General features: G+C 36.2%; 1 protein-coding gene across 2 annotated transcripts; it reads left to right on the forward strand.

The window, feature by feature from the left end:
• The first annotated feature begins 380 nt into the window (after positions 1-380).
• Positions 381-71,667, forward strand: LOC150095459 (CCR4-NOT transcription complex subunit 2-like). 2 transcript variants are annotated; one of them, XM_090410095.1, is made up of 3 exons: positions 381-1,817; positions 33,899-33,996; positions 71,268-71,667. In XM_090410095.1, the coding sequence occupies exons 1-3, from the start codon at positions 563-565 to the stop codon at positions 71,289-71,291; spliced, it is 1,377 nt and encodes a 458-aa protein (XP_090266221.1). In that variant the 5' UTR covers positions 381-562; the 3' UTR covers positions 71,292-71,667. The 2 variants fall into 2 exon arrangements, with proteins under 2 accessions (XP_090266221.1, XP_090266222.1); XM_090410096.1 differs by lacking the exon at positions 33,899-33,996.
• Positions 71,668-108,205: the final 36,538 nt, after the last annotated feature.

Raw genomic sequence — 108,205 nt, forward strand, 5'->3', positions numbered from 1 at the left:
AATTTCATGGTGGTGCATAATATAAATGATAATTTAGCATTCTGTAATTCAACCGTTCATCTTAGCGGTGTGTACACATAGATTACTCAGAGTTACGAGCCTGAAGGTTTCAAGGCAAATATGAGGATATTAGACTACGGAGAACCAGTGGAAAATATCCAAGGTGGGTGTCTATGGAACGAAATCAAATACACCTAAAATTGGAAACTTTTTTGAAGGTGAGGTATTCGTCAGGTATTTATATATTCATTGCTATTTTCGATGTATGATTTATGACAAATAATTTTACGAATCATTTTGTAATGCATGTTGGAAATATAATTATAAATAACAAGATGCTATTTTCACTGGGGTTGAGAGTATGCTACCATAAACAACAATTGGGTATTGTGGCTGATGTGAGATTCGTGCGTATAGTATGTTTTGAATATTGTTTTTTTGGAGGTTTTGATTTTCACAAATGCATTTATGCAATTGCCAGCGAAAAGTGTAAAGGTTTATACCTATACTGATTTTTTTATATTAGCCTAAAGTCAGAACCAAGCCTGTTCGAATAATTGATATGACATCTCCTTCCTCATTTGGTTATGGACAACAAAGTGGTGGAGGATTAAGTATGGGTGCTCTTGGACTTCAACAAACACCTCGTAATTTAGGAAGTCAGCAGTTTGGTGGAAGGCTAAATGCCACATCAAGTCATCTCGGTGGTCATGTTACTCCCACTAGTTCCGGCTTAAATAATTTCCCTATTTGCTTACCAAACAGTCTACAACAACAACCTTCTCCGAATAGAGGTGGAAACAGTATGAGCGGGATGTCAAGCTTTGGCATTTCCCACAACAGTCGTGGATTTCCAGGACAGAGTATGCTCAGTAGTAGTATACAGAATTCGTCGTTTTCAACGACACCAGCACTAGATTTATCAGAATTTCCATCTTTAACCAACAGGAACTCGGATAACTCCAATACGACAATGGCCCCGAACCCAATGGCCGGTAGACCACCTTATGTTGGTATGGTCAAACAACCAACAAACGAATCGAGTGAGTTTCAAATTCACAGTGAAGATTTTCCTGCCTTGCCTGGATCTCAAAATCAGGAAAGTCAAGAAAACATGAATAAATCATTGGGAGTGGGACCCTCAGAATCATCAAAAGATGTTAATCGTTTTCTTGGAGATAAAAATTCTCAAACTCCAAAGCGTGGAATTCAGACATCAAAAGATGGACGAGTTACAAATATCCCACCTGGTATGGTTACAGATCAGTTTGGAATGGTAGGTTTGCTTACTTTTATTCGTGCAGCCGAGACAGACCCCAATCTTGTCTCGCTTGCATTAGGTAGTGATCTTACTACATTGGGACTGAATCTGAATACACCAGAAAATTTGTATCCTAACTTTGGTGGACCTTGGGCAGAACAGCCATGCAGGCCACAAGATATTGATTATCTTGTACCATCTGAATATTTAGTTAACCAAACAATTAAGGAAAAACTTGCACCTATTAAATTAAATCGATATGGAGAAGATCTCTTGTTTTATCTATTTTATATGTTTAGTGGTGATATATTGCAATTGGCTGCTGCTGCTGAACTTTATAACAGGGACTGGAGATTTCATAAGGATGAGAGGGTATGGATAACAAGGGTTCCTGGTATGGTACCCACCGAAAAAACAAGTAGTTTTGAAAGGGGAATGTATTATTTTTTTGATGCAGCAAACTGGAGGAAAATTGCAAAGGAGTTTCATCTGGACTATGAAAGGCTTGAAGAAAGACCTCATATGCCATCAACACTTCATTATCATCCAGCACAAGGTATGACTGCATCATGGCCTTTAAAAAATATCTATAAATATGTATTTGGTGTATTAATCTGCTTTCTGGATATTTTGGTAGAATTTAGGTAAAAATTAATCTTATGTATTGGAGTGATTTTTTTCCTTTATTGTTGAAAGGCATTTTACATTTCAACTCCTGTTAATATTTAATGTCACCAGTTTAGATGATAATGCTGTTGATAGTAGATGTGTTTCCCCCCCCCCCCCATCACTGTTATAAAACAGTTAATTACTAAATCAAGACTGACCTTTAACAAAGCCATGCTACCCTCATATAGTATCACATTCTTATCTACCAATTCCTTAATTCTGTCTTTGACCAACTTTTTCACTGCTTTTATTACCATTCCTGAGGTAGTGATTGGTGTATAATTTTCTATTGTAGTCTTAGCACCTTAATGCAAAGGAGCTATTTTGCCCTCTTTCCACTCCCTTGGGACTTTACCAGAGCTGAGACTTAAGTTAAGCAGCTTAGTAAGAGGCACTGACAATTCCTTTGCACATTCTCATAAGATCCACATATTTTGCAACCTTCTAAATCAAGACTGCATGATCACTCAGACCAGTCAGAGAATGTGACCACCTTAGTTATGGACCGATCTTTTGATCCTGTGACTAGATCCAACACTTTCATACTGTGAGTCCCCTCCATTACATCATCCATTTTGTGCATGTGTTTAAGTGATAGGTGATTTTCACTGGCAGTATGAGACCATCACCTTGCTTATCAGAGGCTTGAAGTAGCTCGAGGAAAGTTTTGTTGTTGGTCTCCACAGCATTTAGTTTTTTTAATCCCTAATTTCTCTCTTCAATCTAACATTAGATTCACAAGTAAATTTAATCTTGCCCACTGTACTGAATTGTTAAATTTACAATTACTTATATACTATAGGTGCATTAAGTGTGTAGGATTCACATAAAAAATAAATAAATAATAAAAATTATAGCTTTAACATCTATTGCAATAATTTTGCCTTCCTATTTTTTTAGATACTGTACTAATCAATTTGTATTGTCAGTAAATATTCTGCACTTAGAAGACCAACTTGACCCTGATGTAAAGCAACCCCAGGGATATACAGATTATGCATATAAAGCACGATGTAAAGTGATTGTTTCTTAACTTGAAGGAGTGTGTCTGTTGCATAACCTTAACTTGATGTGTTGTAAATATAAGTAAAACAAGTGTAGTAAAACAGATGGAAAGCATATAGTGATTTATAAAATTCACTAAATGTAGACATAAGGGACAAAGAGGATATGAATTATAGTCAGAAATCCTTATCTGCTTACTGAATAATAGTGAAAATCAGAACTATACAAAAGACCAAACCAAGGAGTCAGGAGTGAACATAAGGGCTGGATGATTATTTTTTAAAAAAATGACTGCGTAAATTAGATTAAACTATATTTTAAAGTACAGCACATTCAGGAAGAAATGTAACCTATGAATGAACGTAGCATAAATTATATGATACTACAGATATTGTTTGAAGTGGCGTCCATGTTTCTCAGATAAACGTTCAATAACATGACATTTAAACTTGCGATTCGTCTGTTAATAAGGTCTCTACTATGTGCTGAATTTTAATTATAGTTCTTTCAGTATATAGTATTCTTTAAAAATTCTATAAAGAGATTAAGGTGGCCATAAACCTTTTGAAATCAGTTGCTCATTAAGGTTCAATTAAAAATTGGTGTTGAGAAAGAGGAGCAGTCATGTTCTTGCAAAGAGAATTCATCATCACTTACCGTTGATCATCTTATTAAAGAAAGCAATGAAGATTTTCTTTTGAGACATACCAGACCTTCCAACTTTTGATGTTGATCATATTCAGTAAACATGCAAGAGAGAATGCATTCATCCAACTGAAGCTATACTGTTTGTCCAAATAATCATCCAGTTTCTGTGTATCATCTCTTGGTGTATGAGTCAAATGTGGAAACAGCACTCCGTGGTGTCATGGGAGATGGACTTGGGATTTATAGTGTTGTTAACAGTTGTACGAGTGAGAAGTAGATCTTTGAACAAAAAGGATACCAAGTTTATTGTAGGCTCTGTGTGTTTGTAGGAAAGTAACAGGATTCCTGCTCTAGAAACCTGGGTTTTTCATTTTGGAAAACAAGCAAACTGGCAAAATGAACACACAAATAATACACTTGCCTCATAGGCAAAGTTGCTTTGGTTGTATTCCCAAATAACATAACAGCCAAATGTGAAAGTCAATCTAAGAAGAGAAAATTGATCTTGATTGAAATTTGTGTGTGGGTAGGGGAAAGCAAAGTGCGATCTTTCTTTCAAGAAAGAACACCATCTCACAATTCCTGCTTATAATGATTTAACTCCCACCTGATTTAAGCTCTTGAGCTTGGATATGCAATATGATGCTGCTTCCTTTACATTAGACATTTCTCATGCACTGTTAACATCTTTCTCTTGCAATTTCTTATGCTGTGGCACTGCTCTAAGCTGCTTCCTGAGTTTATCATAATGATTTGCTCTGTACTTCTGCATATATCCTATCTTAACTGAAAAATTCCACCTCCCAGATCAAAACTGCATGCACTCTCCCCATTCAAAAGCAAAATGACTGATTACCTTGGTTATGGATAAGCACTTTCAAACCCTTGGTTCCCTTCATCTCATGCTGTTTTAGGTAATTATTAGCTAGGTAAATTCCATTTACTTTCCCTCATGTGTTTTTTCTTACTTTCAGTCACTATCACCCATGGTTATAGTCTCCATAAGAATTATTTACCTTGTGTTCATTAATGTAGTTTACTGATGTATACCATCTGCATCTTTCTTTGCAATCCTCCCCTCCATAGCACAAATATCCTACCTCCTATCTCACACTAGATGACCTCAAATACACTACCTCCTATAACCCTACCTTCCTTTTGAACTTTTTTCTTTTTGGCTGCAGTTTTTTACTATCATCAGCAATCCCCTCCATCTTATTCACTTTATTCTCCCTGAAAACATTCTTTCCTTACCTTTCTCTCCTTGTAACTATATCTTCCTTTGTGAACCAGATCTCACTAATGACAAGATATATAATTTCTTGTCAATTATAATATGATCTATTATTATATGAACAGCTTTATGAGTCTGAAGACTCATCTCTCTTTTGTGGTTTAATATTTGGTATATTTTATTAGGTTCTTAACATCTTCCTTGCTGATACTTTCTAACTTCTGATTGTTTTTATTTGCTTGCCTTACTGTTGCATTTTTATATTCATATAAGTAAGAGTTCGTTTGAGAAAGTATTTAATTATTTACTGATTGTTCAAGAGATTGTGCCACTGGTGTCATATAATTTGATTCCATTACTATGGAATTTTTTTTTTTTAATTTAGTTTACATTTAGAATATTTCTATTTATGTACTTTTAAAATTATTATGAAACAAATTTCATTCCAAGCTTTTACTTGCCAGCTTTTTAAAATCTTTAAGCAGGATAGACTTTTTTTTTTTTTGTGTGTATCAGATCAATTTGCATTTGTTGAGTCAAGCAAAGAAAATACACCTAGTTTACAATTACAGAAATTAAATAATAATGTTGCAGTTATTGGTATGTTCATCATATTTCCTTTTGTTGTGTTACTCAATATTTAGTATATTTTACTATCATTTTGCTTTTATAGAAACCTAATTTATGCTGTGACAGAGGTTAATCCTATCTGTATAGTTTACTGAGTCTGTCAGTTTTGTGCAAGTTTCTTGAAGGAAAAACCCTGCTGGTTCAGTTAGTAAGAGCAGTATTCCTTGGTTGCAAAGACCTGGATTTTGGAATCCCATCTAGGATGCAAACAATCTTTAAGAGCTTTCCAAGTGAAGATGATCCAGTATAAGTAGAGTTTTTTGTCATATAAAATAGACAAACTGCCCAGAGAACACATCCAGTTAACAGACAAAAATATGGTATATTCCAGTAATTGGACCACATTTTATTTTATAATAAGCTATATAAAACATAATGAATTAATAAAAGACCCGACAAGTTTCATAAGTCATTTGACTTGCATCTTCAGGGGTAAAAGGTAACTGAAAGTTAAAACAACAAAAAAGTTGTTTTAATTACTAAGTTAATTAGCCGAAAGGCTATTTTACCAGCGAATATGTTAATAGAAAGGGGGATGGTGAATCCCTTTATGTTTTTACAGCCGGGTATGAAACTCGGATCGAAATCCATAGAGTTTCATGCCGAAAAAAACTATCGGCAAGCCCAAGTGTAAATGATTACTTGGGTAGTACAACACCAGGGCAACTCCATGCAAAGGTGGAGCAAGATCTGTCAGTAACTTTAATATTCTCTCATAATGTAAAACCCAGCTCCTAAGAGATGTATATATATTGTTTTACATTATGAGAACTTACATACCTCTACTATCGAATTGCTGAAGTGGTGTACTAGGAGGTATGTAAGTTCATGTTCACTTAAAACCTTGATATTCCAGGTCTACCTACCCACTGATGAGACCTTAAAAAAGGTTGAAACCAGTCTGGGTAGTGACCTCTTCTCATAATGTAAAACAATATATATACATCTCTTAGGAGCTGGGTTTTACATTATGAGAGAATATTAAAGTTCGTGACGGAGCTTGCTCCACCTTTGCATGGAGTTGCTCTGGTGTTGTACTACCCAAGTGATCATTTACACTTGTGCTTGCTGATAGTTTTTTTCGGCATGAAACTCTATAGATTTCGATCCGAGTTTCGTACCCAGCTGTAAAAACATAAAGGGATTTACCATCCCCCTTTCTATTAAAGTTGTTTTAACTTTTTTGTTGTTTCAAAAAAGTTAAAAGTTTCAAAAGACGGCTACAACTATACAGTTATGGCGTCTGACTATTCATAAAATTAAAAAACAGAATGCAGATTCAAAGCAGTGCTGAGTTTAAACAATGCTGGATGATGCGACGTTCTGTTGTTCAAGTTCATAATGTCCGAGCTCTGACTGAGGTATATTTTTTATTAAAGCTGACCAAACTTGATGGAGAATTAATCGTTGATTTTTATTGCATTGTGTTGGTATTTTAAACATGTTTGCAGCTTCTTTAAATTTCCTTATGTAACAGTTTTTTTCTATGTACGACATGTTTGTATTCTGCCATAGTACATTGTGGCCGGTGGAGGTGGTATGGAAAGCTAAACCTGATTTTTGTTCTCTTCTGTTTTGTACATCCTTTTGGTGTTCGTTCATGCGAATTTCCCCAGATCTTCCTGTCTGTCCTACGTAGCAGATGCCGCAAGAACAATCAATTTTGTAAACACCTGGTTTTTTTAAAGGATGATGAGGTTTTTTTCCCAGCGGCAGAAAGGCTACTTTGATGTTATATTTGTTAAGTAATTTGGCCATCTTGTCTGTAACATTTTTGATATGTGGAAGCATGATAGCGTTTTTGAAATCTTGTTTCTGAGAGATGCTTGTAGGAGATGTGTGGAGGATTTTTTTGATAGTTTTTTTTGATACCATTCTTTTGAAAGATCTGTATTAAATATTCTAATTCTTCGTTTCTCTGTTTTTCTGTGCTGGAAATGTCATACACTCTGTCCCTTAGGGTTTTTATTATACCTATTTTTTGCGAAGGGTGGTGGTGTGAGGCCGCATTAAGAAATGTTCCTGTGTTGGTGGGTTTTCTGTATATTGAGAAAGAAAGTTTATTATCCTTTTCATTGACTTCTAATAGAATGTCTAGAAAAGGCAGTTTTCTAAGTTCTTCTTGTTCTAAAGTAAATTTTATATTATGCAAATTATTTAGGTAATATTTGAAAGCAATTAGTTCATCTGTTGTTCCTGGCCATATGATGAATATATCATCGACATGGCGTAGCCATATTTTTGGTTTTTGATGATAATTGTTTAAAGCATTATTTTCAAAGTTTTCCATAAATAGGTTAGCCAAAGCCGGTGAGAGGGAAGAGCCCATAGCCAGTCCTTCTTTTTGTTCCCAAAATTTGTCTTGAAACATGAAAAAAGTATTATTTATACGATGCTTATAAAGATCTACGATGTCCGGAGGAAAAAGGTCTTCTAGGAGATTCACAGTTTCGTTTCTTGGAACATTTGTAAATAGGCTGATAACATCCAAACTTGCTAATACGTCTGAAGGTCCAATATAAATATCTTTTACTTTTTCAATAAAATGTGTACTGTTCTTGATGAAAGAAGATGTTTTTCCTATATGAGGTAAAATCATTTTGGTGAGATGTTCTGCTAAATTAGAGGTTGGAGAGTCTCTACCATCTACTATTGGTCTTAAGGGAATACCTATCTTATGAATTTTTGGTACACCATAAATTCTTGGAACTAATGGGTGTTTTGAATGTAGAGTTCTTTTGAGTTCTTCAGTCCAATTAGGTATCTTTTTGATTATATCATTGGTTTTATTGTGAGCGCACCAAGTGGGATCTCTGCCTAAAGGTTTATAGGTATTAGAATCTTCAAGAAGGGTTTTCGTTTTATTATTATAATCTTCAGAATTCAAAACTACTGTTGCATCTCCTTTATCTGCTTTGATTATAACGATATTTTTGTCTGATTTTAATTCTTTGAGGGAAGTGTATTCTGTGTAAGGAAGATTCCTTTGAGGTAATTTACTTTGCAATAGTAATGCTGTGGTTTGTATGCGGATGAGATCTGATGTATTACCCAGTAAATTTCTTATTCCTTTTTCTGTTTGAGCCATTGTCAATTTTTGGAATGAAACATGGCGTCAAGGCAAAGTTAAAAAAGGTTTAACTTTGCCTTAATGCTTTAAAGGTTTAAAAAATTAGAAAGAAATCCAAGACCCTTAATCGAGGATTAAGGGTTTTGGATTTGATTATCTCATCAGAGGATGTAATTATAAATGAGGTGTCAAATCATCCACCAATTGGTGAAAGTGACCATGAGGTGATTACCTGGGTGGTTGCCAGCAGTGCAAGGACCCCTGTGAAAAAAGGGTATATGTGGAACTATAAGGGGGTGATTATGAAGAGCTCAGGAGACAGCTTGCAGGTGTAGCATGGAATGAAGAGTTAGCTGGAAAAGAGATCAATGCAGCTTGGGGGATTTTCAAAAACTATTTAGTAGACGCAATGTCTAAATGTATTCCACGGGTGAGAAAGGTAAATAAGGTAGGTGTGAGATGGATGAATAAAGAGATTAAGTATGCGATACAGAGAAAAAGGGCATTATGGAGGCAGCATAAGAGAAGTGGAAGTAACCAATTTCATGAGGTCTACAAAGACCAGGCATGGAGGGTGACTTGGTTGGTGAGTGTAGCTAAAGAGAGGTATGAACAGCAGTTAGCTAATGAAGCCAAAAAGAATCCTAGGGAGTTCTTTCGATATGTAGCCAGCAAAAGAAAGAATGATTATGGAAGGATGACATTGATTGGAGGGAATGGTATAATGACAGTATCTCCACCACACATTCTGTTGCAGAATGTGTGGTGGAGATACTTAATGAGCAGTTCATAAAGATCTTTCAATCTTGTGAATGTGACTTCGTGGAGAGATTGAGAGCAGTTGATGATGGGGAGGAGAGACTGACTGTAAGTGAGCAAGAGGTCTTTGGGGAGTTCAGTAAACTAGATATAAATAAGGCTGTGGGACTTGATAATATATCGCCGTGTATTCTGAAGGAATGTGCCAGAGAGTTGACACTTGCCTTGACATATTTTTTTAATACGAGTCTTGCATTTGGGCAAGTTCCTAAAGAGTGGAAGGAGGGCAAGATTGTGCCACTTCATAAAGGAGGTGATCTAACTCAAGCATCAAACTATAGGCCTATCTCTGTGTCAGGTGTTGTGGTTAAGTTGTTGGAGAAGCTTGTGAGAACTAGGATCCAGAGTTGGGTTGACAACAATGGTATAATCTTTGATGGACAGCATGGATTTGCTAAAGGGAGGTCATGTTTTAGTAATCTACTTACTTATTACAATAAAGTGACTGCTTCCTTTGACAGAGGAGAAGGATACACAGTAATATACTTGGATTTCGCAAAAGCTTTTGATAGAGTACCTCATGATAAGTTGACAGTCAAACTAGAGCAGATGGGGTTGGATATTAGATTAGTGCATTGGATTGGAGACTGGCTATCTGATAGGTATCAACAAGTTGTGTATGGGGGTGTGATATCCAGGAAAAGGAAAGTCACTAGTGGAGTGCCTCAGGGGTCTGTTTTAGGGCCATTACTATTTAACTTGTATATTAATGACATTAGCGAAGATTTGGATGGAGATATTCAGTTGTTTGCAGATGATGCAAAGTTGGGATGAACCATAAATAGTAGTGAAGATGTTGTGGCCTTGCAAGAAGACTTGAATAAATTGCGTGTTTGGGCAAGCAAATGGGGATGTGAGTTCAATGTTGCAAAATGTAAGGTTTTAAAATTTGGAAAACAAAGATGGGATGCAGAATTTATGCTTGGTGAGAATGTATTGTTGGAGGTAGAGGAAATAAGAGATCTGGGAGTGATAGTGGATAAGGATCTAAAATTTAGGGGACACATCGCCAAAATTTTGAAGACAACACAAAGACTTCTGGGAATGATGTGGAGGACACTGATGTGTAGAAGTAGGGAGATTCTTGTTCCATTGTATAAGGCTTTGATTAGGCCACACATGGACTATTGTGCCCAGTTTTGGTCACCGGGTTTTCAGAAGGATGAAGAGATGTTGGAAAGAGTCCGAAAGTGACTGACTAAGGTAGTTTCTGATCTCTGGAATATTGAGTATGAGGAAAGATTGAGAAGATGTAATTTGCAGAGTCTGGTGGAGAGAAGGAAGAGGGGAGATATGATAGAGACCTACAAGTTGGTAAGGGGTTGTTATAAGATCAATGGTGGAGAAGTTCTATAGAGAATAGTGGGAGATCAGGGGAGAACCAGAGGTCATCCCTGGAAACTGTATAAAGAGAGTGTGAGTAGGGGAGTGAGAGGCAGGTTTTTTTTGCAGAGTTGTGAATGATTGGAATGCCTTGCCTGAGAGTGTGGTGTCTGCAAGGAGTTTGAGTGTTTAAGACACGGTATGATGAGATGTGTGTGTGATAAAAGGACCTCCCAGATGAGTCTTTGACTCCTGAGGTCTTGTTTAATAATAATAATAATGATAATAATAAATGGTTTCTGTTTTCATTCTTTCAACATGTTCCATCCATTTCTGTTTATGCTTTTTAATTTTTTCTATTACTGATTCCTGGTTTAATTATTTCATAATTTCTTCATTTCTTTCTTCATTGAATAGAGTATGCTTTGCAGTTTCTCTCGTAAACTTCATTTTAGCTGTTATAATCTTTGTCTTTTTTGTTTTATGGTCCAGATTTCACTTCCATACGATAGGACTGATAGGGCTACTGTATTATATTATTATTATTATTATGTGACACCTCCAGGGAGTCCAAAGACTCCCTGGAGGTGTATATCAAGGGAGAGTGTGCCAACAGCATCGAACAATTGTTCCCCTTCCAACTACTAACTGTGCTCAAACTTAACTTTTTGCATGAGCCATTAGAATCAGAGGCTCTACCAATTGACCTTTGCTACTTTTATCTGGTTTGTTTTTGAACCAAGTTAGGTTTAAATATAGGGTTAATTGCACCTATTATTTTTAAATATTTTGAAATTTTTAGGTTTATATCTTTTTCATGTGTAATCATACATCCTATGTAGTTAAATGAATTCACCTGTTCTAAAATCTTGATATCTATTACTAATTTAGTTCTTACTTGATGTTGTCCTTTAAAGACCACTGTTTTTGATTTTTCTTTATGTTATCATTCCATAACCTTTGGCTGTTTCTTTTAAATTTGAAATATCTTTCTATAAGTTATCTTCAGAATTTGTAATCATTATTTGATCATCAGCAAAAAAGGAGAGTGTTTTAAGTTCACAGTAGGAGAAAGTTTAATTACCCCTTGATGAAAATTTTTATTCCATTTTATTATTATTTCATTTAGATAAATATTAAAAAGAGTTGCTGAAAGAGTACATCCCTGTCGGACTCCTTGGTTTATCTCTCTCGTACATGATAGTTCATAATTTAATCTTATTTGTATTTGATTATTTTCATATATATTTATGATAGCTTTTAGAATATTATTTGCTATTTGTTTTTTTTTTAATATGTCAAATAAAATGCTTTTTCCAAGTCAATAAATGTAATGTGTGTGTTTCTAAATTCTATTCTCTTCTTTTCTTTATTATTAATTTTAGGCAAAAGGCCGAGTCACATGACGTCCTTTTCTAAGTCTGTTCTGTACTTCTTAAATAAAGTTTTCAGAATATTTTATTAATTTATTTAAAATTCTGCTATATATTTTGTAACAAGAATTTAGAATACTTGTACCTCTATAATTTTTAGGATCATCTCTACTGCCATTTTTAAAGATAGCGATCACAATTGCTTTTTTCCATTCTATTGGTGGATTACTTGTTGAATAGATTTTATTTAAAAATAATAGGAGTCTTTCTTTGAACCTTATTCCTGCATATTTATATGATTCTGAGCCCAACCTATCTTCTCCGGATGATTTTCCATTTCTTGTTTTTTTCAGGCTGATTTCTAATTCTTCTTTAGTTATTTCCTTTTCATTTTCATTAATGTTTGCCAGTTATCTTTTTTAAAATATTTACTGTACGCCCACAGATGCGAGATCCTTTGACACTTATGTGCATGTCAAAAGAAGGAGAATCTATTCCGATAATAGGGTAATCGATGTGTTTCATGGGATTATTGTAAGTTGGAAAATTAGCTTTTCTTTTATGAAAATTCTAGTTCTTAAAGTGGTAACTATTTTGCTTGTACAACAGTTGGAAAATTTATTTATAAAGCCAGTGACTTCACGTGTCGGTGGCCAATTCATGCTTCCTTTATTTCTTTCTCTCCTTCAGCATGAATTGACTCTTCTTTGCATAAAGCCAAGTTCAGCTCTACGAAGTGTGGACGTATAATATCTGTCCACAATTCTGTATAGATATTTAGAAATTCTAATTTCAATTCAGTGTTTAATTTTATGTTTTCTTTAGTATCTGTACTTAAATGTTTCAAAATCTTATGTACATTGAATCTATTGAATCTTATTTTTATATAAGTCATGTTCTAAATTAGAAACAAATTTGTTCCATGATTGTCTGTCTTTTTCTGAATTCTCTTTTAGCTATGCTTCTTATTCTTTTATATTCTATTTCATCTTCTAATCTTTTACCTTAACTGTTTATAATTTGGTGTACGGAGACTTGAAAAGGTGTTGTTGAGTGAATGGAAGTGGATGTGCAGAATCAGGGAAACTAGAGTTACTAGAAGGGGGAGTAGATATGCAGACTTTAGGGAGACAGTAGAGTGTATGAATGTGTGTAATATGCCCGAGCGAGTACGAAGGACAACTGATCAGAATGGGATAGTTAGTATAAGGCATCCAAATAGGGATGGGACAAATGGACTTCTGAAATTCATGTATACTAATGCCAGAAGTATTAGGAACAAGAAGGAAGAATTTTTGGCCTTGGTTGGCACTTTCAGGCCACAGGTTATCGGCATTGGTGAAACATGGCTGACAGAAGATGATATAGCTAGTGGGATTGAATGTGAGGGGTATGGTGTGTTCAGGAGTGACAAGGAGAATAAAATGGGGGGAGGAGTGTTATTGATGATAGCTGATGAGTTGCAGCCAAGGAGAACAGAAGTTGAATTGCAGGATAGAGAAAACAGCACGTTTGAGGCTATTTGGTGTGAGATTGAGACCAGCAGAACAAAATATACAATTGGGTGCTGCTATAGACCAGGTGATGGAATAGATGGTGGAGATAGTATGCATAAGCAAATAGAAGAAATGAGTGGAATGAGGGTAATTATTATGGGAGATTTCAACTATGGTAACATTGATTGGAAGGAGGAGAGGACACATGGGAGGAAGGAATTGGATTTTATGCGGTAATTAAGGAATAACTATCTGCGACAGCATGTAATGGAAAATACTAGGGGTCAGAGAGTGCTTGACCTAGTAATTGCATCTGAGAATTTGGCTGTAACGAATATGACCATGTTATAACCAATTGGTGAGAGTGATCATAGGGTCTTGACTTGGGAGGAATTTACAATTAAGACAGGGTACATGTGGAATTATCGGGCTGGTAAGTATGACAAGCTTAGGAGTTTGACTGGTTCAGTACCATGGCATGTAAAACTGCAAGTGCTGGATGTTGATAGTGCATGGGAGGCAGTTAAGAAGTGTTTGCAGGAGGCATTGGCTGACTGTATACCTAGAGTCCGAATAATAAATCAAGTAGGGATTAAATGGATGAATAACACCATTAAGCTTGAGCTGCAAAAAAAAAAAAGAAACAACTGTGGAGGGAGTTTAAGGAGAAACGTGACCAGCAGGCACATGAACGGTATAAAGCGCAGGCCAGAAGGGTAACGAGTGTGGTAAGAAAAGCGGATTATGAAAGAACATTAGCCATGCAGGCTAAAGAAAATCCCAAACAGTTTTTTTGATATGTTGCAAATAAAAGAAAAAATGTATATAGCAGAATGATTTTAAAGAATGCCGATGGTAGGGAAGTAACTGAATCAGTTGATATAGTGGAATTACTAAGCGAGCACTTTGCAAGAGTATATCATCCAGGTGGTGGCATTGCAGGAATGAATGAACCAATAGCTTATACTGGAATTGTGGTGAATGAAGTGGAGGTGAATAGTCTATTACAAAACCTCAATGTCAATACATCTGTGGGATTGGATTGTATACCAGCTCGAGTTGTACATGAAGTGGCTAAAGAATTGTCAGTGCCCTTGACCATTTTGTCTAATTTGAGTCTCGGATCTGGGTTAGTCCCGAGGGGATGGAAAGAGAGGAAAATAGTTCCACTGCATAAAGGAGGTTCCAAGACTGCTGTTGTAAATTACCGACTGATCAGCATATCAGGAATCGTTGTCAAGGTCTTGGAGAAAATAGTCAAGAGGAAAATACAGGATTGGATAGATGAAAATGGGATACTGTATGGGGGGGGAGCATGGTTTTGTGAAGGGTAGATCATGCCTCAGTAACTTGCTCACATTTTATAACACAGTGACGGCAGCTGAACTGGATAAGGGTAATGGGTAATTTACAGTGATTCTACTGGACCTTACTAAGGCCTTTGACAGGATACCACATGGAATTCTAATCAGTAAACTGCAGCATATGGGGATGGATATAGGATTCGTGAGATGGATAGGAGGGTCGTTGATGGAGAGATATCAGAGAGTGGTTTATTCAGGAGTAGAGTCCAAAAGACGACCTGTGACTAGTGGTGCACTGCAGGGTTCTGTTCTTGGACCACTACTGTTCAATTTGTTCACTAACGATATAGGAAACAATCTGAGAGGAAGTGTTCATTTGTTTGCTGATGATGCAAAGTTGGGTAGAGCAATAGTGGGTGCACGGGATGTCAAAATTTTGCAGGATGATTTGGATAGTTTGGAGGACCTCGTTAAGGAGAATGGATGTCAATTTAATGTGGCAAAGTGTAAGGTTATGCATTTTGGGGTGAAAAGATTAGCAGCAGTATATCACATTGGTGGAACCATACTCCAGGAGATTGACGAGGTCAGGGATTTGGGAGTTTTGGTGGATAGGGAGTTGAAGTTTATGGGACACATCGCAAAAGTGGCTAAATCAGCTCATCAAATCACTTGGTTGCTGAAAAGTACTTTAACAAGTAGAGACAAACAGGTTATTGTTCCTCTGTATCGAGCCTTGATAAGACTCGATACAGAGGACTAGACTAGACTCGATACTAGACTACTGTGCCTAGATATGGGCACCAGGGTTTCTTCTTGATGGGGAGGAGGTGGAGAGGATCCAGAGACGAGTTACCAAGATGATAGCAGATCTATGGAATGAACCTTATGAGAACAGGGTGAAGATTTGTGGGTTGCAGAAATTGGTTGATAGGTAGTGGTGATATAATTGAGTTGGGGAGGAGGTGGAGAGGATCCGGAGACGAGTGACCAAGATGATAGCAGATCTATGGAATGAACCTTATGAGAACAGGTTGAAGATTTGTGGGTTGCAGAAATTGGTTGCTAGGCAGAAAAGGGGTGAAATGATTGAGACATTCAAATTACCAAAGGGTTTCTATAAGATTAATTCAGAAGATATTTTTGAGAATAGGACTGGTGGTGGGAGGACTAGGGGCCATACATGGAAGCTGGGCAAGAGTGTGGTTAGCAAGGGTGTTAGAGCTAGGTATTTTACTTGGAGAGTGGTAAATGAGTGGAATAAGCTGCCAGAGTCTGTTGTGGGTGCCATGACTGTGAATGAGTTCAAGGCGAGATATGATAGATACTGTGTGAATGTCGAATAGTTATTCTTGACATGATGTTAGGGCCTCCTTCGATGAGTCTATCGACTCCTTGGAGTTTCCCCATAATAATAATAAACAAATGTTTTAAATTTCTTTCTATTCTTGTTATTTGTAGCCATTTAGGTGGTAATTTTAATTTTACTTTAACGAAGAAGTGGTCACTATTTATTTAGGACTAAGCCATGTCCTAAACAGAAGGTTCTTACCATTCTTATTAGATTTCCTCTTTTTTCCAAATTTTCCCAAAAAAATTCTATATATATATAGTAATCATTCCCTACTCTACTGATTTGATCTTCAACTTTTGATTTTCCTGGTGTTAGATGTGTTCTTTAATGCCACAAAAAATTCCTCCAATTCTTCTTTAATAGAACGTTCTATGGTACCAGGCATAAATAACTCTCATTGTCCCATTCCTTATTTTGATATTTGCTCATATCTCTACTTGATATTGCCTACCATTCTAAGATTTTCCTTATACTTACTATAGCTATTCCTTATTTTCTCTGATCATTATTGTTGATCAAGAATATAAATCCTGTGTTTGTTATTTAGAAGAATTTCACCTGTTTTTGTCTTATTTATTTCAGTAATACCTGAAACTTTCAGGTATTACTGTTATGTCATTCTGGTACTTCTCCAATTTTTCTTCTAGTTCTACTTCATTTTCCATTGATGTTTGTTGTGTTGATGATGCCAATCTTGAATCTTGCTGATGTTGATTGGAGTTTGTTTCAGTAGCTCAATTTTCACTGTTTCTCCTGATTCTCTGACAAAAACAATAGGGAAATTGTTTAACTGGACAAAATGCTCCAGCTGGCATGAAATACCATGATGTTAAGCCTTCATTTTGTTTTGATTTAAGCTTATAAGAATAAAGTTTCATTATCTAAATCCCATATTTTAACCAGCCAACCCTTCTTTATTCAATATCCAAGTAGGTAACTTCTAACAGGGTACATCATCAGAAGCCCCACTCAGTTCTCTGCATTCTTTAAAAAGGCAATGTTGAGTTCTTCTCCCACTTATCTGCCTTTGAACCTCAGGTAACCTCTGTATTGGTGAACTTCCTTTAGTATATTGTAAACTTGTAGGTTTTTTTTTTCTTCCTGTTTACAAGTTGAAGTTTTTGCTGTCTGCAAAAGTTCAGCTGTTTTCTTTGTACCATCCAAGAATATATTGGATTCCATACTTTGTTGCCTTTCATATTATAGGAAGAGTGGTATATCAGCTATGGTATTCTTAGATCATCATGATTACATTTGTTTTTATGAGTCTTAAAATCAGGTCTTGCGAATTGTGCTCAGCCCTCCAGTTCAGCTAAATATGTCATCTGAATTTAAGTAGCTGCTTCATACTCTCAGTTTTGGCCTGATTGGCCGAGTGGTTAGCATACCTGCTCTCCAACCAATACGCTGCAGGTTATTATGTCACATATTATTATTATGTGACATAATTCTGCCATGGGCATGGATGTATGTGACTGTCTTTAGGTGGGAAATGAATTTTATTGCCCGATTTGAAACTACTGTCCTGCTTATTGGAGGCCTGAAGTGGCTTGAAAAAGTTCCATGTTTGGTCTCTAGAGCTGGGTTTCTGAACTATATAAAAAATAAATAAAAATACCAAAACATATATAAAATTGATTTAAAAAATAAACAGGTGGGGAAATATCCTTAACCCATCCATAGTACAAAAAAAGACACACACATTAATTCTTTTTTTATCTTTGGACTAATGACATTACAGATGAAGCTATCCTTGTTCTTTTAACATCTCTTCATTGTAACATATTTCCCCCACTTTTTTGTTATACTGCTACCTTGAAAATGGCTGTGAGACAAGACCAAAAATTTTGTTAAAATATTTGTATGTGTTTTAAGTTTTTAGTACTAATAGGTAGTATATTGTGTAATGTTTACTATTTCCAGACAAGGTTCTATATTCATATTCTCTTAATATATAATTTTTGTATTATTCACATTACACACCTTGCAGGGATAAAGAAATCATGGCTGTTTCCTCATGATTAAAAAAAAAAAAGTTAATAATATTTTTGCAGTTAGTAGAGAGTGGAAGTTTCTCAACATCTCAGAGAGACTTGTTCTGAAATGGTAGATGTTTAAGGTTCATACTTTTATTTTAATTGTGTACTGGTTGTATATGTATTTGTCTCTTATTTGGATAACTTGTAGAAAATGCAGAGTTGTAGCATTGATATGAATCTTTTCGAGCATATGGTATGTCATATTTTTAACGTATTTTTCAAGTATCATGTTGAGAGATGTGCTGAATTTTTCTGCCAATATTGTCCTGATATTGATTCCTGATTTTTTTTTTTTTTTTTTTTTATATCAGTCCCACACAGTAAAGGTCACAAGACCTATAGCACGACAATTGTATGTTGTGGACAAACAGAGAGAAAGATGGAATGTGTTAATGTTTTTCTTGTAGAGATAGGGGTTGTATTCATTGGGAAAGTTCTTCCAAAGAACAGAAGTAGATGATATGAAGGAAAAGGGTGAGAAGTTGGTTCATTAAGTCTGGAACTAAATTGTGTATGGATGTTGAATGTGGCTGACCTGGCTCATATATGATTAGAAGAAAGCAGAGGAGTGAAAGTGACCACTTAAGTGGAACAATACCCATGAAAATACTTATAAAAATAGATGTTATATAAAAAGAGGATGTCTGTGAGAAAGTGATTAGAGGGAATCACTATGAGAATGATTGTCTGTTAAGCAGATAACCCCTTTTCTTGATGCATTCATTAATCATGCTGTGGTAGGGTTTGGGTGCACCACTTCCAATATGAGAACAATATTCCTGGGGTTGAATGGATTGAGGATTTACAAAATGTTAGGAGTTGTGCAGAAAAGTATAGTTTAGAACATTTTCAGTTTTTTTGGGAGGTAACCCAAGAGGAGGAAAGTGTTCTTGGTTGGTAATTAGAATATTATTAAAAGCAAAAGAGAGTGGAGCAGGATCTTTCTTCCAAGAAGACTGGAACATGTTTTGATAGCATTGAAATTCACTATATTATCTTCACCCAACTTGAGAATGGTGAGATCACTATTCAAAACATTGGTTGTAGAATATCTTAAAGCATGGATTATATGAGCACAACAAGGTTTAGTGAAGAAGAGAAATGAAGCATACTTCCACCAGTAAAAGTATAAATAGCATTTGAGGTTATTGAGAAAAGGTAATTGATGCATAGGAGGAAGAGTGCGAGTGAAAGCTCGGCATTAATGAAAAATTCTGATTCTTGTGTGTGTGTCATGGTGGAAACAGTCCACTATGACACACACACATTGAACATGCAGAGAAGGTAGCATTCAAATCATGGGATAAGAGGAAGAGTAACTAATGAGTTAAATCGATGATTGGCTGGCAGATGGTTATCAGTGGATTGAGGGGGTGGAGGTGAGGGGATCCCAAAAGAGGAAGGTCACTAACAGAGTGCTGCAGGGATCTGTTTTGGAATCCTTATTGTTTAATTTGTATTTAACAATATAGGGCATTTGTGGCCTTATGGATCTCAATAGACTGTGAGTGGGTGAATGAGCGAAACTGTTAGCTTAATGCTGCAAAGTATCTTGAAATTTGGGCAAGGATGAGGATTCAGACTATACAGTTAATGGGAAAATTTTTGAGGGAGGTAGGAGAGATGGCACTGATCTTAGAATATTGTTCTCACATTGGGATAGCGTACCCACCTAATATCTCCTTAACCCGACACTGGTGAGGTAGGTAAATGTAACAAAAGTGGTAAGGTGGGGTCCCACAGACCCACCCAAATAATGTAGTGTATTATAGAAATCCATATCTTTTTAATCAATATTAGTGGATTCTTCTTCACAGTCTTGTTCTGTATCAGACTTATGGTTACTGTTCACTATCATAATCTCCACTAAATGGCTCCTCGTCTGTCAAAGCGTCATGTAAAAGTTGACATAACCTCTGTTCTTCCTGCTCGTAACTCATCTGGTAAAAAAAAATATATATATACACACACACATACATACAGTCATACCCCGAAGTTACGCGGTAGGTGGGACCAACAAAAAGCGCGTAAGCCGAATTCGCATAACTTGGGGTATAATTTTGCATGTAATTTATATATACAAACATACAATTGGGACCAAAGGTTTACAAAAACACCTATAATTTTTAAGAAATATAATCATAATTGTAGTTTTTCGTACATAAAAAAAAGAAAGTTATTTCGATGTCGATGGTTTCATAAAATCTAATAGATTCGTCTGATGGCATAATGTCTTTTTCTTGGCACGCAAAATTTCTTCATAGCAAGCTAATGATTTTTTAATGAGGAATGAATTGTGGCTACAATTCATTCCTTGTTAGAATATGTCCTCCAAATCTGTAAACCTTTCTTTTATGATTGTTCTTACTGTGGATTCCTATAGATAGAACTTCTTTGCTGGCTCACAAATTTTCATTCCGCCTTCAAAATCCTTAATGATGTTGAGTTTTGCTTCCAAAGTCAATGTTTTCCTTTTCTTGCTAGCTGTAGAAGAATCGGACTTGCTTCTTTTGGACGACTTTATTATTTTTTATGTGATAAAATTTTTATCAAGAACATAACATTAAACAATCACAAGGTTTGTTAGACTATAAAAATCGTGTATGAATGGAGACCATGCGAAACACATCACTGCTTGTTCACAGCATGTGCGACACTGGCGAATGCAGCTGGCGCCAGAAAGATATGCCTAGTGGTGAGGCATGAAGTGGGATAGGAATACCTACATATAAGAAACTGCGTAACTCCAGATTTACAGAAGTCTGGGTATGATTGTATGTATGTATATATATATATATATATATTATTCTCAAAATACCCTCTAAATATTTACGAAAACGTATTTTCTTATAGTTGGTATGTAAAAATATAGAAGACACAGCGGTAACAATAATATTTTAGTAGAATATACATGAAAACAACTTGCATTTCGGAAATAAATATAGGCACACTTTTGATAAGTCACAAGTTTAGTGTGCAGAGGTGTAACAGCACACGTTACGCCTTGGCACACTAAATTTGCTTTTCACGCAACAGCCTGTTTATGGTGTCGAGTAGCGGGTTATGGAAAGGGAAGCTATACTGAGGTATGACTCACTGCCACACGTTGTTAAAAAGCTATAGTCAATTTAAAACTTTGGGATCTGTGACACCCCACCTTACTAACGCCAGGGTTAGGAATTCTTGATTGTATTCAGAAGATGGCAGTCTGCCTAATAGACGAGCCCTTTTTCATAGAAATGAATCCAGTTATTTTCTCATAGACTTTCTCTTTCTGCATTATATCATGAAAGTATCTCTAAATAGGTACTTTCATGGGCAATGCTTCACCAAAGTGATTCCTACTATTCCTCTGCTTTCCTCTAATCATGTAAGAATATGAGTAACCACTAGACTAAATGATCCTGCAATGAAGCCATTCCGTTGGAAAGATCTGGGTTCGAATCCTGCATAGAACATGAAGAACCTTTTATCAGGCTTTTCAATTGAAGGTCAGTTACCTGGTCTCGTAATGGAGGTGGCTGGGGGATTTTTTTGCTTTGGCCATAAATCCAAAACAACAATGAAGCAACAACTAGTCAATATTCACATGTATACACAGTTTCATCTCTGTACATATTGAAACACCCTTTAATCATCTTCCTACATTCCATCCATCTTCCTCCCTCCCTTAAGGACTTGCCTGTTATAAGTTTTGTGACTTCTTTATGTGGAAAGGGATAAAAAAAAAACATAAATTTTGTTTCCTTTATGATGTTTATTAGTGCACAGATATGCACTGTTTTATGCAAGGGTTTTAAATTAAACTGATAATAAATAAAGAGCAGGGCAAATTGCAACAGTTTCCTACAAATGCAGGCTATTGACATTTCCCTCAGCACCTGTGAAGTGATCTGCACATATTGTTGCATAGCAATTTTTTTTTAATGTGAATATATTTGCAATATCTTGTTACAAGAAACTTAGTTATTGCATAAGGGGAAAAAAAGTTGATTCAGTTATTATTAGTACTAGTACAGTTTTATTTTCTGTTGAATCCTATAGTCCATCAGTTGGCAACCTACCATAGAAGGATATGCATCCTGATTGCCTTTGTAGTTTTTTTGTTTGTTTGCTTGTTTGTAGTAGTTTGTTTTATACAGCTGTCTGAAGCAAAAGTGTTGTTGTCTGTATCCCTTGAAATAGATAAAATTGAATATTGTGCGGTTATAAAATTCTTTGTATAAGAAGGTTTAATGTCGAAAGAAACTCATTTGAAGTTCATAAAAAGTTTCTGGGCACTCTTCTCCTTCATTTTCGACAATTAAGAAATGGGTTGCCGAGTTTAAACATGGCCGTACTAGCCTTTTTGCTGAGCCATTAATAGCAGAGGCTCTACCAATTGACTAACCTTTGATCAACGTGAAGGATGTCCAAAAAGTGTAAACAACACCAGAAATCATTGATCAAGTGCACAATATGGTATTGGATGACCGGTGAGTCAAAGTGCCCACTTGCTCACAGCAGATCAAAAACGCACTTGCATGAAAATCTCTGAACAGTGCTTGGAGCGTTTTAACAAGAATAAAACTGATTTTGTGCGTTGATTTATTACTATGGATGAGACTTGGATTCACCATTATACACTAGAATCCAAACAGCAGTCAAAACAGTGGACAGAAGCCGGTTGTTCAGTGCCAAAGAAGATAAAGTCTGTTCCATCAGCAGGAAAGGTCATGACATCAGTGTTTTGGGATGCTAAATGCATTTTGTTTATTAATTATCTTGAAAAGGGTAAAACAATAACCGGGGAATATTATTCCGATCTTTTAAGCAGACTAGATTTTAACCAGACCAGAAAAAATTTGTGAAAAAAGACTCGGTTTGTAGAAGAAAAAAATCATCTTTCATCAGGGCAACGCACCTACCCACAAAGGTGGTTTGGCAATGGGAAAATTAAGAGATCTGCACTATGAATTGTTGGAACATCCACCCTATTCCCCAGATTTGACTCCCTCTGACTTCTATCTCTTCCCATAATTAAAACTCTTCCTCGCTGATTGTTTTTCTTCGAATCAAGAGGTGACTGCAGTTGTAGAGGGGTATTTTGCAGATCTTATTGAGAACCACTACAGGGACAGGATAATGGCAGTGGAGCATCTCTGGAATAAATATATTAGTCTTAAGGGAGATTATGTTGAAAAATAAAAATAATTTTGAAATTATAAATTTGTTTTATCATTGTTAGGCCGAGAACTTTTCAGACCACCCTCATATTTACTGCAGATGAAATTATCAATAATGATTTTTACCTTCCACCCCTTCCTCCTCCCCTTTTTATATTGCTCTTATTTCATAAGAACTCTCTCCTATGAAAGTGCCACCTTGCACACATTTTGGGTGATGGTAGATAAATGTTTATCCTCAAGTTTTGCATTTCATGTTGTGATACTACATTGCTCCATTCTTTTCCCTGCTCTCTTATGTACATCATTAACTTTCTCCATTTGATTTCAACCAATGAGAAACATTTTGGATCATTGGGTATCATATACTATGCGAACTAAGCTTCACGCTTCAGACGCTAAATTGTTTTTATATCGCTACAGGGTATGTGATATAACCTAGTTTTGAACTGTTCATTTCGTATTCTTGCATTGTCGTATTAATTGTGAATATTGTATTTTTTTAATTAATAAAGTTATACCATTTGTTACAAAATGCCCAAAAGAAAGTGTAATTGCAATGAAAAATTGAAGGATCTTTTTCCTTTCATTTTCATAACAAAAAGTGATTGTGATGATAGCTCAAGAGTGAAATGTAGCGTGTGCCATGCAGAATTTAACATTGGCCATGGAGGTAAGGTAGATATAACTGACCATGTCAATACAAAATAGCACAAGTCTGCTGTGTCTGCAAAAAGTTTGTCAATCATTGGCATCATTTTTTGGGTATCAAAAGTTAGGTAGCCAAGAAATGGAGTTGGTTGCACAAGAGGCTACATTTGTTTTTCATGCAGTTAAACACAATCACAATTTCCAATCTATGGATTGTACGTCCTCTATTTTAAAAAAATTCTTGAATAAGAAATTTTCATGTGCACAAACGAAGTGCAAGCCTATTATTACCAATGTCTTATCAATACATGTAAAAAGTGAAATATTGGAAGATCTGAGCAATGTAAAATATTGTTGCATATCCATAGATGCATCTAATCATAATATTGATTTAAGATTGTACCTATCCATGTGAAGTATTTCACTGTTGATAAAGGGATTTCAACAGAAATGTTAGACTTTTCTAGTCTTCCTGGAGAAACTTCTGATCTAATTTGTGATCACATTTTAAATGCTGCCCATTACTGATAAAATAATAGGCATTTCAGCAGATAATACCAACACAAATTTTGGTGGGTTAAAAAGGAAAGGTAAAATTAATTTTTTATTAAATTACAAAACAAATTAAACAGAAAATTAATAGCTGTAGGTTGTGCAGCTCGCATTATACATAATGCTGTACAAACTGCTGCTGATATCTTACCAATAGATATTCAATCAATTTTGGGTAAAGTTTTCCAGCATTTTCACCAATTCACTGTCAAAGTCGAAAGTCTGAAATCTTTTTTGTGATTTTGTCGAAACTGAATACAAGACTATTTTAGGTCATAGCAAAACACGATGGCTTTCACTGCAGCCATGTTTAATTCATTTTATTGAAATGTACGATGGGCTTAAATCCTATTTCTTGTCTCAAGATAAATGTCCAACTATTTTGAATACGTTTTTCAGTGATAAGAAGTATTTCATTTATCTTCTATTTTTAAAAAATCAGATGAAAATGTTTTCTGAGACAATCCAGTGAATCGAAAGAGAATATGCTACGAGTTGTGAGGTAAAAAAAGAGAGAGGCATTCTTATTACAAAAATTTTATTGCATGAAAATGAGAAGTATTTACCCAATGAAGTGAAAATTGAAATGAAAAATCTTTGTGAAGAAGGTTTAATGACTGAATCATCATTTAGAGACAACATCTCCAATTTCTACTTCACTGCAATTCAATATATTCAAGAATGGACTCAAAATCAGTTTAGTGTAATTTCTAAAATGGAATGGGCTTGCTTGAACACACCTGTATCTTGGGAAAATTTAATGGAATGTGTCAAAGAAATTAAGACCATCTTACCAAATTTCAGCTTAAATGAAGAGAACTTATTTTATGAGTACAGCCATGTTAAAATGTATGCAACTGAGTATAAAATTAATGAATGGAATAATACCAGTTGTAAACTTGAGGATAGGTTGAAAGAAATCTTTGGTCATTTTAAAAAGGAACAAATTACTTGTGAAGTAGCTTCAATTATAAAGTTTTGTTTGAAACAAATTTTTTTATTGATGAATTCTTTATGGAACAAATGGAAGGAATCGCTTGCAACTGGACGCAGTTAAATCTCTCATGCTTGTTAAAACCCATTACAGAAACATGTCATGTTCAGAGTTTTTCGATATAGTATCTAAGAATCGACAACTCTTGCACAAAATCCATTCTTCAACCAAATATAATAATGATTCTGCAAGTAGCAGTAAAATGGGACAGGCAACGACCAGCTGCAATGTACAAGAAGAGCCAGAATAAGGAAGAGAGGAGATATATATTAAAAATTAATTATAAATTTGTTTTATTTTTTTAATTTTTAAATTTAATTAAATTAATTTATTTTTCAATATAATTTTAGATATTATGCATCTACACAATACGCATAAGGCTCGTGTTGTTTATATTTTATTGTATATTTATATTGTACTTCCCCTTTATTCACATATTAACATTTTATATCTTTATTCTATGCCTTTATATTTCATATACTTATTAATGTTTGATTTAAGTGTTACGTGTCTAAGTATTGTCATTTGTGTTTAAGTGTTTTTATTAGAATTCTATTTATTTGATGTATGTATAAACATTTATGTTATCTACATTAATAAACCAAATTCAAATAAATATTTAATTTTTTTATTTTAAAATACATAATGTTAACAAATAAAATTTATTTCTCTTAACCCTTAATTCTACAAAATTTATTGTGTCCCGGTTTTTTGTTTTCAAAAAATAGGATCCCTACCCGCCAGCCATTTTGAAAAAATAACTACTTAACATTAAAACGCGATTGAATAAAAAATAATTTCAATGAAGCCCGCAGGCCACAAAGTTATGCTGCGGTATTTAGAATTGTAAGATGCTTTCCAGATTCACAAGAAACACTGTGCATTTGATACTTTACATAAAATCCTATAAAAATAAATATTAAATAGACATGCTTCTTCAGCCATCTATCAGCGCCAAGCTGTACTTAAGTACTAGTACTAATGTCGCAGCTAGACGGCTGAAGTAGTAGTTCGTTCGAGTGTGCTGTCTAGTACCTTCCAGATACATCTCAAAGGTTCTCGATACTTCATTATTTTCATATAAATACAGGAGGATCTCATCCACAGTCAGTCACTCGTGAACAGTGTGATATGCGTGTATAAGCGCACGCAGGTTCGTCTTGTCAGCCTTAGCTTATTGTGGTTTTATATTTAGACATTTTTCATTAGTATGAGACATATTCAGTGGATAATAACAGTTGTACAGCCATTTTGGATCATTTTTTGGGTTCACCTTCCATCACTATGGCGTCTACGAGTAAAAAATGTAGGTCAAGTGATTCTTGTTGGGTTTTTAATGTAAAGTGGACCAGTTTGTACTTTTTTGTGCCGATCGACAATAAGCCAGTGTATTTAATTTGTCATGAGTCAGTATCAAAAGAATACAATATAAAATGACACTATGAGACAAAGCATGCATCCAGTTTCGATCACCTTCATGTGGACAAAGCGAACCGTCTCCAAATTGATTGAAAATGCCAGCAGGGTACGTTTTAAAAGGCAGAGGGAAGAGAGTGATGCTTGCATCAAAATTAAGTTATGTAATAGCTGAAAAAATTGCTAAAAAATCAAAAGCCTTCTTGGATGCCGAGTTTGTGACAGAGTGTCTCATCGCTGCTGGGGGTATTCTGTGCCCAAATAATAAGGAAGTGTTTTAAAAAAAAACCCAAGTTTGTCTGAGATAACTGTAGCATGACGTTGAAGATCTTGCCAATGACATTGAAGGAACTTGAAAAACACGGTTGTCCGAATTTACATCATTTTCACTTGCTTTAGACGAGAACACAGATGTGAAGGATACAGCACAACTGGCTATCTTTGTCCGTGAAATTGATCAACAATTCATTGTGACAGAAGAACTGCTAGCGCCATTACCTATGAAAGGCACTGATATTCTTGAAGATGCCAAGAAAACACTCCAGTGTTTCGACCTCAGCTTAACCAATCTCAAGGGTGTGGTAACTGATGGTGCCCCTGCTATGGTGGAAAGAACGAAGGGTTTGTTTTGCTGATATGGAAAGAACCAGAACTAGAAGGAAAAGATTTCGTCCATTACCACTGTTTAATCCACCTGGAGAATTCGTGCTCAAACTATTGGATTTGAGAATGCCATGAAAGTTATTGTGGCTGTTGCCAACATTATTAAGGCAAGAGGATTGAATCATCGTCAACTCCTAGAGTTTTTGACCCAAGAGTGCAAAGCAGATCACGGTGATGTGGTTTATTATAATGATGTGCGTTAGTTGAGCAGAGGGAAGGTTCTTAAAAGAGTCTTTGACTTAAGGAGTGAAATACAGCAGTTCATGCAAACAGTAGCACGCCAGTAGTGTATCCGGCACCTGTGTGCAAAACTTTAGTTCCACACAGGTGCCGGATTTTAGTTGCACACAAGGAGGAAATACATAAAAAAATCACTTTATAAAAACGTATATCAGTGAGTAAAAATGAAATACGAAATATATTCTTTTATTTATTAAATTTTGATAATAACAAATAAGTGATTATAAATAATTTGTTTAAGACAAATCTATAAAATATAATTAAAATTCAAACAAAAATGTAATTTATTTAGGTATAATTAATGAATAATATTTTTTTATGTATTTCCTCCTTGCCTGAAATCTTTGGTGCCTGTGTGCATCGCACAAATTGCACCCTGTGCCTGTGCACCCCTGCATGCAAACCAAGGGGAATTTATCGATCCGAAGTGGATGACAGACATTGCCTTTGTGACCGACATCTCGCTGCATATGAATGACCTAAATACGCTGCTACAATACAAAGATCAACTGGTGCACACACTCTGTTTGATCACATCAAAGCTTTTGTGGCCAAGCTCAAACCTTGGGAGGCACATCTTGCAAAAAAAGACTTAACTCGTTTTCAGCTTCTCGCTGAGTCCAACTGTTCGTCTCTTGATAAATACGCTACAAAATTAGCCATGTTGCGAAGTGAATTTGAAGAGAGATTTAGTGATTTTCGTAACCAACAGTGTTCTTTAGATTTAATGTCAATGCCATTCAGTGTCATTGCTGCCGAAATGTCAGGCTCAATACAAATAAAGCTGCTTGAACTCCAAAACAACTCTTTTTTGAGAGAAACATTATTCAGTGTGCCCTTGCTTACGTTTTACAAAGACTACATTTCTGAGGACGCAATCTTCGCTGGCATGCTTTGAAGATGTGCGTTTTGCTAGGAAGCACATACGTGAGCCCTTCTTCTCCAGAATGAAGCATGTGAAGTCCAAGACAAGAACTCGGATTACAGACCAACATCTCGAGAATACTTGCGCATAGTGACTTAACATTGGTGCCAACATCGACAAGCTGGTCAAGGAAAAATATTGCCAAGTTGCCCATTGACATTGTAAAAAATTAATGTTTTCTTCTTTAAATTATCTTTTTTTCAAGATAATTTACTTATATTCATAAGTAAATACAATCAATCCGATTCCTACTTATGCTCTTAAAGCTGAGTTTGTTTATTTTTATAGGATTTTATGTAAAGTATCAAATGCACAGTGTTCCTTGTGAATCTGGAAAGCATCTTACAATTCTAAATACCGCTGTATAGCTTAGTGGCTCTCGGGCTTTATTGAAATTTTTACTCCGGTCCGCACTGTCTGAAAGGTTGTAGACCCCTGACTTAGTATAAATGAGAATGATTAAATTGATCATTGGTCATCCCTTTCTAAGAGTTTCCCCTCTTTGAACAGTTATAGAAGGAATACACTAAACAATGTATTTCCTAGAGTCTAATCTGCAGGTATTCAGTTCTGATGTTTTCTCCCCTCATCCCTTGCTCTACCTGTATGGCTAATATGCTATAGGCTGAAACAATCTGTGATGTGTAGAATTACCATTATATACATCCATTTCATCGACATAATTTTCTCTTCTGTTAGCAAAATTGATGTTCCAGTGTTTAATCCTTGACTTGAATGGATAAAACATGATGACACTAAATCATGCAACTTACACTGCAATTTTTAGTACTTCCATCAGTTTGCTGGTTGAATTCTTTCTATCTTCAAATGGCATTTATTTATTGGTTGTGAATGAAACTTCTCTTCCCCACTCCCCCAGTGGTTTGCAAGTGTTTAAACCACTGAAGTCTTCAAATTTGTGTTGTAAAGGCCGGTGATTGAGGACTAATTATTACATTTTATGTGCTCTTCTGCTGATGTAATCAAGATCGGCTTATCCTAATTCATTAATTTAATTGTTACTTAGTTTTACAAATTGACAACTGCATACTGGTTTCTAATGCAGTTGGCATTCAGCCTACTTGCCAAAGAAGTTTGATGTTAAAGTAATCTGAAAATCCCTGATTTAATCAGTATATTAAAAGGGACAATGGAATAATAAACACATATCTAGTAAATCACTGGATTTATGGGTATATCAGAGAGAGAGAAAAAAAAAAAAGGTTGACCATTCCTGGACCAGCCAAATGCATGATTTTGAATTGCAGATGAAATTATCACTATCTGTTTACAGAAAATTAAATCATGTTGTAACAGTTTTTTTGTGGATAACATATTAAAAAGTTGGTTTTATATTTATAATGCACCAACATCTGGTGGTGGAAATGATTTAGAAAAATATAAGTGTATATAAATATATATAAGTATAAATATAAATTATAAGGATGGGTATCATGAGGTTGCTGAGGAGAGTAAAAGATAAGTGTGATAGAAAAGGTGGTCAGTATGTTGCCCATGTGTGATGAGATGATATGGTGAGGATTATGAATGGGATGATAACTGAGATGTGTGAAGAGAAAGTAATTCATTTTGTGAATGTGTGGGATGAATTTGAGGTACAGATGGAGCTGCATAAAAGAGGTGGGTTGCATTTGAATGGATTTGTGTGAGTCAGCCAGAGAAATTGTTACTGCAAGAGAGAGGTGACTGAAGTTGAATGGGAGATCTGAGGATGCAAGAGGTGAGGTGGAACAGCAGATAAGTAGAGTAGGAGAGTTTGTGAATGCAGAGTTGTGTGGCATGAGTGAAAAGAAGGAACACAAGCAGAGAAACAGGAGGTATGTTTGTATAACACAGAATGTGGGGGAAGCAAACATGCTGAAGGCTTGATATAGAACCAGAAATAAGCTCGTATGTATGTATGTTTACAAATGCCAGAAGTATTTGAAATAAAGGAAGTGAAATTGCATTAATAGAGTATATTAACCCTGAAATTGTGGGAATAAGTGAGACATTCTGACAGGAGTAGATGGATGAATGGATATGATGTTTTTCCTAAGGATAGGCAAGATAGGAGGAGTGTTGTTGCTGATAGCAGAGGGGTTATCTCCATGTAAGATGGAGATGAAAGGAGCAAACAGTAACAGTGGTTTTGAAGCAGTATTGTGTGAGGTGAAAGTGAACAGAATGAAGTATTTAGTTGGGTGTTGCTATAGACCTGGTAGTGTGGAGGGCATTGAGAAGGAAATGTATAGGCAAATCAATCTAGCTACTAAGAAAAGGGTGATCATTATGGGTGATTTTGATTATGTAATATCTACTAGAATGAAGAGACAGCATCCAGGAGCAAAGAGAAAGAATTTCTTGTTCTTTTGAGGGACAACTATCTTAAGCAGTATACATATCAGAGGGTACATGCCGATTAAGTGTCTTGGATTTGATTATCTTATGAGAGGCTGTTATTGTAAATGAAGTATTGAGCCTCTCCCTTTTTCGGTGAGTGTGACCGTGAGGTGATTACTTGGGTGGTGACCAGTCATATGAGGACTTCTGTGAGAAAGGGATACACATAGAACTATAAGGCTGGTGATTATTAGAAGCTCTTCTGGGCTTCTCATTCCAGCTATATCATAGAATGAAGAATTGGAAGGAAAGGAGATCAGTGCTGCTTGGGATCTTCAGTAACTGTCTGGCATAAGCAATGTCTAAATGCATTCCAGAAGTCAATAGGTTGAATAAGGTAGGTGTGAAATGGATCAACGAAGAGGTGAAACATGCAATTTGGAAGAAGGCATTATGGAGGTAGCATAAGATCAGTGGTGGTGAAAGTGGGTTGCATCAGGAGTACAAAGGACAAGCAAGAGAGGTAACTTGCATGGTAAGGGTGACAAAAGTGCAATATGACAGCAGCTAAATGAGGTCAAAAGAAATCTTAATGAACTTGTTTTGATATGTGGTAGTAGAAAATAGAATGATTATGGAAAGATGATTCTGATTAGAGAGAATGGAAAAATTGATAACTACTGAGGAGGATAAAGTAGAGATGTTGAATGAGCAGTCTCTAAAGATGTGTCATTCTCATTAAAGTAACATCATGCAGAACTTGAGAGCAGTGGGTATGAAGAAGGAGCCACTGGTGGTGAGTGAGCAGGAGGTATATGAGGAATTAGTAAACTTGACGTCAATAAAGCTCTAGGACTTGATGGTATATCACTGCATGTCTTGAGGAAATGTTCCAGGGAGTTAACAACAGCTTTAGCTTACCTCTTGGGTGTTAGAATTGCTCAAGTTCCAAAGGAGTGGAAAAAGGGCAAAATTGTTCTGCTTCGTAAAGGGGGTGATAAGACTGTTGCTTTGAATTACATACCAATCTGTTTGGAATTGTAGTAAAGGTGTTGGAGAAACTAATGAGGACAAGGATTTAGAACTGGGTTGATGACAACAACATTCTCTTTGATGGACAGATGAATTTACTAAAGGAGGGTGATATTTTAGCAGTCTACTTACCATAAGGTGATAGGTGCAATGGGTAAAGGGGAAGTAGTATACATGGTGGCATATTTAGATTTTGCTAAAGCCTTTTATAGATTGCCACATGACAAGCTAGTAATTAAACTGGAACAGATGGGGGTTGGATAGTATATGTAGTGCATTAAATTGGAGATTAGCTGTCTGATAGGTATCAGCAAGTTCTGTATGGAGGAGTGATATCCTACAGGAGGAAGGTCACCAGTGGTGTTCCCCAGGGATCTGTTTTGGGTTCATCATTGTTTAATTTGTATGTAAATGATATTGAGAACATACAGTGATATGGTGATATATAGTTATTTGCCTTGCAGGGCTTACAAATTATAGCCTTGCAAGGGGATTTGAATAGACTTTCTGAATGGGATTACAATTCAACATAGCAAAGCGTAAGTTTTAAATTTGGAAAGCACAGAGATGCAAAGTATAGGATTGTTGAGAATATCTTGGAGGAGATGAGGGATCTGAGGTGTTGGTGGATAAGGACCTGAAATTTCCTTACAATTTTTGTTTGCTAAAATTGTGAGGACAGCACAGTGCATTATGGGAATGATGCAAAAACTGCATATGAATTACTGTACACAAATTTTGCCACCAGGTTTTCAAAAGAATGAAGAGATGTTGGAACAAGTTCAGAGACGATTGACTAAGGTAGTTTCTGGTCTCTGGAATGTGTAGCATACCTTCACATACTAGAGTCTAGTAGTTAGGATTGGGGGGACACAATCGAGATATAAGTTGGTAAGGGAGTTATTGTCGGATTAATATTGATCAGATTTTTCATAGAATAGGTGGAGAGGGGAAGAACAAGAAGCCATCCTTGGAAGCTGTATGAGGAGGGTATGAGTAAGTGAGGAATAGGTTTTTAGCATGGTGAGTTGCGAGTGGTTCGAATGTATTGCCTGGAAGTATGGTGAGTGTGGAGACAGTGAATGCATTCAAGTAATGGTATGATGAGCTGTGTGTGTTGGACCTCTCATGATGAGTCACTGACTCTGTGGAGGTCTGCTACTACTGCTAACAATAAAGATTGCTGAAAAATAATGTATATTTTTGATATTTCCTAAGGTATGTGGTTCAGATACCTCATCTGCAATATCCTGATGTCAGAATGGGACAGGTAATCATTTGTATCAGATTCATAATAGAGATATTATGTATTTATGCAGCCATGTACATTGTGCATATATTTTAACCAGAAGCTATGATAAAATACATTTTTGTTATGGCATCTAATATGCCATTGAAATTTCATTTTTGAGTGGAGCTTATAAACAGCATCCATCACCATCTGCTCTAACTGCTTTTACATGTATTATTCTATTTTGGTAATGCTCTATCTAGTGGTAGTAACACTCATATCTGTGCATGTTATATCACAAGGTTACTGTATTTCTAATATACATATGGATGTATTGCAGAAAATGCATCAGGAGCTGTGTGTGTGTGTGTGTGTGTGTATATTTGTCTGTCTATATTCCTGTCTGTCAATATGTATTTTTTCATATCTAACTTACTAATTAATGTTGAAAATTATTACAGATAAATCTAGCAGCCATTCTTTGAATTTGTTCAATCTGTACCAATCATCTATTGCTCATGAGGGTCCCACACTTCATCAAAGGTCTTTCCAATACTGTGTAGGCACTCATTTTAAGCTTTTTGTTTCTTTTAAAATTCCCTAAATTAGAACTGTTATAGATTTTTAAGTAATGCTTATAATTTTTGTTCATTATTAAGGAGTATGAAATATTATTCTATAACAAGAATTTTTTTCTTTTTTTAGCAGTATGGATAAGAATGCATGTAATTAATTTCATGAGCCAGTCCTTACAACCATTCCTCTATATATTTTTTTAAGTTGATATAATTTTTGTTTATATTTTTGTAAACATTCATTTTTTCTGAGCATAATGTCCATATTGTTGATTATTTTGCAAATTCTTAGGTATAGAATGCTTTACTTAATATAAAATATTTGTCTTCTTTCCGAAAATGAACATGATCTTAAACACAGAAAATTCTCACTGATTGACACCAAGATTAAATTCAAGTGTTGAAATAACTACAATGCATTAGTGTAACAATTACTCCAATTTATATGTTATAATACAAGCTGTTATTTAATATAGGTATATACCATATTTACTCGAATATAACTTGCACTTTTTTCCAAAAAAATTAAAGTTTTAAAAATCGCAGTACGAGATATGTGCGGCAATTTTTGGAAACTAAAGTTTTTCAGGAAAAAATGAAATTGACATTTATAATTAAATCCTCAGTAATCATTATAATTTATAATTGCTCACATTATTTATAAAATGAATGCATTTAAAATTTAATTATCAGTTTTATTTACTTACGCTATCAGCCGCTCGCCTTCATCTCACGATATATTTTAATTTTTCAGTGACAATACTTCTGCAATTAAATTAATTATTTCTGGCAAAATCATATCCCAAGCTCTCAAAATCCAGTTGCACAACAGTTCTAATAATTGTCTCTTAATCTTAATCTCATATTAGTCTTAATCTTAATCCACCACTATGCAATCCAAGATTGAGTAGAAGTCAATGCTCTCACTCCCACATTTCCTCTACTGGTGCCTTCCATCTCTATGCATATGACTGGTGTGGTATTAACAAAAGATCGCTTGACTCAACAAAAAAAAGCAAACTGACAATTGTTGAATTGAAATGCTGATTCTCTTCAACTGAATTTCAAAATATCTGAAACTGCCATAATAACATTCACTTGAAGTTTTTAACTTTTTTCATGTGCATACTATATGCAAAACTTTTTAATTTCTTTTTCCATAAAGTAAAATCAGGGGTGCAAGATATATGCGAGGGCGAATAATTCAAGTAAATATGGTACTAGTCAGCTTTAAAAAAAAAAATAAAAATAAAAAAATCTGATTTTAAATCCTCCTATAATCATGAGGTCAATGTAAGTTATATCTTCATATAATCTAAGCATAGCTTCAGAGTATATGGAATAACTTTAACCTTCAAAAAGCAGAGATGATGCTTGAATTCACAAGACATATAAATTTCATAGTTTTATAGACTTGTCTATTTATTAATGTGAATGTAAGCAAGTACCCAGCATTTTCGTTATGCCTGTAACATCGATCAGTCCACAGAACTGGGGTCTTCAATCATCGACCTTAAATTCCTTTATCATAAAGCTTCATTTATACATAAACATAAATAAAGCTAAGTATGATAGAAAGTTGTGTGACAAAAAAATGTTTAGTAATGGGTGGTGATTATTTTACTATGTTGTAAGTTTTCAAGATATACAACATATCAGCACTGCTGAACTGCTGGCCATGAAGGGCATGATAATTGACGGTATCATCCCATTCTGGCATGTTTCTCAATTGTTATCCATTTTTGCAGCCAGCATATCAATCCCTGTCATTACACACACACACTCTCTCTCTCAATTTTTGTGATTGCTTTGCATTGTGCAATAAAAAACTGCATGCAATAATAACTGTTATAGTCACATAAAAATAATAAATACAACTCTTGATTTGTTATTTTCAGTATTTGCAGTTTTTAAGTTCTGGGAAAATTCACATTAGGAATTTTCGTACCTTTTGGAATCTTAATGCATGTATATCAGAAGGGAAAAATTATATAATGTTACTTGTTTAAGTTAAGGGATATTACATCCCATATAGTTTCTTAGCCGAATAAGAAACTCAAAGAGTTTCATGCCGAATATAGTAGAAACTATATAAAGTTCGGCGATTCCAAGCGTAAGCAAATACCTGGATACAGCAGCACTGATCCCAAAGGGTAGTGCAAGCTGGGGCAACTCGTGGTAGAAGTGGAGCAAGCTCCGATCACTATGCTTGATATTTGCCCATAATGTGAACTTAGCTCCTAGGAACTGTATTTTTGTTCACATTATGAGAGAAGGTCACTACCCAATGTTACATTTTATTTACTCAGCATTATGTGAAACATAATGCTATACCAAAATGTATTTTAAATAATTAGCTATCAAAAAGGCTTTGTGTTTGATAAATGTTATTATCACTTTAGTCAAACTATATGTGAGAGCTGTTGAAAATTTAGATACTGGGTTAGAAGTGCCTGGTAGCTTGCTCCACCTTTGCCACGAGTTGCCTAGGTGTTGCACTACTTACTGGATAAGATAGTACAACACTATATTTAGTCCTGAAGATATTTTCAGGCGCAAACTTTGTTTGCTCTCACTGGGATAAAGGATTAAACTAAATCTATTATATGTGAGAGCTGTATTTTTAGCTAGGACAAGCACAGTGTTCATAGTTGCCTTTTGTTTGGAAGCACTTGGATTTGAATCCATTCTAAGATGCAAGAAATCTATATCAAGGTTTCTCAACTGAAACTAGGACATTTTCATATAGAGATGGTAGAATTTTCATTTCAATAAAACAGATAAACTGGTGAACGCATGCATTTAACAGACATTCACTGGTCTCAAAGACTTAATTGTTTGGAGTCCCAAGCAACTGTTTGTCCTTATTTGTAAGTGGTACTATCATAATATGACTCAATGGAGCATCTGACCTCCTAGAATCATTCTTCTTATCTGATTCCTGCAATTGATGAATGCTAAGTTACCTTTCTCTCCCTCTCTCTCACACACACACACACACACACACACACATACACATACGCAGTTTATCAAGAACTGCTCATTGTATGCTTTTTCTAGTCTTTCATCACAAAGACATAAGAAGAATCCTGAAAAGCTCTTCTGGTTCTGAAGGTATTTCCCCTCCTCCATTCCCCCAAACTATTCTTAAACTTGATCATCCAGAATTAACATCCATCCTATATCATCTTTACAATTTTTCATGCTCATCTTAGCATCTTTCATACAACATGGTAACAAACCTGTGACCTTATTCCAAAGAAGAGAAATAAAAGACAGCCATCACTGCTGTTTTCCTATTGCACTTATTTCTCTCCAAAATCATGGAGAAAGTCATCACCATTCAACTTTTCTAGAACCTGTCCAGGTCTTGAGGAAGAGCTAAATATACATAAAAAAAAAAATGCACAAATGGCAGTCATGCCTTCTGTTCCCTCTCCTATCCCCCAAAGACAATTGGATGCAATTTTTGTCCATCTGTGATACAGCCTCTCTCTAACTGGTCTGTTGTAGCAACACCTATACATAAAGCCTGGCATCATACTCTCGCTATTATCTCCAAGAGGGCTTATGGTCCAATGATATCTCTAAATTGTACTCAAGAGATGTGCTCCTGAATTAGCATCAGGCATCCATCCTCAGAATGAATGCAAAGCCATATTCAGTCCATTCCAAAAATTGGAGAAAAAAATGAATTAAATGTCTGCCATCAAATTATCAACCTATTGCTCTCATCTCAGTACTCTCTAAATGAATGGACAAATGCTAGATGATCAGTATGTATTTCATCCCAAGATCCAGAACAGATCTCACCTACCTCTGGGCACTTGCCATGGAAAGGTTTGTTTGGAGAAACCTATGCTATTGCACTTGACATTTCCAAGACAGTTGATTAGATCTAGAATAGAACACATTGCTCAACAAATTGCCATCTGATCTGCCTTCTGTCCCTCATAACTGAATTGCCAGTTTTTTCTTAGGTCATTCACAATGTGTAATGTGGCTTTCTGTCTTCTGATATCTCTACTGACCACACTCTTCCTCATATACATTAATGATCTTCTTTCATTGACCTCATATCCTCTCTGTTGTTTTGCTGATGATACCTATGTTCCTTGTATCCATGACATAGCTTAAAGTTCTTGCATCCCAATATCAGATCTTCTGTGACTAATGCTCTGAACACTGATCTGCATACTGTTGTTCAGTGGAGTGATGACAAAACTAGTCACCTTCAGTACTTCTAAAACACAATTTTATGCTTTTTCTTCCAAAGACCAGATCTCCCTTCCTGAACTGACACAGAACTTTAACCTTTCTTGGCAAAAACACATAATCTCAGTAGCATCCTCATCTTCTAAAGAACTTGACATCTCTTTTGCTCCTTATGTTCTTGGTTTTCACTTTCAGCTACTAACCCTGTACAAATCTCAAATCTGCCCAACACCATAAAATACTGCTCTCACATTTGGAGTGATTACACCAGATACCTCTAAAAATTCTTCATTCTATCCAGAAGAGGGCAGATCAACTAATTGACGATCTCTCTCTTGCACAGACTCTCTTCAGCTGTTATCTCATTGGGCAGGGTTGATTTCTGCATCATGCCTTTTCCACAATTTACTAGGTGTTTAGCAGAACTTTCATTATTTCCCATCCCTCCTTCATTTCTGCTAAACCTAGAATAACACAAACAGCAGCTAACTAGCATCCATTTAAAGCTTAACTGCTAATCCATCAAACTTACCATCCTATTCATCTTTCAGTCCACCTACATCTGTTCTGTGGAACAGCTTTCCACATGAAGTATTCTCCAACTACAACCCTAAGCTCTTCAAAATGAACATCAACAGATCTCCTTTGCTCTCTCATAAAAGAGAGAGAGGATAAGAAATTGAAATCTGCCAATCAGTTACCACATATGGATTCTGCAAGTCTTGATCCACAGCATATTTCCTTTACACCATCATCCACCTTTGGACATATGGCAGTCATGATCTCACCATACCTTTCTGCTATGGAAAGGTATGGTGAGACTCATGTGGTCATTGTTGACATTTCCAGAGCATTTGATTGGATCTGGCACATGAACCTTATCATATTACCATTTTATGTCTCTTGCCCATTTTCTGCAATTAGATGAACAACAGAGGGTTGTTCATTACATGTCATGGTGGATAGCTTTACTCTTAAGCCCACCGATAGCAGAATACCTAGGGCTCGTAGTTTTGCCAATGCTCTTCTTTTATTCGTAAATAGTCTCTTTTTACTAACTTCAAATCCTGTATATAGTTCACCAGTGGTGAACTATATATAGGATTCCTCTTTTTCATTTGACAAACCCTGCAATGTGCTGATATCCCAAACTACAAGATCCTTTATAACCAATTCCTCGCACAAAAAAAAAAAAAAAAAAAGGTAAACCTTAACTTCTTTGCTACTAACACGGACCTGTCTTATTTCATGAAGAAAGAGTACACTTCATCTCACCTCTGATAATACTTCTATGCAAGGTCAGATCTCTCTTTTGGGGCTGACTTAAATTGCCAGCCTTTAAAAACCTCTAATAATGTTTGATGCATTCAGAAGAATGCAATCCAGTAAAATGATGATCCTCTCTCACAGATTCCTTCCAATCACTATTTCATAGACTATTTCTGCCTTATTCCTCTTCTATGATAATTTTCATGGGCTCTGTTCTTCTGAACTGATTATCACCTTTTCTTTGTGATTTCATCTAAGCCTATAAACACAAAAGCAGCAACTGCTCAGCAAATATTCACTGTTCTTCAAACTGCTGATCCATTTCTCATCCTCAATCATTTATTCATTCTTTCTTTCTTTTCTTGAAGATAGTCTTTCTCACACTGTTTTTCCTAATTGCTCTAACCTCCAGTTATTCATAAAACATATTTTTCAACTATCACATTAAAGTCATTATCATCATCAGCTAATGTCTTTACTCCCTATTTGAGAACAAAAAGGCGTTAGTTGATTATTAAAATCATTATTGGTGACAAATTTCACAAGCATATACAGATTGAGTGCCTCCTTCAGAAGCATACAGCACCCCAAAACTGATTGTCAGTATAAATATTTGTGAGGACTTTGAAATTTTTTTTTTAATGCAGATAACTTGGGGGCTGTGACTGGCAAGACAAGATCTAAAAAAGCCAACATTTTTGAGTTTAAACACTCCAGAAAATTTTATTTACTTTAGAAATTCAATGCAGGCTTGATTCTGGCTTATAGTTTTGAAGAAAATTTAATTTGAGATAGAAAAATCTGATATTCCCTTTTTTGAAAATTTTATTAAAAATATATTCATAAAACATCTATATCTGCATTTCTTACTGAATAAAAGAAATTCTCTTGACTTAGTCAAACCTGAGAAATTAGAGCTTAAAAAACATTAGTGAATTTTTAGGATTTTCCATTCTTTGTGTCAAGAACAAACCTGCCTCCCATTATTTATTACACTTAGAGCACTTGGAGTTTGATTAAAGGCTGCATGAGCATACCCCTAGTACAGCAGTATGTAATGAATGACTGTTTTCCATATATGTGAAACAGTCATTGAAACTTTCTTGCTAAGATTCTGTTGTTGGAGGAATGCTTTACAAGATTCTTAGAATAATCTTTCACACTTAAAAGAACTTTGAAGCAGTGTCTTATTTTAAATATCAACTGCACAGCTGAAAGGCTGCAAAACATATTGCACAACAGTGTTGTATGTGAGCAGGTAACTGATTTTTTTAAAAAAACAATTATTATTATTTAGATTACACTGAATGAAAGAGGAAGACAGTGAATTGGTTCTGTAGTTTAAACTCTGGATGGCTGCGCATGTAACATAATAGAGAAGTTATAGTAGCCAGTTCAGCAAAACAATTCTCATGAAAATATCTATAGAAAATCATAACACAGAAAGAAAAAAAATCAAACGCCTTTTATTCTTTTGTAGGTAGTAAATGGGACTGAGTGGGCAGTTCAATCTCCACTGGTAGCCAGTCAGAGATGATTGTCACTAATTTTAAGTGGCATCCAGTGAAGAGACAAGCAAACAACTGCTGCCATCCCTAATACAATATGCTATTATCTGAAACAGTGTAGGTTGTATGGTCGATTTTCTTGAGTTTACAGGATGAAAAACCCGAGTTTCCAGGAGAGAAAAAAACATTTGCTGATGCCAGAGATAGACTACCTCAGGAGTCAGTTGAAGAAAGGCTTATTAGAAAAAGTTCCTTTAGTTGGGCTTGAAGAACTGAATGTAGGTCTTTCTTGGATAGCATCAAGTATTTGTAGCAGATTTTTGGTACATTGTGTGAAATGTGTAAGCAGTTCCATGGCTGGATAAATTTAGGGATCATATATAATGGTAACTATTAAACCTGTGGGAAGTAGCATACTGATCAAAAAAGGACACCCACCAAGCATTTCTGGAAGCTAAGAAGTCTACAGATGTGATATGCCTGTAAATCAGCCTAAGAAATGAAAACAGATCTTGCCTAAAGATCTGAGTATTATTACTGTTATAAGGGGAAGTGAAGTGTTGCACACATGGTTAAAACAAAAATAATATATTGTTGAGTTTGTTCTACTAGGGTGTATAGTATTGAAGCAAAAGACCTGAGTTAAATTCTTATGTATTTTGAAGTACCCAGCAGCACTTTTTGTTATTATTAGCTTTGCCTCCAAATTTTTTAAGAGAATGTCTGTTTTGGGAAACTTTTGAGAAAAAGGCAGAGCTGATAATATGGAAAGTGCTTACTGGATTTTTCTTCAAGAAATTAACTAGTCTTGATCAGAAATCCAGAAACAAATCTAACACCATGTTTCATCATAAAGATGTACATTAATTCACATGGAGAGAAAATGAGAAAAAAAAGTCTTATTGACTATTATAGCTGCCTTCTCTAATGACTCAAAAATTTCTCCACTTCTTCCTTAGAACAACCTTCTTTGGACCATAGCCACAAATAAGTCTTTAAATTATAAAGATGCCAAGAAATTATATTCTTGGTTTTAATCCATTATCCATGTAAGCAAAACAAAATTTGTACATGAAATAACTTCACAACTGGGCTACTTGTATATAGAGGTTAATGGCTTGATATCAGTTTCTTTAAATGCACATATGGATATGTGCATTATATAATGCACATGTATAATGCTATGCATTATGGAATGGGCCACTATTCAGACCAGCTTTGACCTTTATTGAGGTCTTATCGGTGGGAGCCTGACCCAGAAGTGATACCAAGGTTGAAGTAATGCAGAAGTCATATTTCCATATACAGTTAGTCAAAAGATGTCACACCTTATTACTAAAATCTGTCTGGATTAGAGATAGATTTTTGTTTTTTTAACTTGGTTATACTATAAATTAAAGCTGCAAAGAAATTATATTCTTGGTTTTAATTCTTTATCCAAGTGTATAAGCAAAACAATATTTGCACATGAAATAACTTCCCGACTGTGTGACTTGTATATAGAGGCTAATGACTTTCTATTAGTTGCCTTAGTTTCAACTTTCAACATCTATTTCTAATCCAGATTATTTTACTAATAAAGTGTGATACCTTTTGATGTTAAGTTTGTTACAGCTGACTTCACTGTTTGTCCTGGTTCTTTGATGAAACTAGCCTGGCATAAATTTCATACTATATATGGAAATATGACTTCTGCAAGTTCAACCTTGGTATCACTTCTGGGTCTGGCTCTCACTGATGAGACCTCAATAAAGGTGAAAACTGGTCTGGGTAGTGACTCTTCTTATAATTTATAGTATAACCAAGTTTAAAAAAAAAAAAAACTTTAAAGAAATAAATCTTTGTCCAATTCTCCATGAAATTTGTCCACATAATTCTACTTATAACTGCCTGCCAATCAAGAAGCTTATCTTTGTGTTTGGTATTGAATGGTATCACTTCTCCTTTCTTTTCTTGATCACTGCTGCTTGAATATAGCATCCTGTATTTATTATTTAACAGGATCTTACCACTTGGTACTTCTGTAATTTTTCTACCAGTTAGACTTCTTTTCCATTTATACTTATGTTGATGGTGGCTATCTTCAGTTCTACTGATGTTGAGTTTGTTACAGCTGACTTCACTGTTTGTTCTGGTTCTTTGATGAAACTAGACATCCCAGCTGGCATAAAATTGCATGTTGTACCATCATGTTTGTTTCCAGTTTAATCCACTATAGAATACAGTTTGGTCAGCTAAGACCCTGACTGCCAGCACAGCTTTACTTGTTCAGTATCCAGTTGATACTTGCTGATGAGGTATACCACGTGAATATGAAGATATGGATGTTAGGTCAGAAGTCCAGTCAGTTCTCTGCATTCTTTCAAGATTATGCGGTGGTCTCCTAGTTATCTAGCTTTTGACCCCTTAAGTAACCCCAATAAAATCACATCTGTTTTCATATATGACAACAGGTCCTTCTTAGCAATAAATTTACCTGCTGATAGTGATAGTTGCAAAATTTTATTTTTCAAATCCATGTAATGGAACAAGGCATTTTAATTAAATTCTTTCATTTTACCAAAAATATTATAGAAGTTATTTTCATTCTATTTTCAAATGCTTGCATTGAAACCACTAAGTTAATTTCATGTCATTTATAAATAATATGGTCTTTTCAACCTTCTTCTTTTTCTTCAAGTTTCATTCCTATTCAAGTAAGGTTGCTGCAGCAGATCAACCTCCTCCACTCGGTTCTGTCCTAGGCCATTTTCTCCTCTAGTCCAAAGTCTGGAGGTCCCCCTCTCAAGATGTCCAGCCATTGTTCTTTAGGTCTCTCCTTACTTCTTTTGCCTTGTGGCTTCATCTCTAGCACTCTCCTTCCCACATAGCTTTTATCTTGCTGCTTAACATGACCAAACCACCTCAGCCTTAAGTCCCTAATCTTTCCAGATACTTCAGTTACCTTCATTGTTCTCCTGATCGGTGAGTTTTTGGTCTTGTCCAATCTTGTTACACCACTTGCAAGTCTCGGTATTCTCATTTCATCTACGTTCATTCTCCCCTCCCATCTCTTGGTCATCTGCCATGTCTTATTGCTATACATCAGTTCAGCTCTTACTACCATTTTGCAGATCTTTCATTTTAACTTGCTGCACATTTTTATATCACACAAGATATTTGAAACTTTTTTCCAGTTTATCCACCCTGATCAGATCCTATTTAGCTCTGAGTCTAGGTATTCATTACTTTGGACACATGATTGTAGATATGTGAACCTAGACACTTGTGGCATGCCTGAACCCTACAATGTTATACTTCCTGCTTCTTCACTACAACACACATGTACTCTGTCTTATTTTTACTGATCCTCAAACCACTGCCTTCCAAAGCTTTCCTCCATTCTTCATCTTTCTTCTGCCTCCTGCTTAGACTTTGTGCAAATCACCACATCATCAGCAAACATCATTGTCCAGGGTGATTTAGTTCTTACTGTCTCTGTCATCACATCCAAGAGCATAACAAAGGAGCTAAAAGCTGACCTTGATGAACCCTGACTTTTACTGTGAATATCTCAGTGGTTCCTGCTCCACATCTCACCCTTGTTTTACTACTATCGTACATGTCTTGTACAAGATCTGCATACTTGTCTGGAATCATTTTCTTCCTCATGCATCTTTTCTTGGGACTCTATTGAATGCCTTTTCCAAATCAATGAAGAGTAGAAAAAGTTCCTTGCTACTTTCCTGGTACGTTTCTATGAGCTATCTTAGAGCAAAGATGTCATCAGTTGTTCTCCAACTGGGCATAAACCCAAACTGCGCTTTGCTAATTGACACCAAATCTCAGTCTCTTCATTACCCTTTCCCATATCTCCATAGTGTGAATCACAAGTTTAATTCCTCTGTAGTTGCTGCAGGTATACTTCTGGAAGTATACTGGAAGATAGTATACTTCCAGTTTACTCTCTTTCACCATTCCTTTGGCATTTCCTCACTTTCAATGATTTTGTTGAAGGCATCCATTAATAGTCATGATCAGTTCACCTAGACATTTCCATACATCTATAGGAATGTGTTTTGAAAACAATATGATGTTTTCTAGCATTTATCGAAATAATATCCTAAAAGCTATCACAAGTATATATGAAAATAATCAAATACAAATAAGATTAAATCACGAGCTATCATATACGAGAGAGATAAATCAAGGGGTCCGACAGGGATGCTCCTCTCAGCAACGCTTTTTAATATCTACTTAAATGAAATAATAATAAAATGGAATAAAAATTTACATCAAGGAATTAAACTTTCTCCTACAGTAAACTTAAACACTCTCCTCTTTGCCAACGACCAAATAATAATTACAAATTCTGAAGATAACTTACAGAAAGCTATTTTAGATCTAAATGAGATATCCAAAGATTATGGTATGATAATATCAACAGAAAAATCAAAAACTATGGCTTTAAAGGACAAGATCCAGCAAGAACTAAAATAGTAATAGATAACAAGATCTTAGAACAGGTGAATTCATATAACTACCTAGGATGTACGATCACATATGAAAAAGATATAAATGTAAAAATTGTAAAATATTTAAAAATAACAGGTATAATTAACTCCATATTTAAACCAAACCTAGTTCAAAAACAAACCAGACTAAAAGTATACAATACATTATCCCTACCAGTCTTAATGTATGGAAGTGAAATCTGGACAATAAAATAAAAAGACAAACAAAGATTAACAATAGCAGAAATGAAGTTTATGAGAAAAACTGCAAAGTATACCCTATTTGATCACAAAAGAAATGAAGAAATTATGAAAGAATTAAACCAAGAACCAGTAATAGAAAAAATTAAAAAATATAAACATAAATGGATGGAACACGTTCAAAGAATGAAAACAGAAAGATTACCAAAACAAGCCTTAAAATACAAGCCATTAGGAAAAAGAAAACCAGGACGTCCTCTTAAATGATTCAACGATGACTTCTAAGGCTGGAACAGGCCGTGCTAGGCCTAAATCCTTGATATGCATGATGATGATGATGATTATTTGTGACACCTCCAAGGAGTCCGAAGACTCATCGCGGGAAGACACCTACTGTACAACTCTCCATCTCCACCACTGCACCGAACCTCTATTACCAATCAACTACCCCAGTGCCATCTACCACCCACCACCACAACAACAAGTATTTTTTGTCTGTAAATTGCATGTGTTCTAAAGGGCTGATTGGAACATCTTTCCTTAACTAGCAAAATATAATATATGGATTGTATCATGCTTAGTTTTAAATATGTGTTGCTCCATTTTTATGAACAACAGAGGATGTTAAATTTCATTCTTGCTTTCCAGTTGTGGGATTATTTATATATATACATACATATTTGCATGTAGCGATGTTTAGAAGAACCTTAGTCTTTAATAAGTTTTACTAGAAAAGAAATTATATTTTTACATTAAAACATTCTTTACCTATCTGAAAGCAAACAGTTTGCTCATGAAGTATCTTCATTAGTCTTCTATGTAGAAGCTGTTGACTTCATATCAGTTGCCTCAGTTTTCCATGATGCAAAACACATCCAAAAGAAAGTGTGCTTTGCATTACTGGGTACTGAGGCAGTTGATGTGAATTCAAACAGAAATAGATTATAAATTAAAGATACAAAGAAATTATATACTTGTTTTAATATTTTATTCAAGTGTAGCAAACAAAGTTTGCACCTGAAATATTTTCAGGACTGGGGAAACTCTTGTATATAGAAGCTAATGACTTCATATCACTTGCCTTAGTATCCCATAATGCAAAGCACATATCATTGCGGATATATTATAATGCTATGTAATTATACATATCCGCAAATAAGAAATTATACATAATTTCTTATCTTTAATTTATAGTATAAACAAGTAGAAAAACTTCCAAAACTATCTCTAATCCAGAGCATTCTAATAATAATGTGTGACACCTTTTGGCTACTCGTATATGAAAATATGACTTCTGCATTACTTCAACTTTAGTATCACCTCTGGGTCTGGGTAGTAACAATTCCCATAATGCATAGCATTATACATATCCGCAAGGATATGTATCATGCTATGCATTATACATATTGTGTGCTTTGCATTATTATTATTATTATTATTATTATTATTCAGGCCTCCAAGGAGTCAAAAGACTCATCGAGGGAGGTCCTTCCTAAGACATAAAGTCTGTCAAGACTCATCGAGGGGAGGTCCCCCCCTGAGAAACACAAAGTTTATCATACCACTCTTTAAACTCACTGACCGTTCTCGCTCCCACCACTCCATCAGGTAATGCATTCCATGGCTCAACCACCCTCCACACAAAGAAACCACTCTTTACCCTCTTGCTCACAGTTTCCTTTCGTAACTTCCAGGGATGGCCTCTTGTCATCACTCCTTCCCGCTGATTATGGGATACTAAGGCAAGTGATGTGAAGTCATTAGATTCTATGTACGAGTTGCCCCAGTCCTGAAAAATATTTCAAGCACAAACTTTGCTTGCTACACTTGGGTAAATGATTAAACCAAGTATATAATTTCTTGGTATCTTTAATTTATAGTATAACCAAGTTGAATAACTTCCAAGAAATAGATTAGTTGTGAATATGTTTCATATGCAACCTGTATTTGCTTATGCTGAAATAAAGAATTAAACTATACAAGACAAGAATATAATTTCTTGTATGATATAATTTACTTTGTAACTAGGTGGAAAAACTTTCTACAACTATCTCTGATCCAGAGTATTTTAATAATAAAACAGTGATACACCATTTTACTATTTGTATGTAGAAAATATGTGAATTCTGCACTGCTGTGGATAGTGAACCCTGCTGTAATTGCATAGTAACATACATGTCTAAAGTGCATTTTGCATTATAGGAGAATTCACAATCATTTGCATTATAGGAGGGATTATGAAGCAATTGATGTGAAGTCGACAGCATCTATATACAAGCAGACTAGTTATGAAGACGTTTCATATGTATATTTGCTTACACTCAGATAAAGGATTAAAACAAGAATTTAATTTATTATATAGTGCAATTTACTTTGTAACCAAATTCTACAACAGACAGTTTATTTATTTTATTATTTTTTTAATGTAGGATGTTCATTTGAGTAATAAATCCAATTCTTAACTTTTCTAAATAGGCATGGCGAAAATGTCTAAAAACATATCTTATACAGATGGATTTATACTTCTTTCGAATAATTCCAGTTACATTACATTCTGCCCTCCCCTCCAGTATATCAGGAACTGAATCATAAAGTACAGGTAACTCTTGTTATCTGCATTTTTGTACATATGGAGTTCCATTGTGGTGCATAAAGATTATCACCGTTTCCTACTTTTGTTTGCTGCTCAGTGGTTATGTCCATTTTGTGTCCCAACTGCCTTATTGGTCTGTGCAGTATTGTCTTGTACTGTAACTTCTATGCCCTTAGCCAAGATGTCTGGCAAGAGAAAGGAAATTAAGAGTGAAAAGAAGAATGTGAATAAAGACCAGGTAAACAAGTGCCTAGGAAATCCCATTCTTTAGAATTGAAGTTGGAAGTTCTGAATCGGTTTGTTAGAGCATGTATCATTGATATTCAAACGAATGTAGTGATTCTGCAGCAAGAAGCATTCATGATAATGCTGATAGAATTCGTAAAAGTGCTTATTTTTCCAAGAATCTCAGCATGATCAGAGTAAAGAAATCTCATTCTCGTGTAGTTGAGAAATTGGAAAGGATGCTGGCTATATATATGGTTTGAGCATCAAAACCAGCAGATCTGCCTTTGTCTGGAGCAGTCATACAAGATATGATGAAAGATGAAAAGTAATCAACAACTTTTGCTGCAAGTTGTGGGTGGTTCAATAAGAGAACCACCTATGCTGTGCATTCCACAATCTCACCATGACTAGTGAGGCCACAACTGCAGATCACCCTGCTGCTGAAAAATATCATGATCTCTTCAAAGCAGATTGCAGAAGGAAATTAGACACCGAGAGGTTACAATCAAAAGTTGAAAATGTCATAAAGATTGTGTGTTTATGATGTATTAATCTTGAAAATAAAGACCTCTTTTAATAGTCATTTGTTTTATATATACTGAATATTTTATTTACTATTCTTATGCCTTAATATGTATGCAAAAAATAGGTGCATTTTTGATTAAATTAATCTTGAAAGATTGGAATCTCACTCCCTTGTGAATGCAACCCCTATTATCTCATGTTATAAGCCTCCCATGTTACACATTTTGATATATGTGTTGATTTTCTAGAACATGATCCCCACATGTAAAAAGAGTTACTTGTACTGTTTAATTTTCTGCTAATTTGAAATTTTTGACAGGAAGTTATGATGTTTGATTATTTGAAATCTATTACTTCATTTTACTGGTTTGAGAAAATAATACTGTTGTATTAGAATATTGAAGCAGGTGCTTCCAAAACTGGAAGTTATTCCAGCCATTACCCTCTTTTTCTCCTGGGCTCTTTCATCAGTTATTTAGAAAATAGTTGAAATTATTCAAAGTTTTACAAATACATTTCATGTTATATTTTACTATTTAAAATCATTTGTTTATGCCATGTTTTGAGTGTTACTGTTTTTTTAACTTTAAAAAAGCCCTGAATGTTACTGCTTCTACTGTTGCCAGTTGCCATTTCTAAAATAAGCTGTGTCCTGGAAATGCTAGCTAATACTCAACAAGTTGAAAGCTAAACATCACAGTACTGCTATTGAAAAAGAAAACTGTTTTAATTGTTAAAAAAATCATTAAAATAGTTTCCACATAAGCTTCTTTCATCTCATATTTTAATCAAAGAAAAGAAAGAACACATCTCAAAAGACTGAAGTGACCCTAACACTGTAACCCAGTGTAATCAGAAATGTCGTTTCATTTTCATCCTGCTGATTAACTAGCAAACATTTTTAACATTGATACAGGCCTTTCTTTTATAGGCTGATAAAGTATTTTTGTCAATTTATTTTGTCTAATCACCTTCCTACCCCTACCCTAGGACCATATTATTTCTTAATTTAAAATAACCACAGCTTCAGTTTTATAATAAGAAAATCGTAAATTATCTGATAGTTGGGGAGTAAAATTATTTGAAGGGAAGTGGGGGAGGTGAAACTATGCTACGTAGGCATTAAATTAATATTGCAGTATGGGAGGAATTTAACTGTCTGTTCACATTATAGTGTATTGTCACAACTGTTCACAGAAGAAGTAAAAATGTATTTACTTTGGGAGCGTGTACCCAGGCCTGGCTGGTGGCGTGTGCGAAGTGTGCAATATACACAGGCGCTGCAGAAGAAAAGACGCCTAAAAGATGTCAAAATATATGAGATAAGAGTTTAAACAAACAACGAATGGTACAGAATGGTACATATAATTATGAATGTACGTCGTCTTCCGTTCGGGCCCCTTCAGATCTTCCCGGAAACGAACAAATAAATTCTGAAAGTGTACCCTGGACCCGATATATCACTGTAATTTTTATTAAAATTTACGAAAATATATCTAAAATAGTTCTTTATTTTTTTATGTATCATAAATCAACTTATGATTAAGTGTTGATTTCCATGTAAAAAAAATTTGTATAAGCAAGACTAATCCGTAGGTAACATACTGTAAAACGGTTTTCATTTGTTTTTCATTTCCTGTTCGTTTTATTCACACTTTATTCAAAAAAAACTTTTTTGGAAAGGCAGCGAACATTAATCGCACACACAAGAAAAATACTAGGCGCCGGCACTGCCTGTACCTATACGTATGTAGTGTAAAACAGTAATTAAAAGTATACCTTTAATTGTATGTTACACAGAGAGGCCAATATATAATTTGTTTCATAACTGTTTCTTTCATTTCATAATGAGTGATTCTTGGGAGTGGGAGAGGGGAACTACCACTCAAAGTACAAGTGAACTTTGAATGTAATTCATTCCTTAAAATATATTTGTAAGCGGAATTTATTTTTTTCATGAGATACATAGTTAACCTTATTAATGTATCAATGAACTTTGGGCAGTGTAAAATGTTCATATGTTAAACAAATTGGGGTCACAATTTATTAACCCATGTGGTGTTTTTAAGTATGAATTGTTCATATCTTGAAAGTTCATAAGTGGATTACCTGTATTGCAGGTTTATAAATAAACATTTGTAATAAAACCATACAAGTGCAGAAACTGTGAAAGCATTCTGTTAAGTGATTTCTATCTAGAATTATGAATAAACAGTATGACTTAATATAGAATAAAAAGCAAAATTTTCATCATCATCATCAAATTCCTGACATGTACCCTCAAGGGGTGTACAGGATATGATAGTACTACATGAAAAATCTACATCATTACTAACTTCTTATCTACAATTTTCCATCAACTCGGTCTGTTACTTGTCAAGACTCCGATATTATCATTATCAGATCTTATATTTCTACCATCTAAGGCACATTATACCATATCAATCCACCTATATCTTGGTCTTCCTCTGGGTCGTTTTCCTGCCAACCTGACAGAGAACACTCGTTTTGCTAATCTTTCCTCGCCCATTCTGTTTAAGTGACCATACCACCTGAGATTAGCTCTGCTGATGCATTCCTGGATGCCGACAAGGTCAAGTTCTTTCCTAACATCCTTGTTTTTAATATGATATTGTCATTGATGCTATCTATTCACGCCTCTAATCTTTCTCAGGACTCTCATATCCACAGTCTCTAGTCTTTGGTCAAGTGTTTTACTTCTGACTCAGCTCTCAGATACATAAGTTAAAACTGGTTTGGAACACTCTCTTGTATACTAATTTAGTGTTCCAACTAATTTCTCTCTTATTCCATATGAATTTATTCAATTGACTTCCTACCATACCAGCTTGGTTGATTCTGTTGTCTATTTCCATATTTAATTTACCATCTTCACTAAAAATCGTGCCTAAGTAGCTGAAATGTTTTACTTGTTCCACAGGTTCTCCATTCACAACACAGTTGACATTTTCAATGATTCTGCCTGTTTTCATTGTCTTTGTCTTTTTATTACTGACCTTCATACCATATCTATTACAACAGTTATTCAATTTAGTCAGAGAATCTTGCAGACTTGTAGCAGATTTATTTAGAAGTATAACATCGTCGGCATAAAGCAAAGAGCTGACATTAACATCTTCAATTTTGATAGCATGTTTAATATCACTTTCCTTCATAATGTGATCCATATAGATAATGAATAACAGAGGGGATAATGTACTTCCTTCAATTCTAACTGCTGACTTACAACTCAAATAATGACTAAGTATTGCTTGATATAATGCCCCATTGACGCCATAGAACTGTAGCGTATTGAATAGCTTCTCTCTTGGCACCTTGTCATATGCCTTTTCCAAATCAACAAAACTTAAATACAGATCTTTGTTATATTCCCATGATTTCTCCACTATTTGTCGTAAAGTGAAAATCTGATCCTGACAGCCTCTATTTGGCCTGAATCCAGCTTGTTCTTCACCAAGCTTTTCTTCCACAGTTCTTCTCAACCGTTTCTCATGTATACTTGCATATATAATTAGAAGAAACACACGTATAAACCACAGTGAAAATTATTTAATTGTAAATAATTTTCACTGTAAATAAGTATTTTATTTACAATTAAATAATTTTCACTGTGGTTTATACATGTGTTTCTTCTAATTATGAATGCACCACAGGTTTCGTTATTTAAAAAAATACTTACATATATCTTACCAGTAGGGATATACCTCTGTAATTCTCACATTCAGTTTTATTTCCCTTTTTATATATGGGTACTATGAGAGCTCTACTCCAATCATCGGGAATTCGTCCCTCTGTCCAGGCATTCTGAACTACGCAGTGCAGCCACTGTGAGACTTTTATACCACCATACATCAGCATTTCTGGTCGAATATCATCTATTCCTGCTGCCTTTCTACATTTCATTATTATTTGCCATTATTATTAGGTTTGCTCTTTTCTCCAAATTTTCCCAAAACATTTTTGTATGTCTGACAATCACTTCCTACTCTGCTATTTAGATCCCCAACAAGGACCAACTTTTCCTTTTTCATTGTGTCAGTAGCTTTCTCTAGAGCCTCAAAAAATTCCTCCACTTCTACCTGTAGAGCCTTCTGTGGGACCATAGGCACAAATAAGTCTCATTGTCCAGTTCCCCATTCTGATATTTGCCCAAATCACTCTACTTGACACTGCCTGCAATTCAAGAAGATGAGCCTCGTATTGTGTTGAATACTATGGCTACTCCTTCTTTTCCTTGGTTGTCATTGCCTGAATATAACATTTTGTATTTATTGCTCAGAAAGATCTTGCCAGTTTTTGTATTTTTTGTTTCAGTCACCCCTATTATGCCGATCTGGTACTTATCTAATTCCTCCGCTAGCTCCATTTCTTTGCCATTCAGGCTTCTTATGTTGATGGTACCAATCTTTAACTCTGGTGATGTTGAGTTGGGGTGTGTTTTCAGATTTGTTCCAGTAGCTAACTTTTCGCTGTTCGCCCTGGTTCCCTGGCGAAAACAACGGGGGGCCTTGTTTAACCTGGTGACGCCCCAGCCAGAATGAAATTTTGTCATGTTGTACCATCATTTTGTATTTTGGTTTAACCAATAGGAATAGAATTTGGTCAGCTAAATCCCAAATTGCCAGGCCATCCTCATTTGTTCAGTATCCAGGTGGATACCCTACAGGGTGCACCACGAGAAGGTGAGGATTGGACATTAGGTCAGAAGCCCTGGTCGGTTCTCCGCATTCCTTAAAAGGCTATGTGGAGGTCTCCTCCCGGTTATACAGCTTTGACCTTAATACTTTAATTAATATCATTAATTAAAGTAATTATGTTCAGCATTCAAACATAAAAAAGCACATATTACAGCATGGAAGTTTCTCTCATTTTGTCCTGCCTTTAATGTCAAACTATAATTAAATGATAAAAGACTAGAAATAGACAATGTATGCAATATATTTTTATATCTATTAGATACATTAGATGAACTTTTGTAATTTATTTATTGCAATTACACTGTCTTGTGTTTTCAGTTCTGCTGGCTCTGAGATGCAACTATGAATGTTAGTTAATCTAGCTGTATTTAGGTATTTCCCAAGAGTTTAGGATTATCACACCTCTTATTGGAGATAATTGATGGCTTGTACATTAATTCAACTCATTTTATACTTCACATCCATATTTTAGTAGACATGAAAACATGTCCAACCAAAATATGAACTGAACTGAATGTGTGTGTAGTTTTTTTTATTTTTATTTTATTTATTTTTTTTTTTTTTCAGTAGGGGTGGTTACAGTTCTAATGATACAAGAATTTGTAGTTTGGGAAATTTGAGCAAATTTTTCAGTGGAAAAAGAGAAATGAAGTGTGTTATATACTGTCATCATTAAATTGGATGGAATTTGAGGTTAGTGAGAGAAAGAGCTTGGGTGAAAATATATACCCCCCACACTCACACACACAGAATGTTGAGTAAATTTGAATTCAGTCATCAGACTGACCACAGAAATTGGCAATCCGGTTGAAAAGAGTGGATGGTAGACCAAAGATGATAATTTGATAAGAAGGCCTTTGTGCCTTGGAAATGTCAACAATGACCACATTAACTTTCATCAAACCTTTCTGTATATTGTATCCATAGATTGGTAAAGATTTGCTGTGGATTGAGTGATGAAATCCATATCGATAGTCACTGATTAACTAGTAGGCTTCCAGAGGGAAGTAGTTGAATGTTGATTTTCGTTTTGCAGTGGGTTGAATATAAGCTTGTTTCTGTACTACTGCAGGATAGATTATGATTGAGCATGAAAGATTGTGAAGATGATACTGTCTTTACAATGTTAATTCTGGAGCACAAGTTTCTATAGTGTAACTCTGTGTATACCATTAGTACCAGAATATTTTTGGGTATCCAGGCTATTCAGGATTCTTCTGATGAAAATTCATAAGTAACATGCAGTGAATTGTTTTTGGAGAGATAGAGGACAAGAATGTTTAATAAGTCTGCCTCATCTTTATAGGAGTGATTCCTTGCCCAATTATATTCAAAAGGCCTTGGCAGGGGACCAGAAGGCTCAACTACCATTTAAGCAGGAAACAAATTTTCTTCCCTTGGCCTGCTCAGAGTTTGATTTTTTAATTTTTTTTTTTTATATTTAATTTAATTGTATTTTAAGTGTAGACTTGAGTGTGAAGCTAGAGTTTTGGTAGGCCACTTGTGATATCCTGAATTTTTGCATTGATCTCCTTATTACACCTTCTGGAAAACAAGGTTTGGAGCTGTCTAAAGTGTGGGTGAAATGAGCGATGAAGGCTTTCATTCAGCTAGCATTATTTCATTTATTCAGGTGAAGCAGATGTTTGAATAAGATGAGCAAAAACAGTCAGCTCAAGAAAAGAGTGAGGATGAATAAAAATTTGGAGGTTTTTACCCGTACTATAGTGCTAAAGGACGAGACTCAAAGTTGCTGGGTCGGGAGTCTTTCTTTAGAAAAGGAGAGGTTATGGGTTAGAATTAACAAGATTAGAGCTGACTCTTACAGTGTGTGTGAGAGAGAGCGAAAGAGCAGGAGAAGAAGAAGAACTGGTTAAGAAAAGAAAGTAAAGTTAAGAAAAGAAGTACTCAAGAAAGATGACCTCACTATTTGGGTATTTGGACTATGGAAAATCAAAGACAAATAATGAAGGTCATTGTAGTTATCAGAATTTGGAGTGCGATAGAGACAGCAGATGAATGCAACTGAATCAGCCAAGGAAATTTCGAATCTAGAGTAGATTGAAAAAACGGGGAAGGGTCAAGAGAGTCAAGGTTCAGCATTCTCTAATCTCCGATGTAACAAATGCATGGGTTCCATGCATTTGTTAGATCGGTGGGAGGAATCATGCAGAGTGTAGTTGTAGAGTTGAGCAGGTGTGGTTGTTTGGAATTATTACTGGAGCAACTATGGCCAGGAAGTCAGTGTCTTATATCTGTAAATTGTGTGTGTGTTATTCTGGCCAGTTTGTCTAATTTGCATATGAAAATCCTGAGTTTCCAGGAGGAAAAATGCCACCTCCATATGAGACTGGCTAACTTACTTTCACACACACAAAACAAATCCTTAGAATGATTCTTCACATCTTACATGGAATTCTAACCCTGCTCTTTCCAACCAAAGGACATCATTGATACTTACTGAGCTATGGGTCACTGAGTCGAGCAGATAGTGCTGATGTATTTCTTAATTTTATTTTTAAAAAATCATTTAAATATTTCTATAGGATACTAATAGTGTAATAATATTTTTCCTGGCACGTTTGTAACTACATATGAAAAGATACCATTCTCCTTTTGCTTACAGTGTGTTTGTGAGATTTTCATTATTCGTTTACTGGATTATTACAGTAGGTATCATACATAGTGTGGAAGGAGAAAGGAGAAGAATAAGAGGCCACCATCCCTTTGAAGTTGTATAAGGTGGTGAGATAGGAAAGTGGTTTTTATTTTAGATAGAGAGTGGTAGTAAGCAGAATGAACTTCCAGAATATGAAGGATGTCAATGATTTAAGATATGGTATGATAGATAATGTTGCTAGTTCAGTGAACTCTCCTGTCGGTGAGCTTGCTGACTCCATGATCTCATAATCATATTAATGTTAAATAATATTATCATATCAGGACTCTAACAAAACAAGACATGAAAAAGTTGGAGGCATTTGAAATTTGGTGCTGGAGAAAGATGGTGAAAATTAGTTGGACAGAAAAGAAAAGTAATGAAGTTCTGAATATAGTTCATGAAGAGCGGTCATTAATGAAACACATCAATAAGAGAAGAAAAACCCTAATTGGACACCATTTCAGGCATGAGGGACTGATTACAGAAATAATGGAGGGGACCGTAGAAGGAAAGAGGCCACGAGGCAGACCAAGAATTCCATATATAAATAACATAATGATGCTAAGAGTTATGAAGAGATAAAAAGGAAGTCACAAGACAGGATGTTGTGATGTGCTGCTATATTTACCAATTTTCAGATTGATGCACCAAAGAAGAAGAAGATCAGTAGACTTAAATTCCATTACTTTCTATTTTCCAAACAAAACCATGACATATCATTATTATATGCAAGAAACCCTACTATTATATTCTAACATTCCTATTCTCAATGTAAGGATATTTTTAGAATGAATAAAAGATACATATCCACAGTAAGGAGCTTTAAGATTAGTTACAGATATTTCAGTTTGCTCATCACATCTTTCCTTGTACAATTGTCTCTTTATTGACTCTTCAACCTTATTGTAATAGCATTTGTGGTCTTCTGATTATTGCAGTTTGTGTCTTGCTTAAACTTTGGATATCTGTGAATCATATTTCTCAGATCTGGAATCTCAACTATCTTCATTCCCACTCAAAACAGCATTACTTCTGCAATCCAACTGCACTTATGATTAAAACTGCATTCATAATCATCTACAAGTAAAGGTCTGTTTAAATCTTTCTGAAGAGACTCAACTTTAGCATTGCTCCTTATCCATCCATCTATTCATTGGACATCATCAGATGCTGCATGATCACTCCATTCCTCGGTGATGTGCCACACCAGTCCTCACCAAGTTGTCTTGTTGTATGCTTTTCTGGAGACTTCAATTCTCTGAAGATCAGTCCAGACATACCAGAAGTATAGGATCAATCCATTTCATTTGAGGGTCTTATCACTTCGTCTTTTTTACAGGAAATTTACCTTCTGTTATTGTTTTGAGATGTCATCCTTTCAGTGTGTCCCAACTATTTCAGCTTTCTTCTGTCAATATCCATAGAAGCCTTCAAGCTCCTTATAGCTCTCCTCAATTCTCTGCACATCATCCTCCTCAAAAGGCAGAAATCGTAAAGTGTTTAATTCAACTAGCTAAGACTAATTATTCAACTCCCCAGCATTCACAGTAAGAACTCTCTACTATCAAGCAATATATGAAATGAAATGGCTAATCCAAAAGGACTACACATCTGTTTGACTCCCACAAACCTAACCTAAACAACAAAGAATCAGTACATAAGGTTCCAATCCCTCTCTGGCATTTCAGAACCTATTTCAAGAAATAGCAACTTATTTTCCTATTAATAAACCCAATGTATTTCTCCTCTTCTAAAGATAAATGCTCACCTATGTCTCTTCCAGGTGTATACCAAGTTCCATGTGACTGCCATCTTTCCTACTTTGGACAAACTGGACATTCAATAGAAAAAACAATACAAGAACATTAATCATATATTTTTTGCAACAAATCTGATAAGTCTGGATTAGCACAACACAAAATAGAGGCAGACTATATTCACTAGTCTGAGGTATCACATAAATAATAATGTTAGGAGGAGCAAAGCTTCCCGAGACAGTGAGTAGGGGAAAAGGCCTTAGTGTGTGTGTATATACACCACTTGGAAAGAAATCAACAGACACCATAGTGTGAGGAACAAACAGCCATGGTGCCCTCCTTCATAAGAAATAGAACATACTTTCCACAAGTACAATCGTGATCAATTATCAATGGGAATTTTGGACCATTTTTTCTGTAGGCATGTAATGAGGTCCTGGACTGTTGTGGAACTGACATCCCTTGACCTCACCCAATGCTCCAGTCCATCCCACAGATCTTCTTCAATAGGGTTGAGATCAGAGCTCTACGGAGGCAAGTCAATTGTGGTGATGTTCTTGTCCATAAACCACACAGTTACAGCAGAAGCCTTATAACATGGTGCATTGTCTTGCTGAAAGAGACCATGGTCAGTTCCATAGAAATGCCGCAGAGTAGGAAACATTGCATTCTCCAGAATGTTCAGATACCACTTGGAGTTCAGTATTCGTGGCACCACAAACAGAGGTCAGGAAAAACAGGACCATACCATCACACCACCACCACCTCTGAATTTCATAGTTGGGGTTATGCACTCTAGTAAAAGATGGTGAGCCTTGGTTCTAAATGTTTTTGTGCAGATTCATGTTCCAATTCATGCATGGAACTCCACGTTTAACATGACAAATGGCGGTTTTTACATATTCTTCATAGCATCCTACGGTCATGCTCGGTGAGTGTGGTGGGTCATCCACTGCAGGTGGCACTTGCATTTGACTCCCTGTACTTCTGTCTCAGTATGATATCACTGATTATTGACCTGGGATGACTTAATTTGTCTACAATTTGCTGAACAGGTAGGCCTACAACATGTCATCCTATCACAACACCTTTTTCAACCCCTGTTCCCTTCTCTCAACCATTTCACCTGGACACAGATGCACTGACTTGGGCACATTATATTACTCCAGTTTATACAAACTACAAACACATGACTTGTTACATAGCATGATGCACTTTGCCCATGGGGGTGTCCGTTGACTCATATCCAAGCAACGTACATAGTTTTGTTTATATACAATGCCTTGTAGAAGTTATGCAGACACACCTGTTTCTCAAATACTGAGTACCAGCCATAACCACATATTCCATCTATGGCATGTCTGGTGGTGTTCATAAGTTACCAGTGTTTGGCTCAACATCTGAGGACACATACACATATGGATGAATAAGTTAATGATCCCCTCTCTCTCTTCTTTCAGGCATATCAGCTGAAAGAAGAGAGAGAGAGAGAGAGGGGAGTGCTGAAAAGGATTAGATGCCCTTTTTTTTTTTTTTTTTTTATCTGCTAGTGGATTATTTCAAGCAGGAGTTTAAATCAACCACAGGTGGGTGGCAGAACATTGCATAATGTACACCATTCACAGTGATTCCAAGCATTATTTGGCTTTATGCAGCAGTTCGTGATTGAACAGTCATCCATTGGAAAGCTGTAATATAGTGTGTGTTTGAATTGAATAGATGTTCATCCTCGAGCATTGTGGTTATTGCATTACAACATTAAGAGATGTGTTGGTTTGAACTAGAATCCATCATAATGCTTATAAAAATGAACAATGCATGTTAGAACAATTCTGCATCTGTTGCACTACAGAGGAAAAGTTAAAATGTCAGCTGAGACTAACTTCGCTAGAGGACTAATGCCATTGTAGTGGAAGAACAGACCAGAATACTCGTATTTATCAATGGATAGTCCATCCCCCCCTCCCCCAACACCTTTTGGCAATCAATTTTGCTTTGGTCAAAAGTGCATTGAGGTTTGTGAAAATTTATTAATCACTTAGGTGTCTGAATAATTTTTGGAAGATTGTATGCATTATCAATGGATTGCCTTTCAACTAAATGGTCCTTTAGTTCCCCAAATTGGCATGCATATTTCATCTGATCATGTAGCTGAACAAAATGTGGCTGAATATAAAAGAAAACATTACTGTGGAAATATAATGGGCAATTTTCTTGGTGTTCCCCAAATTGAGAGTAGGTAGAATGTTACATGATGATGGCCTTTTCTATCCATACCACATAATCTTATTCATCACTTCAAATCTGAGGATCATGTGCAGTGATTGGAATTTTGCCTCCCAGTTTCCAAAAGTAGGGCTAACTATTTAGGGGAATAATTCTTTTAGATAATAAAAGGTTCTAGAGGATTTGTTCCTTTTGATCAAATAGTTTTGATCCATTTGGTGGCCACCCAGATTCTGTACACTTTGGAGTTTTGGATGATAGCAGACGAAACAGCAGGAGTTCTTGAGAAACACAACATGTAGTGCTTAGTTTTGGCTGCTGCAGCCTCTAAATAGAACAGTCCTAATAGAATTAACTGCACTCAGATCGAGAGTGGTATGTTTTGAGAACCTGTTAAATGAACACAGATTATAATGCTTGAATAAATACTTTACCAACTACTTCTGTATATTGTTATTTCTTACCCGTATAAACCTCATTTTATTTTTCTGTTTAAACATTTAGATGGCTCTAACCATTCAGTATCAAACCCAGATTTATGTGAACTTTTTTTTACTTAAAAAAAAGCCCACTACTGTTAATTTCCAATATTGTGCAGGTTCCTCCTAACACATTTTTTATACACACACACACATGGACTGCATGCAGGGTGAAGTCTATTTTGCAGACAGAGACAGCAAAGATGAATAAAGAAAGTGGTTATTGTGATGAAGTCAGCATGTTGCACTGATAGCTTCTGAGTGGATGTGATTGATTGCTGTTTAAATTTTGAAGAGAATGGCAGAATTATTATGTATTATTATTTTTATTATGCTGTATCTTCATGGAGATGACCAAGAAGCCAAGGGCTAGATAACCTGAGACCATTTACCGAGGGTATATACCGAGTCATCTTTTCTCGGTATATTCCCTTTAAACTGTGTAGTATATTGTGAGAGAGAGTAAAACATTAATAGTTCATTACTTCTGTGCTAATAATATCCAGAGAAAGCTAGAGATCCTAAAGTGATTTACTCTGGTACTATGATCATTTCTGGTATTAAAATTAAGAAAGGAAATTATTTTATTATATTGAATTGATGGCGTTACTTATATTGATGTAACAGGTTATACAAATGTCTGAGGAGTTATGATGTAAAATAATAAAGGATAGATATCAATGTGCTGCATTGATAGCTACTGAGTGTATGTGATTGATTGCTGTTTAAATTTTGAAGAGAATGGCAGAATTATTATGGATTATTATTTTTATTATGCTGTAGCTTCATGGAGATAACTACGCAGCAAATGAGGCTCTATTATCTTATAAGAAATACTGTTGTATAACAAAAAGCTTGTTTAGAATCCGATGAAATGGCCATTGACTGGCCATTAACACCTGAAATGGGTTAAGTCCTGCAATTAGGGATTTTAGGCAGTTTAATGCAGCTGGCTTGCCATACTTCTGCTGTGTACCTCTAAGAGTAAGTAATTTGTCTGTAGATATGTTTGCCTGTTTGCAAAATGAAAAACCTGAGTTTCCAGGAGAGAAAACCCTGCCTCCTCCATATGACTAACTCACCTTCAGTTGAAAAGCTCTGATTGAAGGTTCTTCGTTTCTTAGACAAGATTTGAACCCAGGACTTTCTGAACAGAGAGCTTCTTCTATACCAACTGAGCTACAGAAGCTCTAGTGTTGAATCATACACTGTAAAAGTGAAGTCCTCTTGGTGTCTAAGAATTATGATGAGGTGAAAGATGTCATGAGGGTAGAGAGGAGCACTATTAAACATAGGAGGAGAAACAAAATATAGTTTGTTGGATTGCACTTTTAAGGTGTGTCCCTGATGTATAGGAACCACATAAAGAGAATAAAAATAAAATTAATTATTGTGGTAGGATGGATAGGGTAGGCCCAGATTTTGATAATTTCATTTTCTTTTTGATGATATGTATTGAACGTCATGTTTGTGCCCTTCAGTATGGACAGTTAACAGACATAACATACAACCTCACAGTCATAATTCAAAGCATTTAAACCATTTGGCTTATCTTGGCTATGGGTTTCTTGGCAAGAATCATATTATCTCACCACTTAATTGTCTTCCTGAAGAGTAGGAAGAAAGGAATGGTTTGCAGTTCTTTATGGCATTTACAGGACAAAGATAATTTTTAGTGCCTTTTGACCATGAAATTCCAACATTTATAATCTAGAAGACAAAAGGTAGTCATATTAGATTTCACAAATTCAGAAAGTGCAGTTGGAGATGTTAGATAAGTATCCGTTGATTTTCCAGAATAAATTGCACTTTGTTATTAGATTTTCCATCACTTTCATTATCTCAATTTCCAGCAGAGCCTTGATGATGGGAAATTTGGATATCATACCACATTTTATTATTTTTAAGGATAATTCACCTATAAAACATTGGAAACCTGTAGTATCTATCTTTATAAATAATTTAGTTTTTAAAAAATTGAAATATGTATAAAAATAACCTGATATTTAATAAGAAAAAAATAAATTATAAAAATCAATAATATAATGTTTACTTTTCAAAGTAATGTGATATTAAATAAGTTTTCTTACTAAATTAATTATGTAAATTAAAGATGCCAAAAATTATATTATTGGCATCTTTAATTTATAGTATAACCAAGTGGAAAAACTTCCAACATCTATCTCTAATCCAGAGTGGTTTAGTAATAAGGTGTGACATCTTTTGGCTACTTATATATGGAAATATGATTTCTGCATTACTTCAACCTTGGTATCACTTCTGGGTCTGGCTCCCACTGATGAGACCTCAATAAAGGTCGAACCAGTCTGAGTAGTGACCTTTCCCATAATGTATAGCCTTATACATTATGGGAATGATATGTACATTGCATTATGGGATACAAAGCAGTTGATGCGAGATTATTTCATGTGCAAATTTTGTTTTGCTTACACTTGGATAAAGGATTAAAACCAAGAATATTATTTGATGGAAGTTTTTTCACTTGGCTATGCTACCAATTATATATTTGGTTTAATCCTTTATCCAAGTGTAAGCAAACAAAGTTTGTGCTTGAAGTATTTTCAGGACTCGGGCAACTCGTAGTAAAGGTGGGATAAGTTCTGATCACTTGCCTTGCTTACACTTGGATAAAGGATTAAACCAAATATATAATTGGTAGCATAGCTAAGTGAAAAAACTTCCATCAACTATCTCTAATCCAGAGAATTTTAATAATAAGGTGTTGACACCTTTTGGCAACTGATATATGGTGATACGACTTCTGCATTATTTCCACCTTAGTATCACCACCTCTGGGTCTGGCTCCCACCAATGAGACTTCAATAAAGGTGAAACTAGTCTGGGTAGTGGCCCTTCCCTTAATTCATAGCATTATACATGCCCACAAGGAGATGTGCTTTGCATTATGGGAGAAACTAAGGCAAGTGATCAGAACTTGTTCCACCTTTACCATGAGTTGCCCCAGTCCTGAAAATACTTCAGGTGCAAACTTTGTTTGCTTACACTTGGATAAAGGATTAAACCAAATATATAATTGGTGCAAGAGTATCATTTCTTGGCATCGTTAATTTATAGTATAGCCAAGTGGGAAAACTTCCAACAAATAAATTATGCTTGTTTAATTTCATGACTTATCAAAATTGTATATTCTAATTTACAAGAAATGCACCTAAGGTTGCAGACGCCATCGGGTTCTTATGTGTATTATTATTATTATTGCACCCTCTATGGAGTCGGCAGATTCATTGTGGGAGGTTCATTCAACTGACATTATATTTATCATACCAAATCTTAAAATCCTTAACACTCCTTGCATTAACAACACATTCTAGTAATGTCTTCCATTCACTAACAATTCTCTATGTAAAAAATCCACTCCCACCCCCTTCACCACATTCTTATGTAACTTCCAGGGTTAGCTTCTGGTTTTCCCCTCTCGCCTTTTACTCTTTTTATAATGTGATCTGGATTAATCTTAATAAAATCCTCTCACTAACTTAAATGTCATTATCATATCATGTCTTTTCATATCCACCAAATCTCTGCAATCCACATTTTTCAACCCCTCTCCATAGCCAGCATTCTGAAGTTCTGATATTGTCTTAGTCACTTGTCTCTGGACACGCTTCAATGTTTCCACATCACACTGAAAACTAGCTGACCAGATTTGAGCATAATAGTTCAAGGTGGTCTAACCAGTGCTTTATACAGTGACACAACCACTTCTTTATCCCTACATGTTAGAGTACTTCTCATCATAACAGCACTATGATGTGCAACACTAGTAATATGCCCTCTTAAACCAGTTCCATATCTCTAATCTCATCCACTTCCTGCAGTACAGCACCATCGATATAGTACACAGCCTTATATTTCTGCACTGCAAAATGCAATACCTTGCACTTATTGATATTAAAACTACAACCCACTCTTTGGTCCAAGTCAAAAGTCTATTCAAATCATCTTGAAGGGAATTTATATCTCCCCAAGTTTACGTCATCAGCAAACAACTGAAGATCCCCAGTCAGTCCACATAATATATCATTTACAAATGAGTTAAACAGCAGGGGCCCAAGAACAGAACCCTGGAGCATGCCACTGGTTACTGCTCCATCGTATACAACTTGCTGGTATCGTTCAGAGAGCTAATCTCCGATCTATCTAGCCAATATACTGTTTATTCCCATCCTCTGCAGCTTGTATGCCAACTTATGTGGTAATCTATCAAATGCTTTTGCAAAGTCGACAAATATCACTGCGTATGATTCTTTCTTATCTAACACACTTGTTATCCTATGATAAAAGCAAGTAAATTGCTAAAACAGGACCTACCTGTTACAAAGCATGCTGTGTTCATCAGCCCAATCCCATATTCTATTTCTAATCAATCTCTCCAACACCTTGACCATAACTACAGTTATACAGACTGGTCTATAATTGGAAACTTCTGTCCTAGAACGATGCTTGTGGAGTGGTACTGTTTTGTCCTCTTTCTACTGCTTAAGAAACTTTCCCACTGCAAAACTTTCATTAAATAACCAAGTCAAGGGCATAGCCAACTTTTGTGCACATTCCTGAAATGATACGTGGTGATGTCATCCATTCCCACAGCCTTATTAATGTCTAACTCAATCAACACCTGATATATCTCTGATTCTTTCACTTCCAATTCTCTTAATACTTGCCTCCCTTCTATATATTGCACTGCATCATTTACATCAGTATGATATATACTGATGAAGTGCTTGTTCAATAATTCCACTACATCCTTTGCATCTGTTATTCTGCTGCCATGACTATCCATCAGTGTCAGCTTGCCCTAATTATTCTTTCTGTTGCTTGCCATATAGCAGGAAAATTCCATTGAGTTAACCTTGGCCTGACCAACCAGTCTCCTCTCATACTGTACCTTTTCTCTTTTTTTTTTTTACCATGCTCGTCACCTTCCTAGTCTACACTTTATACTCTACATGGATCCGATCACCACGAGCTGTCTTGTATCTCCTCCATAGCGTTTTCTTTTCAACACAGCTTGCTTAATTTCACTGTTCATCCATTTCACTCCTACTCTATTTACTTGCTTCACGCTTGGTATGCAGTTAAACATTGCTTGTGTCAGATACTGCCTTATGAATTTCCATACACTGTCAACATCTTTTCTGCTCAGATCATCTACCCAAAGTACTGATGCTAACTGACTACAGAGCTTCCTATAATCACCCACTTTATACTTCCACATATATCCATTTTTGGCAGTAATCTTTTCTTGTTTCACCACTTCCCAAACAAGTACCTCACGATCACTCTCACCAGCCAGCAGCAGTGTTAACACCTCATTAAAAACTACATCTTGTGAAGTTATTACCAAATCCAAAACGTTGAAGCCTCTAGTTGCTTCAGTCATATGCTGCTTAAGATATTTATCTCTCAGAAATTCAACAAACTCACTCTTCTTTTTCCATGTACCATCTCCTCCTTCCATTCTGTATTCCTGTAATTGAAGTCTCCCATCAGAATACCACACTTCTCTTCAGTCTAACCACTCTTTTTCCCTGATCCTGACTCCGATTTCCATTCCTACATGTCTCGTCCTCACCTTTCTGCATTCCATCACCTTGTGCTGCTGCAACTGCATCTTCAACCTTGTATCCATCTTTCACATGTTGTACAATCCGTTTAGTTGCCCTGTCCTATCCTGCTTCACAAGTAGACTCTGATCATTTATTACATTAACTTCTTAATTCTGTGCCTTCTCAGAAAACAATAGCCTTTCTAAGTGCCCAACACCAAACCCATTCAAATGCAATCCATCAACTTTAAACCATTCCAACTTTCCTTCCAATTCACTCCATAGATTTACAAATTGAATCCCTTTGCCTCACACAACTCAGCAGTCTTACTATTCATTATCTCTGCTCTCCTTCTCTATTCACTAACGTCTCTGGACAACATGCTAACGACTTTTCCAACAAAATTGTTATTCTTTATCTGGCACAACAACTTCCTCAAGTCTTTATCAACATTCTTTTTTTCCCCAACTAAGTCATTTGCACCTACTACCACCACTAATGTGGTTTCACCACATATATGGCATCTGAGTTTGGTAAAGATGGAAAGACTCAAAATGATATTTTATTAATGTATTCACATGCAGCATACCAAACAATAAGTCAGTCATCTACCACACTTTATTGATAACACATTAGAGGTGCTATTTATTCATCTGGAAGCCAGCACAGTAAAGCATGAAATAACAGTATCTTACAAAGCAGAGCAAGACTTCTGAGTAGGGGATGAAACTTGCCTGTTTTGAAATTTTAAATTTGTCAATCAAACATGAATTCACATCTATAAGCAACATCTGTATGATAATAACTGTTGCTTATAGATGTTGAAACCAAACTGCCACTAATATGTCACTAGACAAAATGTTATCATTAGTTTGCAAAAATGTGCAAGAAACCATTTAAATCTTTTTTATTGCAATTCATTCCATGAAACAATTTTCAGTTTTATTTTATTTTTGTAAAAGATTTGCAGATTCATCATACTTTCCATGCTAAACATTTGACTCTCCCCTCCTTCAGAGTTTACAAATATTTCTTACATCTTTTCATAATTTAAAAAAAAAAAAATTGGTATCTTTCAGAAATATTTAAAAACAGGCAGACCTGTGTAGCTCAGTGGAAGTGATGTTTGCATCCTCTGTGCTAGGCCATCTGAAGGTAGACTGAATTACAAGTCTAGTCACCAACTGGAGGAGCTTTTTCAGCCTATTTTCAACCGGTTCCCAAGTTAGTCAATTTCTGACATGGGCAAGCTACCATCCTCTGAATTAACACCATATTCAAAAACTTCACAATGTTTCAAACCTGCTAAACTCCCTATATTTATTTTTTTCATTCAAATTCTGCTCATTATTCTCACCCTTGATCATGCCACTCATCTCTCTCTTGGTCAGTATTCACTCATTTTCTGATGTAATGCTGCCAAAATCTATTATGCTAATATCTAAATCACAAAGTTCTTCCCATTTTCTACAGATATGCACTTCACTATCTCTTACCTGTCACATATCTAACTGCCAGGATAATGTAGTCCTTAAATGGGAGACTTGGTGATAAGCCATTGGCAAACTGAGCTGTGGCTCCCACCATTATTTAACAATGTGCAAAAAATACTACAAACTATACTGAAATATTATGTTTAAGTACAAATTATCCACAGACTACTATATATCTAGTTTAGATTCTGTGTAGTTTAAAGTAAAAAACTAATAAATAATAACGAAAACTTATCTTTTATTCGCTGCTACCATAGTCAGTTTCCTTCTTACTATGACCTCTCCCTCTGCAAACTATATCTGTATACTCCAGATAAAGTCAGTTCATTATAACATGGACATAGTTCCATATATATATATATATATGTAGAAAGTATTTTACCTTGGGTATAATAAATGTTAAGAATACCAAGTAATTTTTAAACCTGGTTTTACTCCATTTCCCAAGTAAGCAAACAGACAAAAAAGTCAAGTTTGCGCCTGCAATTGATGCAAGTCTAACTGATCCTACAGGTAGTGCAGGACCAGGGCAACTCGTGGTAAAGGTGGGGCAAGCTCCGATCACTAATCTTAATATTTACCCTTAATGCCAAAACACATCTCCAAGAAGGGGATGTATGATGTTTTGTATTAAAGGCAAGGGGCCACTACCCAGACCGGTTTCGACCTTTATTGAGGCCTCATCAGTGGGAGCTAGGCTAGAAAATACCAAGATTTAGTAATACAGAGCTCATAAGTATTTTACCAGAACAAGTTGCCATAAGGTGTTTTAACCTTATTAAATAAGGTTAAAACATGAGCTCTGTATTACTAAATCTTGGTATTATGAGCTCTGTATTACTAAATCTTGGTATTTTCTAGCCTAGCTCCCACTGATGAGGCCTCAATAAAGGTCGAAACCGGTCTGGGTAGTGGCCCCTTGCCTTTAATACAAAACATCATACATCCCCTTCTTGGAGATGTGTTTTGGCATTAAGGGTAAATATTAAGATTAGTGATCAGAGCTTGCCCCACCTTTACCACGAGTTGCCCTGGTCCTGCACTACCTGTAGGATCAGTTAGACTTGCATCAATTGCAGGCGCAAACTTGACTTTTTTGTCTGTTTGCTTACTTGGGAAATGGAGTAAAACCAGGTTTAAAAATTACTTGGTATTCTTAACATATATATATATATATATATATATATATATATATGTTAAAGATACCAAGCAATTTTAAACCTGGTTTTACTCCATTTCCCAAGTAAGCAAACAGACTAAAAGTCAAGTTTGCGCCTGCAATTGATGCAAGTCTAACTGATCCCACAGGTAGTGCATTATCAGGGCAACTCGTGGCAAAGGTGGAACAAGCTCCGATCACTAATCTTAATATTTACCCTTAATGCCAAAACACATCTCCAAGAAGGGGATGTATGATGTTTTGTATTAAAGGCAAGGGGCCACTACCCAGACCGGTTTCGACCTTTATTGAGGTCTCGTCAGTGGGACACCTTATGGTAACTTGTTTTGGCGAAATACTTACAAGCTCAGCATTACTAAATCTTGGTATTTCTAGCCTAGCTCCCATATATATATATATATATATATATATATATATATATATACTCATATTCCTCATATTCATAGAAGCCATATCACCTGCTGTAACTATGTTTTTTTGTATTATTTGTATAATTTTTTGTTTTTTTGAAAAGTGATAATAACATGGTAATCGTCACAGATAATGAAGAAGGTAATATAACATTTTTATTAATATTTGGCTCTTTTTTTAGTACAAAATGTAACTTGTACTAAAAAGTACAAGTATTAAGAAATGACGACAAATTTGCGTGTTTTTCAAAATGGAGTGGACAGTGATATTTTCATGAAAAACAAATACCGGTATCAAAATTTAGTTCAACTACTCAGTTTTACTAACATTCAAAGCTAAAAATTCACTTTTTACTGTTTAGTATTTCATGGTCTATTTATTACAGCTTGACATCAGCAGGGCATTAACAAAATCAATTTCCTGATGCATGCAACTGTCAATTCATGGTTCCAAGCCCTTATAATGGCTTCTTGCATATTTCAGTTTCCATTTGATACCATAAATTCTCAATAGGATTGAGATATGGGCTGTTTTCTGGCAACGATAGTCACTGAATTGAGTGTTCATTGAGTCACTTATTAACCTGCAACAAAACTAAAGCTTTTTTAAGTACTAAAGTCAATTCATATGGTACATTTAGAGTTATAATATCATTACTTTGGCAGAGTCATTCTGAAAGATGCAGTTTATCGTTACAGTAAACTAGTTTCTGATAGTGGGCAGCAGTTCTAAAATTTTCTGGTACACTGTGCATTTACTGAATCTTTTGTGAAATGCAGGTGATCAACACCATGATATTACATGCAACCCCAGGACCGGCTAAGAATTTGACTGTTGACACCAGACAGTCAGGGTTGAATTTTTTCCCTCATCATCTTCAAACTGTCTGCCATCAGTGCCCTGCAGGTTAAACTTTTCCTCATCAGAAAAAATTAATTTTCCACTGATCAGTAGTCCATTTGGCATTCTCCACCAGTTTAATCTAGTCAGTCTCGTTTTTTTTTGGTTAACAAGGGCTTCTTTTTAGGGCACCTTGCTATCGGTTCCTGTTAAACTAGTCTTTTCCTGACAGTTACAGAGCTTGCCACAACTCCAATTTCTTCCCAGTCATGCTTCATTCTCTGGATAATGCACTGTGATTTTTGAGGCATCTGCTTTCAGCTGATCAAGTTTCCTTCATTTCTGACAGCAGCCATACCACAGTAGATCGACTGCAGGACACCCTTTGAGTTATTTCACAAGAGAAATATTCAAAGCTTGAATTACACTTTTGCTGCAAGGTGTTAACTGCATGTAACTAGCCATAGCAATCTCAGCACAAAAATGCAAAAACTAGCTCTTGCTGTCTATTTATAGCATAAAAATTCACACAATTGCAGCAACTCTTACATTATATAGAAACCTATGGAAATGATAGATGATGCAATACAATGAAATAGCTAATGATAAACCAATGAAAATGACCATTTAACTACTAAAAACTATTTATGTAAGGTGATGTGGTTTCTATGAATATGAGTGTTTATACTCTCAATACTATTCTAGAAGAAATTTGCTATAGTGAGAGTTGACAGTTTACTGCATATAAATTTCTCATTACATTGAATTTTAAAAAAATTTTGAATTGTTACTGTTCCTCTTAAATAGTAAATTTAAGTATATAGTCTGAAAGCCATTATATATTTTTCCCTTTGTTCTATTTTTAGGGATCAAGTGGAATGAAAATATAAGATCCATGGAAAATAGTACTTTTCAATCTGCATTGGAAAATCATGGTGATTAATTCTGTGGCTGTTAAAAAGTTATTGCTCTTTTTAGCTATAAAAGAGATAGTTAACAAATGCTAACTATCTTTCCCAAAACCAAAAAAGCTCAAGAATTCTTCACTTTATGACCTAACTTAACACCTACCCGGTGTTACTACCCAGGAATGCTTGCATTGAAATAAAGAATTATGACCTAAAAATGAAATGTCATTCAAGATATGTTTCGCAAATTGAAAACTTGTCAGAGTGACAATTTCCTGAATAATTTTTTAAACGGCATCATTTGTAATGCAGTTTTTCTCAACAAAATATAATGTATATTAAAAAAAAAAAAACTATATATCTAACCAGTTTGAATAATTTTTCAGTATCATGAAAAAAACCTTTCTCGACATTTTAATGAATATGTATGGATATCTCTTGAACTATGACATTTCAGATTCAATTGAATGTTTATTTTGACAGATCTGAATATTTCAACAATTTTTTTCTTTTTTAATTCACAAAATAAAAACTGCTTCAGTTTTATCCTTATCAAAGAGAAGAAAAGTTAGATTTATGGCTTACCTCACCATATAAGGAAATGAGTGCAATCACAAAAATGCATGTTTAATAATTTTCTTGTGTAGTGAATATCATGCATTATTACAATGATTGAATCTACAGTTTTTAACATTATAAACTTTTATTTTTATTTTCACCTAAGTTTACCATTAAAATGAATGAATAAATTAAATTAATTAGTGCGTGTGTGAACGCAGTCACAAAAAATAAGTGTTTCGTAATAACATTTTTGTAAACTTTTACAATAGTTGAAAAGTTACAGGAATATAAAAATTATTTGTATTTAATTTTCTTAGATCTGGAAATGCATATGTCAAACCCTACAATTATATGGTGTAAATTTGAACATTATACAGAACCGTATATAATATTTGCCAGCCTGAGTTGCTGGCCTATTCCATCTCCAACCAGCTGACTACTAGTTTAAATCCTGCTAGAGAATGGATGTTTGTGATTGTCTTTAAGTGTGAGATGAATTTCCTTTGCCCTGTGTCAGAGCTCTTCTCTACTTTGGGGGATTATGAAAAAAAAAAAAATCCCTAATGCACCCATGATACTATATATTTAGAAGTCACATAAATATCCTATTTAAATAGTAATTAGCTGGCTGTAGACTTGAAAGGGATGCAGGAAGATGGTCTGATGTAAATCAAGTATACAACAACATGCTATCTTCACTGTTATTCATCATCTACATCAAGGTTTCCCATGGAACGCTCCACAACTGAAATTCTAGGGATCTGCAAATCTTGTTTACAAACATTCACTTATTTTTTTTTTTAAATTAATGAATCGAATGTGATGTTTGTTTTATAGCTCTTTTTTGAGCAGTTTTTTGAAGCAGACATCTTATCATGGGTAGTTGCCATTTGCCTCCATCACACATATGTAAAATAAAATTTTATAGCAAGAGATTTTAGGGGTGGAGTTTAAAGTTTTTGATTTTCCCATTCACTTTACTGTACTTAGTATTCATTCTGCTGTGTTGCCGGTGCCATTGATAGAAACCTTGAGTAATCATTTGTGAAAAATTCTAATTTATCTAGGAGGTATTCAGGAAAACGTTTCATGGAAGATTCTAATTAGGAGCATGTTGTAATTCCACCATATTTGTTGGTCAATGTTACACAAACTTCATAAGTTCATTTAAGGTTAGTTAGTTGATCGAAAAACTTGTGTTTGTTGTTTCCCCTAATTATATATTTATTTCTGTTATTTTTAAAGGGTATTAGTACATGAGTGCCCAGGGTAGCATTTAAGAAAGTGAAATAATTCTAACCCTTTAAAATGTATAAGTGGATGAAAATTAACAAATGTAATGAGAGTGCAAGTAGTTTAAATGCAACACATGATGGTAATGCTCAACTTGTTGAATTGTAAAATGGCGAGTGTTTATTGATTTCTTCCTTTTTTTCATGTTCATTTTAAAGATTGAGTTGTGAGAGCTCTGCAAAAAAATTTTGCTTGCTTTTAGGCTCCACTTTAGCAAGAAGTTTGGGAAACCTTGATCTACATGAATTACATTATTGAAGGAAAAGTGGCATCAAACATGATATTAAAGCCAGCTCTTCAGTTTATGCAGATCTTGTACTCCTCACTAAAGAATAGACACAGTGCTGAAACACTGTTTATGAGATAGAGGTTGAAGTGAATCTGTAAGAGAGGGATCCTCTATGAGCCTAATTCTTGCCTCTGTACAGCATCAAGGATTTAAGGAAAGTTTGGGATTTGTACATAGTTAAGAATTGGTTTGGTGTAAAGTATCATCTTGAACAAAAGATAATTCCTAGTTTTTTGGAGGCTATTGTTGTGATGTGTTTAAACCAGGAGACACTGGAAGTGAATATTGGTCCAAGCAGAGATCTGATGCTCTCTAGTGATTTGTGTTACTAGGGTAGATGAGACCTATTTTGTGAGAAAAAAGGCAAGACTATTTTGGTGGCATTGAACATGACAAGATTGTCCTCACCTCATTGAAGGATGTTGAAAGTTTTTTTTTTTTTAATTTGGTTACACTATTAATTAAAGATGACAAGAAATTATATTCTTGGTTTCATCCTTTATCCGAGTGTAAGCAAACAAAGTTTGCATGTAAAGTAACTATGACTGTGTTCTACCACACAGTCATAGTTACTTCACATGCAAACTTTGTTTGCTTACACTTATTTAAAGGATGAAACCAAGAATATAATTTCTTGTCATCTTTAATTTATAGTGTAACCAAATAAAAATAAAAAAAAAACTTTCAACATCCTTCATTGAGGTGAGGACAATCTTGTCATGTTCAATACCACCAAACCAGGCTTGCCTTTTTTGGCTAATGACTTCACATTAATTACCTTAGTATCCTATAATAGCCTCTATATACAAGTAGCCCAGTTGTGAAGTTACTTTACACATAAACTTAGTTTGCTCACACTTGGATAAAAGATGAAACCAAGAATATAATTTCTTGGGATCTTTAATTTATAGTATAACCAAGTGAAAAAAAACTTTCAACATCTATCTCTAATCCAGAGTATTTTAGTAATATATGACTTCTGCATTACTTCAACCTTGGTATCTCTTCTGGGTCTAGCTCCCACTGATGAGACCTCAAAGATTGAAACTGGTATGAGTAATGGCCCTTCCCATAATGCATAGCATTATACATGTCCATAAGGATATGCGCCTTGCATTATGGGATCCTAAGACAATTGATGTTAAGTCAGCCTCTATATACAATTAGCCCAGTCGTGAAGTTACTTCACATAAACTTTGCTTATATTTTTATAAAGGATGAAACCAAAAATATAATTTTTTGGCATCTTTAATTTTACCCATCGAAGGATAATTTGTCAAATGAGTAGGATGGGTGGAGAAGCACTATTGTCTGCAAAACTGTGGATAGGATTAGTGATGATTGCAGGTAGGTCATTTATGTACAGGAGAAGGAGCATAGGTGCTAAGACAGTTGTGAGGCACTCTGGTATTAGTGGTGAAGCTTGAAGGGAGAGTGCCATATACTATGACTTGCAGAAAATATGCAGGGAGAAAGCTGCCTACCAAGTTACAGCAGTGGCAGAGAGACTAAAGAATGAAAATTTGTATAGTAGGCCTTGCCACACATTGTTGAAAGCTTTGAAAATGTCAAGTTTCTCTGAACTTTTTCCATAGCACGTCTAGTGGTGAGTAATGTATCATTACAAGGTCAGCTGTAGATCTTGGCAGAATCCATATTGGTGGTCACTGATTAATTTGAGTCTCTAAGTAGTTGGATATTGATGATTATTATAGGAAGGACGGGTGTTATGGCATTTGGTTGGTGGTTTGACAGTAGACTTCTGTGACCTTTTTTTTTTTGATGATGTGAGATCGTTTCCATGCACTGGGATAGGTACCAGCTATGTATAATAAGATTGTAGAGACAATGCAAGGCGAGTGTTAGCTCTGGAGCACAGTTTGTGAACAATGTCATTATTTTTTAGTCATTATTTATTAGTTTTGATGTCTTTTTGTCAAATAGAGTATACAGTGCTTGGATTTTGGGATGGTACGAGATCATTTCCCTTTGTCCTCTATGCAGGAGTTTGAGGCAAAGAGTGATGCCAGAATGTTAGCTTTATCTTTGTGTGAAGTAACAGTGGTACCATCAGGATGAGAAGTGGGAGTGCAAGTGAGTAGAAGTTGCGTTCGATGGCCTTAGCAAGGGATCAGAAGTCAAGCCTTCCATTTGGATAAGATGCAATAAGCTTTCAGTACCTAGACTTTATTGAAGTCTGATTTGCATACATTGTGTGCTTTGATGTAGGCAGAAAACGAAACTGGAGTTTTTGATGCAAGACACCTGTAGTACACAGTTTTTTTTTTTTTTTTTTTTTTTTTTTTTTTTTTTTTTTTTACCGCTTTGATACACTTTCTGCTGAATTGCAGATTAGGATTATGAGGGGAGAGTGAAGACTTCGCGGCAGTGCAAATAATTTCTGTAACAACACAGAAGATTGAAGATATGATGGCAAATTAAATGTAATTAAAACTTAATAAGATGCAGGATTACGATTTTCAGTAGCATCTACAGTTTAATTGCAGTCATCGGTATTAACATTTTCGGGCAGTAAAGTTAAAGTTGTTGTTTTTTTCCCTCAAAATCCATCTGCTCTGCTTGTTTTTTTTTTTTTTTTTTATTTGTGGTATCTTTGCTGAAAATTAATGATTAGGATATTTTAAATATCTTTCAGTAGTCTATCCATCATTACATTCCACACATTTATTCCATAAGTTTCTTTTAGTGTATATTTCGCTGTGTGTTGCTGGAACGAAATTCTCCAGGGTATTTTTTTTTTTTTTTTTTTAAATTCTGGACATTTTATCTTTAAAATATGATTTAACAAACATTTTCTGATTTCTAAGACTTCATTTGCATTTGTTACAAGTTTTCGCGAAATTTCTTATGATTCATCCAGTCTATTATGAATCATCTGATTCAATTTTTAATGGGTTTCAAATTCATCTGCAAATACGAAGAATTCATCAATATTTGCGTTCATTGACAACAGGAAAATGGCATACTGGTTGATCACATTCATAAAAGTATCGTCATTGTGAAATAGATCTGATAATTGCAAAACAACATAAGCAAAGTGGATATTAGATCCAGCATTATTTCATAGCTCTCTGGTCAACCAGAAACTATGTTTCAGATTGACCAGAGAGCTTACGGGAATACCCTCCCTGGCATTCAGGAGTTGCTATAGTGTGGACTACACAGTACACAGGCGCCGCCCAAGCGTCTATATATTCGCCTTTTATTAGTCCATTTTGATATGGTTTCACTGGCCTGACAGCTGTTTCGAATTGTGTTGATTCTCTTCAGAAACCTTAAAGGGAGCAAAAACTAGTTCGGTACAGGAACGTGAAATGTCAGAGAAATATATTTTTCCTAAGCAAACTCGGTCGGTGCGTAAAAGTAATTACTAAAATAAAAAGCCAAAAGGCTTCAGTTCGGCGGCGCTTGTGTCTATTAAGTTGTCCACACTAAGTCAACTCGTGAATGCCGTGGAGAATATTCCCGTAAGCTCTCTGGTCAGCTTAACTTACGAAACTTTTATAGTTTCCACATTCGGCTCTGAAATAATGCTGGATCTAATAATCACTTTGCTTATATAATTTTGCATCGCCGAACTGAAGCCTCTTGGCTCTTTATTTTAGTAATTACTTTCACGCACATACCGAGAGTTCGCTTACGAAAAATACATTTACGTTCCTTAGTACTGGAGTTTCAAGATGGCGGTATCGATCGAGTTTGGATTTTTTGATAGTTGATATAAAATGTGATTTAAGGAATTTTGACTAGTTAATTTACTACTATAAACAATCGGTTTGTTTTTCAAAGAGGTCTTTATATATATACACACACACACCAAGGAATCAGCTACATAGGTAAGTCAACAAATTTCAAAACAAGGGTGATACACTAGGCCTACTGCCATTAGCATCGCCATTGTTTCATTAGAAACTCTACTTATTATTGTGGAATGGGAAAGACGTCCTGCTCTACAGAACAAGGCTTGGATCTAACCATGGATGCGCCGTATGAAGAACTAAATTTTAAACAGCTTCTGGCAATGTTTAAACACGTAGGCAATCTGATTCACACAAAATCGCCAGGAAAAGTTGTAGTTCATGAAATAAAAGAAGTTGATACAGATGACTCTCAACTCTTAGAACTTCTTCAAGACAGCACCAGCGAAATAGCAACAACTGCTGAGGATAATCCCATTACAGATCACACCGATTATCAGGAGGTTCGCGCTCGCAAAACTGCAGCCTCTGAACTACCCAGTGCTGATGGAATGGAACAAGATGGTCCTGTCCCAGACTCTCCTACCTCCTCAAGGGAAAAGAGAAAAGATATCCCCGATTATTCTGCGTGAAAAGAATAAATGGATGTCGCTAAGGACTACGATGTACAATCAACAGATCTCATACAGCCAAGTGAAGAATGACGGTATTAAAATCCAACCCAGGACAGTTATGGATTATCGACGGTTAACCTCTGAATTGAATACCAGAGGTATTCATTACCACACTTTCATTAGGATCAGAAAAAAACCAAGGTAGTGATTAGAGGTGTATATGAAGATGTTTCCATAGAAGAAATCACTGCAGATCTACACCAGCAAGATTTACCACCTGTAAAGGTCAGCAGAATGACCAGGAGAGACAGGACTCGAATGCCATTGGTATTAGTTGAGATCATTCAAACCTACAAGCACATATATGATCTGTGGATGAAAATTACTATAGAACCATTAAGGAAAAGGGCAATGCCACAGATGTCAGAAGTTTGGTCATGCCCAGAAAATATGCAAGGCTGAATTTAAATGCTTAAAATGTGGGGTCAGCCACCCAACAAATACATGCTGTAAGCCAAAATTCACCCCAGCTAAATGTGCCAACTGTGGCGGTCCTCACACTGCTAGCTACATAGGATGCATGCACAATCCAAGAAATAGAAAATCTGAAGAAGGAACATAATCTTCCTCTCTTAGCACACCTACATCAGAGACTACTTCACAGCCTCCTAAAGATCAACACAAAGTCAGAAGCCCATCTGCTGAAGTCAGAGGCCCTTAAAAGAACAACTCAGCAACAACAGTCTAGGACATATGCGGATGTAACTCGCCCTAAACAGACATCCCTGAAACAGCCAACATCACATCCAAATGACAGCTATCGTTACCTCTTCTTTGGCAAATATCTTTTGGATTTTAGCAGATCCAACCCCTCACCATACCCTAAATAGATTTCTAAAGGATACACAAGTCATCTCAGCGCTCACTCAGAAACAGAAATAAAATAAAACAAAACCGGATTCTTTACAGATCATAGCATGGAATGCGAATGGATTAAGAGGTACAATCCTGGAGCTCAGGGAGTTCGCTGGATATACTCTTGATAAATGAAACCCATCTCCGACCATCAGATAATCCCAAAATAAATGGATACTAGCTGTACAGAACAGACATTATCCTGCAGAGGAGGCTGCACTGCTATTTACATTAAAAATTACATCAATCATCATTCTATAAATATTCCATCCACCATTAATCTTGAGATTACAGGCATAGAAATTCCCACGTGTACGGTGGGCAAATTAAAGATTTTCGCAGCATATAATCCTTCGCAAAAATCATTACTGTTTTCAGATCTGAACGCTGTACTGGTCAAGAGGGAGCCTGTCATCATGGCTGGCGACTTAAATGCCAAGCATCCTATCTGGAACAGCCGTTCCACAAATAAAAATGGTCACATCCTCACTAACTACTCTGGATCCAGCAATGTGGTTGTGGCAGGCCCCACAGCGCCTACCTGGTCGGGCTGACGTACTAGACATAACTATCCTACAGAATGTAAGACCCCAGTACAGTGTAGTGACACTAAATGATCTTTCATCTGACCAAAATCCCATTCTATTAAAGCTGGGAAACCAGGATAACCTGTCCCCCCCCACCACCACATATACCTTGGGATAAGCTATCCAAGGTATTCCCAAAATATATCGGTCCTGTGCCAGTGATTAAATCCACAGAGGAAATTGAAACAGCTATAAAGGATCTAACTAAACAAATAAACACTGTTGTTGCAGCAGTAACTACTTCCAGAACTACCCCCAGATCTAACCACTTGCCAGAGTGTTTCTCTGATCAAGTTTTATGAACTTGATCAGAGAAAAGAACAGAGCAAGAAAAAGATATCACAACACGCGAGCACCTCAAGATAAAAGAATCTTAAACAGATTCAACTTTGCCCCTCACAGCGCACAGAAATCAAATTTGGGAAGGAAAATTAAATTCTCTCTCCTGACAACCACTCCATATGGAATCTTATCAAAAACATCAAGAATAAAAACAAACCTCTTCCCCCTCTCCAAACAGATACTGGCCTTATCCATACCAATGCAGACAAAGCCGAGGCAATAGTAACATCTCTAGAAAAGCAATGCAAACCCTCATATGACCATCTCGACTCAAATAACATATACAAGGTCCATCGACATGTCAGATCTTCGCTCAAACTTTCTGTCACATGCCCTAGTCCAATTGCACCCACATAACCTTTAGTATTATACGACATAATCAAGAAGCTTAAAAAAAGGCTCCTGGACCTGATGGAATCACAAACAGGGTGATAAAATTACTACCCCCACATACAGCTATTGTGCATCTGACTAGCATTATAAACTCCATCTTACACTACAAATATTTTCTTTCCCACTGGAAACTAGATGTAATCCCAATCCATAAACCTGGAAAAGAACCGCGATCACCTCACAACTACAGACCAATTAGCCTCATTTCCAACCTAGGCAAAATTGCCAAGAAAGTCATTCTCACTAGACTCCAAGAACTAGTGCACAAACTAAACATTCTTCCTGAGGAGGAATTTGGATTCCGACAATTTCACAGTACTACACAACAAGTATACAGATTAGTAGAATATGTCACCGTGGGATTTAACTGGAGTCAATGCACTGTGGCTGTTTTCCATGACATAGCCAGTGCATTCGACAAAGTCTGGCACTACGGCTTGCTATATTATTATTATTATTATTATTATTATTATTATTATTATTATTACAGGCAACTCCAGGGAGTCATTAGACTCATCGAGGGAGGCCCAAATCATTTTCATCACAACTATTCGACATTCATACAGTATCTATCATACCTCGCCTTAAACTCATTCACTGTCACAGCATCCACCACAGACTCAGGGAGCGCATTCCACTCATTCACTACTCTAAAAGTAAAGAACCCAGCTCTAACACCTTTACTAACCACACTTTTGCCCAGTTTCCATGGATGTCCCCTAGTCCTCCCACAACCAGCCCTGTTCTCAAAAATATCTTCTGAATTAATTTTATAGAAACCCTTCAGTAATTTGAATGTCTCAATCATATCTCCCCTCCTCCGCCTATCAACCAATTTTTGCAACCCACAAATCCTCAACCTGTTCTCATACGGTTCATTCCACAGACCTGCTATCATCTTGGTCACTCGCCTCTGGATCCTCTCCACCTCCTCACCATCAAGAAGAAACCTAGGTGACGAAATCTGGGCACAGTAGTGGAGATGAGGTCTTATCAAGGCTCGATACAGAGGAACAATAACCTGCTTGTCTCTGCTTGTCAACGTATTCTTCAGCAACCAAGTGATTTCATGAGCTGATTTGGCCACTTTTGCAATGTGTCCCCTAAATTTCAATTCCTTATCCACCAACACTCCTAAATCTCGTGCCTCATCAATTTCCTGGAGCACGGTTCCACCAATGCAGTAAACTGCCGCCAATCTTTTCACCCCAAAATGCATAACCTTACATTTTGCCACATTAAATTGACATCCATTCTCCCTAGCCCAGACCTCCAATCTATCCAAATCATCCTGCAAAATTTTGACGTCATCTGCATTCACTATTGCCCTACCCAACTTCGCATCATCCGCAAACAAATGAACTGTTCCTCTCAGATCCTTTCCTATATCATTTATGAACAAATTAAACAGCAGTGGTCCAAGAACAGATCCTTGTGGTACACCACTAGTCACAGGCCGTCTTGTGGACTCTACTCCTGAGTAAACCACTCTCTGATATCTCTCCGTCAACCACCTTCCTATCCATCTCACCAACCCTATGTCTATTCCCATATGCTGCAATTTACTGATTAGAATTCCATGTGGTATCCTGACAAAGGCCTTAGCAAGGTCCAGCAGAATCACTGTAAACCCATTACCCTTATCCAGTTCAGCCGTCACTGTGTTATAATACGTGAGCAAGTTACTGAGGCATGACCTACCCTTCACAAAACCATGCTGTCCCCGATACAGTATCCCATTTTCTTCTATCCAATCTTGTATTTTCCTCTTGACTATTTTCTCTAAGACCTTGATAATGATTCCTGTTATGCTGATTGGCCGGTAATTTTCAACAGCAGCCTTGGCACCACCTTTGTGCAGAGGAACTATTTTCCCCTCTTTCCACCCCCTTGGGACTGACCCAGTCCTGAGGCTCAAATTAAACATAATGGTCAAGGGCACTGACAATTCTTTGGCCGCTTCACGTACGACACGAGCTGGTATACCATCCAATCCCACAGATGTATTGACATTGAGGTTCCGTAATAGACTAGTTACCTCTACCTCATTCATCACAATTCCAGTATAAGCTGTTGGTTCCTCCATTTCCGCAAAGCCACCACCTGGATGATATACTCTTGCAAAGTGCTCGCTCAGTAATTCCACAACATCGAGTGATTCAGTTACCTCCCTACCCTCAGCATTTTTTAAGATCATTCTACCATGAGCATTTTTCCTTTTACTTGCAACATATTGAAAAAACTGTTTGGGATTCTCTTTAGCCTGCATGGCCAATTTCCTTTCGTAATCTGCTTTTGCTTTTCTTACCACCCTTGTTACCATCCTGGCCTGAGCTTTATACTGTTCATGCACCTGATGGTCACCCTTCTCCTTAAATTCCCTCCACAATTGTTTCTTTTTTTGCAGCTCAAGCTTAATAGTGTTATTCATCCATTTAACCCCTACCTGATTTATTATTCGGACTCTTGGTATACATTCAACCATTGCCTCCTGCAAACAGTTCTTAACCACCTCCCATGCACCATCAACATCCAGCCCTTGCAGTTTTACATGCCATGGCATTGAGCCAAGCGCACACCTAAGCTTGTCATACTTACCAGCCCGGTAATTCCACATATACCCTGTCTTAATTGTAAATTCGACTCCTTTAGCCACCTCCCAAGTCATGACCTTATGGTCACTCTCACCAATTGGTGGCAACATGGTCATGTTCGTTACAGCTACATTCTCAGTTGCAATTACTAGGTCCAGCCTCTCTGCCCCCTGGTATTTTCCAATACATGTTGCCGTAGATAGTTGTCTCTTAATAACTGCATAAAATCCAATTCCTTCCTCCCATGTGCCCTCTCCTCTTTCAAGTCAATGTTACCATAATTGAAATCACCCATAATAATTACCCTCCTTCCATTCATTTCTTCTATTTGCTTATGCATACTATTCCCACCATCCACTCCATCACCCGGTCTATAGCAGCACCCAATTGTATATTTTGTTCTGCTAGATTGTATCTCACACCAAACAGCCTCAAATGTGCTTTTTTCCCCATCCTGCAGTTCAACTTCTATACTCCTTGGCTGAAGCTCATCAGCTATCATCAATAACACTCCTCCCCCCTTTTTATTCACCCTGTCACTCCTGAACACGCTATACCCATCGCATTCAATCCCACTAGCTTTATTATCTTCTGTCAGCCATGTTTCACTAATACCACATAAAATGATAAAATCTGGAATACCATTGGAAGTGGTTCGTCTGATCAGATCATACCTCTATGATAGGCGCATGCAAGTTAAGTTAATGGCACACCCTCCATACAAAAACGCATCTTGGCTGGTGTCCCACAAGGATCACTACGGGTACCGACTTTTTTCTCCAATTATATGTGTGATATTCCATACAACCCACTGTCTTCTATCAAAGCCTTATATCCAGATGATACAGCGATATTAGCCAGATGTTTAAAACCGCACCTAGCAATAAAAAAACTTCAGGAGAATCTACTGATAATTGAACAATATTTCACCAAATGGTGACTTAAAATAAATCCTCAGAAAAGCGTAGCCGTACTGTTCGCCAGAAGATCAATGCTTCCTACTGGAGAGGTTCTCCTGTTTAACACAGAAATCCCTTGGTAATTTGAGATCAAATATCCTGGCATATTGCTGGACAGAAAATTGACTTTCATCTCCCATATCAAGTCACAATGTCTAAAGACATCAAAAATCATTGCACAGCTCTACCCTCTAATAAACAGAAACAGCAAACTGAGCACCAGAATCAAGCTACTTATATATAAATTGGTGATTTGTCCTATACTCATCTACGCTTCTCCGGCTTGGAGTCATACTGCTAATACTAATATCCTCAAACTACAACGTGTGCAGAACAAAAGTCTCAGAATAATCCTGAACGCACCATGGTTCATATGCACTCTGCAACTTCACTGGGACACAGAAGTTCCCTGTATTTATACCTTCATGCAGACTATAGCAACTAAATTCTTTTCAATAGCATCTGTTCATCCTAATAATCTAATTCAACTAGCTTCAAATTACGACGCAACAGATTACACCAAGTACAAAAGACCAAAAGCTATTTTAAACTGCAACCTCAATGACTAGTCCACAGGCCCACTCAGGGCGACAACAAGCTCATTAATATTTTCCCCCTCACAGTCATCCTCATCAGATAGTGGGGGAATATCAAAAATATCTGCTTCACCCTTTAAGCCAATAAAGTTGATAGCTGATAGTTCCTTAATACTGAACGAGAACCTACTAAGCAGTGCTCAGGTGTTCCACTGGTTTTCAACATTTAAAGAGGGGAGGAAGTCCCTGGAGAACAGTGGCGGCTCCTGACTTGAAATCGTGGGGTGCTGCAACTTTCGAAATATACATACACACCTGTGTAGCTCAGTGGATGTGGCGTTTGCACACCATCGCGCTAGGCCGCACGAAGGAAGTCTTGGTTTCGAGTCTAGTCAGCGACTAGAGGAAATTTTTCTAAGCCTTTTTTCGACCGGTTCCCGAGTTAGTCGATCTCTGGCACGGGCAAGCAGGTTTTTCCTCCCGGAAACTCGGGTTTTTCGTCCTGTAAACTCAAGAAAATCGACCGTAGAACCCACATTATTTCAGACATTAAATATATTGTGTTAGGGTTAGGCACCACGAGATGGCGGCACATTTGAGCCGTCTCTCTTCACTGCGTACCGCTTAATTAGTGATAGCCTTGGGCCATCTGTCTCTGATTGGGTACCAGTGGAGATTGAACTGCCCACTCAGTCTCCAAAAGTTAGATAGGGCTAAATGGCCTCGCCTACTCCCGTATATACGGGAATAAAAAGGCGTTAGCTGATTTTTTTTTTTTTTTTGACTGTAAGTACAGTGTATACGTATTTGGATAAAATATCAAAATTATGGTAAAAATTAAACATGAAACAATATTGTTTATTATCGATAAAATTATAGTTTGGTATAATTCAAAATTACTTAAAAATAAAATATATTCTTGTTTTGTTTCATGAAAAAATATTGTTTATTATGGATAAAATTATACAGTTTAGTACAATACAAAATTACTTAAAATTAAATGAATTATCATAACCCCAATAATGTTCTAAAATAAAAACTATAACAAATGTTATGTCTTTAATTGTAATGTCCAAATATTTAAGGAGACGGAGCAAACACAATAAGCACTACGAACACTACAATTGGCGCAAATTGCATATAATATAAACAACAGTGGAACTGCGCGACGGACAGTGCCGCATTGTGCTAATAACTCGCATCTCACTGTGACGTGCGTGTGCTTGCGCACGTAGCAATATGGCACTGCTAAACACAGTGCTGCTAGCGTCCTTCGCCCTCCTAAGTGCTTTAAAATAGGTTTTTATTACTTTTTTTACAAAATAAAAGAATTGTATAGAATTGTTGATGATAAAATTAAATATTACAAGCAAATATAAATAAATTAATAAATATATTTATGTATCGAGAAAAATTAGGGGTGCTACAGTGCCTATGCACTGTAGCACCCCTAATTGTTGTGGTGGGAAGTTGTTGTCCTTGACAGGCGATTAACCAACTTGGCGCTTGATGTCGGTAAGGAAACAGCCAGATTAACTAGAAAGGGATTTGCACAAGAGGAAGATTTTTTAGAGATTTGTGCTGCCCAGGAACAGAGATCACTAGGTTACATGTTGTCAAGATTTCATTCATGGAGCTGATCAAGATAATGATGTGTTGCAAAGAATTGTCACCATTGGCGAACGTTGGTGTTTTCAGTTTGATCCGGAAACGAAACGCCAGAGCTGGAATCGCGTGGGACGTCTTCTCCCTGATAGAAGAAAGGTTACAAAAATGTGTCAAGACAATGGTCATTGTTTTTTCCGACGCTGCTGGAATTATCCACTGCGAATTTGTTCCTGGGGGCACCACAGTTAACGGTCAGTATTTGTCTGTAGGCCCACATGCAACGTGTCATAAAAGAACTGTTCCACAACAACAATTGGTTTCTGATGCACGACAATGCGCTCCCACAGTGTACGCTGCCTGTGAAAAGTTTCTGGCTACGAATTTGATCTCTGTGATTGAACATCTCCCTATTCGCCATATTTGGCTCACCCAGACTTTTCCCAAAGAAGAAGTGTACTTTGAAAGGAGTGCTTCTGCGACATTGAGGACATCAAACGCAGTGTGACCCAGAGACTGATGAGGTTCTCGTTCAGAACTTCCACCTTGCCTTCGAACACCCGTACATGTAAAGGTTGTGTGGGGTTGAAGGGAGATTATTTTCAATCCGTAATTGACAATTCCAAATGCAGTTATTTGTTTTGATAGAATTGTCTCATTAGTTAGTCCGCACACTGTAAATGACGTCGTATTCGGGATTTTCGGAAATGTTCTATCTCCGAAAAATCGAGTGAAAGCAACAGATAGAAATAAGTTTTAATGGTCTCAAAATTTCTAGTCAAGAGGACATCATCAAGGATACGATATGCAAAATGCAGCGATATACTCAACACAAAATAAATGGAAAAATCTAGTCTATAGACACTAAGACTAGCCTTAGCTGTTTGACAGATCTATAAGATTATGTTTAACGTATATAGAAAGTTCCTTCTTTCTTCATGCCATCTTATTGTGGTCAATGGAGAGTCTGCTAATTTCCCTCTTAAATGTCTCTACTGCCAAATAATGGTGAATAGGGTATAAATAAATAAATCTGTTAATGCCTTTTATTCCCTAGCAGAGTATGCCTTTGAACCCGAGCTTTTGGAGACTGAATGGGCAGTTCAATTTCCAGCAGTAACCATTCAGAGATATCTGGCCCACAACTATCACTAAGCTTAAGCGGCCTCCAATAAAGAGATAAGCAAACAAGTGCTGCCATTTCGTAGCCCATAACACGTTTTGTGATTTTCTGAAATAGTGTGAGTTCTATCGTCAATTTTCTTGAATTTATGGGAAGAAAATTGTCTGTGCTAGAGAACTACTAACTCGGGAACAGGTCGAAAACAAGGCTAATAAAAAAGTTCTAGTCGGCGACTAGAATTGAACTTGGGTCGCCATTCTTCAGGCAACCTATCTCTGTGGACGCGCATGCCACTTCTACTGTGAAATAATTTACGGTTAATTACACGGGAGTCCACCATTTGAAACACAGATGTGCCTCGACAGAACTTTGCTAAGTGTCAAAAAAAGTTTGAGAACCACTGAAATAGACACTTCTGATCAATGAGAAAGTAATGATTTATTACTAAATAACCTTTCGCAATGCTTACTTAAAATAGCATGTACCACAGAACAAAAAGACAGCTTTTCAAGAAACGAAAAGACATGAAACAATCTGATAACCTAACAAATAAATTTGAATACGCTGATTTGTGCAAAACAATCCGAAAACGTGTCAAAGAAGAATGAAATTCAATTGTAAACTTATACAACAAATGATTTTAGATACGTTCAGCCTAAAAAAAGCCAACAGAAATTAGAACATAACCGGATACACTGTCTACCAATAATTGTCCGGACACTTTAGCACAATTAGTACCAGCAGACGAACCCTAGTATCGGGTATGTCCACTTCCCTTTGAGGGAATCTTCCCACCAATGTGCGGCAGATAGGAGAAATTTGTCTCCATTCCTCCATCAAAACAGCACTGAGTTCAATGACAGATCCAGGAAATGCTGATCTGGACCTCAATAGCAGCTCCAATCCGTCCCACGGGTGTTTGATTGGGTTGAGGTCAGGACTGCACAGGCACAGGCCTGAGTAGTTGTTTAGCACCCATCTCTTCACACCATTCCATAAGAGCTGTAGCTTTGTAGCAAGGGACATTGTCTCTTATAGTAACAGGGGGGCCAGTTCCATTAAAAACTCCACATGCAGGTAGCACCTGATTATCCAGAATATCAAGGTACTGAGCTGCCTTCATGGAACCATGGACAACGACTAATTCGAAACCAGCTAAATGCACCACACACCATTAGTCCTCCAGTAACAAACCTTACTATGGGTACAACACACTGTGGTGCCAAGTGTTCACTAGGCTGCCTCCACACCCTGCCGTCAGACTAGAAACAGCTGAACCTTGATTCATCGCTCCAGAGTAATGTCTTCCAGTAGTCAATTCTCTAGTTCACGTTCTTTTAACCAGGCCAGACGATTCACCTTGTTCATTATGTTCGGATTGCGTGCCGCTACTCTTCCCCAGTAAATGGAGTTCATAACATACAGTATTAGTGCTCACCATTGTGTTACCAGCGCTCTGGAACTCATCAAGGATGGTCTGTGCCGATTGTAGCCAGTATTTGCGTGCCACCCATTTTAACACTCACCTGTTCCTGTGAGTCATTTTCAACGACCGCTCTAGATGTTTTCCTGCATTAGTGATGCCACAACGTCTCCAGTTGTTGATCACATTGCCAACCGTTGATTTTGGATGCACCAGTTGAGTGGCAATGGCAAGTATGGACATGCCACCAATGTGACAGCCCACGGTGACACCTCTCTCGAAGTCACTGAGTTCACGTCGTGTTGCCATACCACCTGTATCAACTACTATGATGAAATATTACTTCCTACTATCTCTACACCAGTTTTTATGTTATTAACAAACCTGGAATGTTCCATATCTTCGAATGAAAGTGGAGTATCATTGGTAGATAGATATGCTATAGAAAACAGAATTGAAGAAGTGCTTCAATATTATATCAAGATGAGAAAGCAAATGAATGCCATAAATTCTACCAGAAATTATGTTGTGCTTCCAAGGCATGGAAAGAATATGGGTCAGGATGAAGTCATTGCTGAACTTACAGCAGGTGCAGAAGTGATTTTTAAAATCTTGGCAAAACCCTACCCTGAGTCTGAAGAAAAATGATGGAAAAAGGCGAAGCTTATTTTGATACACAAGAAAGAGGCAGTAGAAGACTTCAAGAACTATCCACCCATCAGTTTACTATTGGGGATTTACAGTGCTTAGAAAATTCATGGCTTATGCTTTGTACTTGTTTTATTCATTCTGGGAAAGCCATTGATTCAATAAAAATTTGTGCAATACTTAAAGCATAACACAACCAGCAATTGGAGAAGCTATATGTCATGACCATTAAATCAGCATATATCAATGTAACATCAACAATTATTTCAATGGAAACATCTCTACTGTGGAAATATAAACAGTATTGTGGGAGAAGAAAAAAGTTACTGAATAACTACAACGATATATGTTATGGTTGAACAGGTTAAGCAACAAAGAAATGTGCTTACACATGACGTATGTACATTCACAACTATCGGTGCAATCTTGGTACTCGAAATGTGCTCGAAATGGGGCACCTTTGTCTTTCAAGACAGGTTTCATAATGCATTCGAAGGTTCTCTGTCATCTTGGAGAACAAGGGTTGGAACATCTGCTGGATATATCGTATAATTTTATCCAATGGTTCAAGGTTTTAAGCCAGGTCATGGTGGAATACCCATTTCTTCAACTTACCTTAAAAGAAGTCATCAAATGATTTGAGATCAGAACCTGAAGGTACCGGAATTTTGAACTTAAATGGTCCTCTGAAAAGTATGATCCAGAACCACATGATGTGTGACAGGCTGCTACGTCCTTTTGGAATACTTGTGCACGAATTGGAATGTTTTCGTGCTCACATTCTAGAAGCAGCGTTCGCTATTCAAAGTTATGGTTACACCATCCTCTTCAATGAAGCAGGTCTCAATTATGCCATGGCCAGAAACAGCACACTATGGGTGACCTTGTCGCTATGAAGATGTTTCTCTTGGACAAATTCTGGTCTAGAGAAACAAAGAAACTTATAGGTTTCGTCTGTTTACATGACCGCTTTGATGAAAATGCGCTTCGTCCGAGAACTAGCCATTATGAAGGAAAGACAGATCTTCAATAGACACTGACCAGCACGAGTGCACAGTATTCCCGTCGTGCAGTGTGATCCATTGCTGTTAAACACTGACCCACCCAAATGATATATTAAATGGCACCTAGCTCCTTAAGGATTCTCTTTAGTGACTGCCTCGGCATCCCAAGTTTTACCGCTGTTCGGCGTTGACTGCGTCTCGAAGACTGTAAAATATGCTCCAGCACATATTCGTAATTGTCATTTGTATTATCAGTTCGCGGTCTCCTCGAATGCCTTTTGTATTGCGGCAGAACACTTCGGTACGTCAGTGAATCTCGATTAACGCAATGATAACACTATTGCCTGGGCATAACTATGGAAACTGCGAAAAAAGTGCTCACTAACATGTTGTAGACTTGGACCATTTGCTCAACCAATTCTCGCGCTGAGATATGCAGTCGAACGGAATATCTCAGCGCGCGGGGAATGAAACTTGTGTCATTAATACAGTTCATTCGTCCCAAAAATTGTTGTCATTCGGGTGAACGAGGATGACATTCTGACGGAAATATAGGTAGAGCGATATGTTATCTTTTATGAAGACAGACAATGCAAATAGGAAGGAGGAGTTCTGTACAGCTAGTATGCTGATGCAAGGAGCAAATACTAACAGTGGTTTTGAAGCAGTAGAGTGTGAACAGTGGACATGGGCAGGATGTAATGTTTAGTAGGGTGTTGCTATAGACCTGATAATGTGGAAGACAGTGAGTATGAAATATTTAGGAAAATTTGTATGGCTATTAACAAAAGGGTGATTTGAATTATGGCAATATAGACTGAAATGAAGAGACAGAATCAGAAACCAAAGAGAACGAATTTCTTGAGGGATGACTACCTTAAGCAGTACATAAGAGGGGCATGTGGTCGAGAGTCCTGGATTATATTGTCTTCAGAAGATATTGTAAATGAAATGTCACATATTCCTCCAGTTGGTGAAAGGGACCATGAAGTGATCACGGTGTATGAGGAACTAAGTAAACTTGAAGTAAACAAAGTAAACATTTTATGAGGAGTTACATGTGGAACTATAAGCCTGGTGATTATGACAAACTCAGGTGGTGGATTGAAGCGATGTCATGAAATGTGGAATTGGTCGGGAAGGAAATTAATAGTGTGTGGTCTCTATCCAGAAGTATCTGGCAAAGGCAATGACTGAGTTTATTCAAAATGTCAGGAGAATGGTGATAATCAGTTACATGAGGAATACAAAGAGCAAGCAAGGAAGGCGACTCATTTAGCAATGGTATCAAAAATGCAGTATGAGCAACAGCTAGGAAATAAGGCTAAAAGAAATCCTAGTTTTTTTCTATATACGATCATTAGAAGGAAGAATAATTATCGGATGACGTTGTTCAGTGATAATGGAATAATGATACACTGAGCAAGATATAGTAGAGGTGTTTAATGAGCAGTTCATTAAAGTATTCCAACCTTGCGTTCGTCACATAATGCAGACTCGGCAGCAGGAATGGGGCAGGACCACTGATAGTGAGTGAGCAGAAGGTGTATGAAGAACTAAGTAAACTTGATGTCAACAAAGCCATGGGACTTGACGGTATATCGCTGCATGTCTTGAGGAAATTTTCCAGGGAGTTAACACCTTCAACATACATTTTTAAATTAGTACAGGTTCAAAGAGAATGGAAACATGTTAAAATTTTTTCACTACATAATGGAGGTTGTAAGACTAAGACTTCGAATTATAGGCCAATCTGCTTGACTGGAATTGTGATGAAACTAGTTAGGACCAGGATTCAGAACTGGGAGGACAGCAAAATTGTCTTTAATGTATGATCTTCCTTAAGCATAGGCTTGCTCAAGGAAGATAATGCATTAGCAATCTGCTTATTTTATTATATCAAAGTGGGGAATACAATGGACATAGAGAATGCATACACTCTAGTATATTTATATTTTGCAAAGGCTTTCGATAGATTGCAGCATGACAAACTAGGGGTTAAATTGGAACCCCTAGTTTGTCATGACCCACTGTTGTTTAATTTTTATGTAAATGACATTGATAATGGTTTAAATAGTGATATACAGTTTGCAGATATGCAAAGTTGGGGAGAATTATGAGAAGTAGGCAGACCTTGTAACTTTGTAACGTTAAACTGATATCTCCACCTACTCGCACATTCCGACAGGCTATTTAGGTCTTACAAAGTGTGAGGTTTTAAAATTCAGGAAGCAAAAATTGGATGCAGAGTATAGATTGGTAAGAATATTGTAGAAAGGTGAAGATGAAACATCTGGGGATGATGGTGGATAGGGACTTCAAATTTCATAGAGATTTTTGGATAAAATTGTGAGGACAACACAGTGGATGATACGAATGATGTAAACAACACTGACGTGTAGAAAGTAAAGCTGTTATGATTCTATTGTAAACGGCTTTAATCAGGCCACATTCTCATATGAATAACTGTGCAGAATTGGTTGTCTGATTTTCAAAAAGGTGAATTCTTGGTAATCAAGATGTATACGTTAGTAGGGGATAATTACCAGATTAACGTGGATGAGATATTTTATAGAATATCTGGAAATAGAGGGAGAATGAGAGGTCATCTCTGGAAACTGTTTAAGATGGGTGTGAGCAACGGAGCGGGGAGTAAATGATATGCCTCGAATGGTGGGTGATTGGAATACATTGCCTGAGAGTGGTGGTGGTGAGGATAGTGAATGCATTTAAATTCAGATACGATGAGCTATGCATCTGAGAGTAAGACCTCCCATAATGAGTCTCTTGATTCGATGGAGGTATTTTTATAATAATATTTAAGCCATTTGGGCTTTGTAGATGACAGTTATCTTTACCTTAAGTCGACAAGAATTAGACTCGGATCTGTGAATTCCAAATTTCTAGAAAACAGCTGGCTTAAAGGGAACAAGGTGAGCTATAAGCGGCTCGCGTGAGCCCTTTGTTAAATTTTTCTCAAATTTGCGAGCCCTTTGTTCTTCTTGTTTAATAATCTTGTAGAACTAGAAAATACCACCGCGGAATGTATACATGCTACTATAATTGCTACTTTAAATTCATGTGGATTTTCTGGTAACTATTTAAAAAATCATCTCATTGCATTTTGTTCTGATGGAGCTAATGTAATCTTAGGAAACAAATCAGGTGTTGCAATCAAACTTCTACAAATATTTCCCAACATTGTGATTTGGCATTGCGAAGCTCATCGTTTACAAATAGAATTAGACGATTCGATAAAAAAAAACATTAAAGAAATAAATCATTTTGAAACATTTATGGATAAATTATATGCTTTTTATCATCAATCACCAAAAAATCAGCGAGAATTAAATACGATTGCAAAAATCCATGGTATCGAAATTTTAAAGATCGGCTCTCTGTTTACGAACGGCTCTTGCTGTGTGGAGAAATTACCCAGTTTATGCAAGTATTTTGCATAGAACGATGAATATAAGGGCTTTTTAAACCGACTTCTCAATTTGGAATTTTTACAAGATCTAGCATTAATGATTATTATCCTACAGAAATTATCATATTTATCAGACGTCTACTAAGTCGCAATATAAGTATTGCAAAAGCTAAATTAGCCCCGGTTTTTTTGTTTTTTTTTTGCACGACGATGCGAGCTCTGTGTTAAAATTTTCGTAGCTCACCACTGCTTAAAGGTAAAATTGAAGATCCCAGTTATGTTCACTATGCACAATCAGAAATAACAGGAATTAGTGGAGATGACATTGAACAAGTGGATCATTACATACACTTTGAAGTCAAAAGACGAACAATGCTTGGATAGAAATCATTTGTAAAATTTTGTAAAATTACATTAATCATAAGCGATCTACCGCTATGACGGAAAACGAGTTTTTAACCAGTGTTCTCCATATACTGATATATGGCTATGAAACACGGACATTAAATATGTTTAATATGTATAATAAAAGCATTTTTTTTTTTACCTGAAAGTTTATTTTACATGTTGTTTCTTCCTACCATTCAAGAAAAGTGCCACTCAGTTATACCCATAATTTGAAGCATGTGCACATATGGGCAGAATTTTTGAGGCATTAGCACAGCTAAAGAACATGATGTTATTTAGATTATATGGAGATTGGAAAGAGAATACAAGTTCTATTTAGAAAGTAGAAAAGTTATAGGAGTGTTAACTTTTAGCAAGGAAAAAAAGTAAGAACAGCGCAATTTACTAAGGAAAGGTGTATGCTTGGTATCACAAGACTGGATCGCAAAAGGAATACCTAGATAAGAACTCAGTCTATGATATTGTGGTAAGAGCGGGACATCTGAAGTAGTAATGGCTGGGAATATTGCTTGAAGAGGAGACTAACGATAGACAAAAGAAGTACTGGATTGGAATGCATGGAGCAAAAATGACCACAACGCCAGCGAAAATCGAGATGAATAAAATAAGTCATGAGATATACTGGAGACATTTATATATATATATATTATAACATTTTAATTTAATTTAATATAAGTTATAATATATATATATATATATATATATATATATATATATATATTATAACATTTATATTATATATATTTATATATATATATATATATATATATATATATATATATATATATATATATATATATATATATATATATATATATATATATATATATATATATATATATATATATATATATATATATATATACACACACACACAATATTTATATACATTAGGTACGAATATTCCAGGTGTGATGGGCTCATCCACCGAATAGCAATATCACCGATATCAAATTTTCTATTTATTCCTGTTAAAGACTCCCCTAATTGTTTCCAGATTTCGCGTGCTTCCTAAAAATAAATACAATATACTAATCAATGCTTCATGAAGGGGACACTTGCAATTCGTAGACATTGCATTACGTTGGCGTTCATATCCTCAGTGTGCGTTCAAAATACATACACCTTTGAAAATATGTACACATGGCGCAGAGGATCAAATTCTTAGCGTCCTCGATAAGAATTTGACTTAGTTTGAAACTGCTCAGAAGGTGAGCCGAGACAATAGCACATACAAGAGTGGTCTGAAAAGTTCTCCGCCTCGACCACAGATGGCAACACTATCGGCACGATTTTTTTTTTCTAAGATGGCACATCTGTCATAAGTATCCATGTGAAATTGTGAGTCTATCAAGTAGTTTGTTTTATACAGCTGTCTGAAGCAAAAGTATTATCTGCAATCCTTGAAATGGAAAAAATTGAGTATCGCGCGGTTATAGAATTCTTTGTAAAAGAAGATTTAACGGCAAAAGAAATTCATTCGAAGTTCAAAAACGTTTATGGGAACTCTTCTCCTTCGTTTTCTACAATTAAGAAATGTGCTGCCGAGTTTAAACGTGGCTGAACCAGCCTTGAAGATAAACCATGTGAAGGATGTCCAAAAAGCGTAACAACACCAGAAATCATTGACAAGTGCACCATATGGTATTGGATGACAGGCGAGTCAAAGTGTGTGAAATTGCAAATGAAAAAACTTTGCACAGGATGGGTGACGCGCTTCCTCACAACAGATCAAAAAACGCACTCGCATGAAAATCTCTGAACAGTGCTTGGAGCGTTTTAAAAAGAATAAAACTGATTTTGTGCGTCGATTTATTACTATGAATGAAGCTTGGAGCAGAGTACACACCGGAATCCAAACAGTAATTAAAATAATCGACACTAGCGGTTGTTCAACGCCAAAGAAGACAAAGTCAGTTCCATCAACAGGAAACAAGGTCATGGCATTAGTGTTTTGGGATGCTAAAAGCATTTTGTTTATTAATTATCTTGAAAAGGGTAAAACAATAACCGGGGAATATTATTCCGATCTTTTAACCAGACTAGACGAAAAATTTCGTGAGAAAACACCAGCTGTGCAGGAAAAAAATCATCTTTCATTAGGACAATGCACCTGCCCACAAAGGTGTTTTGGTAATGGGAAAATTAAGGGATCTGCACTATGAATTGTTAGAACATCCACCCTGTTCCCCAGATTTGGCTCCCTCTGACTTCTGTCTCTTCCCAAAACTAAAATTCTTCCTCGCTGTTCAGCGTTTTTTTTTTTTTTTTTTTTTTTCGAATCAAGAGGTGGTTGCAGCTGTAGGGGGATATCTTGCAGATCTTACTGAGAACCACTACAGGTACGAGATAATTGCGCTGGAGTATCGCTGGAATAAATGTATTAGTCTTAATAGAGATGTTGAAAAATAAAAATAATTTTGAAATTATAAAATTATTTGAAACTTTTCAGACCACTCTCGTAGAGGCTGTGTGTGGTTGTGTCAGCCAATCCAAACGAACGTTGTCATTTGTCAGTTGCTGTTTTTCTTTTCTGAGTTTCATTGTTTTGCGAGCGTGAAGTGTGAACTGGCAGAGTAGGCAAGTTTATATATATATAAAACAGACAAGTTTTTAATATATAATTTTCTCTAAATTTATAACTTTTTTTGCCCATATTTACAATGGGAAACAGTATTGTAATCGAAAGAAGTAAGCATCGTCCTCCTCTTCCAAATTTTATACCTTTGAGCAATTCAAATAAATCACCAAATATAGCATTTTCCTTCATTATTGTTTTATAATATATAGCATCTTAAAACAAACACATTGTCCCCTGCTCTGCACAGATTTGTTTACAATTAATTAATAAATTTAAGTATTCAAAGTTGTCCTACAATTAATTGCATTAGACCAATTAAGATGAGAACTGATGTGCTATACACTCTTAAACCTTTCATACATCTATAAAATGTAATCATACGATCAAAAGGGATGTGAATTTTGTAGCGGGGGTTGCATAAGGCAAGACAACACTCCAAACCGAAATACACACGCAACGCCAATGATAATATTAATATATACATATAATGTATTCGAGATACCAAGTAATTTTTAAATAAACTTTCTACATATATATATATTAATATTTTACCTTCTTTTACCTTGCGGCATCGAGGATTTATTAATCATCGGACCTCAAACTGTTTACAGGATAAGGTGGTCAGCCCTATGCCCCAGTATATCCTATGTCCTCTAGTGATGAGTTCTCAAGGCCGGGTTGCCTGCTTTGTGGGATGAAAAAACCCAGGATAAACTGGAGGAAAACCCTACTGTCCACGCCATATACATATATATACAGGGTGTTCGGGATAAATTTGACAGTTTCGTAAGGAAAAAGAAAATCTTCTTTGTATCTATTAAATTTAATGAATTGACAAAAAAACATTACAGGCAGAGTTAATTACAATACTATCAACAAGATTTACTCAAAATAACCACCATTAGCATCGATCACAGCTTCAATTCTGCTTCGGAACCTCGAACAAGCTGATGCTACAGTCTCCCTGGGAAGGGCCGCAAAAACTGTTTTAATTTTATCCATTAACTGGGCTTTTGTATTACTGGAAGTGCGATTGGTGTCTTTTTCAACTGCGCCCCATACAAAATAAACCATGGGGTTAAGGTCTGGGGAGTTTGGAGGCCAAACATTTGGACTGGTGAAGTCGTAGAAATTTTCAGACAACCATTTTTGACTTTTCCTAGAGGTGTGGCAAGGGGCCGAATCCTGCTGCCATACATACGGCCTACCATTGGCTACCCTTGTTATCCAGGGCTTGACTACAGTTAGCAACTCCACGAACAAAGCCCGAATTCCGATGCCAGGGTTCTTCAACACCTGTTCCTGCAGATTTGCGAGGAATTCTGCTGTACGAACGCAATCAGATCGTCTGCTAGGGATCTTTCTTCTTGCTACATCCTCGTAGTCACCATTGCAAGTCTCTAGTTCATGCCTGATTGTTTTTACTGTATTCAAGGAGCATTGGGCAGCAGTCGTAATATCCTTATTTTGATGGCGGGCACGAATCATCATGATACAAGTTATTCTCTTCCATGATTCAGGTGGGTTCCAGCTATCCATCCTTTCTGACATCTTGTATATGAATGAAGAAGGGTCCAAACTTTTAAATGAAGAGAAGTGTGTGTTAATACATGTAACTTACGGAAAAATATAATTAATTATAAATATGTCAAATTTATCCCGAACACCCTGTATATATATATATATATATATATATATATATATATATATATATATTAAAGATACCAAGAAAATTTTAAAACTTGGTTTTAATCCTTTTTCAGGTCTGAGGCAACTCGTGGTAAAGGTGGCATAAGTTCTGATCACTTGCCTAAGTATCCCATAATACAAAGCACATATCCTTACGGACATATATAATAATTATTATTATTTCACACCTCCAGGGAGTCCAAGAACTCATCGAGGGAGGGCACCTGCTCTACAACTGTCTCCACTATTCAATCTACCAACTGACCGCAACTACACCACCACCACTAGTATTTCCACAGACACTCACAAACATCCATGCCCAAGGTGGGATTCGAACCAGCAGCCTTTTAGCTGGGGGCGGATATGCTAACCACTGGGCCAATGCTATGTATTATGGGATGGATCACCACCAAGACCGGTTTCAACGTTTATTGTAGTGCTGTTTTAGTACAGACCTCTCTAAAAATTAGGTTTCCCCAGACCACTCCCTATGAGTGACCAAAGGACTGTCTAACTCAGCAGTGGCTCCACTCAGTGATAGGCTCATCCCAACACCAAGCAGAGCAATAAACTCAGAAGTGGCCCTACTCAGAGACAAGCAAAAACCTACCCATAAGCACAGCATAATCTCAGCGGTGGCCCCACTCAGAGACAGGCAACAACCTACCCACAAGCAGAGCCTCTCACATCTCGAGGAAAGCAACCACTTGTGCACAAAAGCACATCAGTGGGAGCCAGACCCAAAGGTGATACCAAGGTTGAAGTAATGCTGAACTTATATTTACCTATACGAGTTGCCACAAGGTGCTTTAACATTATTAAATAAAAATCTCCGATGAGAGAAAGATGTAGAAAGTTTTTTAACTTGGGTGTACTATACCTTAAAGATACGAAGAAATTTTATAAGCTTGGTTTTAATCCTTTTTTTCCAAGTAAGTAAACAAGCCAAGTTTTCACCTGAAGTAATTTCAGGTCTTAGTCAAATCGTGGAAAAGGTGGCATAACGTCTGATCACTTTCATAAGTATCCAATAATACAAAGCACATATCCTTACGGACATGTATAATGTTACGTATTATGAGATGGGTCACTACCCAGACAGGTTTCGACCTTTATTGAGGTCTTATAGTGTAATTTTTTCCCCAAAATTTATGCTAACTGATGGACGAATTATAATTATTACTATGTGAATTGACAATTTGGAAAATGTTGATCAAGTATCTGAGAAAAAACTATTTTAATACCAACTAGTTTTACCAACTTAAACTGTTAGCATCTTCAGGGTACAGGACTGATCATAGGAACTAAAGCTAACAAAACATGTCACAGACAAGACATTAACAGAATTCTAATTTATAAATTACAAAACAACACTGAACGTGTACAATACACGTGTGGCGCATACATGATTTCACATGTTGTTGTTTAGGAACGTTTTATAGTTGGTACTAAAGTTCATTTCTTGTGTGTTTAGAGATCTAATTAGGGTCTTCCAGATCTCGGATAAGATTAAACCTTGGTTCCTATTAAGATTTTCTACAGAATGGACGACTGTTGTCGCTTCTTTAAAAATATGAGAGCGGTAATCCCCTTCTATGTAAAGAGTACAGCTTTTATCCCACTTAAGCCGGATATATCTTGTCTGTTGTTTTTGACATATCGATGTGTTCTCCTTGTCTTATCTCAAGGCTTCTTGAAGTTTGGCCGATGCAACTTAAACCGCATGAGCATGGGATATTATAAACTCCAGCATATTTATTTAAAGAAAGGATGCAAGTCTTTTGGAGATCTTAAGAGTTTTGGAATTGTATCTTTAGGTTTAAAGGTCACTCTTATTCTATGTGGTTTGAGGAGTTTAGCAACCTTGTTGGAGGCTGTCCCGGTGTATGAAATGACGATTGTGGTAACATATTGAGTGTCTTCTTGTTGTCTTTGTGGTGGATCAGAGAACAGAATCTTGTTAACAAGTCTCCGGGGATAGCCATTCAAGATGAGGTTGTTGGATATTAGTGTCAATTCGTCTTGGAGATCTTTTTGGTCTGTTGTAATACGGGCAGCTCTCTTCTTTAGCATATGTACAATGCTGAGTTTTTGAGAAATGTGATGGGAGGAGCTGAAGTGTAAATAACGTCATGTATTCGTGGGTTTTCTGTAAACTGAGAGGTTGAAACGACCATTAGCTTGCTTCTTAATTAGGATATCCAGAAATGGTAGTTGTTTTTCTTTTTCAAGGTCCAGAGTGAATTTGATTGAATGGTGAAAGGAGAAGAGTGCCCATAAACTTCGATGAACTTCGAATGAATTTCTTTTGGCGTCCTGTAGCCTAAAGGTGCCAACAGTTTAAGTTGGTGAAACTAGTGGTATTAAAATATTTTTTTCTCAGATACTTGATCAACATTTCCCAAGTAGTCAATTCACATATAGCTTCTGTTTTCAAAAAAAAATATCGTTTAATATAATTATTATTATCCGGAGATTTTTATTTAATAAGGTCAAAGCACCTTGTGGCAACTCGTAGAAGTAAATACAAGTTCTGCTTTACTTCAACCTTGGTATCACCACCTCTGGGTCTGGTTCCCACTAACGAGACCTCAATTACATGTCGAAATCGGTCTGGGTAGCGAACCCTCCCATAATACATAGCATTATATATGTCCGTAAAGATATGTGCTTTGTATTATGGGATACTTAGGCAAGTGATCAGGGCTTATGCCACCTTTAAATACTTCAGATGCAAAGTTGGCTTATTTGGGACAAAAGGATTAAAAAGAAGTTTATAAAATTTCTTGGTATCTTTAACATATTGCACACCCAAGGTAAAAATATTTTCTACATTATATATATATATATATATACAGTATATATATATATATATATATATATATATATATATATACAGTATATATATATATATATATATATATATATATATATATACACACACACACACACAAAATGTTGACCTTAGGTACAGCCACGTTTAAACTCGGCAGCCCATTTCTTAATCGTCGAAAACGAAGAAGAGTGCCCATAAACTTTTATTAACTTCGAATGAATTTCTTTTGGCGTTAAACCGTCTTTTACAAAGAATTTTATAACCGCACGATACTCAATTTGATCCATTTCAAGATATACAGACAATACGTTTGCTTCCGACAGCTGTATATAAAAAAAACTACTTGATAGAATGACTTGCGATTTCACATGGATGCTTATGACAGTGTACCAACTTAGAAAAAAATGGTACCGATAGTGTTGCCATCTGTGGTCGAGGCGAACTTTTCAGACCACCCTCGTATGTGCTGTTCTCTGAGAGCTCGCCTTCTGAGCGGTCAAATTCTTAGCGAGGGAGCTAAGAACTTGATCCACTGTCCATGTGTACTTATTTTCAAAGGTGTATGTATTTTGAACGCACAAGGATATTAACACGAACGTAATACAACGTTTACGTATTGGAAGTGTCCTCTTCATGAAGCATTAATTATTATATTGTATTTACTTTTAGGAATCACGCGAAATCTGGAAACGTGGGGGTCTTTAACGGGAATAAAATTTAATATCGGTGATATTGCTATTCAGTGGATGAGCCCCTCACACCTGGAATATTCGTACCTGATATATATAAATATATCAAGTGTGTGTGTGTGTAATTTAATATCGGTGATATTGCTATTCAGTGGATGAGTACTGCACCTGGAGTATTCGCCTCCATTCAACCATTTTCGATGTCAATGGGTTTCCTTTCTCATGTCTCCACCAAATCTGATTTCATCTATTCCACTCGATTTTCGGTGGCGTTGTGGTCGTTTTTGCTCCATGCATTCCAATCTAGTACTTCTTTTGTCTATCGTTAGTCTCGTCTTCAAGCAATATTCCCAGCCATTGCTGCCTCAGATGTTTCACTCTTATAGCATGATAGACTGAGTTGTTATCCAGGTATTCCTTTTGCGATCCAGTCTTGTGATACCAAGCAGACATCTTTCCTTAGTAAATTGCGTTGTTCTTACTTTTTTTCTTTGTATTTAATGTCAGTGTTTCATAGCCATATATCAATATACGGAGAGCACTAGTTAAAAACTCGTTTTCAGTCATAGCGGTAAATGGCTTGTGATTATTTAATGTAATTTTACAAATTAAAATTTTGTGAAATTTATATATCTACTCTATATATATAAAAAGATAAGCCGAAATTTGAAACGTTTTTTTTCCTTGCAGCCCGGAACTCGGGGGGGGGGGGGAGATTGGGCGCCGTAGGTGCTAGGAGGGTGGACCCCCCTAGTGTGTGTGTGTGTGTGTGTGTATATATATATATATATATATATATATAGTATATGAATACACACACATATTATACATACACTCTCTATCCAAAAAGAAACTGAACTTGTCGAAAGTAGAAGAAACTAGTGTCGCCGCTCGTATCTTTTTTTTTGTCGAAAGCAGAAACCTTCATTAGTGTTGTGTCAACTATTTATGACATTTGTTTCATTAGAAGACGAATTATAGCCAAGAGTGACAGTGTGTTTTGACGAATGGTCGATCGTCAGGATATTCGTGCCGTACGCGATGAATTCTCGCTATGAATTGCTTCAAAACTTCGAGATAAAACTCACCATTGACTGGGCCAGGAGGAAGGAATTCTTTGTGGATAATGCCCTTGGAATCGTAGAAACAAATCAGCATTGTCTTTACTTTTGACTTCTCCAAGCGACTCCTGGTGGTCTCCATTCAGCACTCTGGCGTTTTGTTTTGGGCTCACCCAAAACAACACGTTTTCACCAGTAACAATCGTTTCAAGGAAGTTTGAGTCCTTATGAGCGGTTTTAACGAGGTCCTTGCCCTGTTCAATTCGATATATTTTTTGGCCATCGGTCAACTTGTGGGGAACAAATCGCGAATTCAACTTACGAAGGCCCAAACTCTCGGTCAAAATGTGTTGTGCAGTTGATTTTGGGAATCCCAATTCATCTTCAATCAATCTCACGGACAATTTCGAGTATTGTTGGATGAAATCACGCACTTTTTGGATGTTAATATCGCTCAGTCCAATTTTTGGACGGCCCGGCTTTTCGCCGTCCTCAAGCGTCTCACGAACACTTTAAAATCGCTTAAACCACTCGTAAATTTGAGTACGGGATAAGCATTCATCACCGTATGCGTTTCGGTAAAACGTTTACCAAATTTAACACAAAAGTCAATCGCAGAAGCTCTCTGAAACTCATTTTCTGACCGTTCGTCAAACACACTGTCAATATAACTCGGCTTCTAATGAAATAAATGTTATAAACATTTGACACAACACTAATGAAGGTTGCCACTTTCAACAACAAAAAGATACAACAGGTGGGCCACTAGTTTATATTTCGAAAAGTTTGGTTTCTTTTTGGACAGAGGGTGTATGCCGGTGAAGCTTAGTCGCCAACTAGAACTTTTTCTAAGCCTTTTTACGACCGGTTCCGAGTGAGTCGATATCTGGCATGGACCAGATATCGACTAACTCGGGTGTTTCGTCACGTAAACTCAAGAAAATTGAACTTTGAACCCACACTATTTTAATGTCTTGGGCCAACTATCTCTGATTAGCTAACGCTGAAGAGTGAACTCCCCCCCCCCTCAGTCTCCAAAACTTAGATTGGGCCAAAACTGCCTCGCATACTCCCTGTAAGGGAATAAGAGCGTTAGTGGATTTATTTTTATTCAGTACATTGTCTATATATTCAAATTCTATTACAATATATATTTTATAGTAAGACATGAAAAAAAAAGGAAAATTTTGTGACATTTTATTTTTAAAGCAAGTGCCTTGTTTTCAATGTGATAAGCGCATTAATTTAGCATTTATAATAAAATAAACCAACGTTACATATATATCAGGCTGTGAAAGTTTTTATACGAATACTAGGGGGCTTCTCCCCCTGGCGCCCAACATCCCCGTGTTCCGTACTGGAACACATCATAAAAGAAATTCATTGATAGTATTCATGAACATGTGAGCAGATCTCACACATTTTTGGTATGGCCAAAAAAGCAGTCGCAAAACATTCATAGGAAGTTTGAGATCATCCAGGTGGATTGATGAAGTTCGAAATGCCTTTGAAGACCAAAATAAAAGATCAGACAACGCTACTGTTCTGACAGATAACTTATTAATTTGGAGAAAACTGTCAATAGGAAGATAGTAAAAATGCAAAGTTATCACGTACAGCACATATGGGCAACCCCCGGCCCTAATCTATTTCAGCGAAGTTTGTCTGATTCATGGTGTGTTCTACTAACTCACATTAAGCTGACGTCATATGACTTGGGCAAAACACAGTTTTCTCCAACCAAGATCTCTTTCTCACTTTGACTAGCGGCATGTGTTAACGTGTTACGTGTCAGTTCGGTACTTGCGTTGGTGTTGTGCTTTGTTCAGTGCCTGCATTGATATTATGTTCTGTTCAGTGCCTGCGGTGTAGAAGAGTTTTGTTTGACAGTTCTGAATATCGCCTATAAATTTGGGACAATGTCAGGAGTTATTTCAAAAAAAAAAGTAGATGCAGAGAATCGTCAATTTTAAGACAACTGGACGGAGGATTATTATTTTATTCTAAATAAAGGTTTGCTGTGCAACGAATCCATATCCGTCAACAAAGAATACAACTCGAAGAGACTTTACTTCGAGACATGCGGATCACCCAAAAATTGATGGACAACTACGAAAAGATGAAATACAGAAGTTGAAGAACTTGGATACCCAGCAGCAAATGTTCAATAAGCAAAGAACGCAGCACCACAGCATTATCAAAGCCAGCTTTGTGGTAAGCGAAAAAAATCGCTAAGCATTCTAAGTCATTTGGTGAAGGAGAATTTATCAAAGAATGTCTGCTGGATGTTGCAAGTATATGTCCTGAAAAGAAAAGACTTCGAGAATATTCGTTTGTCGAGACGTACTGTTGTACGATGGATAGAAATTATGGCTGATGATATCAAAAAAAGTTTAAAAGAGAAGATTGCTAGATTGGAAGTATTTTCAATTGCTTTGGATGACAGCACCGATGCCTCCAATACAGCACAACTGGCAATATTTATTCGAGGAATTGATGCGGATTTCAAAATCACAGAATTATTGGCGCTTCGGCAGTTAAAAGGAACAACTACCGGTAAAGCTATATTTGAAAGTCAACAGTCTTTGAGAGATTTGAGCTTAAATGGAGTTCACTATCTGGCATATGCACTGATTGGTGCACAGAAAGGATTTATTGAAATAGTTCATGAAAGAGCAATAGAACTACAGATCCATCCGGAAAATTTAACAAATTTTCACTGCATTATCCACAAACAAAATCTGTGTGCAAAATCGATTAAATTCACAAATGTTATGGAAGTTGTAGTAGCCAGTATTAACTTTAAGTCATGTGCACCTAATCACCGCCAATTTAAGGAGTATTTGGCAGACCTATTTTCGGATTATGAAGATGTGTCTTATTATTGTGAAGTGAGGTGGTTGAGTAAAGGTAAAATGTTAAAACGATTTTATGATCCGAGATAAGACATTGCAGATTTTATGGACATAAAAGGAAACACAATTAACCAAGTAAAAGATGATGAGTGGGTGTGTGATTTAGCATTCCTTGTAGATGTCACCGGATACCTAAACGAACTGAATCTTAAATTGCAAAAACAAGGACAAGTGGTTCATGAACTGCTTTTTCAACTAAGATTGTTGGAAAGTCAGATAAGAGCTAAAAATTGTTATCATTTTCCTACTCTAGCAACTCATAAAAATATCCCTTATATTTGTTATGGAGATGAAGTGAAGGCACTAATAGAGCAATTTGATACAAGGTTTGCCGACTTCAAAAACAAAGACTCCACATTCGCTATATTTGCTCATCCGATGGATGCTGATGTAAATAATGTGCCAGAAAACTTACAGATGGAACTTATTGAGCTTCAGGCGGATTTAGTGCTAAAATCACAATTTAACAACATTGCTTTGACGGATTTTTATAAATTTTATTTGGTGGAAGAAAAATATACAAATTTACGTGCCTTTTCAAGAGAAATCATTTGTCTTTTTGGCAGCACATATATGTGTGAACAGTTTTTTCCGAGGATGAAATACAATAAATGAAAAATTCGGACAAGAATAAAGGACGAAAACCTCGAAAATTCTATGCGATTATCCTTAAATAATATTAACGTCAATATTGATAGTCTTGTAGTTGAAGTACAAGGCCAATCTTCACATTAAATTGTTATGTCGTTCATTATATTATAAATAAATGAAATATGAAGTAGCAACTTGTTTTAATTCGTTTAATATTAATTTATTTTATTTAATAATTTGGTTCGGCCCTTGACTCGGAAACAGAATGATAATTTGGCCCCCGAACTAGGAAAGGTTGCCCATGCCCGACGTACAGCATTGTATTATATAGTACACCTTGTGTGCGAGTACATGTGAGGAATGTGATGATAATGGTTCTTCTCAACCTTCCTATGACTTTTGTTTAACTACTTTGACAAACCTAGCTCTGTTACACATTTCTTAATTCATTTAAGGACTTATGTTGACTTTCTTACCAGGACTAAAGTGTGAATCATCCAAATGGAGTTTTGTTGCCGATATGACAGATTAATATGACAATTGAGGTGGATGAAGTGAATATACTCAGAATATTGAAAAATATCAATGTCAATACAGCAATGGAACTGAATAGAACATCAGCACATGTGCTATGTGTATGTGCAAGAGAATTAGCAGTGCAATTGACAAAGTTGTTTAATCTAAGTTTCAGTTCTGTCAAGGTTCCAATGAAGTGGAAAAGAGGGAAAGATAATTCCATTACATAAATGTGGCTCCCAGACAAAGCAATCAGTATCTCAAGAGTAGTTAAATGTATGTGCTGCCTTAGTAATTTACTCATTTTATACTACAGTAGTAGCAAAGGCATTTCACAGAATACCACATGAAAAAATTATCGCACAAGTTGAAGCAAATGGGAATAGATATAAAACTGGTTTCTTGGATGGTTAGTAGTTGAAAGACACACCAGAACTATGGTGAAGTGGTGTCTAAGAGAATAAGGGCAACTAGTGGAGTACCTCAAGGCTCTACGTGGGTGGCCAGAAAAGTTCTTGGCATAGACCATAGATTGCAACACTATCGGCACGATTTTTTTTTTCCAAATTGGTACATCTGTCAAACATCCATGAAGTTGCACGTCATTCTATGAAGTATGTAGTTTGTTTTATACAGCTGACTGAAGCAAAAGTGTTGTCTGATTCCCTTGAAATTGATAAAATTGAGTATCGTGCGGTTATAAAATTCTTTGTAAAAGGTTTAACAGCAAAAGAAATTCATTTGAAGTTAATAAAAGTTTATGGACACTCTTCTCCTTTGTTTTCGACAATTACGAAATGGGCTGCCAAGCTGAAAAGTGGCTGACCAGCCTTGAAGATGATCCGCGTGGATGTCCAAAAGTTGTAACATCAGAAATCACTGATCAAGTACACAATATGGTATTAGATGATAGGCTAGTCAAAGTGTGTAAAATTGCTGAGACTATAGGCATTTCAAAAGAATGTGTAGGATATATTTTGCATGAAGAAGCTTTGTGCAAGATGGGCGACACGCTTGCTCACAGCAGATCAAAAAACGCACTCGCATGAAAATCTCTGAACAGTGCTTGGAGCGTTTTAACAACAATATAACTGATTTTGTGCATCGATTTATTACTATGGATGAGACTTGGATTCACCATTACACACCAGAATCCAAACAGCAGTCGAAACAGTGGACAGAAGTCGGTTGTTCAGCGCCGAAGAAGATAAAGTCGGTTCCATCAGCAAGAAAGGTCGTGGCATCCGTGTTTTTCTGATGCTAAAGGCACTTTGTTTATTAATTATCTTGAAAAGGGTAAAACAATAACCGGGGAATATTATTCCGATCTTTTAACCAAACCAGTCGAATATTTGTGAGAAAAGACCTGGTTTACAGAAGAAAAAAATCATCTTTCATCAGGACAATGCACCTGCCCACAAAGGTGTTTTGGCAATGGGAAAATTAAGGGATGTGCACTATGAATTGTTGGAACATCCACCCTATTCCCCAGATTTGCCTCCCTCTGACATATTATATATATATATATATATATATATATATATATATTATAATTCATTTTACTCGGTGGTAAAT

Source organism: Typopeltis vanoorti, chromosome 20, assembly GCF_054136105.1.
Source record: "Typopeltis vanoorti isolate ZY-2024b chromosome 20, IOZ_Tvanoo_1.0, whole genome shotgun sequence".
NCBI classification, from domain to species: Eukaryota; Metazoa; Arthropoda; class Arachnida; order Uropygi; family Thelyphonidae; genus Typopeltis; species Typopeltis vanoorti.

Coding starts and splice junctions, on each gene's coding strand:
- LOC150095459 (XM_090410095.1), top strand. CDS start 563: ATGACATCTCCTTCCTCATTTGGTTATGGACAACAAAGTGGTGGAGGA. Junction 1,818..33,898: donor TCATTATCATCCAGCACAAG/GTATGACTGCAT, acceptor AAATTATTACAG/ATAAATCTAGCAGCCATTCT. Junction 33,997..71,267: donor AAAGGTCTTTCCAATACTGT/GTAGGCACTCAT, acceptor TTCTATTTTTAG/GGATCAAGTGGAATGAAAAT.